Source organism: Protomyctophum bolini (assembly GCF_963924005.1).
Source record: "Protomyctophum bolini genome assembly, chromosome: 12".
Classification (NCBI taxonomy): domain Eukaryota; kingdom Metazoa; phylum Chordata; class Actinopteri; order Myctophiformes; family Myctophidae; genus Protomyctophum; species Protomyctophum bolini.
In genome coordinates, this window is record NC_137873.1 from 28,150,013 (window position 1) to 28,294,191 (window position 144,179).

Genomic DNA, 144,179 nt, shown 5'->3' on the forward strand with positions numbered 1-144,179 from the left:
AACCCCACAAGTATAATGTACAAGAATAATCACATTGAATTTTCACCCCAAAGAAAAAGGATATTGTTTGGAATAAAAGTGGCGAATGGACAGACATACAGTACCACTACTGACCAACCCCTAGTGGAGCTAAAATAAATAAATAAAAGTGTCATACCTATTTGTTTTAACCTCTGGGTGCTGTAGATAAGAGCTGTGCTTCATGTATCACAGCCTTGTAACATTACTAAGGAGCATGCTGAAAGTCCTTTCATCTCTTTACAACAGTAGAGGTTAAAGAGTTTCCTATGCTGGCAGTGGCAGTTTCATTCCAATCCAACACTACCTCAAGGTCCTATAGTTAAAATGTTTTATTCTTATCCAAGTGGATCACATTTGGATTTTAGTTATTTATTGATATAGTGTTTGCTGAGATAATTCTATGATCACAGGTTTAATATCAAAGTGATTACGATGCTGTTTTTAGTTTTTTGATTACCCAAATTCAAAATCTGATCCATTCGAATAGGGATTAAAAGTTTGAGTCATTGTTTGTCTCTTCCGGAATTATAATTTGGCAATGCTGAAATTTAAGAACAATATCAGCATTTCTTATGTTTTGGCCACAGAGAAAACAATAGAAAAAAAGAAAAAAAAAAAGATTCACAAACGTCTGTGCATGGATGTGTATGATTTCTTTATTTTTGTATATATGCTTGATATTCAGGATAGAATTGCATTCATGTGGCAGGCTGTCCGTAATCGCCATATTTCAATGTTCCTATCCTGGCTATAGTACATAATATGGGATAATCTGACATGTATTATGCCAAATTCCTACTGTGTGAGCCAAGCTATGTGGCCCATGCTTTATACAGTGGTTCCAGCTATAGTATACTGTACTATAGATGCCATTGGTGGTTTTGATCACATAGTATTAGGCTTAGGTTATCAGTGGGTCCATGTGTGTTACCCCATTTATTTGGTTGTGAATGAGCTGAATAGCTATCATCAGGATAAATTGTACAATTAGATTGGGAAAATGATTTAAAAAAAAAACCAGTAATCCCTAGTCATAATGTATTAAAACCGAGTGGATGTTGCAGTGGATTATTTTTATGCATTATGGAAACATCGAACAACCACTGGCATGAACGCACAGACCACAATGTAAAATCCCAATATTTGTTAAACACTTTAAATTGTACCTTTGAAGTGTGATTGCACTCACACTGGTAATCCTGCCAAATGGTACTTTGACTGCATTTCTCACTAAACCAGCTTTCTGCTGAACATTTCCGCGAGTTAATTAATCTTAATTATTTCATTAGAATGTCTTTTATGGGATATCAAAGGGCATAATTTAAAAAGCAAGTGCTCCTGTACACTGTTATCATAATTATTGTACAGTACATAAAGCGCTGGTAACTTTTTCTTTGTGTGCATTCTTAATAGTCACTATTCAGTTGTATGTGGAGCATGCTGTACACGTCCACTACTCCCACCCAAACCCCCCCCCCCCCCCATACAATCACTTATTTCTCTCTCAACACACACACACACACACACACACACACACACACACACACACACACACACACACACACACACACACACACACACACACACACACAGAGAGAGAGAACACACCATGTGTTCCAGGGATTAGGTGCATCTCCAAAGGGGTACACCATGCCATCTGTGCATAGAGGTTAATCAGAGAATGTACACATCACAGTCACACACACATACACACACACACACACACACACATGCACACGCACATTATGCACACGCACGGGCGCACGCTCATGAATACTTTATTGCATTGCTCAGTCCACCAGAATCACTTAAAAGCAGACCGTGCTAAAAGGGACAAAGTTGATGCACAGACAGACGAAACAAAGCAGACAACACTGTGGCTATGATAGCGTGGTAGACAATGACCAGTGGATGCTGTGCGTGAGAGCTGGCAGCTCTGCTCTCGGGATGGCTTTACACGTGGTCAGTCGCTCGCACACACGCACACGCATTCACGCATGCGCGTATACATACACGCATATAGACCAGCAGGATACACCAGCAGGGCCCCTATGGCTTAAGTGTGCTCACTGCCCTTTTAATTCATTTGTGCTGATGGACAAGATAGTCGTTTCACTAATGCCTTGGAGATAGGCACGGGGAAAACAATAATGCCTTAGTCAGCGAGGACAGAGTGAACAAATGATGGAAATGGTTTGCCTGCTGTACAGTACATGAACAATCACATTGGATTGTGTGGTTGAATCAGTTTAGGATTTGTTTGTCCTGGCAGATTGTTTATGCTGCAAGGATATGAGCATTATTATTACTGATGCAGTGTGTGCCTCTGTGTTTGTTTGTTTGTTTTTGTGTGTGCTTGCAGGTGTGTATGTAGTGGTTGCAGTACAGAGTACACTGTGCTGGTTCTGTCTTAATGTGTCAGTCTCGCGCTCTCACTGTTTTGTTTTCTGTTACTCCCTCTGTACTCTGTTTAAATCCAAGCTTGCTTGGTACAAAAAAGCAGTTGCTATATTTTGTCTCTCTGAAAGTCATATAACTCAGTCTGGATTCACATTGAGAAACTTTTCAAACTATAATACAGCACATTTCTCCCATTGCAGATTGCCCTACATGGCAACAGGGATTGTATTTCTGCTGTCAATCTGTGCTGACACTGACAAAATGTCATAGTTAACAGGGCATAGGCAGTAGGTGATCGCATAGGGTGCCAAGATGTTGAGGGGGGGCACCATCCAAGCAAGGCCTTTTGGGGTATATGCAGTATTTTTGATAGACCACACAACCCCGGGCCTACAGTAGATACTGTAGGTATACCATTTAGATTTGCACCTGACTTGTAAATCTTGTGTGTGCAGGATAACAGAAATAGTTACAGAAGTTTTGCATGAATCAAGCAATTAGTATCAACTAGTCAGGCTGCTCAGTTTCATTGCAGAGTGAGACCTACATACATCTGTATTTCCAGGTGCACTAATGAAATATCTGGGACAGCCAACCCAGGGACCCTGCTGGGGAAGGGTGTCAAGGAGAAGACCCTGCATGCTTCAACTGCATCACTGCCCGCCGCAGGTGACTTTAGTCACTTTCACATTCTATTTAAAAAAAAACAACGCATATACCCTACAGGTTGAGAATCACTGCTTTAGAACAATATCAACAATATATTTTTGGCGGTTGGTGCAGAGATGCACACACCATCCCTGCCAATGTCACAATGTGCTTCTTTTTCTTTATTTATTTTATATCTTTTTTATATATATATTTTTTTATAGAGGGACAGACAGTCAGGAGAGAGATGGTGTAGTGACATGCAGTAGGGGTGGGATCTGGAGTCGAGCCCGTGGCACACTGCCAGACTCAGACTACCGGCGAAGGTGCCTGGACCGCTGAGCCACGGCCCAGGCCCACAATCTGTTTCTTACCAGGTACTTTGGCTTAATGCCAAAGCAAAAGAAAAAGGCAAGTGGCAACACTATAGTTACTATTCAGTGGCTAAGCAGTAAGCAGCATTACACAGCCATAGGTAGGTTGCCAGGTATTCGGTGGATAAGCGGCATTACACTGCCTGGCTTAGTCATGGTAATTAAATTGCAGGTGGAAAGTTTGGATGAAACTGTGGAAGCCAGCAGACATCTGTCTCTCACTTACTGTCATCTCATATGCCAAAAAAGGAAATGATGAGTCCATCTGCTAACTTCTTCACGTCTTACTTCTACACTGAAGCAAAGGGGTGTGTGTGTGTGTGTGTGTGTGTGTGTGAGAGAGCACTGTAAAAACTGGTTGATTGTTTCACTTTCCCAGATAAATTAGCACATGTACTGTGTACCGCTATATTATCACAAAAACTTGTAAATGGCGGCATCCAGTTGTGAGATCATGCCATATGCACAAACAAAAGCGATAAACAGAGAATCAGACACACAGAAACAGTCAGAAATACAGGAGAGAGATTGCAGTTTGAGTCAGAAAATGCAGTAGGCCGCTATCAAAAATGCAAGAGCTGACATTTTTTTGGGACGGACCCAGATTTAAAACACAAATGTAGCCTCTGCCATCATCTGTCAAAGCTATTCAGCCATGGGATGGAATGGAATATTGTCAATTGACTGCATGGGCTGCATTTGATTTGCCTCAAAGCATGTTTGTACGCACGCACGCAAGCACGCACGCACGCACACGCGAGCGCACACACACACACACACACACACACACACACACACATGGTCATTTACAGAATTATGTATCAGCTGTCACCACTTGAGCAAACGCATTTTGCACTTGCAGAATATATCCCTCTATGCAGTCGTGCACAGACATGTGTGGGTGCACCCCCCTCCCCCAACACACAAACACATACAAAGTACATGCAGCACAACTTGTTGTCAGCTTGTAAGCCATGCAGTGAATGCCTTAGATGGAAACTATAATGATGTTTTTGTGGCATAGACCCCTGCAGATAGAGGCAAAACAAGGTCTGTCTTCTTAGCAACAGCAGGGGGTAAGGCTGACTAATCCTGCATATAGTGTGTGTGTGTGTGTGTGTGTGTGTGTGTGTGTGTGTGTGTGTGTGTGTGTGTGTGTGTGTGTGTGTGTGTGTGTGTGTGTGTGTGTGTGTGTGTGTGTGTGTGTGTGTGTGTGTGTGTGTGTGTGTGTGTGTGTGTGTGCGCGCCAGCGCACTGTGAGACGCCAGTGGACACCAGTGTTGTTGGTTCTGTAACATCTCCATACCCTTTTTAACTACGGGTTCAATTACGCAGTATAGTAGGTGTAGATTTAGGACGCATTTTTGCAATTCTGTGGGCGACTTAATTCCCTGCGGTGCGTCTGCCGTCGGTCGGAGCAGCGGTGGGCGGACCTCCAGGCCCATGATGGGAGCGGCTATGGAGGGTGCTTTCTCACCAGGCGGCGACCGTGTACCCGGCGACCTCCCTGGGGTGCTGTATCCGTCCACTGTCAGAGCAGAGGTGGGTGGACTTCCAGGCCCGTGGGAGTGGCTGCGGAGGGCGCTTTGTCACCACTCACCGGGCGGTGGTGCGAGACTGCATGGGAACTTTGCTTCCCAGACATGCTCGCGAGGCAAAAGGAGCGGTGAAGTGTTGCACTGTCCCTGTTGTGCTGTCTCGGCCTCCGTATACGGCGGAGACGCTGCTGAATGACGTTCTTTTTTTTTAGACAGTAGGCAGTAGGAAATGGGGAGAGAGATGGGGGGGGGGGGGGGGGGTGAGGACAAGGCCGTCGGGATTGAGAGTCGAACTCGCGGCACACTGCCAGACTGGATTACCAGACAAGGTGTCTGGACCACTGAGCCATGGCCCAGGAGCTGAATGACATTCTTGTTGTATTGTGAAGACGTGTGTGTGTGTGTGTGCCTGTGGGGCGGTGTTATTCCTGAGATAATCACACCACAGGACAGATCAGTGCCACATTTCTTAATGCTGCCATATAGTAGGCTTAACCTTGTCCACAATATGTTTCATTTCTCTTTAAAGGAACCACAACATGCATTTTAAAACAGTTTTTAATATTTAATATCAGCAGGAAAACGATATGCACATCCCAGTTTCAGAATACGGTGCTGGACCCAAATAATTACTGAATGAAGAAAAAAGTGGAATGTCCGCAAACGTTTCGCCCCTCCAGGCGTTCTCAAGTCGAGCCTAAATCACCCCCTTTGATATAACCCGTCCATGTCATTTCTGTCTGGCTTCTAAAGCCCAGCTACTACCCTCCCACATCTTTGACTCATTACAATTAAATATTAAATTGTAATATTATGATGAAAGTCAATGTCGCTCGGATGGGGCTGAAATGCTTGACTCATACATACTGTACTCATAGATATGCCATACTGTAGAAGACTGACATCACAAGCTGGACATGTTACCATGTGCATCCCAAGGTCCTCATCATGAAATCCATACATATAGGTGTGTCTCTTTGCAGCTATATGCAGTACAGTATACATACTGTGCAAGCATGTGTCCATACATACATAGACTTTACCCTTTGTGTTTTGTGTGTGCGTGCGCATGCGTGTGTGTGTGTATGTATACTCATACTGTAGTGTGAACTTGTCTCATTTGCAGGTTGCTTTGCACATACACGCAAGTGTGATAGTCTACTCTGAGAGAGACAAAGAGCCCTATAGAGGAAAACCTCATGGGAGATGTAGTCAGACACCCATCTGAACCACAATTCTGTGGAGTACGCAAACAGCAAACAGCCCTGCAGCACTGCAAGCACTACCACACACCCCTGGTACTCTGTCAACATCTCAGCCTTGCATGTACGAGAGAGAGAGAGAGAGAGAGAGAGGGGCGTGCGTGCGTGCGGGTGTGCGTGCGTGCAAAAAAGGGAGAAGCATTGCAAACAGGGAAGAGAGAATAGGAGACTAGGGGGTGAAGGAGAGAGGGAGAAACGGTATACTATATCATTAGTATACCAGAGGAACTTAACATAGAGACAGAGAGGAGGGGGGCTCAGAGGTATACCAGAGGAACGTAACATAGAGACAGAGAGGAGGGGGGCTCAGAGGTATACTATATCATTAGTATACCAGAGGAACGTAACATAGAGACAGAGAGGAGGGGGGCTCAGAGGTATACTATATCATTAGTATACCAGAGGAACGTAACATAGAGACAGAGAGGAGGGGGGCTCAGAGGTATACTATATCATTAGTATACCAGAGGAACGTAACATAGAGACAGAGAGGAGGGGGGCTCAGAGGTATACTATATCATTAGTATACCAGAGGAACGTAACATAGAGACAGAGAGGAGGGGGGCTCAGAGGTATACTATATCATTAGTATACCAGAGGAATGTAACATAGAGACAGAGAGGAGGGGGGCTCAGAGGTATACTATATCATTAGTATACCAGAGGAACGTAACATAGAGACAGAGAGGAGGGGGGCTCAGAGGTATACTATATCATTAGTATACCAGAGGAACGTAACATAGAGACAGAGAGGAGGGGGGCTCAGAGGTATACTATATCATTAGTATACCAGAGGAACGTAACATAGAGACAGAGAGGAGGGGGGGGGGGGGGGGGGGGGGCTCAGAGGGGAAGAATAGGAGAGCAAGAAAGCAAGAGAGTCAGAGGAGACAACAATTTAGACACAAAGGCTGAAGGAGGAGTAATAGATGGAGATGGAGACCCTGGCCTTGCATGGCCAATGACAAGAAGAAAGGAGAGGGAAGGAGGGGGGAAACAAAATGTTGGAGTGCATCAGAGATTGTGACGGTGAGGTTCAGAAAGGAACAGAAAGAGAGGTCTGGGGGTTAGGAAGGTGATCAGACACGAGGCAGGGAGAGTATTCACTTTCCCTGCCTCATGTCTGACAGGAAGAAAGGAGGCCGGGACAAGGTGAGATGAGATAATAGAAAAAAGTGGAGAGAGAGAGAGAGAGAGAGAGAGAGGGGGGGGGGCGTCATAGCAGAGTAGGGTAGGGTAGAAGCTAGTTAAGTGACTGAGTGTGTGCGTGTGTGCGAGAGAGAGGGGGGGGGGGGGTCATAGCAGAGTAGGGTAGAAGCTAGTTAAAGTGACTGTGCGTGTGAGAGAGAGAGAGAGAGAGAGAGAGAGAGAGAATTGGCTGAAAGAAGGAGGGTCTTAGCCAGAAAAGGGGATTGAGAGAACTGAGAGGATAGGCAGATCACGGAGCAAGAGGGAGGAGAGAGAAAGACAGTGTTTGTGTGTGTGTGTGTGTGTGTGTGAGCAAAGAGCCATAAGCCCTTCACTGTTCACTTGCAGGGAGAGGAAGAGAGACAGAGAACGCTCAAACCTTTGGACTACTTTAATCCATTCTGACCGTCAGCAACACAGAAGGCGAGGGAGAGACAGAAAAGAGAGATTTGTTACAGGTATGTGATTTTATGTGCTTGTCTGTTCAGTTAAGTACTATCACTGGTTATGTTCTTTGATTTGGAAAAGGTTAACACAAGCATCATACTGGCTGTGACTCTACGCACAGCACTCAGTGTTAGGTGTAGTCTTGTGATCGTGTCAGCTACATGTGTTTCATACTAGGGCTGTGTTGGCTCACATCTTTTAGTTTAAAAATACTTTTTTATACTTTGTTGTATGAAGTTTTGTGCTGCTGCGAAAATAGCATATCTATAAGCTCACAAGATCTTGTTGTGGTCTATTTTCGCAATTTGTTTCCTTTTTTTTCTTTCTGTTTTGGGGGGTGGGGGATTTTCATCTATAATGGTCAAAATAGGGATACCAGGTTGAAAGTAGTATAAAGTCAATGAACAAGAAAGACTTGGAGAGAGAGAGAGAGAGAGAGAGAGAGAGAGAGAGAGAAGCAGGCTCTATAACTTCAGCAGTTACAATCAGGTTGTGCAGAGCATTTGAATCTTGATCAGTTGTTCAGTTATTTGGTTATTTATGAAGATATGGACTTATGTTTGAAGGTCCATCATCTTTGACTTTGTGCGAGTAATAGTATGGTTAGTGCCAGGGTGCTGTGGCTTCCCATCACTTGTGCTCATGTAGTCTACATTCTCTTGTACTTTCTGCATGCCAATGCCAGGGTTTTCAGCCAGATGGTCAAGACCCAATGTACAGTATGAAGCAGCAATATTACTTACACTTATTTGTGTAATTTGAGCGACCACATCAAACACAAGGTGGATGCTGGCAAATACTGCGGCATGGTCATGCTGGACCTCCAAAAGGCTTTTGACACTGTGAACCACTCCATACTAGTGGTTACCAAGCTAAAAGCAATGGGTTTTGATAGCACATCAGTGAGCTGGATGAAATCCTGCCTGGAGGAAAGAGAACAGATGGTGAAGGTGAACGGAACACTGTCTCCCCCCTGCCCATTTTGACAGGCTGGAATGGCTTAGGGTTGATGACAGAGTACAGCATCTTGCAATGGGTCTGATCCACAAGATTTGCCACTCCACCAAGATACCCATGTACCTGTCTAATTACTTCCTTAATGTCAACGAAGTCCACACCCACAACACCAGAGGGAGTTCAACAAACCATGCATGTGCAACCCAGATTCGGCACAAACAAGGGACTAAATTAATTTCTACCAAAATGTGGAACGCCTTACAAACAAGACATGCAAATCCCTTGACTCCATTCAAAACCTCTCAAAGGGCACCTACGGACGGCTGCAATTCGAAACTGGCCCCTGTAAATTCTGAATCCGCCACCCACCAGTTTTTTCCCTCACTGTATATATTCTTTTCCCTCTTATCTTATCTTTACCTCCTCTATGATGATTTCCTGCTTTTTGGCTATATAGAAGAAGTGTATAGAGCGTAGCAGTCCCGCCCCCTTTCATGACGACGCCAGGCCCAGGAAATTAATTCGAATGCATTTTTCCCATAGACATTTCAAAAAGTATTTATTTAAAGCGTCATATGAAGCCAACTCGAGTCGTGACAAATAATGACAACATCAAACAAATAATTACAAAGAAGAAAAACAACCAAAAAAGCATTTTTTTCTACTTTCTAATTCTTTGTTTGGCCCAAAACATTGTGTTTATTGTCATGATTTGTCACGACAAGAGTTGGCTTTGTCCGCGGTGTAAACGTCTTTAAATAAATGCTTTCTGAAAAGTCTATGAGGAAAATGAACAGGGATTTATTTTCCGGGTCTCTCGAGGGGGCATCAAGGCCATATAACCTTTACCAAAAAAAGAACAGCTCTTGTCTTGTTAATACTTTTCATTTGTTAAATATATAAATCCCACTGACAGACTGGCAGATACGACCTTTCAACATGTCACACAGTGACACGTAACATTGTAGGTCAGCTCCATGCATGGCACCGTATAACAAAATAGCATACACATTGATGTCATTATAATTCTTCTGCCTGGTACTGTATATCTGACCAATGTACAGTACTACTGTTTGCTAGACATACTGTAAGTTTCAGCATAAAGCTCTTTCAAACTCAATATAGTCAGATTAATACCAGGAAGATGCCCTGAGGGCGAGAAGCGACTGAGGTCACATGCACGCATCCACCTGGGTGACGGCAGACTGCTGGGGGAGCGCTGGCGCTTTGGAGTCAGATCAACATATGGAATTAATTCTGTACTGGCCATATATGGAGTATGTGTCTTGAGTGTACAGGGTTTGATGAAGTCAGATCGACATAAGGAATGCCAGAATAGGTCAGCTCCATATATGGAGATCTAAGGGTGTCCGTGGGGGCAGTGTCTTGAGGGTACAGGGTTTGATGAGGCCCCAGGTAGCCTTACGTTTCGGGCCTGTTGAGCCAGTACAAGCTTAGATCAAAAGTAAACTATATCGTTCAAATGTTTAATTTGGGTTCATGGAAATAAAGTATTATTATAGAATTACAGAATATTATTATAGTCTATCCTGAACATTACACAATATTACTGTCCATACTGTATCTGTAGGAGGGAAATGTGCATGGTCTGCCAAGATGTTCAATGAACTTCTCAGTTCACTACCTCGAGAGCACTCTGAGATTGAATCCAACAAGACTAAGGGGCCATGTGCATCAAGACATTTGTTTTAACTTTTTTGGAAACACCAGCAGTGCAATGAGGCGCTGAGCTTCTATTTTGAGATCACGAGTGGCACTTTTTTTTGTATGTTATTTAGCACACCCAATATATAGTAGTAACAGAATCCAGATCTCAGAAAAATCTCTTATCAATTATTGGGGTTTCAACCATAATACTGATATATCTAATATTTGAGTCAGTGCAAACAGACGGGGCGCGCCCAACTTGTTTGCACAGCTTTTTGAAAACCTTATACACATAGGCCTACCTACTGTAACACCACGCCAAAATTCTAAAACTTTCCAACTCATTAGTTTCGACACCAGCTACAAGTAGTTTTTATCACACATAATTTGGAAAATTTGTGCTAAAAAATAAAATAATATTTTAAATTCTTATTAGAGGCAGAAATGGGGATGATGTGATGGGTGTATGTTTACTGAAGAATTTACACATTCATTTTGTAAATAACAAAAGCTTTATTGTAAGAGAAAAGAAAACCTTTAAAACAAAACAAGTCGCCTAGGGTTGACATTTTAACCTGGGGGTGTGCCAAATGCTTACCCAAATGCATTTGCAGTTAAACCATATATTCTTAGTTGACCAATGTTTCTGTACTTCTGTTTGTTGTGGTGTTGTTTGTTTCTCTCCGCCCAGTACTAAAGTGTGTTGGCCTCTGTCAATAGCCAATCTACAATGCACTGTATTACAGTACGTTGAGAGCTTGTGCAGTGGCTGTTTTTGCTAAATGTTCAGCCAAACTGCCTATTTTGAAACAACATTTTGGTCTAAGGGCCGTGCTTGAGGAATTGGCTATTGAGTCAACAAAAGCTGTGCGTATCACTATCGTGAAGGTGAACAGCAAATTCCATTACAACTCCCCTAACCTCTCTGGGATCTCGCTATCTCTCTGACTGAGGCTATTTAGCATTAAAGGACGACTTCATCCATTTTCAACCTACAGTATGTTCATGATAAAATGGTACCATTTTACTAGTCTGTGTCTCAGAGGAGGACTGTGTACATTTCAGAAACCCGACAGATTTAGTTTTTTTTTAACAGAACAATGGCTTCCATTATCGCATGCTAACTTTCCAGGAATAGAAAGCCTGACGTTTCTATTAACCTCGGATTCCCCATCGATGATGTCTCTGGTATAGACGGGTTTATGAAGTGTCCACAGCCTTCCTATGATACACAGAGTGAGTGGAGAAAAGAATTACCATATTATAATGACTTTTCTTGTTACCACCGTGCTCTGACTTCTCTGGTCTATCCATTTAGATCAATATCATTCATAAAGGTCACACGCTATGTGGCAAGAGTGAGTTTTTTCTCTTTTATTGCATCTTTACATCAGGTCAATATATAGAGACAAACGTTCCCATAGTATAATGAGCATTAGTGAGGACCAACTATATGAAGATGGGTTGAAACTGGGTGAAGTCGTCCTTTAATCATACCAACACAAACAAGATTAAAAAAATGGCTTTCATCCACAATGAATTATGTAGTATAGTATAGTTCTCAAATTAGGGTCCAGGGACCCATTAAATAGATGCTTACAGGTCTGTAAAATTATTATTATTAGTATTAGTATTATTAGTATTAATATTACCCTTATTATTATTATTATTATTATTATTCATTTATAAAAAAATATTCCATGATTTTGTAACCCATTTTTCCTTTCACACGGTGCCAATGCCTAAACTGTAATCCTGGGCGCGCCTCTTCTCTGCCAATCTGGGGAGAGCAGTGAACTGAGGGACAGAGGGAGTTATCCTGGTGGACGTATAGCATGTGGAAGGAACACGTTATTCCAAACAGTTCCTTTCCACTCCATCAGGCAGATGGAGTGGAATGGGTTCCCAGAGGGAGGCAGTATAGAGACCAGGATTACTGAATTTTTTTTAGGGTAATAGGGTACCTACCCTAGGCCTAGGGACACGGGGAAAACATGCAAACTCCACACAGAAAGGCCATTTCGCCAACCCCACCTAGGGTATGGGCACTGATAACGTGAATCAAACCCGGGACCTTCTAGCTGTGAGGTCTGTAACTCTGAGAGCATAGAAATGAACCCTTATGTGGTTCCATTTATATACTCTCAGAGTTATGGCTGTCATTGAAATTAAAAGGTTTGAGAATCACTGCTATAGCCGAAAGGGGGGAAAAAAAGCTGTTTTGATCATTCAGGACCACGGACAGTGATAGTCAGCCAAATTTTTCCGTGATTGCCAAGACATTTCTTGAAATTAGGTCAATTTAAAAAAAACTGAAATGTACACTCATCTTCTCAAACTTCAAACATCCATGTCAAAACCAAACTCTCCACTCTAAATCACGTTACACAATTTATCTAAATCAAACCTTGCCTTCAGAACTTTCACCCACTGTTTTACAACTGTAAACTTGTGATGCAAATTGCAATATATTTTTTTCTCACTTAAACAGTAAACAAACCAATATACAGAATACTTATATAGGCTTACAGGGTATCTGCATATTTCGACAGTGACACAATTCAAGTAATTTTAAGACATTTGTAATGCCAAATTGTCAAATATTACGTAAGAAGAAAGATGCAAATATTTTGATAGCTTGTAGATCTGCTATTTTCACAAAATACATTTTTGGAACCGAGTCAAACTGAATGCAATGCCCTCAATTCCTAGTGCTAGTCAGGGTGGGGTGGGGGGGGGGGGTCCCAATTTGAACTATTATTTTGGGGGGTTGCGGCCTAAAGAGAACCCTTGGTTTCGAGTAGACGTCTAATACTAAGGTCTTGGATTATCTGTGATCCTGTAGTTCAATGAGGTACTGGCCGCACCACACTACCTTTATTGATATGTATATTACCTTGCTTATTGTATGTTGCTATGGATGAGAACGTCTGCTAAATGCCTAAATTGTAATAGCTTTCCAAAGCTTGATGTGGTTAAGTGATTCAGACTTAAATGGCTTTTTGAACACAATCTATTTGCATTTTATAATTACTTGGAGAATAAACAAAGAGAACATGATGTATTATAAATATAATATGTGATATATTTAGTTTGGGTTTACAAATTATTATTGCAATAATTTCTACCTTGTGTAAATTGTACTGCATAGCCATAGATCATGCAGCTTTCAATTACCGAGTGAGTGTAACTCTGTAAAATTAGATGTTTTGGGGTCTTAATACCATAAGGGATGGGTCTTAACCCATTAAAACATTGTTTTTGGGGTCTTAATACCATAAGGGATGGGTCTTAACCCATTAAAACCCAGAAAGAATTTGTGTCATTTTACTGTTACTGTTTAGGATTCAGATTCAAACGTAGCAAAAACATCGATTCACACCGTGTTTCGAGCTGTTCCTACTTTTAATGCTTTCATGTGACGCTGTGGTATGATCAATTCATTTACAAAAAAAAAACAGTTGGTAAATGTAATGCTTGTGAAAGTCCTTGTGAAATCCATGACCCTACACAGGAACAGGGTTGAACTGAGTTGTGGTTCAACAATAGAAACGAGGAAATGTTTGAGTTTGAGAGAAAACCCTCTCACACTTTGCACTTGATCTTTCATTCCGGTGGGATTTGTTCACCACCATTGCCTCTGTACTCGCCTGGCTGTCCTTGGGCTGTCTATTCCACATTCCTGGCAGAGAGTGTCCACTTCTTCTCAAATTGTACTCACGTTTGTCACTTAAAAGTATCAATACTGTGACAGACATACCAGCTCACCATTGTGAGCTTGTACATTGGCTATATTTAGATCGGCCAAAATGCACAGGGCTTAAGTGGTTAATGTATGTTTTGTAATAATAAACTTCCTGGCAGGGAGTGTCCACTTCTTCTCAAAATCAACGCTGCATTAGAGCCTCCTTTATAAATATAATACACAGTGAGGAAAGGCTCACCCAGAGGCTCTCAAAGGGCCTCAAAGGGCTCACTTGGCTGATGGCTGATGATACAGCCATGTACACCCAGAGGCTCTGAAAGTGCTCAAAGGGCCTCAATGACACTTCAGTGTTGTTTTAGTTTTAGTGTGTCTACAAAACATGGTGCAGGGCACAGCCTGTACACTTTATCCAAACTGTCAGCACATTAATTCAGCTCCATCCTGTTCTTCTTTGATGTGTTCAAAAACAAATTCATCCATTTTTAAAATGATTAATCTGCGCCTTTTTCATTACATCGCTGTCAGCGAGTTCAAGTCATTGTGCAGAGCAGTGCCACACAATGTGTTGGAAGATAACCAGGAGCCTATATAACCCTCTGTTGTTTTATAATGTATTGGGTAGGGTTTTTCACCCCTCCATGCACCCCGAACCCAGAGACCCAGACACCCAGGAGCACAGCCCAGAAATTCCCCTAATCTCCATGCCTTTGTTGTCTTCACCTCCTCCAAAACATGATCTTCCTCTCCCTGAGCTCCCCTGCTGCTTGAATTGTGTATGCACTCACTGGTGTACACAAGTTCCGACATACTATTGGTCCGACTGTCATTAGAACGACAACCTACCTCAAACCCTAACCTAACCATAACCGCAGGGAGCAGCGCATGTCCGACCGCATGTCCGACCGTTGTTTCCGCATGTCGGACCTTTGGTGTGTCGGATCTCCGTGTGCATCCCACATTATAAGCACTCACTGGTGGATTTAGTTAGGCTCTGCATGTTGGCGCTGTGCACGTCATTCCCTGCAGACTTGGGAAATGTTTGAAAAGTAATGCTGCACTGCCTCCAAATGTGTTCCGTATTTGCATTTGTCACAGGTGTATGACGTATACTGTACCTTCCTATTACAGTACATGTTGTTATTTCTTAATGAAAGAAGCACCAAGGGACACACTGTGGTGCGATGGAGGTACCTCCTGGACCTACTGGCAGCGTGCACACATTTGGTGCTGCCATCAGCATCACCAAATGTGTGACTGACTGACGGACGGACGGAACTGAGCAATCAGATCTGTTAAACTCAAATCAATTAAAGTGTTGAATTTGATCATTAAATAGGAACTGAGCAACCAGGAGCAGTAGAGCCCTCTGGTTTGAAATACAGTCCTCACTGGACTTATTATGGAGAACAGAAGCTGAGCAGAATGAGTACTAATTAAATTATCAATCAATCAATCAATTATCTGGCTCAATAACATTTATTTGGGGTACAATTGCAGAGCCAAAGTGGGCAAGTAAAAATCCCATTACTGCAATGAGAGACAGTCAGACAGACACAACATGCACAGACATTAATGTAAGTGTAACAGTCATAGTGTAATGTAACCCCTTCGTGAGGACAACGTAAATAGAAGGTGACATGACAAGGCGAAGCATGGATTCTGTGTGAAGATTCCTGAGTCAAATACATATGCACAATTGCACATGCATAAGCATGCTTGTGTACAGTGTATGTACTGTATGTGCCACCTAATCACAATTATTTGAGATGAGTCCATTGATTTCGATGATGGAAATGGATTATTGTTTCTGCAGTGCACGACCTGTATGGTTTTCCGAGAGGTGTCCCCCTGCAGCATGCTAATGTCTCTGTGCATAAATCTGTGCATAAATGTTTTCTTCTCTCTCTCTCGAGTTGTGTGATACCCTGTGATTGGTGGAACTACCCGTTTTCTTTTCTTAGTTTTTATGTGATCCTTGTAGCATTTACGCTTCCACTACCCCTAACTTATACAGTACTACTGTACATGCCCAATCTGGGAACCCATTCTGTAAAAATACCCCCTTTATTTTTTGCCTCTGGGCAGCGCCTCCTTTTTGGTAGAAACATGAACTTGGTTTGGCTCCTCCCCTTTCTTAGTCCACTTCTACCCAGGTGGTCCTGTGTTTATTCCTACTAACAACAACAATATATTTATGGCAGTGGTGCTGAGAAACAAAACAAAAATCCATAACCCTAATAATGCTCCCTAAAAAGTGAAGACCACCAAATTATAAATAAACTATGAACCTGTTTGTTGACAATCTGTGCAGCCTGGCAGTTAACATTGAGTGGGCCGCTTGGCCTATTGTGTGTGTATTTAGGACCTCTGTTTTGTGGATAAAGGCAATCATGCTATTCAGGCTATTTCCAGACATCAAAGCGTACATTGTCTGATGATTATTTACTGAGAGTTGTACTGTACATGCTTTCCGTGCTTGGACTATTTTGGTGTCTTCTATTCTGGTGTTTTGCTGCCTTCGCACATTAATTTTCAATGGAAGCCAGCGAAGTGAAGATACAAACTGATGTTCGACACCTGTAGCTGTTGATGCTCGATTCAAAGCTAGGAAATAAAGTTGAGCAGGCTTCAATTTCACACCAGCTGTAATGTGCACATTTTCACTCTTAATTCTCTCTCAAAAAACGTCTACTTGTAACTGTAACTGTTACGCAAAAAGTGTCTTCACTCACATTGCATGATTTCCTTACACTCCTCACAAGGGAAGAAGTAGAGACACACATAAACATGTCCCACACAAACACGCATATACGTCCACACTCGCATACACAGCACATTGTGGAGCCTTCACTCAGCTTTGCTTTATGCTGATCAGATACTTTCACTGTAGTTCACATCTACAGTGCTGTGAAGAGAATCCCAAAGGAAGGCTCATTTTCAACACATCTGTCCGACTTGTATTTATTTTAGGAAAGAGAGAGGTAATTGCGACTGATTACTATGAAAGCCTTTCAGTCCGTCCATCGTTTCTGTCCGTCACGCGACCATATACGGCCGTCAGTCCCTCCCGTCTCGTGACACGTCATGCCACCATATATGGCCGTCAGTCCGTCCCACCTTGTGACACGCTCCATATAAAGAAAATACTTAAAGGACCACTTTTCAACCTATCTTCGTATAATAGTTCCTCAATAATACAGTAATCATGATAAAATTCCACAATATTTTTCTACTCTGTGTCTCTAGGACGGCTGTGGGCAGTTCAGAAACCTGTCCACCAGTGTCGTCATCAATGGGGAATCCAAGCTAATAGAAACTTCTAACTTCTATGAAAAAGTGGTCCTTTAATGTATGCTCCGTCGTTTGAGTACAATCTGGTCACCCACCGAATATATGAGATGTACAGTACAAGTATAAATCGGGCTTACATGCAAGTTCTGCATCTATACGTGTATACACAAGTTGATACACGACATGCAGCTGTGGTACTTCGTCATGTGCATGTGACGTGGTGGCAGTGGTTGCCAGTGATTCAACAACATGTCATCTTTCAAAAGTGCTGACATACACATAATGTTTTGTGCAATTGCCAACACTAAAGGCGTTGATGTGCAGTACATGCACGATGTGCAGTACATACACAAACACATGCGCAAGACGGCATTCACAATTAAAGCCTCAGAGTTCATTTAGTGTACTAATGGAACCAAATGGACCGTTATGGGTCAATTTGTTTCCATTTGGACAATTTCAGAGTTAGATTAACACTCAGAACAGAAATTTGGCAGACACAAACATTTTAAGCTGTTTTTGAGCACATGCATACGATAAGTACATCTCTCTCTCTCTCTCTCTCTCTCTCTCTCTCTCTCTCTCCCTCCTGCAATGAATCTACATTTGCTGGTGAATTGCGGGTGTTATCGGGAAGGGAGTGGAGGTTGATAGATGGAAATGAATGTGCGTAATACATTTCGGTGGCGGTACTAGGGGAGCGCCGCGGCTCCAGCCCCATGCAGCTCCAACTGGGGCGGGCGGCTTGCCTTGTTCCACCTCACTGGAAGATTGATGACTTCGGGGTTCTCAGGGATTTGCACCTGCTTCTACGAGCCGTCTTCTTCTGGCTTTCCTCTTTGTGTCATAGGCTGACTCTCTCTCTCTCTCCCCCTCCCTCCCTCCTTCCCCATCTTCAGTAGCCCCACCATATCACTCCTTCTCATTTTTTTCCCATATGATTTTTGATCTCCGCTTTTCTCTATCTACTTCTCTCTGACCGGTCTCTGTTTCCCTACATTCAACTTTATCTCTCTCTCTCTCTGATTCTTCCCACTCACTCTTTATCTCCGCTTTTCTCTCACTTGTTCTGTTGCAGTGCTTACCTTACCTTTCTCCCCCATTCATCACTTTGCGGCGCACTCTTAACGTTTTCTCCATCACATTCTGTTTGCTAAGTCAAAGTCTGATTTATGCCAGTTCCTGTCTCTCTCCATCTCACTTGTCTCTCTCTGTGTACCTATCTTGTGTGCTCTCTCTCTCCTCTCTCCTCTCTTCTCTCTCTCTCTCTCTCTCTCTCTCGCTCTCTCTCTCTCTCTCTCTCTCTCTCTCTCTCTCTCTCTCTCTCTCTCTATCTCACTCAACTGTTGCTGGTATTCTGTCTGTCTGTCTGCTCTCAATGCATCTTTCTCTGTCAACCTCTGTTTCCTCCCACTCCCTCTCTCCTGCCATACGCATCCTCCCCTCGTGCTTGAGTGCATATCAATATTCAGTGTGTGTTCGTATGTATGTACATTGGCATGCCTGCGCGTAGGACACTGCGTCAAGGCCAGGGTGGAGACAAACTTGTTGATGTATGGCTATATATGCAACCTGGCTATTTTCATAAATAGACATATTACTTTTACAACTTTACTGAAAACGTTCGTACGATTGAGTTGACAGCTGTGGTTTTGATGGGGGGCTGATAATAGGACAATTTACTACCCATTGTGGCAAGTTGTGCAACTTTGTGTGTCAATCATGGTCTGCTTATTAAGATTAAAGAATGTTGTTAATTATTCACAGATGGTGATTTTCTATACAATGTGGTGACAAAATGGGTAAGATGACGCTGCTGCGCCACAGCTGAGCAACATTATCATGTTAGCGTCATCATCATTGGTGATGTGCTGCTCTTCAAGATATGATATAATCAACTTCAAGATATATTGCAAATCATAAGTCAAAGTGGGGTCCAGGGACCCTCTGGGTTCCTTCAGGGCGTTCCAAATGGACTGTTACATACGTAATAAAGTTACGGGGGTCTTTAAAATAAAAAAGTTGACCATTGCGGAAATTGCGGTTGACTTTACTTAGTTTTTAGTTTTTTTGTATTTGCTTTCCAACATTGCACTGGTGAGGTGAAGGGATATTAGTGAAGTGAGCCGAACCATGGACAGAATCTAATTATGCCATGGGAGACTGTGTGACAGCAGAATGCAATATGCCCAAAACAAACAGGGTGTTCACTCTAAAAACTGTCAGTTGTAAGGAAGAGTGTCTGGATTCATTTATTTATTTATCTATCTTCGTGCCTGTCACTGGATAACCAGTTTGTGGGTCTGCGCATCACGCCTAAATGTGCATCCGCATGCACGTACGAGATACACACATTTGTCTGGCTACAAATGGATAAGACACACACACGCGCAAACACACACACACACACACACACACACACACACACACACACACACACAGAAATAACTTCTCAGCATGTGTTTTGTTTTAACCAAATGATAGATTATGCAGAAAACTTCTTCCCTACGCACGCATGAACACTGGACTTTCGAGACTTTGTGTTCCTGCATAGAGGCTCAGTCATTATTTTCTCACGTTATTTTCTCGGGTAGCATTTATACGCCGTTGGCCTCTTGATCAGTTGAGTCCAAGTGCAATTCAACTTAATTAAATGTGCATTGGTTCAACTACAGTATAAAAGCATAGAGCATTTTCTTTTTGCTGTGAAGAACAAAAGCAGGCACTTCATTATTCCAAGATCTTCTGTGGTCTTTATAAGTGAAAACCACTGAAGTTTGACCGGAAAATGCCTGACATCTATAATGAAACAATAAATAAACAGGCCCACTTAAGCAGCCTAAGAACTCACACACCGTTACGAAAATTATATGAAGCTCAAAACTAATATATATACTTGATGCTTTGTTTATACAGGTTGACGCCTTTATTCACAGTGAAGAAATCCACCTCGTTCCGAAAGAATAAATAAGTCTATTTATTGCAGTGACTCATGACACTAATAGGCTAACAGTTCAAAAATACATGTTTTCATGGGCTTATCAATAGCATGGGGACAGAGTGGCATTCCCACGCACCGCCATTCCGACTACGTCGCTTCTGCTTGCGGTTAGGGTTGGGGTTAGGGACGGGGATAGTATTGTGGCGCAACCAATAGCATGAATCACATGTGGATCTAAACAAACCGCACCAGGACCCTGGGCGCGTTCCTGGGGGTCTGGATGTTCCGGGGACCCCCACGCCGTACCTCTGTCATTTCTCGTTTCGGACACCCTGGCCGCATTCCTGGGGGTCTAGTTCCGGGGACCCCCACACGAAGTTGCACCACTCAGTTCACCCGGGTGTTTATTCTTTTTTTGCTGGGGGTTTGGAAATGTGTTGAGAGAGTATCGTCGGTGCATTATCCCACTGCTCATGAGTGACTCCGTGGTTCCACTCCCATGGCGATGTGATAATATGGCTATGTAGAAAACGTGTTGTGACACTGTCCTGGGGACAGAGCGTTTCTGTCCTCTCTGTAGAATGTCACTTACTGTTAGCTCAGCCACAGATACACAATGATCCACTAAGAGGCTGTAATTGCACCTCTGAAGATATTACAGTGAGTGCCTCCACAGAGAGTGTGTGTGTGTGTGTGTGTGTGTGTGTGTGTGTGTGTGTGTGTGTGAGAAAGTGTACAAATTAAGCACATTAGTTCATGCAGGACACAGGGGTACATGATACGCCTCCAGCTAATCAGCTGTCATACCGATTGTTGGTGTTTCTAATCAGCCACACTTTTCTAGGCAGCAATCGCAGTTCATAACCACAACAAGGCGGTCCATTTAAATTATGGCCGCTTATTATAGATCTAGTTGGTTATGGTTCCATTGCTGCCACACATTACTACTGCTGTACTGCTGCTGCTGGCATCAATGTGCCTCCACCACCCCAGACTCCACCTTCTAATTAGTTGGGAGTTTAAAAGTTAAAAGTTCATTCAATGTTAGCATGGCTCTGAAGTTAAACGGAAATTCAATGTTTTGCATTATATGGCTCATGTTAAACTGTCTTGCTGTGGGTGTCTTGTACCCATGGGCAGCCAGTTTCTTCATTGCATTCCCTGATTTAGCTTAGCATGCTGCTTGCTTAAAGGAGAATGCCATACTAGAACTAGAAGGCTTTCTTACCTTTAGTTGTAGTTGTAGTTGTTACGTCCCCACCAAAGAGGTTATTTTGTGCAAAAGCGCATTATTGGCTATTTCCCCTACCATAAGCCCTCAATGAATTGCATTGAATTGAATGGGGCTTTGGGGTGTTGTGCTAATTCTCTTATTTCAATCACTCAAAAATCATTTTTTTTATATCCTCTCTTCATAATGTAAATAGTATCCCAAGTGGCTTATGGTAGGGGAAATAGCCAATAATGCAATTTTGCACAAAATAACACCTGGACCTCTTTGGTGGGGACGTAACAACTACATGGAATTCTCCTTTAACCTTAGAACACACCGGCAATTCTATTTTTGTAATTTTCATAATGTTGCTGATGTCTGAGGTGGGTGGGTCTTTCACTATACCTTCCTGATGCGCAGTAACATCATAGAAGGTAGCTTTTTTCCCCCACATATCAGTTTTGGTGAATTTCTGTGAATTTCTGTCAAATATACCCAGTTTCAGTGATGGTTTGACAAAAGTTACAAGATACATTATTTAATGATGTATTTAATGTGTATAGGGATGGGTGATACACAGGGATGGTACAGTAATATTGTATTCAAGCATTCCAGTGATTATGTAACAACACAATATTGTGATGCAAGTATGAGCAACTTGCATCAGTGGCTACACATCATGCTATAATTTGATCATTAGTTGCCAGGCAGCCAATTGATTTCGCTATGGATCTAGACTAGACTTTTTCCAGCAACTCTTGTCCCTGCATCTCGTTTACTGTAGTTACTTAATCAACTAACAAGATAAAGTACTTCCAAGTAATGGAAAAGTAGTAATTAAAAAACAAAAGGGAAAGAAAAGACTGGGTAAAGAAGGAACTGAAAGGGAGGGTGGGACCTTTAGTTTGACTGCATCAAACAGTGTATTTGGGGGATCTATGCCTCCTGGCATAGATGTGCTCCACTGAGCTCTGACACCTTTATCGTTGTTGTGTCGTGGTGGCACAGAATGGTCCAGCCATCTACATTAGTGGTTCTCAACAAAGTGTTTAATTGCATGGTGCCATTTTGTATCTTTGGGAATCTACACACGCGCTACGTAAAGCGTCCATTCGGTTCCCTCGGTTTGATTGGCTTTGGAGCGGAGGGAGATGCAGCTCCCATAAAAGGCGACGAGGCAGTTGGTCAGGACGCCCTCGGTGGTGCTGTTGTATAAACGTCCTGACGATGCATTGCAGGGGCTCAGGCTGAATGGATTCAACCCAGTGAGGCGGTGCAGGCATGGCTGTGCATGTTTTGCCCTACAGCAGGGGTGGGCAACTTTGACCATGGAGAGGGCCACTATACAAACTATACAGTAGTTCCACACTCACTCCAGAGGGCCACATTGCATATACTGTCATAGCCTAATAGCAACATAGCCGATCTACAAGCTTTGCATGCAGTGATTCTATCAGATCAGCTATTTTTGCTGTATTTGAATTGAAATCCCGAATAATTTTTAGCTTTTTTTTTATTGGTATCCTGAAAAGTATCATTTGTATTTATTTATTTATTTAATTTATTAATTTAATTTACCCATGGATTAATGTGCTGCAGTCGCCACCACTAGATTTCAGTCATTTGGACTCTGCAGGCCAACGAGTACACTGATCACATGACCCCAACAATCAATTCACTTCAACACAGAAGATTTATTTTTCTTATTTCCACACAACAATGATATAGTATGTTGAAAATGGGTGGTATTCCCCTGCAATGGGTTAAAGATTTAGATAGTTATAGATAGTTTATATTGCGGCCATCCCTATAGTATGGCTTTATGATGTATATAGTATGCCTTATATACATGTAGTTTGTATACTGTGTGTAACCCTGAATATTACAAATACACTTTTGTGGGCTGAAGCAGGGTTTGGTTTGGTGGCTGGGGTGTGGGGTTTAGTTGGGTATGGAGATGAGAGGGGATGAGCAATGAGAGAGAGACATGGGTCAGGGCTTGGCATCAGGCAGATCCCATACAATCATTCATCACTCACAGTCATGTGGGACATTCAATGTAAAACACACACTGTACAGGGTACTGGTTTCATGCTGGGATAGTGATACCCAAGCTTTGTTTTTACTGTGTGAAACTGTGAAGACAGAAACCTGTATATGAAAAATGAAAGTCTGCTAAAGGTGAATAGACCTTTTACGCTATTAACCAGGAAAGTCTGTGCCATTTTAGATTTTTGCCTTGGCTATGAAGAACATCTGCTATAGAGCACCAAAGTATGACGTCAAGTCAGACTTTGGCAGGCTGGAATGGCTTAACCCATTCTGGGCGGGAACCCCTATTGGTATCTTACCCCCTCAGGCCGGGCACCCATATTTGGGTTCTGTACAGTATGTACAGTATTCAAAAATGTAAATTTTTTGATGCTGCTATATAAATATTTGAAGTTTTTCAGAAACCTTAGGTCAGGATTTAGAGGCGTTTTTAGAATCGGCCTTTGACGACAGAGTACAGCATCTTGCAATGGGTTTGGTCCACAAGATTCACTACACCAAGATACCCATGTACCTGTCTACATACTTCCTTAATGTCAACAAAGTTCACACCCACAACACCAGAGGGAGTGCAACCCAGATTCAGCACAAACAAGGGACTAAACTAATTTTGCTACTATGCCACCAAAATGTGGAACGACCTACCAACAGCCAATGAGACATGCGAATCCCTTGACTCCTTCAAAACCACTCTCAAAGGGCACCTACGGACGGCTGAAATTCAAAACTGGCCCCCGTAAAAATCTGAATCCACCCCACCCCCTTTCCCCATATGCTTCTTTTTTATTTTTAACTCCTTTTTTTAAATATAGAAGTGTATATTTGTACGTCTCTAAATGTTCTGATGAATTGAAAAAGGTGGACCGTATTGTAATGCTTTATCTGTGTGTCGTCCACAGTAACAGTCTTTGTATTGAATTGTGCTTCCATGTGAAATGTACCCATTCTGCAAAAATAAATACTTCAATCAATCAATCAATATTTCTCCTGCTAGGCTAGAGAATAGAGAGTAAATTACATTTGATGGCCCTATTTTCGCCGGTGCCTTACTCCTCATCCCTAAACTTCTTGCCTTCAATGAATATCACTGAAAACAAATTGATCAGGGGGGAATTAAACAACTTCAGTGCACTGTGCCATGTGTAGGCACAATGCAAGGAATAAATGCATTCGCCATGTATCCGAAGGAAGTCTGATCCAAACACTTTTAGATTTCTCCAGTTTAATCCTGAGTTTAAGTTTTGTTGTGTTCAAGATCTGATTTTAGGCATGTTTAAGCCTCCAGGAAAATCCGTGTTGAGGTTCTTAATCCACTGTTTTTCATTAAAACGTCTTTGTCCTACTGTCCAGTTGGGATTGTCCAGCGCATTTTAGAGCTTCAATGCTGTGAGCCATGAAATGTTGCACAAATCTTGTGGTTGTCTTTTTGGCATTGTTAATATTGTATCTGTGTTGTCCCAGCCTAGTACCTATTGTTTTACCCGTTTCTCCGACATATTGTAAACCACATTTTTAAATGCAGTTGCTGGTTCTGGCTGTTATTTGTTGTTTAATCTCTAAAACGCGTTTTGTGGTTATATTTTTTACTAATTGTTTGGGTTTGAAGTATTCTGGTCCCTGGCGTGCTGGTGTGTTGATTTCTTTTAGCTTGCTGTGTACTACTGTAGATAATCTTTAAAGTTTTTACTTTTTCTGTAGGCCGATATAATTTTATAATCTTTTAGAAGATCATCCGTTCGGTTCTCAACAAACATTAACATTTAGTAAATGTACTTGTCCTTTATCTTTAGTTTGTTATACACAACATTCTTTCCACAGTTATGTACTTTGTACTATTCTCTTTTTTTATATCCTTTTTATTATTTCAGTTCAGGGTCATGCACCTCTGTTGGAACACTCCATCATCGCAGTTCCTGTTTACACTGCACATGTGCAAACCTCCTGCAGGAGCCCTGGCCACACCTCCGTGCTCTATCCTCTTTATTTGTCCTAGATGACAACCGCAGGAACCATATGCAGAGGAAGGCAGGAAGAGCATGCAGTCTAGTGAGCTTAAGTAGCCCACCCAATTGGTCAGCAGATTTCCCATCAGCGAATGACGTGTGGGACTTGCACACACTTACACCCCACATAGTAATGCAGCATGTTAACCCCTTGAGTATAGTATGCACCTTTGAGCACGGCATGAACCCCCTCGAGTGTATCTGACTGAACTAACTCTGCAGGCTACACATCATTTCAACAAGGGACTTCAGGTATTCACAGTAGGAGGCTTCAGTTGATTATCATTATACACTCTCCCCATTAAAGTGACATGCATCAACCGACACCACGTATTGGATGATATTGCATAGTCAAGCGATGGTTTCAGATGATCATTAGGACAAAATGTTCCCAGCACCTTCATGCAGAAACCAATAATATATATAATATTATGATATATGAGATTCACTAATGCTCTATCTAAAATGCATGTGGAGCCAGAGCCTCTGGTGGCTAGCGATATGGATTTTTACGACGTGAAGCTAAGCTCCGGTGGACTCTGGTTCAATTTAACTGGCTTATGGTTGGAGCGTGTGTGTGTGTGTGTGTGTGTGTGTGTGTGTGTGTGTGTGTGTGTGCGCCGTGCCATGCGCACCGTGCGCGCGTGTGGGTGGCCAGGTTAACCACCTGTTCGGAAATCTTAAAACAAGTGGATTCCTCTAGCTACTGAGGCCCAATCCTACAGTATGCAGCTATTTAGAGGTAACCCCCCCCCCCCCCCCCCCCAGGGGGTCTGTCGGTAAACACCCTCTCTCACACAATAGCTCTTCTGATGCCCGTCTGCTCTGCGCTCCCCCCTGGCTTCCACGTTTGGCTCCATGGGTGACAGGACTATCGGTGCTGCTGGTCCTCTAAATGGAATGTTCTCCCTGAGGGTCTCAACCAGTCTACGTGTTGTTTCTCTTTTTTGAAAGGCGCTAACCGCTCCAACCTTTTGTCAGTGAGTGGTGGAAAAAGTACTTGCACTTTATTATTTTTTGCCGGGGAATTATTCTGAATAAAGGCTCTAGAGTGCCAAGCAGATGAGGCAGATTACTCTGAAAAGCCACGCTTTCCATTTCCCCCCCCCCCGGGGTGAAATGTTCCATTTCTATCTTGTGCCAATAAGTCTCATCTCTCTTTAGAAGAGTTAATATTCCAAACGAGGTGCATGATGTAGTTAAAAATGAGGACAGAACATGGCCGTTCTGATCAGAACCACGGACAGTGCCGTAGATTCAGAGTAAATAATGAAGGTTGTTGGGCCGTAAACCAAGTAAAGCTATATGAAATGGAGGTAAAGTCACCAACGTCATTTTCGCTATCACGCAATTCCAGAGGGCAGATTCGTCGCACCATGGGAGCCAAACTGCACCCGGAAGTTCGGCAGAATGCACTGGAGTCAATGAGAGCTCAGTGACCAGCTCATGAACATGAGCTACACAAACAATATTTCTGAATGACTGAGATATTTTGTAAAGTAATCGCTTCTGGCAAATAACAGAAGACATATAACACATTATTGTCTGCTGTGTTGCTTTTCGATGTGTACACTGTGTAATTTTATAGAGGTATCTAAAGAGCAAAAAGTATGTTTCTGAACGTGCCAAGTGTCACGAGACTGACCACCGTTTCCTGTCTGGCAGCCAAATCTCGTGATACCCCCGGAACAGAAACGATACCTGCTGCTGTTTAAATCTTCAAATAAAATGATGCACTGTGCACTCTGTGCACTCATAATTCATAAATAATGTTATGTTATGAGCTGGTCCAGCTGGCTCCATTTACTGCTTTGTATTCATGTAACTTCCGGTGCGAGATTTGGCTCCCATGAAAGTGTCATGGCGCAGCACAGTCACATTACCATGTCACTTCTTTCTCTAATCTTCCTTCCTAACAGCCCCTGTCAAAAAATGCGATCGCGCTTTATATCATTTAAAAGGACCTAAAGACGTATCAACTGTCCACACATCCTTGACCTCTTATACGGGTGTAATTATGAAGACGTGTGGCCACATCCTGGCCACAAAAATAGCCGATTTGCTCGTCTACAGATATGACTTGAATTCTCCATTCACTGTCAGTGGGAATTTAATCTTTGTGTAGGACAAAGATATACACTATAGCTGAATATAGGAGGGGTTGGCGCCCTTCAAAAAATACTTGAGTAAAAGTACAAAAGTATTGGTACCAAAATGTACTCATTGTGCAGAATGTTCCGTTTCACACGTTCAAGATTTATACAAAAATCTTTTGAAAATAGACGATCTGCCAGCTCACAATGTGATGCATTGTGACTTTAGTGTGTGTAATAATAATCCAAATCTACAAAGTAACTAGTAACTACATTTTCATATAGACACTGGGTCTATATGGATTATTATTCAATCAATCAATCTTTATTTCAGACCCAGGGAGATCCATATATTCCCACCCCCATCATGTGGTGTGTGTTTGTGTCATCATGATAAAAGGCACCGCTCACTTCACACAAGTGTGATTTCTCTCATCACAAATGAAAACACACTAAGCTTTTCGTTGAGATTCTTACCCACGTAAGCCCTTCACTTGGTCACTGAAAATAGCGGATCTGCAAGCTTGATAGAGCTTGTAGATCTGCTATTTTCCGCAGAAGTGCAATACAGATTATGTGGTTTAAGTGGCTAATGTGTAATTTATTTATTAATTAATTTTTTTCACTGTTTTGTTTATTCAAGATTCAGGGTATACAGTAAATCAAAGGACAGTATGTGACACACCCATATGAAACATATAAAAGATAACAAAATGTTGTGAGTCCATACACAAAGTATTGTGGTAGCATAAAATAAAAATAAGAAAATAAAATAAAAAGTTCCATAGTACTAACATGGAATTAATTTATTAATATTTAAGTTCTATTTTGTACTGTATTGAATGGCTTCTACTGTAACTTTGTAAAGTGTCCTCGGGAGTTACGGGTCCTTTTTGGTCCATTTTTACTCTCTCAGAGTTCTTTTACTATTTTATTGTGTGAGGAGGATGCATTATATATATGCCTCATTTACTGATGAGTTTTATTTGTTGGCAGTTGCTGCATATACTGTAGTACAGTCTGTGCACTTACAAGTGAAAATTCACTTGTAAACCAGTACATTAATGTGTTGAGAAAGCTGATCTGGTTATTTACTCAAATAGGATTTGGGATCTTGAAATTTGATGCAACAGCGATAACAGCGACAACAACCACTCATTCTGAAGTGCACCTCTCCACTTAAAATTTCATTGAAATATTGCAATGCTCCACGACATTTCAGGTTATACGGTTGGCTGGGCTAAAGGCTCCCTGGAGAACTTACAAACACTTGCACGCACACATGCTCGCACACATGCTCGCACACACACACACACACACACACACACACACACACGTGTATGCACGCTGATGGCACTCCTGGGAGCCAATTTGTTCATCTCTCCTCTTGCGGTGCGGTGATCCATGACAGTCCGGGTGTAGGATAGTGCAAGGGTTCGGTACACGTGAAGGTCTTTTATCAGCTATACTGGGATAGGACATTTTGAGCCGCTATGGGATAAAATAGCATTATTTCCTCATGGCTGTGTACGATGATGAAACTGATTTCTTTACTTATGCTTGACTTGGCTTCATTCATACGCAGCAGAAGGGATGGAGAAATCATTTATTTGTTCCATGATACATGTTCCAAATATATTCAAGTGTTTCTCAAGCCTTTTGCCAGCTAGAGTTTGGTGGATAGTGTATAATCGATGACTGCGGTGCTTGTGGGGAGTCGTTTTTGAAGTGTTTCCTGGCCCACAGGTCCTTATTCATGTGAAGACCCCGCAAGAACCAGCCCATGACCCACTTAGAGCAGTGAGATTCACAAGTAAACCTTAGGTGGGAGATTTCTTTGACCGTTCATAGAGGTGATATGTCTCTGGAGCAGGCTTTGCTCCTATTCTGACTTAGGTGGGAGATTTCTTTGACCGTTCATAGAGGTGATATGGCTCTGGAGCAGGCTTTGCTCCTAGTTTGACTGACAACAAAAGTGCAGACTTATGCATATGCACACATTGAGTTTTTGTCCATGTTACACTACAAACTAACATTGAGCATAGTGTACACAACATACAAAACATTAGGAGCATCTTACTCAGTTGCACCTGAGCGTTCAGCTCAGGTGCAGGTTAAGTTACTATGAAAACTTAAAACTCCCCTTCATCAAAATTAAAATGCATTAACTTGAAATCAAAAAGGGAGCATGTACAATAGATTTCACCTGTCTTTTTTGGAAATTGAATATTTATGTATACTCACAAGAGTAGATAGAAATAATGTTAATTCCACAGGCTGTAAGTTGTTAATAATGCCTTGCTATCTGTTGCTTAATACGTACACTTTGTGTTCCTTCAGGTGGGAAAGCTGAGGCGAGACGAAGACGGAAGAGGGCAATCCTGGGTCTCCAAGGACGTTCCCGTTTCCAAATGTTCACTGGGTTTTCCCCTCATCTAGAGACCCAAACTGTATGCACAACCCAACCCCCTGGATGTAAACCTCACTCACTGGACTAAACCATCACTCACTGGATTCAAGCTAACTTCACCTATTGTCCAAATATCCCGCTTGTGACATAGCCTTCTCAGCTTCCTATGTACGGTACTAACTCTGTTACGCGCTACAATGCTTACCAATAACTTAAAAGTATACGTGTCTAAGCATCTAACGGAACCATACTAGAACCAGATCACTTGCCCCGATGCTTTCCTGCAGACCGGGTTCCTGCTTTCAACACATGTCAGTTGTCTACCTGGAATTAGAATAGGTTTGTCAACCTGTTCCTGCCAACAGCTGCTGCCACTGCCACTGACGCACCCCGATGATCACGCAGGAATCTCTCTTGCTTTTGCTGGCAGCCTCGTGTTTCCTGCTGGACTACAGTTCCCAGAACTCCCTGCGGCTCCCACATAGGATGAGCAGGAGGACCTATGAAAATGACAAGGGCAGAACTAAGGGGAGAGAGCCATCACTCAGAGATGGGATGAGAAATAGGAGCGTGGCACTAGGAGACGTGACCTTGGCTCACGGTAGGGTCGGAGCGAAGGGCGTGACGTGGCAGGTGGAGAGGTCAGCGCCAAGGAGCAGGACGAGGCCAAGGAGGCACGGGGGGCGATGGCACGGGGGGCGATGGCGCGCTCAGCGGGTCAAGAGAGGATGGGTGTGGAACCAATTCTTCGTCCTGGAAGAGTACATGGGATCTGAGCCACAGTACGTCGGAAAGGTGAGACTATCTCGTTGTTTTACACTCCTCTTTAGCAGCAGCTGGGGTAATGTCTGCACCCGTTTGATCTGCCATTGTTTCTGTACTGTAAGGTTCTGCTGTAATACAGTACATACATACACTGCTTATTACTTGCACACAAATAAATACATAGTCATTTGACATCAATTATAATCAAAGTAGTATATGCACTATACTTTTACAAAGCCAAGGTGTGTCAACTGTCAGTACTTTTGTCAATTGTGGTCAATTTCTCATACAGTAGGTAGTACATGAAGACATTATTTACAAACTAAAATTAAATCCATAAAGGTTAAGCTATTAAAAAAGGACATATCAAAACAAAGTACATTTCCTATGCCTGGAAAGGATATAGGTACAGTACTGTAGCCTCCCGGGGGAGCTACTGTATGTATCTTGTTCCACTGTTTTATCATTGTATTATGACCCAATCCTGTCTCTTTTGATCGAGAGAAGGATCTTAGTCTCATGTTATTGATGTAGAACGGGTGCATGGTTGAAAAGGGCTCCATTTAGTCCACTCTTCACAGTATACAATAGAAAGGGCTGGACCCGGAATGGCCAATGCAAGGCAGTGGAAGGCCAATTTCAAGGGCTTAATGGGCCATCAGGCTCTCTTTACAGTATATGACATGTGCTCATCTTTCAAACCGTGATAGATTACATTAGGCCAAGCTGGGAGGAGGACTGTAGCTTGGAGCTTTTTTTTTTGGTGTCAGTGAGTAATTGATCCATGGCACCTTTTTATCTACACAGTGTTATTTAAATCAGAGAGAGAGAGAGAGAGAGAGAGAGAGAGAGAGAGTCTCTGCACTCTGTATCTCTATCTCGCTCAAGTCTTGCTCAGTAGCTTGTACTGTACCTCTGGTTAACCTCTCTTTGTCAAGGGTTAGAGTTGAAACTGGGGAGGAGTTCTGAAGCCCTCCTCATTTCTTTGTTGTCTCACACTCCTCTCTGAAGGCCTCGCCTCCGGGATCGATAGGAGCGCGACTCAGTAATTGAAAACAACATCCAAGGGCATAAAGGACTGGCGTTTTCTGTGTGTGGAGAAAGTACACATCAGAGCAACGGGGGTGACTACTCAACACTCGCCGTGAGCAGAAAATAGAATTTTTCAAAATGGCTTCATGATTGTCCCGGACAGCTTTGAGGGTGCCGAGTAGTGAGGCATTCCAATAACCTCTAAAGTGAAACTGTTATTTGCCCTGGAGGAAGAGCAGAAGAGGACAATATCATTGTCACGGGGAGCTGGTGCACAGAGGTTATGATTGGCCGGTGAGACTGGGAGCCAACATGGTGTAGTGTCTCACAGTGGGGGATGCCTCCGTGATTCAAAGTGCTGCAATGTCACACCGCCGTACCCAGCTGCACCTGATGACACTGACCTGTTATGCTCCATCATTGCACAGTAGCCGCTTAGATAATGCTCACATATAATATAAAATCACCTTATTGCTTTAACACTTTTGAGGGGCACTAGCTCCTCCTATGCCCAGCTTACGGGGTTTGTGTGAACACAGACATTGCCTTGTGATTGGCTGATCACCCCATAGCGATGATTTGATTAGCTGAGCAAAGTACATATTGAAGATAAAAGTGAGGGCAGAAAAGTGATTGGCCGGAATGACATTTGTGATGATTTGATTGGTTGAGCACGGAAACTTTGTCCCCTCACGTCTCAATATCTTTACAATGAAAGGAGAAATTAGGTCAAATGTACGTCCGCCAAATATGACGTAAATTTGTGGCAACACAAACATTAAATGCCATGAAGGGAAAATGTACGTCATTATGTAGACGAGCAAATCGGCTAACCAATCACATGCTGTACATTCAGCTGTTCATGAGATGATGTATAATGATAAGAGCGCCCCTCACTTCACACGGTGTCTCTCTCTATGTCTCCAGTCATCTCGGTTCTCCTTATATCTGGCCAGCTCATTTGTGCTTTCTGCACCAGCATCTTTCTTTAGTATGTCCACATAGGTACAGTAGGTGTGGGACGTCCTCTCGATCGATGCCCGTGTTCTAATTTGTACTTTTGAATACTTAGGTAGAGTATATGCTGTTAGAAATACCTAGCAGTTAAAGATTTAACTGAGCAACTTTCACTTTCACTTGAGTAATATTTGACCAGGTTACTTTGGCTCAATTAAGTACTGAGTACTTTATCCATTATTGTGTGTCCACTACTCTAAACTCTAAAGTACCATAGGCATATTTTACCGTAGCTCCATCAGCAGCATTCTGTTCAGGCACTGTGCTGATATTTCTTGGCTTTGACTGTGCAATTTCCGCAGCACCTCCTAATTATCCATTTTTAATACAGAAGGGAGGGCAGGGAAAGCATTTTGTCCCGGTCCAAATTGCATTCCATTCATTAGTTTGTGAGGGAAACCCGTATACAATCTCATATACAGCAGCAGATGGAGCGAGACCTGAGGATTGTAAATAGCAGTCATTACGCATGGGTCATTAGAAAAAGACTTTTCATACCAGAGCTTCATCTACAGTACCTAATACTGCTATCACCAATTCAGCTCCTCTGTATGTTGTTCAGAAAAGATAGAGAAGTGATGTCAATTTCTTATTCAACTTGGCATTGTTGTACATTAATCAGTGCACAATATGATGACAGTTAAATTCAGTCTTGTTATGGTGCCAAATCACGATACTTTAGCAGAGACCGGACGCTTCACCTCTGAGTAAACTTTGAGTAAAGTTTGGTGACGCTGGCATGGAAAATCAGTTGTTCTCACACTTTCAAGATTTTTCTAAAATGTTCAAAAATAGCAGATGTACAAGTTTGCATTGTGACACGCTGTGACCTTACATGCTTGAATAGCCAATTCCAAAATCTAAAATGACACAGATGCAGATAATATGCTGGAAAAATCTTTGTGCATGCAGAGCTGAAGTTTTGGCTGTAGCAAACATTTTTTAAATGGTTTATTAGAGACTGATAGTGTTCCATATCTCACTGTGCTCCTCAGTTTTGTCTGTCATGATAGACTTCTTTTTTTGTGTCTATTTTTCATCAAACCGGCTGTAGCTTGAATGGACCAGCCCAAAGCCACGTCCAAATTGCATTCCAAAAAGTATTAAGAGGCGCTTTTCTGAAAGCCGGTGCTTGCCAGCTGGGATGTGTGGATGGACTAAACGTTATAGATTTACTTGCCAGCAGGACATTGAAGGATTCAGGTCCACCAAACCTGCTGCCGAGGCAGAAAAGCATTTTTTTTACTTCAGGGGTGGGCTTCAAACCTCCTTTGGACAGAAAGAGTCAGGCGAAAAAGTTAATGCATGAAAGAGAAAAGAGACAGTGTGAACCGTTAAGCCTTGTCAGTTGGTGTTAACTGTGGTTTATGCAGATGTCTGCCTATTATTATTAAAATTCAGTTTACAGATTTGTGGAAGTGGTATTGTTTAGGCATCTGGGTGTTATCAGGTAAAGGACAGTGAAATGGTTAAGATTGGACAGAGAGCTCTTTATTTGAGTAATGTAGAGATGCAGATGCAATTGTTTCTATGGAAATGATCAATGTCCTTGTGGTTGTTCCCTTTTAATTTCGGCCAATGATTTGGTCTGTCAACACCAGCTGTATCGGTTCCGCTGCTGTGTGTCAAACTTACAGACCAATACTTTGCACTGCCGATAAACATGAATCCTTACTGCCCTCAAACTAGAGCCCAGAGTGCAGAAAATGGCTATACTGTAGAAGTCCTACACTGTTTTAAACATTTCATTGTTTTGGTGCCTCCCTTCTTCAAATTGCTGCCCATCTAACCTGCCAAATTGTGTGAGCCATAAGGTTGCCCTAGTGGCATATTAGGCCTTCCTTCTGCAAATAATGTTGCCCTATAGTGGTAATGATTTAGCTCACAATCTTGCTTGTCATCCCCTATAACACGTCTTTCCTGGAGTCTCTCTCCCATTATTCTTTGTCTCTCACTCTCTATCACTGCTCTATCACGCAGGCTATTATTGTGATGCATAGCAAGAAAGGGCCTAATTATTGTTCATGACTGTGGACCTTGCTATTCTGTCCTGTTATCATGATCTCATTTCACACATGGGAAATGATGCGTAGACTGCGAGATAGTTCAGGCAGCTACACTCGAGAGGTGAGATAGGGTGAGAAGTTCAGTCACACGAACTTTCTTCGCCTGGAAAAGAGCCAGCTTAGGTGGTTCGGGCATCTGGTGGTTAGGATGCCTCTCGGGCGTCTCCCTGGGGAGATCCTTGAGGAACGTCCCACTGGGAGGAGACCCCGGGGCAGACCAAGGCTCAGTTGGAGGAAACGCATCGACTCACTGGCCTTGGAACGTCTTGGGATCCCCCAGGAGGAAGTCACTAATGTTGCTCTGGAGAGGGACGTCTGGAACACTCTGGTGGAGCTGTTGCCCCAGCGACCCCAGTACCACCAGTAGGCTCTGCTTTCCCTAATCTGGGTTCTGTTCTCCCCTGGGGGGGTTTGTTATAGAAATAGCTCCCCGTTCTTAAGTGTTTGTCTGCTAATGTGCTGAGCACTGTAATGTACACTGTACCTGTCAGTGGGGAGTGTTGGGTGATGAGTGAAATAAATATCAACATCCTAATACATCCTAATACTGGGTGGTCAAATCGTGACAGGCAATTCCTGCTGTCAAAATATGACCCCCCAGTCAAAAAACACTTTGTTTGAAATAGACACTCATGCTTTCCAAGGTGTGATTTGGGGTCCTAAGGATGAATACAAAATGTATATCAACATCGTAAAACCAAAATGTTGAATTGTGGGTTTGAGCTCACATGATGTAAATCAACAGGGCATCAACAGGGCATCCAGCCTCTATATAGCAGAGGCTGAATGCCAAGATCAAATATAATATTCACACTTTTATAAATAAAATGTTCTTATTTAAGCTATTATTGGTCTCAATCTATTTAGTTATCTGCCTGAACTGGGAGTTTTTATTTTATTTTTTTACTTCCAGTAGCTCTACCTTGTTGAGAAAAAGAAAGAGAGATGTGTAAATGGAACAGCAAGGACACCTGAGCGCCACCTGGGAGCGGAATGCCACCCAAGCTCTTTGCCCTCCTTGGTGCCCTGTGTGGCATATGAGGGCAGACCAGGTGGCCAGGAGTCAACAAGGCCCCTTGATTAAACACTTAACCCAGATTAAGCTAATTCAAAAAATGATAAAAACGTATGTTGCTACAGTATATCGTTGGTGCTCAAACCTTTTTGTATTTTCTTCCAGGGACCCACAGAAGCAAAGATTTAAGTTAAAAATGTTTGCTTTAAAAAATGTCACGGTTAAAAAATGTAATGAAATGCAGCTCTACAAGATCTATGAGCTTGTATCTGTTATTTTTGAATAGTCAAAAAGTATATGCTTTTATAGATGCTTTCTCGGTTGTAATGGGTTAAATACTTACAGTAAACCCTACACTGCGCAAAAGCATGGAATACAGATGTGTATATTACAGGAAACTCCCGGTAAACTTTCCAACAAACTCCGGTAAACTCCCGAATTGTACCATCACACCTGTATATTACCGTATATTAACTGTACTGTATATGCCCGCTAAACTTGAGGTTTATGGGCAAAATACAGTGCCCATAATTGACCGTCAACTCCTCTTTTCACGCAGTGCTATATACTATACTATACTAATACTCACTCAGTTGACCAGAGTCCCTCAAGTCTCTATAGTAAGCACCTTTCTTTTTGTCTACCAGACTACACTAAATATCTCCAGCAAAATTAGCAGATAAGTGCACAACGTGTTGTGACACGGAATATTGTGAGTTTGTAGATCTGTGGCAAATGTGCGCCCAGCCCAGGATAGAAACATTTTGTTTATTCTGAGGTAAGGCCAACGGGTCAAAATTTAAATAAAATAAATCACTGCTGCATATTATGGAGGCAGAGTGTGCGACTTCTTTTTCTTTATTTTAAGTTTGTTCCCGCAGGTCAGAACTTCACTGAACCGTTGAAGTGCGACCGTTCCTAATATAATAACTCAGGTTGAATGACACCAATATACGGGCGTCTTTCAGGCTAGACCGCCTATGTTTAAAGTTACCTTTGAACAGCCAGTGCACCGATAGCTGAGTTGCGTGTCATGAAAATCCACTTTAAAACGGTGTAATCTCTTGTAGCCTGAGCAGCGCACGGCTACTTCTGCACACCGGCGCGACAGACCTTTTGCGATGACAGTCATTAAAACTCGTCTCATATCCCATTCTGTCCGGTGGATTGCCTGTATGATTTAAAACTGATTAAAAAAACGTGGATTAAACAATGAAAACATAACTCAGGCAACTCGTAGGGAAAGTGTTCTACAATTAATTAACTCGGGCAACTCGTGAATAGAAGTCAAAGTGTTAATGTACTTCTGTGGTAGACTACTTTAGCAGACAGTTATGCAGTACATCAACGGTGGGAGTGTGAGACAGAGTGTCAGACAAGTATAACACCCACAACAACAGCCTTCTTTTATGAATACAAAAGTAGACAATGTTTTGATTTAATGTACCTGTTGTTGGACATAAAACTTGCTGGATCTTTCTTTTTGTCAATGTTTCTGCAGCATTGTCATTTTAAGAGGCGGCTGTCCTCCAGAAAAGTACCACATATTAAGAGCAGCAAGCTGCAGCGTCATGTCAAGTACCTCTGTGTGTGATTGGTAGCCTACACAGCAGAAATAAACTATGTTATATTAAAATGCAAAAGCTATTGTTTTATACACCTTTTGCGCCGAAGTTGTCTCTTTGGAAGCATATCAGTTAGTTATTAGTCCAACTTGTATTATAGAAAAAAACGACCTACAAGCCCACAATGTGTCGAGATGCACTGCATTGGGGGTTTGTATTCGGGTATGTAAGAATGGGGCTCCAGTGAAAAAAAAGGTTAGGAACCACCACTATGTTAGATCAATAGGAATTTTTAAATAAATAAACAACACATGGCTTGTGTGACATAATTCATGGCTTGGCAAGATTAAAATAACGCTGCACTGAACAACGTGCTTTGACTTCAGGAAGCCTTCGTGAGGGTGGCAAATAATTGCTTTACATTTAATTTGAAAAATGTAAGCATTTGCAGCAACATGCGTGACCTCTGTTGGACAATGCTGACACGCCATTTTTATTTGATTAATCACTCACTTCACTTTTTCCCAAGGTCACTAGGAAACCATAATGTTCCCAAACACCAGTATGGCAGAGTCTTCTGGTTCTGTTTTGAATAGCCTATAGATTCTTATACAGTATGCCTCAACCATACAGATGCATTGAATAGCCTATAGATTCTTATACAGTATGCCTCAACCATACAGATGGATTGGATAGCCTAGTATAGATTCTTATACAGTATGCCTCAACCATACAGATGGATTGAATAGCCTATAGATTCTTATACAGTATGCCTCAACCATACAGATGGATTGGATAGCCTAGTATAGATTCTTATACAGTATGCCTCAACCATACAGATGGATTGGATAGCCTATAGATTCTTATACAGTATGCCTCAACCATACAGATGGTTCTGGATTGAATAGCCTATAGATTCTTATACAGTATGCCTCAACCATACAGATGGTTCTGGATTGAATAGCCTATAGATTCTTATACAGTATGCCTCAACCATACAGATGCTGGCTGGGCTGAATCCCATGTTGTTGTGGATAATGTCTGTACGGCTACCCTACCCAAATCATGTAGGGTTTGGTAGGTATACTTTGACATTTTCATGTGGAAAACATGTACAGTATGTTCAAAAGGGTTACATTTCAGGAAATATTTTTTAAATGCAGACAGATGCCCTATTGTGTCCCTATTTTGGGCATTTCATATAGGCGTAGATTGATTTTCAGAAATATGTAGATATACAAACGTCACCAGTCACCACTATGCAATGCGTTGTGTTGTGTGCTTGTAGGTTGACCTTTTTATACTTTTGTGTGACACTGTCATACACTACAACAAAGTGTAAAATAAGGCATTCATGCATTCATAAAATAAATACATAAAAGATCAAAAGATGGCTTCTGGTAATATTCTGTATATACAGAGAGAGAGAGAGAGAGAGAGAGAGAGAGAGAGAGAGAGAGAGAGAGAGAGAGAGAGAGAGAGAGAGAGAGAGAGAGAGAGAGAGAGAGAGAGAGAGAGAGAGAGAGAGAGAGAGAGAGAGAGAGAGAGAGAGAGAGAGAGAGAGAGAGAGAGAGAGAGAGAGAGAGAGAGAGAAAGAGAAAAAAACTTGTGTAATGTTACTAAAGCTAGGTTAAGACAACATCTTAACCTATTTGCATTCCATCTCTGATATGCAGCTTGGCAGTGCAAAACGTCATTGAAGATGGTCGTGTGTTGAATAAAATATCAAAATTCAAAACCTTGAAAGCTATTCTTCCATCTCATGCACACCTGTAAGAGAATCTTTTCTTTACATTGAAGAGGACAGATGCACTCTACCATGACAGTACACACACACACACACACACACACACACACACACACACACACACACACACACACACACACACACACAGAGAGAGAGAGAGGCAGTATGCTGAGAATATATACAGTATTACTCGGTAGAGGATGGCACCAGCATTTCTCTTTTATATAGCTGGTCATCTGACTGCTTGTATAATTCATGAGCAGAATTCCATCTATCCTGAGTGTATGTACGCACTAGGGTCTGGCCATGTAACATCATGAATGCAAGATCACATCCCTACAATCAATCTACCTCTCTCTCAATCAGAGTTTTTTCTCTCTGGAATTTTTACTCGCCTATCTAAGGCAAGGGGGTGTTTGTTTCCTTTGTTTAATGAGGGCCTGTAACGCCCTTGAGAGAGACTGAGACTGTAACAGTGAAGGACTTTGAGGCTTTGTGGGCAGCGGTGGCATGAAGCCTAGTTCAAACCAACGCCTTATGACATGATGAAACCACTTTCAAGGATTGCAGAGAACATTTGCAGCGGTCTGAGTCACATACCGTTGGCTGCTTGAGTCACAGGAGATTCAACTTGTTGCATCACAAGCAACAAGTTGCAATGCATTTCTGATGACACAAACATATTGCTCACATTGTAATGCTCTCTATCTCTCTTTTCTCTCTCTCATACACACGCATAAATGTGCATAAAAAAACACCCTCACACTGCTCACATTGTGCGTATTATGTTCAAGAATACACATACAGTATGTAATTTCAGGCCTGACGTCGAAATAAAAAATAAAGTATTCTAAATCATTCTAAATCACAATTTTCTGAAAGATTTGAGGCACATTTTAACGATTTTTCAAAAATAGCAGACCTACAAGTTCATAGCGCGCCACTTGGTGGCGCGCTATGAGCTTGTAGATCTGCTATTTTTCAATAGCTAAATAACATAATGTATGTAACCACCAAAAGGGGTTCCCGCCCAAAATGGGTTAAAGCTGGGGTGCCATGGTTTTTGTACTGTTTGTGTTGTGTCTATGGAGTTTACATTCCTCCCCCTGGTGTGGTTATAATATGTTTGTGTTGTGCATGTGTCTATGGAGTTTACATTCCTCCCCCTGGTGTGGTTATAATATGTTTCTGTTGTGCATGTGTCTATGGAGTTTACATTCCTCCCCCTGGTGTGGTTATAATATGATTGTGTTGTGCATGTGTCTATGGAGTTTACATTCCTCCCCCTGGTGTGGTTATAATATGTTTCTGTTGTGCATGTGTCTATGGAGTTTACATTCCTCCCCCTGGTGTGGTTATAATATGATTGTGTTGTGCATGTGTCTATGGAGTTTACATTCCTCCCCCTGGTGTGGTTATAATATGTTTCTGTTGTGCATGTGTCTATGGTGTTTACATTCCTCCCCCTGGTGTGGTTATAATATGTTTGTGTTGTGCATGTGTCTATGGAGTTTACATTCCTCCCCCTGGTGTGGTTATAATATGATTGTGTTGTGCATGTGTCTATGGAGTTTACATTCCTCCCCCTGGTGTGGTTATAATATGTTTCTGTTGTGCATGTGTCTATGGAGTTTACATTCCTCCCCCTGGTGTGGTTATAATATGATTGTGTTGTGCATGTGTCTATGGAGTTTACATTCCTCCCCCTGGTGTGGTTATAATATGTTTCTGTTGTGCATGTGTCTATGGTGTTTACATTCCTCCCCCTGGTGTGGTTATAATATGTTTGTGTTGTGCATGTGTCTATGGAGTTTACATTCCTCCCCCTGGTGTGGTTATAATATGTTTGTGTTGTGCATGTGTCTATGGAGTTTACATTCCTCCCCCTGGTGTGGTTATAATATGTTTCTGTTGTGCATGTGTCTATGGAGTTTACATTCCTCCCCCTGGTGTGGTTATAATATGCAAATATGTCTTCCCTATATGTATTTTTTGGTTTCTCCCTGAAAGCTGAAAGCTTTTGAGTCTTATCACGTTTTAGGTGTGAAAAAATCATGGCACCCTCTCTCAATTATACAAAAGAAAGGTTGTGGCCCTTCCTCTTCCTTCCTCTCCACTTCCTCTCTCTGTCTTGGAAAATATACACACAAATGATGAACCTGTGGCAGTATGCCTGAAGCAATTATGCACAGATACTCTTTGCACCTTAATCTCATATACAGTACAACATGCTGATATTGTTTTTGCACCTTCAATGTCTCATACCATACAGGTAGACAAAACAGGAAAGGGCGCACACCAGTGTTTGATGAGGTGCTGGCCTAAGGCAGTAAACCAGTATAAATAAGAAAAAGGCAGCACACTCGTAGCCACGATGCTTTATATGTATTGACAAGAATCCAACGTTTCGACCTATAGGGGGTCCTCTTCAGGGAATGAACAGTACATCATACTGTACATGCTGCTATGTTCATGTGAACCTCATGCACTACATACTGTATACTGGATGGATATGCTATACAGTATGTGCATAATATACGTAAATATATTTAGCTTGATTTGTTTGAAACAACAGAGGTGCACCGTCTAAACCAGTCTTGTGGAGCGCTGCAAAGTCCGCTTCAGCCGACTTAGTGCCGAGTTATGTCCTGATAGGGAGAGAATTGTATGTACAGTACTCAATATGTCCCCCCAGTCAACATGTGCCGTCGTGGGTACCCCCTTCCAGTCCAACGTTTAACGTTTGGTCAAATCTGTCCCATAAGAAGTCACCCGTTTTCCGTCTTGGAAGTGAGAATGCGTTGTAAATAAAGGCTAGAGGAATGCACTCGTGGCGAAAAGGTTCCTGGTTCGATCCCTCAGAGCAGCAGGAACAATCTGGGTGAGAAAGAGATTAATTAATGAAAATCAACCAATATCAACCAGTAGATTACTTATAAAGACGATGCAATTGAGGGATGCGATTAGGAAACTCGGAGACGTGGTCGCATTGTCCGACTTTTGCTAACTCTAACCCAAACCTCAGTCTCAACCGTCCACGTAAGCCCCCTCATATCAGTCTTAACTGGCCACGTACCGTAAGTCTGTTTCACCATGTTTTCGGCGACAGTAATTTTACTTCCATGTTTCCTAATCACAGCCAGTACTGTAGGTGCCAGTAGAGCCTACAGGCTCCATTGCATCTTCTTGATAAGTAATCTACTGGTTGATATTGGTTGATAACATAAAAAAATAAATAATAATAATCAGTAATTCTCCTCTCCTGAAAAGTTATTCTTGCCGCCATGACTGTCTCTGTATCAAAGAGAGTCACATTTACCCTATACAGTCGAAATTTAACATTCAGTAAGGCAACAATCTCCAGACTCCAAAGTCAAATCTAGCACAATAAATATCTCACATCTCTTACTGACAGCATCACATTCACAGCCATCATTTATTTCAATTCCGCTGAAAAATGAGCCTGACGTTTCTGGCCTTTGGAGGACTCAGCAAAGTATAAAGAGGAATTATGCGTTTTCAAAACTTTTTGATTTATGTCCATTGTTCACAGTTACACTCTCGTCGCTGTTTGGTTCACATTTTCTGGGCTTTGCATTGTGTATTTCTTTATGATAGTTGAACTCTCTCTTGACATTTTTTAATGTTGAAATGATGGACGACACAACATTTTGTGGGTTTTCACTGCAACAACTGCACTGAGTCAGAAGCATTACAGTTGCATACAGTAAGAAACTGTAATGTGAAAGGTAGTTAAAATCATTATAGTAATAATAAGTACTAAAGGTGCTATCGATAAATGTCCAACGAGTACTTCTGTGGGTGTCACAGTTCATCATATGCCAGTTTCTCACTGCAATAATAGATGATGTACAAGCACAATGTGCCTCATCGCGTATGCATATCAGGGTTATGACTATATGAGTTTGACAGCTGAATATCAAAAGGACGCCAAGGTACTTACAATTGCAGGCAAAAGATCATTCGTTATTTTGAAACGAGTGGGCAGTCGACTCCACACCCCTTGGGATTCTTTTCTTTAGTGAGACAGATGGAAAGCAAAGTGCAGCAGGACACACAGGGTATATGAAAAAGAAAGCAGGCCATGGGCAGATTTCCGCCTAGCTAAGCAGCAGAGTTCTGGAGGTGAGCGCCTTAACCTCCATGGCATCAGTGGGCATAAAACACACATTAATCAGTTCTATAACAAACTACTCATTGCCACCCACACAGATTAAATAGTGCAGGTTATATGCATCACTGCCAAAAAAACAAAACAAAAAAACAAACAATCGATGTTCCCTAACCGTGATTTACATGTTACCTTGCTGGGAACTGCTGAAGTCAGGAGGTGCTGTACCACCATGGGGCAGACAGCTCAGACTGTTATTTTAAGAAGTGTATTAATATCACAATGCACTAAAGGACATGAAAAAGAGGCGTGCAGCTGTTTTAGCTGCCCCAGCTGGACCATAGAGCAGGTTATGCAGCTTAGTCCAGGAAGGAAGGAAGACATATTCATGTCTATTATATTATTAATTTATTAGGCAGTCTCCCCCCCCCCCCCTGTTTTATCTTTTCTTTTTATGTAGATATATTATAGATTAGAACGTTATGCATTGTGAATGAGCCACATGTTAATTAAAACCACACGGATGGAAAATTATCACCACATAGCTCACCATTCGACATCTAGTCATTAGTACAAATGATTTTGCATAAGTTATTGGTTCTTGACATGGGGTCTAGGGACCCCCAGGGGTCCTTGAGGGGGTTCCAGGAGGTCTCCACTTAAATTATTGTCACTTAGAAACCAAATGGACGCCTACAGGTCCATTTGATTCTATTTGCATACAATATTGTGGGCTTGCTGCAACCCACAAAACTAATTTTGCTGGGTAAACGCTGGAATCCCCTTAAGGGCCCTTGGGGGTCCCTGGACCCTCTTTGAGAACCACAGATCTGAAGTAAGTAAGTAAGTAAGTACACTTTATCTATATAGCATTTTACATTTACACTAAACTTTACATACAGAGAATAAAAACACAAGGCAGGCCTATTAAAGCAGAAAAAGCCTATATAATTGATTTCAAACAGGACAGAAAATAACACAAACATGGAAATAAAGGCATGTAACATCTGCAAATGCTTGTTCATAGTAGTGTTTTATGGTTGTTAAAAATCACACATGTGTAGTGAGGGGTGCAGCGAGGGCAGTATTTATATCAGCCAGATGACGTCTTTCGTTGTCATTAACTGCCCTAATCAAACAGTCCATAGACCTGGCTGACAAATAATTACATTTTAACTACCCTGAACAAACATTAAAGTTCATAGACCTGGCTGACAAATAATTACATTTTAACTACCCTAAACAAACATTAAAGTTCATAGACCTGGCTGGCGGCCAGTTATTTTAACTAGGCATTCGTTGTCATTAACTGCCCTAATCAAACAGTCCATAGACCTGGCTGGCAAATAATGACATTATAACTACCCTGAACAAACATTAAAAGTCCATAGACTTGGCTGCCAATGACTTGACCTCAGTTCAGAAAGCCATGCATTGGAGCTGCTATAGCGCCACTCAAACATGACCACAGAGGCTACAGCTCTCAAGACCTGTGGAGTGTGGAAGAGCATTCCAAAGTGTGAGACCTTCAACCTGAAACATTAAACTGCACTTTCCGTACTTTCCACTTTCCGTAGTACTTTCCCTAGCCTCGACCTCCTACAGGCATATGCAAAGGCTCAACTTATGTAACTTAGACAGCATTTTATGTAGCCTGGTTCTATCGGCGCGCCAGGCGAGGCGCCAGTGCGCGTCGGACGCCGCCGATGTGCGATAGGTTCATTGAAAATAATGGAGGCGGCTGTTTTGACGCGCGGCGGTCGCAGACGGTGTGTGATGGGCTTTAGATGGTAGTTTATGTAGACATATAGCATTTTATGTAAACATAGCACTACTATATAGTGCTCTGTTTACATAAAATGCTATACATATAATATGCATAGCATTTCATGTAAACAATAGTATATATTATATACTATATAGTATATAGTATATTATGCATAGTTTCATTTCATAGATCCACTGTTACGTTCTTAGCTTACGTATGATTCATGATAACTACTTTGCATGTATATTATGTATTGCCATGCTTTTTGTTCTCACTTAATGTAAATCGCTCTGGATTAAGAGTCTGCTAAATGCCTAAATCTGTAAATTGTAAATTGAGAGGCTGAAAGCAGACCTTTTGGGCCCTCCCTGCAGGCATATAACGTGGGACCTGGTTTTAGTTAGGTATTCTGGGGGACAAAAAGAAAATCAACCAGGTGCTCGATGGAGATGCAAAAATTATAATAATGTAAAGTAGGGCTGGTGCTTCAAGGATCAGTGGGACTGGAATACGAAAGAAAAGGCTGCCATCCGAGCCCTCAAAAGGTTCAAAGTATTGGCTCCACCAGACGAAGGCATGCGGAGAGTATGTATTGCACTCCGCGTGGAGGGCGGGCGAGTGCATTTTCCGGCAGCGGCAGTCTCATGGTGGTGCGCTATTAACATGCCAATTGATGTTTTCACCTATACCTGCACCGATCTGTGGACAGCTTTGTATGCGACTATATATGCACACTCCCTAGAGCGTGAAAAAACCTTTGTCCTGCATTTTCCACATCTGCCTGTTATAGCTGTGTCCCGAGGGGCACTTTTTCTAGTTCATTTTGAATTAGCTTGAGACAGGGGGTGCATACTTAGTTTAGACTAGTCATTGGTTAGACATGGGTTAAGGTTAGGTTTAGGTGTGCTGCCCCGTGGGAGGTTAGGTTTAGGGTGAGGGTTTGAGATAGGTTGTAGTTGTAGGATTAATGACTGGTCTAACCAACCTGAGACAGTCCATGGTAGTTTTATTGAGGCAGGTGAATAGTGAATAGTCCAAGCTTGAGAAGTGCACCTGCGCAAATTAAGGTTGCCATGCTTGCCTGTGTTGATTAGACCATACCTATGCTCAGCCTATGCTTTTAGGAATCTACTTACCAGTGACGAAGGGTTTGTGTCGCAAGAGTGATAGAAGCACATAGAGGTCGGGAGCTTCAATGCGTCGGACAGTATGAGGCAACATCAGCGCATGCACACTGGAGAAAAACCTTTCCACTGTAAACAATGTGGCAAAAGTTTCCGTCAATTACATAACCTGAAGTCACACCAGCGTATCCACACTGGAGAAAGGCCGTACCACTGTAATCAATGTGACAAGAGTTTCAATCAGGTGGGTAATCTGAAGAAACACCAGCGTATCCACACTGGAAAAAGACCATACCACTGCAAGAGCTGTGGTATGTGTGACAAGAGCTTCAGTGTGACTGGTAATCTGAAGAAACACCAGCGTGTCCACACCAGAGTGTCTTATGAGTTTCAATGAGTTGGATAATATAACTACAAATGCATTTTAAAACAATTGTTAATATTTAATGTCCTATTTTTATGTCCCTCAAAAGTATTTCTAATGGTTTGAGCCTAAATCACCACTCTGATACAACCATTTCATGTCATTTCTGCTTGGCTTCTAAAGCAGTTGTATAGCTGCAGGACCACAATGTCCTGACATGGTGGGGGCTCTGTGTATGTATGTATGTATTGTATATGTATGTATTTTCTCCACCACACCCTCATCCCAGCTACTCCCCTCCCACATCTTTGACTCATTATAATAAAAAAATCACACCCGTGTGAAGTGAGGGGCGCTCTTGTCATCGTACATCATCTCATACTGGCCAATCAGTAGAGCTTTGATATCTTCTGGCCAAGCCCTTAAGCGCCCTTATTGGCCAAGCACTCCCACCATGATTGGTTAGCCGATTTGCTCGTCTACATATGACGTAAATTTTCCCTTCAATGTCAATGGCGTTTAATGTTTTGATGTCAATGGCAAATATTAAGATGTGTGGGGACAAGATTTAGCAGACATTTGACCTGAATTCCCCTTTCATTGTCAATGGCAAATATTGAGACGTGTGAGGACAAAAGCTATAGGCTTTAGGAGGGGACAGCGCCCCTCAATAATAAGGCCCACCCCTTTCACAATCTCCAAAGACTAATTTGGAACTAAAGAGGGGGAGGGATTATACAAAGTAGGAAGATACCGATGACATCACAAGTAGCACCAAATCAGTTTGTGCCTGTGAGACCACTGTGCATAAAGATCCAAATATGATGAGAAAGCCTGATTGTTAAAAATTGGTATTTGTGGGGATAGAAGACACGTAAGAGGGGGGGGGGGTCGAGACTGAGTCTAGACTGAGACCGCCGGGAGGCGAGACTGCGAAACCAGATTGTTGTTTTTTTTTCACATGGGTAGAACCTAAAAAACAATCTTGATCTGAAACACTGTATTGTGCAATTATATTGTACTGGCTTTGGATAAGCTCATAAAGGTATACTACAGGCTGGCCAGTGCTATATTATGCCTGGCCTACTACAGTTCTCTATTCAAAAAGCATGTTATATCCAAAACTTCACCACAAGAGCAGGCAGGCACGTCAGATGCGCTCCAGGCATTATTTCGTGCTAACAAGACAGCTGTCTATAAGCCTAGACCCTCCAGAAAAACACGGGCAAAAAACCTTGATTTTGCGGGCAAGAATCCTTGATTATTCAATGTAATATGCACAAGTTCTATGTGAATTTATGTGGTGAAATTGCAGGACTTTTGATTAACCGGACTAGCCTGCTTGTCTTCCCTGGATGTGTTTGTGACCATGAGCTGATCTGATCTCTCTACAGAGTTTTATTGGAGAGTTTCCTTCTTTTTTTGTTTCCTTTGTTTCCTTTGTCTTGAGTTATTATCAGTTTGACCCAGCAGTTTTGGAGATATGGCTTATAGAGTAATGTCTTGCAGAAAGCAGCGAGTTGAGAAAACAGGCTTGAAAGGTTCACTTCTGTGGACTCTAACATTACACCTAGCTACATGTTTAAGCATTTACATGTCGATTTCTGCTCTTGACACTTATTTCAGACATGCTCTAGTATGTCTGCCTGTGCTATTAACTCATTTTGGCTTAAAACAAAAAGAAAAGTTTTTCTACTTTGGTGAAAAGCTGGAGTTTGCGCGATTGCAGGCTCTCAGTCATATCAGGTCACATCTGTACATTGTAAAACAATTTACAGCGTACATTGGAGTCCCAGAAATACAAATCGTATCAAATGGCGGTCCATGGTTTAATATCAAACTGGAGGTCCATTTAATTAAAACGGTTGAATACCACTGGTTCAAAATAACCCCCCAAAAAAATCAAAATTGTCAGTTTGGCTGCAGCCATCAATGCATCACCCTAAATACTGCTGTGAACTGGTGTTTGACTCCCAGCCTGTTGAGCACGCATGCTGCTTGCGTGTGGCCTTTCAGAGGGGAAGATATATCACCTGGTTGTCCCCTTTACACATGTCTCCTTGACCTTTTGAATGGTGCATCAATCCGTCTTGGACAAGACATGACTTTTATGTGAAAGGACCACTCCAGAGTATAATGTGTGGCCATTGGCATTCATCATGAGCGCGGCGGCACACGCAGCTCTGATTGTGTGAAAATAAGCACTAAGATGGGCAACCCGTGTGGGCTCCGGCACTTAAATACCAACATCTATCACATGTGTCACGAGGAATAGCCATTCCGAAGCGCATTACGCAAGATTTCCATTTAAAAAATGTCAACATTGGTATTCAGCATACGGCAAGGTGCCCTGATAAGCTATCCTTTCACTGTTTAATACACCAGGCACATTGGATTCAAGAAACAAAAGCAGGCCCTTTCAGACAGGATGCATCCATCAAAACAACAGGCCACAGACACTTACCTTTAATTTATCTGTGATCATTTTGCAGAAGAGGGAGATGACTTTATTTCAGCACAAAGAGCCAATTAACCGGAACATCATATTAATTTCCCTAGTCATTACATACACAACCCACTTAATGAATGCTGTACATTCATGCTACATCCGAGTGTCCTACTGTACAAAATGGTCGTTTCTTTGAGCAATGAAATTGCGATGTCGTAAACAGCGGTTTCCGCACATTCATTATGAGCATAATATTATTAATATCATTCACAGAAAAATCTTCCCTTGTCTTTGCTGTTGTATGTCTTTGTGGCAGTTGTGTTGTGACAAAACCTCAAAGTATTTCCATATGGGAACGATTTTTTTCTTATCCCTTGATTCCAATTTGGCAGATTGTTTTGACATGTGAAAAGGCACAGAAATGAACTGTGAGCCTCTTTATCCTGCTCCATTCCTCCACTGCTTGTCATTTGGGCAATTCCCTGGGAACTCTGGAAGTCTTTAGGTGCGAGGTTTGCAACCCCTATTACTTTGTCCCTCTCTCCCTTGCCTCCTTCCCATCTTCATCATCTTCTCCCTCTGTTTCTTCTGTTTGTTTCCCTCCTTGATCATTTCATCATTGATTGCTTCTTTCTTCCGCACTCATGTACTCTCTACTTTCTTTTGCTGCTCAATGGCTCTTTCCTCCTCCCACTCTGTCCTTTGTTCCCTCCCTTTCTTTCTTTTTCTCCCTTTCTCTATGTTGTTGACTGTTAAACAGCCAGTCGGCCATCAACCTTATTGTGTGTGACGAACCGTAAGCTTTGTACTCAACCTCTGGCTACGCGTGCTAAATGTACCGAGTACGAGCTGTTCCCAATGTCATACATGCGTTTAATTATAAATAAATCACAGCCAAGCTATGAGCTAATGTTAGAATACTTCCCTGCATATATAACACTATAGCTAGAGAGGAATCATGCTTTTGGTGAAATAGCGCCTGTATCTTTTTTGAGATGTCACATGAAAACCACAATTTTATTTTTGTGTAGCAGGTCAGGCGTCTTATTTACAGGTAGTACTGAACTGTAGGTAGTCTTGTTGGTTTAAAGTCAGGTAGGCTACATCTAGGAGCATCTCTATTTTGGGAGAGCGGTGAGTGGGGCATGACAACAGATTTTTAGTATTTTCCGTAGTATTTTCAGGGAGAATAGAGGGCCGAAGTCTGACATCACTGCCGCAAGAGGGCGCTATCCCTCTTTGGACACAGTATTATCCTTCCACCCTAATTGAAAAGGGGTGCAAAGGAGTAAGCTCTTTTATCCGTTCCTCTTCTTCTACTAAACGACACAAATCGCTCCATGCACAAATACTAATGCATGTCATAGGAAACAACACACACTACTGTACATTGCATGCTTACTTACTTTACTTACGCCTATAGCCCAACTTTGGGCATAGGCCACGAACAAGAGCTCTCCAGACATCACGGTCCTGGGCCATCTTCTCCAGCTGTCCCCATGTGTGGCCAGATCTCTTCACATCTGCATCCAGATCACGGCGCCAGGTGTTTCGTGGTCTGCCTCTCTTCCTTTTCCCTTGTGGGTTCCAGAACAGGGCATATCGTGTGATGCTAGAGGCAGGCTTGCGAAGAGTGTGGCCGATCCATCGCCATCGCCTTTGGATGATTTCCTCCTCCACCGGGTGTTGATTTGTTCGCTGCCACAGTTCCCGGTTACTGATTTTATTTGGCCAGCGTATTCGGAGGATTCTTCTGAGGCAGGTGTTTATGAATGTCTGGATTCTTTTCATGGTGTTTGAAGTTGTTCTCCAGGTTTCTGCTCCGTACATCAGGACCGGCTTCACCATGGAATTAAAAATCCTGATTTTTGTGTTTGTGGGAAGATCTGAGGCTCCCCAGACATTCTTCAGCTGATGAAAAGCTGCTCTTGCCTTGCCAATCCTGACTTTTACATCGGCATCTGTTCCGCCCTGTTTGTCGACAACACTGCCTAGATAGGTGAAGCTCTCCACCTCCTCTAGTGCTTCACCTTCTAGTATGATAGGGGTAACTGGGGTGACACTGTCTGTATTTATTTTGAGGACCTTGCTCTTTCCTCTGTGGATGGTGAGGCCAAGGCGTGTTGAGTTTGATGATACTATGTTGGTTTTCTCTTGCATTTGGTGGTGAGTGTGGGAAAGAAGGGCCAGGTCGTCAGCAAAATCGATGTCGTCTAACTGTGTCCAAGGTGTCCACTGGATGCCATTTCTTTTCTGCGTTGTGGATGTCTTCATGACCCAGTCAATGGCCAGCAGGAACAGAAAAGGTGACAGTAAACAGCCTTGCCTCACTCCTGTCCTCACTTGGAAGGCATGGGTGAGTTGCTGCCCGTGTACCACCCTGCAGGTCAGCCCTTCGTAGGAGTTCCTGATAATGTTGGTGATCTTATCCGGTACCCCATAATGTCTCAGCAGTTTCCAGATGGTCTGTCTATCCACACTGTCGAACGCCTTCTCGTAATCAATAAAATTAACATAGAGAGGTGAGTTCCACTCCAAAGATTGTTCCAGAATGATCCGCAACGTTGCAATCTGGTCCGTGCAGGATCTATTCTTACGGAAACCAGCTTGATGGTCACGGAGGTGTGGATCTACAGCCTCTTTCATCCTGTTTAGAAGCACTCTGTTGAAGGTCTTCCCTGGTATAGACAGCAGTGTTATTCCCCTGTAGTTGGAACAGTTAGCTAGATCGCCTTTTTTCGGGAGCTTGATGAGGTAGCCCTCCTTCCACTCTGCTGGTACTTCTTCCTTTTCCCAAATGTCCCGAAATAGAGGGTAGAGCATTTCGACGCTGGTCTCAACATCAGCTTTCAGTGCTTCTGCTGGAATGTTGTCTGGCCCTGCAGCCTTCCCATTCCGCAGTTGTTTTATGGCCTTGTGGATCTCTTCCTTGGAAGGGACATCACAGGCAATCGGCAGGTCACTTTCCGCTGGCTGTATATCCACTGGATTAAGTGGAGCTGGTCTGTTCAACAGCTCCTCGAAATGTTCCGCCCATCTACGTTTCTGCCCTTCTGCATCAGGAATTTTATTTCCTTCCTTGTCCTTCACTGGCCTCTCAGGTTTGCTGAACTTTCCTGAAAGCTTCTTAATGGTGTCGTACAGAGTCTTCATGTTGCCATGTTGTGCCGCCTCCTCTGCCTCTGCTGCCAGTGACTCTATATAGCCCTTCTTATCTGCTCTTATGCTTCTCCTAACTGACCTATTTGCTTCAGAGTACTCTTCTTGGGCTTTAGCTTTCCCAGCCCGTGTGCGACTGCTGTTTTTAGCTGCCTTCTTCCTTTTCCTCTCCTCTATCCTTTCCAAGGTCTCTGCTGTCATTGCATGCTTACAACTTGCATATTTACCATATGGTTGCATTTGTATGTTATTGTGCAACATTTTGCTGCGATGCAAATGACATCACATTTTCCACATTCACTGACCCCTCCCTTTTTCACTGCACACATACACACACACACACACACACACACACACACACACACACACCTGGACAAATTTAAAGAAAACAAGTGGCGCTACAGTGAGACCGGCCGAAAGCCAGTCGAGTTGTAGTTTTTGTATTGAAATTCCCATAGATCATTGAAGGTGTGGAGTGAAATAATTAGGAGATATAAGCTGAAGGACAAAACTGGAATTCTCAAATGGTTTGCATATGATCCAGACTTCAGACCTAGTACACATGACATGAGGTTTAGAGGTTGGATTGGGAATGGCCTCTCTGCGTACTGTACTCTTTTAAAACAGGGTAATGTGATGAGCTTCCAGGACCTGAAAGACGAATTTAATTTGCAGAATTGGGACCTTTTTAGGTACCTACAAATCAGAGACTTTATAAATAGACAACTATTAAGAAGAGAAGATACAACAGGAGTAGAGATCATTAAGATTTTCCAAAATGCATATGCGGACTCTACTTATCAAAAGATATTTTCAAATTTATATGAAGTTCTGCAAAATATGAAAGGAGATAATACTCTGAATATTAAAGCAAGATGGGAAACGGAGGGCAACCTTACTATATCAACAGAAGAATGGGAAAGAATATGTGAACATCAGTGGAAAATGAGTAGTTCCCCCACATGGAGAGAATTCAGCTGGAAAAATGTGAGTCGTGTCTTTTGCACTCCAGCTCAGAAAAGACATTACACGCATCAGTCAGACTGTTGGAGACTCTGTGGGGAAACATTGGCGAATCATTTTCATGTATTCTGGAGTTGCCCTTCTGTGGTTCCATTTTGGAGAAGTGTCCACAGTGTCCTGGAAGCAGTCTTTGGTGTTGACATTCCTTTTGATTTTAAAACCATGTATCTTGCAGATCTGGGAGGACTTCACTTTGCAAAGCAGGATCAGTATCTAATGAGGGTATTGCTGGTGGCATCCAAAAAAGCCTTAACAAAAAAGTGCCTTACAAATGTTATACCAACTATAAATGAATGGATTGATTTAATCTATGGTATATTTATAATGGAAAGAATTACATTCAGCTTTAGAGGCCAGGTTGAAGTCTTCACGGATAACTGGTTTAGATGGATTGCTCATATATCGACAATGAGACCTGATTTTGTTTAAATTATTTTGTTTAACCTGTAGAAGCAGATACTCCTGTTTGAGGTATTTTTGATCATCATTAGAGAAGAGAGACAGTTTTTTCCCCCTTGTGTGTATTGTATGTATATTGTCTTGTTTTGTATTGTCAAATGTCAGTCGTTTCGTTTTCATGTTTGTCTGATTAAAATTAAATAAAAAGTAAATTGAAAAAAAAAAAAAAATCCCATAGAGGAATTCATCCAAACAAAGATGTTATCAAATGTAACTCGATATCATAAACGACACAGAGTCGCATACAAAATCTCCAGGTGGTATGACACAATCTAAGGTGACATTCACACCAGAAAGCTTTGCTGCGATTAAAACGAATCCGGCTGCGCATTTTCAGAAATCAGTGTGCTCAGCGCTGTGCCTCCATGCCCAAAAGAACAGTGTGTGGCTGCATGCGTATAATGAGAGAGAGAGAGGGGGGGGGTCCAGTCCCAGACGGCACGACACATTATGAGTATAATTTTATCACCATAGATTTCACTGTGTAGGCTAGTTTATTAATGGAACACATTGATAAAGGTCCCCCCTGCTGCGTTTCCAATTGCTGCGGATGACAATGTGAAGGCAAACCGCAGCAAATTAAGCTGCAAGAATCCCAACTTCTCCGCCCATTCGCATCGAGTCTACCAAAGTATTAGGTGGGAATGTGACCTAAGGATTCCAATAGAACATTACACTGTGACCCAGGCGTAGTGGGAGTGACGTCAGGACTTCAGTACTCGTGCAGAGTACCCATGGCACAGTTGCAAAATAGGTATATGTTGGATATAATTTGTCAGTGGGTGTGTTGCAGCATGTAAAAATTCAATAATGACCAATACAATTATCGCTTTTTGCGCTGTAGCGCACAGTGCGCTGTGCTCTGCCCAATGGTGTTCTGTTAAGTGATTGAAGTAAAGCCTTGGAAACATAATTTATCCCATGAGCAAACTGACTGATTGATCGTTGTGTGGGTGGTGCGGAGTTGTTAAAGTCTACAGCAGCTGAAACGGACCGCCAATTATCTTGGGAGGAATTCACAACATTAAATTACACCATGCATGTGAAGTAGCCATGTTCTATGTATTTTATTTTTACAATTTTAACTTATTATTATTATTATTATTATTATTATTATTATTATTATTATTAATTTATTTTTCTCTACATTTTATAGTTGGGGTATTTGACATTTGTTGGCATATTTGACATTTGTAGTAACTCATTATAAACTAATGCATTCTGCATTAGATCATACTTATGACAAACTCAATATATTGTTTTGACTTCCCTTATGTTTGGCCTTATCGGTGCATTAAGACACAGACCATGGAATCGATATCTGACGACAATAATGTATAATTATGTATTTTTTCTGACTGATAGTAGCCAGACCCATTGATTTTCTCTAATTGAGGGAACGTGCTGTGTTGTCCCTCTTTCAGCTCCACACAGACAGGGACCATGGAGAAAGTGAAGTCAAGTACACGCTGTCGGGGGAGGGAGCAGGCTCCATCTTCACTATTGACCAGATCACTGGGGACATACACGCTCTGGTTGGACTTGACAGGTGAGCACTCTCAAGCACTCTCAAGCACTCTCAAGCACACTCAAGGGTAACCAGAAGGTTCGCCCCAAAACACACTGCCCATGTTCTTTGCGGACCGCTCATTCGCAGTGGTTCTTGTGTTCTTGTATTTGTTTTACTGAGTTAAGATTAGGCAATAAGTTAGGATTAAGCATAGTTTTACTGAGGTTAAGATTAGGAAATAGGTTAGGATTAAGCATAGTTTTACTGAGGTTAAGATTAGGAATGGGGTTAGGTTTTGGCATAGTTTTACTGAGGTTACGTTTAGGAATAAGGTTAGCACCCTCAGGTGCTTGAGATAGATATAATATAGAAATACTCTGTTACAAGTAAAAGTTCTGTATTCACATTTTACTTGAGTAAAATTACAAAAGTATTGGCATCAAATTGTACTTCTGTACATCTGTACAGTACACTACAGATTCAAGTACACAGTTGTTCTTTACTTAGTTAACTTACGCAACACGCAGATTAATTTCTACTACTACTTTTTACTAGTAGGATTTATCAGAGGAAATTATGTAAAAAAAACAAAAGAAAACAAGTTTTTTACTAATTGTATGCACACACGCACACACGTACACACACACACACACACACTCCTCTCTCTCTCTCTGTCGCTCTAATTAATTTATCTCATGTTGCGCAGCTGCGCCTAGATTCTCCCGGCGGATCCTGCCGGGAGCTGCCTATGCCATAGAAAGCATAGGTGGACCCCAGGCTACTGACATAGAAACATAGCTTTCTCAGGTCAAAATGGGTTAAGGCCAATATCGGCCGATACCGATGTGTTTGCCGATTAATCTCCCATCACTATTATGCATACTATATTATGTTATGATCACACAGACTGATTATTATAGTACTAAGCTTATGATGCCACTTGGCTCCAATATACGGTATTGTCAAAGCATTGTCTCAAAGATGCATTCCAACTTCTAACCATTCTGATGCTTCCCCTACCGCTCGGCTGTGCTTTCATCGATGGCTTTATTGATCCCCAACTGCTGTGACCAGGGAGCTAGTTAGCAGTATTTCCTATTTCCTCCCTCTATACTGCATTTGACTTTGAAGAAAACGGTTAAGTCAATGCACATGCACACGCACTGCAAACCGCTGCGTAAAACCTGTAATGCCCATGAGGTTGTTCCAGAATAGCTACTGGTATTCTAGTGATGCCTGCAGCACTCGTCTGCATGTATTATCTATTGCATTGTCACCGTGCCCATAATCACAGCAAAGAAAGCCCTCCCGGGTATTACTGCTGTCACAAAATGCACTTCAATTACACTTCAACCAGATGCAGCCGGAAATATTCAGTGCAGAGTGCGGTGTGCTTTGACAGGTTTCTGTCTTATGATATCTTATGTAGGTGTTTAACTTGGAAGAAACAAAGCAAACACTATCAGGGATATGACAAAATAGAGACATGTCTGGCATTGATAAATAAGACATACCGTGGCTGGGTAAAGAAGATATGTGGCTATCTTGAAAAGTGAATTATACTGAAATAATAATCAGTCCAATGGCCATATGGTATCTGTGTGATTAACAATGCTATTCACATTCGCCTGAATAGACCAACTTCATTTGATGGGAAAGTTAGTTTTCAGTTTGAAAGAGGTGGTATAAAGTATAAACCCTTGATTGTCTGTTTAACTTTCTTTACTAGTGTGCCCTCGCCACAATATTATTCGGTTTGTATGGGTTAACTCTCCCTTTTCTCTCTCTCTCTCTCCACCTTTTTTCTGAGACTATGCTGGCTTGTGCTGCCAGCTTTCAGACGTAAAGCTACATTATGTACCTCATCCTAAATGCAGTTTTATGTACAGTACAATAATTGTCTTACTTTCTCTCGCGAAGGACTCGAAGCAGTACAGCTAGTGCGAGGGAGTGAAAACTTGACACATTTAAAATTGCAACCTTTGAATGACTGCTTGGGGATGCAAACATTATTACAAGGAATCAAAAAATCTGATTTAGCAGATTATAAATTAATTTAAATGACAGAAATCTGTTCATACATGCATGATTGGAGTTAGGAGAATCGTGCACTGAACTTATTGCAATGTATTAGGCTATAACATTGTAACTTTATGTTCGTCTTAGTGATGGTAACATACTTTTCGATGAGTTGCGCCTGATTTATTATGTCCCTTTTCCCCGTGCCTTTTCCTACTTGTGCACAACCCCAAATCATTGTCATCACATGCCCTAGATAGAGAGAAACATAGAGAGAGAGTGCATGTGTATGAGAGACTGATAGAAGGACATAGAGCACAATATACAACTGGTTTGTATGACTACTCTTTTATGGCTCAAGGTAGAAATGTAAAATTGCATACAGTACCGCTGCCAGCTATACGCACAGTATGCGTAGGGCAACACGCCGAGGGGGGCAACAAAGTGCACCAAGCCGATCCTCATAATAACCAGTAAGACGCCCTGCACGCATCTGCCTGGGTGACGGTAGACGGCACACTGCTTGGCGAGCGCTGGCACATTGGCATGGGGGGTCAGATCAACATATGGAATGAATTCTGCACTGGCCATATATGGAGCGTGTCTTGAGGGTTTGATGAGGTCAGATCATATGATGGCATGGCGTGTCACGAGGCGTGACGTCACGAGGCGTGACCATATATGTGATGTCACAAGGCGTGACCATATATGGAGGTGTGATGTCACGAGGCGTGGCGTCACAAGGCGTGACCATATATGTAGGTGTGACGTCACGAGGCGTGACCATACTGTATATGGAGGCGTGACTAACACACAGAGATGCAGGTTTTCGGTCACAATACTTTCCTCCGTCCTCGAGCTGAAGCACTGAAGCAGCAGTGAGTTTAAGTGTTATTTAGCACCCTCATTAGGACAAATCTAAGTTATCAAACAGTAGACGAGCTGCAGGAGGAAACGTGACGCCCGTCGGGGGAGGGGGGTTGGGGGGCTGCACAAACATATCATGTGTAGGGCAAAGAAATAGTCAGCTAGCAACCGTGACTGCATACTTCGCTATTATTATTAGGCCATGCCTCCCGGTGGAGATTTGCTACTGTGCTACTGAGCTCACCTTCCTCGTTATTATAATGATTGGGGCCCTTTCCCAAACGGGGCCATCCCCACTAGCTCTTTACAGAAAAGTGTCACTCCAGATTAAGTCACACTCACAGCTCCGGAGGGCACTCCTTGTTATGAAGAGGGAATAAATAAATGAATACATGTGTAAACGTAGAATGGCCCTTGGCACTCTCTCCACACTGGCTGGAACAAACAGATCGTCACCATAGCTTACCCACCTGGCTTGCCAGGCTGCTGTGTCATGCCCCGCCTAGGCGTTTCAGTGTTTACAAGAGACACTTCATACACAAGCGCTTCCGAAAGCATCTCCATTTTCTGTGCATTACATTCACCCATTCACATACACATTCATACACCGATGGCAGAGGAAAGGAAACCATGCAAGGCACCAACCTGCTCATCGGGAGCAATTAGGGGTTCAGTGTCTTGCTCAAGGACACTTCGACACGAACACATGATGTGTTTTTCATTAAGTGCATTCCTACAGTGTCAGTACAAGTCAATGGAACTCGAAATAAGTTCACCACACATTCCATGATTTTATGAAAAGCCATCGGGGAGCTTCAACTCATGGATTAGTAATCCATAAGTAGTGAATTGTAAATCATACACTACACCTGCAAAGAGCCACCAGGACCTTTCAGTATGGCAGCTGACCCACTTTTTATTTTATCTGTACTGTTATTAAAGCTCAAAACACACCAAAGGGTCGTGTTGGGAAAAAACGTTTTTTTAAGGTAAACCACACCAATGCAACTCATTGTTGCATTGGTGTCTACCTTAATGGAAGACCAAAATAAGATTGACACTATGCACATTTGCGTTTGCAAATTAGAATTTGATCAAATAACAGAGGTTATACATGCACAAGTGTGTGTTAATCCAGGAGGGGGATTTCACTCTAGTGAACGGTAGTAATGTAATGCTAATATAAAAAATGCTATATAAAAATAAAACACTTGTGGTGGAATGTTCTGTGATTAGTGGATAACATTTTATATTTACCATTGCAAGCCTGCTAATCCCTCCAATCACATACAGGCACAATGCTATAGTTCCACGCAGGCTATATAAGCAGACTGACATTTACACATACACGCTCAACGTCACTCGCTGCTACAACAAATGACAGCTCGTCAGTGATTAGACTCTCTCTACCTCCCCGGCATCCTTCTCCTTCTGTTTTCACTATCATGTCATTCAATGCAGATTCATATGCAATTTAATGTTCTGCGAATCTTCAGGTTCTGCCCTATGAGGCGTTCATTGTTCGTATGTTATTATGTCCATGTAATAGCTGTGTATATTTAGCCTCTGCTTCGGGGGGGTTGTGATGGGGTTTGTGATCTCAGTGTCCCTGTCGCAGATTGCTCTGGCGTCATATCTATCCGCTTTATCATGTGCATTTTGCTGTGTTTGAGTTATTCTGTTGTAGATTTACCATTGTCTTGCTGCAGGATACTTGACATACATTTATATTATGGAATGTTTTGTTCTGTCATTGATTGATGCAAGTTGCAGGCCCTGCATTCCATGCAGCCTTCTGCACTTCTCCACCTCATAATCACAATATCCCAGGACACAATATCCCATTTCAGTTGTTGCATGTATTTAAGCTGAAAGTACCTTACGTTTTCAGAAAAACATACAAGCTCTAGTTCCAAAACAAGTGATAGCCTTTTTCTCTGACCGGAGGGTTACATTGTACTGCAAGTCCTTTCATATGACGTGGAAAAAACAAAATGTTCAGTGGCCATCTAGTTGCTGCATTCACTCACATTTACAGTATAATGCTATACTCGATCATAATGATTTTTGCCACCCCTACAGCATGCTCTGTATTTTGTCATCCTCCATTGCATGCTTACAGTATCTTAGAAAAATAAAGGGAAGCTCCTCACACTCAGATCTGCGCACAATCAATGTATTTATTTAGCAAGCTTTCGGTCTACTGACCTTCCTCAGGCATAATCAAAAAGTGACATAGGACAGAATATATGGTCATCGCTTGATTGGATGATTGATCACACCTACAGTATGTCAAAACATTTCAATTTGAATGATAACTCATGGGAGTTGTAGTTCTGAGTGAACTACAAGGCACCCAAAGACACAAAGTGTCCATTTAGACAAGAGAAAAAAGAGAAAAACATCACGAGGAAACATCATAAAGCAAAGAGCAAAAAGTAATCTTTTGGTATCTGTTTATAGAACAACACTCATATCAAAATCTTCATTGAGACCTAAGGGTTGTAAACTTTCCAAAGTGTGGATCCAATAGAGCTCTCTCGGCATAACCTTCTGTCGACATCACCCCCTCTCTGAAGAGTAATCTGCTCTATTCCCTGGAACCTAAGGGAGGAGATAGGATGAGAGTGATTATTAAAGTGACAGGCTTTTCATCTTTTCTTCTGATTGAACTTTTATGTTCACTGATCCTTTGTTTTAGGGGACGGATAGTTTTACCACTATAGATTTTATCACATGGACATTTTAACAAATATATAACATTTTTTGTGTTACATGTGATGACACCCTTTACTGGAAAGGCTTTACCTGTTCTGGGATGTCTAAAGACATTGGTTTTCAAAGTGTTGTTACACTGGGCACAGTTGCCACAGGGATAATTGCATGGTTTAAGGGGGGCCAGGAGAGTCTGTTTTGGTTGCGGAAATATGTTGGCTCTAACCAATTTGTCCCGTATATTTGGTGTAGGTGGATCCTTAAAATGTTGTGTGAGAGCTGGATCTGATGTCAAAATATGCCAATATTTCATGACTGTGCTCTTAATCATGTAGGCCTGGGGAGTGTAGGTAGTGATACCGGAAACTGAATATTGTTTTTCCTTTTTTACACTTTTTGTGTTGGGTCGGGTCTTTCTTCTGTCCACGCCTCGTCTTCCTCTTCCTCTTGTTCTGCCTCTGCCTCTCCCTCGCTGGTCGTTTTTTGGCTGTTGTCTCACCACCGGATGCTGGTTGCCCCAGCAGTATCTCAAATGTCTGCAGAACACCAACAACTGTTGTGGAAGATGCCTTCCATAATAGCGAATTATTGTTTTAGTTTTAGTTTTATTTATTCACACAATAAAAACAGTACAAAATGTAACATCAATAAAATAAACTCATGAAGGGCTTATACATGGCTCTCACCTAAGATAATAAACAAATAGTAAGTTAGACAAAGTAATCAAACATATTATATATGCGTGAATGATCATATTTACATGGTTGCCTTATCTGTTGCACACTCAAAATACTGCACGTAAAAATAATAATGCAGCCTGTACAGTGGCTGCAAAAATCCAATGTTGATTTGAGAATGATAGCCTTGATTATGTATTTTAAGAATTCTTCTAATAGTCAGTCATCCCTTCCTCCCTTTGTAGCCATTGAGCTAAATTAACAAGCCACCATGTGTTCTGCTCTGTCCTTGGATTAGTGACTCCTGCCCATTCACTCAGGCATTTTTGCTCATGTGCTGAAACACGCACGCAGTGCACGCACACACACGCACGCACGCACGCACACACACACACACACACACACACACACACACACACACACACACACACACACACACACACACTCATTTTTACCTGTGTCTGTATTTCATGGCTATACTGTAGTACTGCTATGACACCTGAAATCCCCTCTTGATCAATAAAGGTCCATCTATTTGATTTATTTTCTCTGATAGACCTTTATGGTGAGATTAGTATAAAGTTTGATTGATGCTATAGGCCAAGGTGTACAATAAAATATTAGGACCCACAGTAGGCTATTCTCCAAGCAGCCATTGGTACTTGAGCAAAGCAAGGAATAAACCTTAGTTTACCGTAACCCTGATCCGTCGGTGCCCAGTGATATTCTCAGCTTTGGCGTATGAGAGAGAGAGAGAGAGAGAGAGCGAGAGAGAGAGAGAGAGAGAGAGAGCATTTCAGAACAAGAAGAAAGTGATGACTTGAGACTTTTCAAAACATTCTGCCACCTTTGAAGTTCCTACGAGGGATTCACTGAAGCCTAATTATTGTGTTATTTTGATCACTCAAAGTGGACTTCAGGTGCCAAGATCCACAACCTCAGGATACATCAAGTTTAGAACCTCCACCCCAATCAACCCCGCGGTGCCAGATCCCCCCAGCACAGGACAACCACAAAACACACAAATTGCTTTCCCCAGCACAGGACAGCCACAAAACAAATACGTGGATTGGAAAAAAACTCTTCCCAAATCACAGAGTTCAACACATCAAGTACCAGGACACCAAACGTGCCATGGGGCTACTCACTGAAGATGAACTGGGGTTCCCCGGCCACATAATAATTCACACAGGCACACACACAGTCTGAAACCACACAGAAGAGAACACAAACTGGTCCAGTCTATCAAAGAAGTGATTGAACAAGCCAGCTCGACTTTTCCCAACTCAAAAGTAGTCATATCTGCACTGCTACCCAGAGGGGATATCAAAGATGATGACATCAACACCATCAATGCACAGATCTCCAGATTCTGTGACACGAAGCTCAAAGTCTACTTGCAGCCTGTGGGACAAAGTACACATCTGCAAAGCAGCGATCCCAACCTTTGCAAAGAGCCTGAAAGACACCGCATTCGACCGCACACTGCCCATGTCCTACAGAAGCAACAGGGCGATGAAAAACTCACCTATAAACTACTCTACACCCAGAAGACACCAAGCAGCACCCAGAGGACACCACTCTACAACCAGCACCCCGCCTGCATTCAGAGGACACCACTCTACAACCAGCACCCCGCCTGCATTCAGAGGACACCACTCTACAACCAGCACCCCGCCTGCATTCAGAGGACACCACTCTACAACCAGCACCCTGCCTACAGCCAAGGCCCCCCCTGCCCCACCCGGAGGTCACGCCAGCCCACCACAGGCAGGCCCTCCCCCCCCTCACGCCCACCACAAACTACACATACCCACCACCATCCACGCACATGCAAGCACCACCAACCACACCCCTATACACTTATGCCCAAGCTCTGAAAACAACCACTCCCAGCCCCTCACACCCTATGAGCATGCATAATGAGTTCATCATCATGCTCAGTGAGCTTTGCACCAACTGGTTGCAGTCCAAAACTACTGGAATAAAATTCCAAAATGGATTGCAAACCTTATAGACTCAGTGAACACAGTCTTACGATTGAGAAATTCCGCCATAGAGAGAGTTTCACTGAAGCCTAATAATTATTGTTATTCTGAGCTGAAGTGTAGCTTTATTCACAAAACTTGACACGTCCATTTTTCAGAGTTGTTTTTGTAACCCTGGGTAACCTCCTATCCATGTCAGTAATTTCATCCAAAGCAATCTCCAAATTCCATCCATTCTGATGAGTCTCGCCGGGGGTCGGAGAGCTGTGCTTTTATTGATGGCCTTTTATTGATTACCAACTCTTGTGACCAGGGAGCTAGATAGCAGTTGTTTCCCTTTTCCTCCTGCATTTTACTCCTATACTGAATGGATTAGACTTTGGGGAACACGGTTAAGTCGATGCACATGCGCTGGGAAAGTGGTAATATCCCCAAGTTTGATCCTCAGTATACTGTAGCTAGTGGTATATTTCTGCTCTGTTCACTGAGCTCATTGGCACCTAACTGCACCCCCCCCCCCCTTTTTTTCCCCCTTTCTCTTAGTTTTAACCTTTTTAATCCTAATAAGTTAGTTTTTATTCTATTTGTCCTGTAAAGCGACTTTGAGTACATAGGACCGTGCTCACATAAATATGCTTGCGTTGTCGCACTGCGACTGCTCAGCGCAAAAACGTCTCATTGGAAATTAACTACTGTATGCTATAGGCGCGTTAAATCGCTTCACGTTTGAAAGGCCCTTTAGTGTGTTGGTCTTTTTCAAAAATGAATTAATGTATGATTCTCTTTGCAGGGAGGTAAAATCGTACTACACGCTGAGGGCCCAGGCCGTCGACCTCGGCACCGGTCAACCTCTGGAGCCGGAGTCCGAGTTCGTCATCAAGGTGCAGGACATCAATGACAATGAGCCACGGTTCCAAGATGGCCCCTACACCGCCAGCGTCCCTGAGATGTCCCCTGCAGGTGAGAGAGAGGGAAGCAGTTCAAATATGATTATTTTATTTTTATTTTATTTATTATGACATTTCCCTGAAGGATAGTCCCTTTTCAAGGGAGTTGAAACACATGTACAGACAAGTACAGTACAGTACAGTACAGTACACAACAACAATAAGGACATACACAAAGGCTCTTCCCCTGTCTCAACCCACCACAAACCCACTACATCAGATTACTTGTAACCTTGGAAGTTAAGTGATATACTATATACCATTGCAAGTAAGATATACAAAATACCAAAACAAAAAATCCCGAAAATGGACAATCAATGAAAATAAACAAGTAAATGGTGCATTTACCATTTACGATTTACAAGTATGCCAGAAAAATTAGGAAATATAATCAGAAACAAGAACAGCTTTTGGGGGGGGTCACAGCCTGAACGTGTGTGTATGTATGTATGTACGTATACGTACGTACATACGCACGTCTGTAATCAACGTAACTCGGGTATACTATGACATACTAGGTTCCCAACTTGCATTGTTCCCATGTAGGCCGGTGGCACAGGTCTAGTGGTCAAGATGACAGAAGTCTTATTCAAAGTCATCTTTGGATTTATCCCCTTCTCTCTCTCCCCCTTCTCTCTCTCTCTCTCTCTCTCTCTCTCTCTGTCATATGTGTATTTTTTTCCGACTTGTAACCATGTAAAATGTTATCATTTTGTGGTTCTTATGAGAGAGAGAGAGAGAGAGAGAGAGAGAGAGAGAGCTGTTTCACTGGACATTATTATTCTCAGATTCAAGCTTTTGTCTCACAGAAATCAGATGTGCCCTTTTCTGGCATCGGATTCGTAATGTCAGCTTTTGAGTGCACCTGTAGCCCACTGTGTGCATAACGCATTGACATACGAATGGACGGCATGAACGCACACACGCATGTACGCACGTATGAACACACACACACACACACACACACACACACACACACACACACACACACACACACACACACACACACACACACACACACACACACACACACACACACACACAGTAAATGTATCACAGAGCTAGACCTATAGCTGCCCATCTGTCAAGTAAATACCATTACTGAGAGGTAATTTAACAGTGGAAGTCTTACAGTAAAACCTTAAGCTGTTAATGCTTCAGCTGAAGCCTGCAGTACTCAGAGGGGTCAACATGTTGAACCTAGCATGTGTGCTACGGCAAAATACATCAACACATACATTATCCATTTAATGGAAAGTTTGGAGCACTATTACATAACTACTTTTTCTTATTTTAGTGCAGTATTATTGAGACTTTGCGTTTAGCTTTTCCCCCTTTCTTTCTTCTTTTTTTTTTAAACACATGCCATATGTTTGTTTATTGACAAGTCAATATCCCCAAACACATTACAGCCTGTCACAAAGCTAGAAATGATAGAGCCAAGAAACTAATCTGTAATTTCATTTTGGAGACACTCTCAGCGTGGATAAGCTCACTGACTGACTCACCCCTCCAGGGAACTGTTTACTTTTCTTTTCTTTTTTTCAGTATAACGAAAATAGTAAAGCCTAGTTCACACCGAAGAGATTTGTATAGATCTGTAATTATCGGAGTGCTACAGTACATCGTCGTACGACGCATGGGAGTGTGAAATCACAGCAGTATAATAGAAAATGTAACCAGAATAATCTAACTCTCCAATGATTTATAAAGATAATTGTAAATAGGGAGTTAACCAGTCAATTAAACATGATGACCTTGAGTCTGGACTTGCTTGATTCTTATTATCTAAGTATTAAGGGCCTTTGTCCACAGAAAGCATTAAATGTGGAGGATCACTTTGGATCTCATGTCGCCAACGTCACCTGCATTTAGGAGTGTCAAAAATAAATTGAATTAGAATCGCGATTACCGTTATGAACGATTAAAAATGTATTCATCATTTTCCAAAAATCGTTTGTGCTATGTGCTATAGTTCCAACACTTCCGCATTCCATTGTTAAAATGGGAGTCAACGCTAGTGTCGCCACTCTCATACTATTCCACTCGGGCTCGGTGGTGCTACAGTTGTTTTAACTGTTTTTATAGGACCATCAAAAGTCCCAACATGTGCCACTGCCTTATTATCAAACATTTCTTATCAAAGAAATGTTGAATTGTTTGTATTTATTGTAAAACAAATAGGGCTTTGCAGCATGTCCAATCAAGTTTAAGTGCATATTGTTTTTGACAGGGACATATGTGACACAAGTGACTGCAACAGATGCAGATGACCCCACCTATGGCAACAGTGCGCGCATCGTCTACAGTATTCTTCACGGGCAGCCCTACTTCTCTGTTGACTCCAAGACAGGTGAGACAAGGCCTGTAGATCATTTGTGGTTATACTTTGTGTTTATACTTTGTTGTGCCGCTCGCCAAAAATATCTGTTCTACGAGCTCACAGTCACAACAGCTTTACTTTCGGCTAACTATTCGGCCATTTCAAAATGCCAGCGTTTGGTGTATTGCGTGAGGAGACAGCTCAATCACTATGTATTTCAAAAGTGTAGACATTTTTCAGTTCCTCCCAGGTAGCATTTGAAAGGCCAATTTCAAGAAGCAATCCAACACTTATATTAATGTGAGCCTGTAGGTTCTTGAATCTCAGTCTCTATGCTAAGTGTACCTGTCCTGAAGCACTGCAAACAGCCATGCAACTCATTAAACTCATCTAAATGTCATCATTGGCCATGGCAGGCACTTTACAGCATGTACTCAAATTGTGAACCCTTCACACCATGACAGCTGAATACACGCAATGTTATCCATGCCAAATGCTTCCAGCTCAAGTGTTGGGGGACTACAGTATGTTGACTAAAGACTGACTCTGCCAGAAGAGTGAGTTAGGCTGATTTCTTCTCCTTTGTAACACTCATTTGAATCAATTTATTTCACTGTCTGGTAAGGATTGGGCTTGTCTGGCCCAATGAAAACAATCATTATTTTGCAGACTTGTAGCCCACCCATCTCTCTTTCATGTCATGATAAAAAAAGAACTCGATCATATGGAAATGATTTGCAGTTAAATTTAGGCCTAGTCCAAGTCTAAATCACTCAGAAATCATTAACACCATAGCAAAGGAGTTGGCGTAATGCCGCTATTGATTAGTAATAAACAACGGTTGCGTCCTCCTTTTTTCACTTTGAAATGTTTTTAGTGTCTGCTCGTGATATATATCGCCAAGATAAGGCGTAGACTTTAGCACCCACATCTTTTCAGGCGATACAAATTCACATCAACATGTCTAGAGTGACAACCTAGAGAGAAGACAGATGCCAGAGCCATGAAATCTTCTACGTAATTACTTCCTTTCTCAAATCCGACGTAGGAAAGAAGAATGAAAAACTAATGCCACCTCAGAGTAATGATTTAATTACTGACACGTATTTGGATTTGACCCTTGTTGATTTGAGAGTTGTTTGTTTGCTCATGATATTTATCTCGGCTAGGCCTACGACAAGCAATAATTATGGTGTGGACTCGCTATATTAACACTGGGATAGCATTTATATAATACATAAAGTCATGGGTCCATTCTCACACTGAGTTCAATTGACAGAGGATATTACTTTGCTCTACTGCCAATGGCTGCTAGTTTTAGAGGGGGCTCATTTTCCAAATTGCTTAGTTGTCTTTGAAAATGTGGTGTCCTCATTTCTAGTTCTTTATGTTCCCTCTCTCGCACTTACACGCAGGCACGCACGCACACAGGCAGGCAGGCACGCACGCGCACAGTTGCACAGGCACACACACAAACAAAAGCAGGCACTGAGGGGCACAATTGAAGACAGACCACGAGAGGGAGAGAGCATAAACTAAAGATGCTGGAGTGGCTTTAGCTACCAGCAGTACTTCAGTTCATCCTCTCTAGGCCCACTGTCCGGTTCACTTGTGATGTTTGTTAGTCTGAGCACGTCTCTTAGAAACTACACCATCGTCGTTATGGTTATCATCATCAAGTCGGTACAAAATAGTTAGAACTGTTAGTCACTGAATTATCTGCACAGTAGAAGTTAAAAAACAACAAAGTCAACACAATCCACCAGTACTTATTGCTTCCCCTCTCCTGGTGGCTATATTTACATCACTCAAAAGGCTATATGCACACACAATAACTCTTCCTACTTCTGGATCCCTTCCCTCCTTCCTTGTCGACAAAATCAACTGTAGATTTAGTCAACTAAAATCGTGTGATATTTAGTTGACTAAAGCCAGACTAAAACTTTTGAGATGACTAAAATGTGACTAAAACTAAATGGAATTTTATCTAAAAGACTACGACTAAAACTGGAAATTTGCTGTCAAAATCAATACTTTTTTAAAGGTTTTCCTTTGTTAATATCCAGCCAAATAAAAGCTCTAATGTTCTGGCCTAATGAATTCTATGCTCTAAAAGCAGGGTTGACCCAACCCTGGTGAGAGTGTATGAGTCCTGGCCATTCTGGTATACACCAGGGTTGACCCAACCCTGGTGAGAGTGTATGAGTCCTGGCCATTCTGGTATACACCAGACACCATTTGGCTTTTATTCACGTTTTTGAATTTATATCAAAAATGGTTTTGAGTATTTATATTTTGTGTGATGTCTGAAGGCAATGTTTGGTTTTAGATATAAGATTACATGGTTTAGAGGGGGAAGTTTGGTTTAGTCATGGATGTTTATTATTTGAAGTTCATGACGATGAGTGTACATTTAAGTTTGAGTTTGAGTTTTTATTTTCCGAGAATGTATTGGCAATCAAGAAGAACCAATGGGACTGACTGTCACTGTCCATGGTCCTGAATTATTACCTGCTTTTCCACCCCCTTTCGGCTATAGCATTCTCAAACATAATTTCAAAGACTCTCACTTAACTGTGAGGGTGTACAAATTGAACCATGCGTGTACACTCTCAGAATTACAAATGGAGACATTTCGAGATAACTGATGTTGAGAGAATGTAATTGACTGTTAGATTGTACATACTATATTGATTAAGGTAACTCCCTGTTGAAGGTCAATGTTGATAGATTGCATATCCATTTATTTCATTGTTGATATAGATCATGCATATATGCACCTAGTTGATAGACATATTGTATATTTTTCATTATTCACTACTAGTGACTATAGATGCTTACCGATAGATTATTATATTCTTTAAAATATTTGACTTAACATAATATGTATTCATGGACTGTTCAGATATCCAGTGCAGATCTAAGGCCAGGGGCTCAGTGCATGATTTTGTTTTAGCTTTATTTGTATTAGTTGTATTATCTTGGTTTGACTCTCACCTCATGCGTTTCATTCTCACTGCTGTGGCTGCTGTGACACCTGAATTTCCCACTGGGGATCAATACAGGTTTATCTTATTGCTCTCTTCCAACCTCTAATCCCCCCCACCCCTCTCTTTATCCATCCGCCTCTGACTCTCCTTCTCTTTCAACTTCTCTCTTTTGCTCTCTTTATTTATCTGGGATTTTCTCTCTCTTTCAACCTCTTTTTCCTATACACTATCTGCCTCATTCAGCATGTCTTTCTCTCTCTCTCTACCTCCTGCTTTCTTTCTCTCTCCTTCCCTCGTAGGAACTTCAAAGGTGACAGAATGTTTTGAAAAGTCTCAAGTCATCAGTTTCAAGTCATCACGTCTTTCTTCTTGTTCTGAAATGCTCTGCCCTCCCCTCTTGTCTGTATTGGTCTCTCTCTCTCTCTCTCTCTCTCTCTCTCTCTCTCTCTCTCTCTCTCTCTCTCTCTCTCTCTCTCTCTCTCTCTCTCTCTCTCCTGCATTTGCACCTAAATGAATAATCTTTCTTCTCTTTTGGTGGTATTTTGTCCTATTTATAATAACTTTCTTCTGCCGCCCTTATCCGCATCACATTTCCTTTCCCCTTTCTCCCCTTCCTTCCCTCTATATTGTCTCCCTCCCTTCCTGCCACCACCCTCACCCTCTCCTCCTCCTCGTCGTCTCCTCTCCACATGCACCTTCTCTGTACCTCCTCTCCACATGCACCTTCCCCCTCCTCCTCTGCACCTCCTCTCCACATGCACCTCCTCTCTCCTCCTCTGCACCTCCTCTCCACATGCACCTCCTCTCTCCTCCTCTGCACCTCCTCTCCACATGCACCTCCTCTCTCCTCCTCTGCACCTCCTCCTCTCCACTTGCACCTCCTCTCTCCTCCTCTGCACCTCCTCCTCTCCACATGCACCTCCTCTCTCCTCCTCTGTACCTCCTCCTCTCCACATGCACCTCCTCTCTCCTCCTCTGCACCTCCTCCTCTCCACATGCACCTCCTCTCTCCTCCTCTGCACCTCCTCCTCTCCACATGCACCTCCTCTCTCCTCCTCTGCACCTCCTCCTCTCCACATGCACCTCCTCTCTCCTCCTCTGCACCTCCTCCTCTCCACATGCACCTCCTCTCTCCTCCTCTGCACCTCCTCCTCTCCACATGCACCTCCTCTCTCCTCCTCTGCACCTCCTCCTCTCCACATGCACCTCCTCTCTCCTCCTCTGTACCTCCTCCTCTCCACATGCACCTTCTCTCTCCTCCTCTGCACCTCCTCCTCTCCACATGCACCTCCTCTCTCCTCCTCTGCACCTCCTCCTCTCCACATGCACCTCCTCTCTCCTCCTCTGTACCTCCTCCTCTCCACATGCACCTTCTCTCTCCTCCTCTGCACCTCCTCCTCTCCACATGCACCTCCTCTCTCCTCCTCTGCACCTCCTCTCCACCAGGTGTGATCCGCACAGCGCTGCCCAACATGGACCGTGAGGTGAGGGAAGTGTACCAGGTGCTGCTGCAGGCCAAAGACATGGGGGGTCAGCTGGGCGGGCTGGCGGGGACCACCACCATCAACATCACCCTGAGTGACGTTAACGACAACCCTCCACGCTTCGCCAAAAGTGGGTCGGCCGCAGTGCCCTTCATTTTTAAGTTTCTTTGATAAGGATAATATGGATGAAATTGGTGGGGTGGATGACATTTTTGTCTATATTGAAGGGGGGTGAAACCCCCCAGGCTGATTTTGTAGTTAGTTTTCCAGTTGAGCAGCAGGCTGCATAAAACTGACCTTGTACAGTAGTACACCTTGATGTAGCACCACAACAGCTGCATCTACTGTAATACAATTAATAATCTCTGTATTTGCATTTCACTGCAAGGGAATTTCAATATGACCAATGTTGTTTTTTGAGGCAGAAATATAGAATAATACTGTCACGCCTAATAAGTAACAAATTGTTCGTCGTTCTTTCTTTCTTTCTTTCTTTCTTTCTCTTTATTATGTATGCTCTCTATCTTAACCATTCTACAAGTTGTGAGCTTATAGATCTGCTATTTTTGGCATCCACATTCCTGGGGGAACATTAACCAAAAAGAACAGATCTATAAGCTCACAACTAGTAGAACTTATTACTTGTAGATTGGCTATTATTGGGTGTAGATGAAAAGAAATAGGTCCAAATTCAGAACCATCTCAAGACCACTTTACTAAGTCTATAGAGGGTTTTTAATTTTTTTTACTCCTGTGACATTTTGCACAAACATTCCTAGTAGGACAAAGAAAGGCTGATTCATGTGTTGCCCTATACCTCTTGAACTGTAGGTCGAACAGTCCAAAAAATCTGTACCCAATTATCTCTGAAGTCATGTTGATTTAATCAAACATTTAGGGGCGATGCCCAAATTTGAATTGCATGTTGAAGGGCCACTATAGTATAGAGCACACCTCACCACTTGAACCTTTGCCATAGGGGCCATCACAAATGCGAACAATTGCACTGTATGTCAGCACACAGCTGCACCCTACAGACGGCTGCAGCCACCCATGACTGTCTAGCTGGGTATAGGCAACCTGGCCTGGTGGGGATTTCTGCTCCCAAGGAGCACAGTTTTCTAGTTTATCCTCCTTTTTATGACTTGAAAGATGTATTCAACTGCCTTCTGCCCCTCTCTCTCTCTCTCTCTCTCTCTCTCTCTCTCTCTCTCTATTTCAGGTATTTTTCACCTGCGGGTTCCAGAAACGGCGTTGGTGGGTTCTGCAGTCGGCCGCATACGAGCCCACGATCTGGATGCGGGGATGAACGCAGAGGTGGAATATTCTATCGTTCCGGGAGACGAGGGGAACATGTTTGACGTGACCTCCAACGGCCATAGCCAGGAGGGTGTCATCGTCTTGAAAAAGGTACTGTGCGTTGCAAAATTGACACACAGTACTGTATGTGCCGTACATGGAGATCCTTGGCCTGTTGGGTTGTCATAATGTATTTAGTTAGTGTAGTCGCACATGCAATAATATCCCTTCTTCTTGCTAGTTGACAGTATAGGGACAGCATCGTCCAATCCATCAAATATTCGCTCCACCCCCAAACTATTTTCATTGGTTGACATCTGCTTGCTGCCTTGCACCTGTTCCTTGAATACAGCTATTTTGATTGTCAGAAGTATTATGAAGAAATGTGGAACGTCCACATATCAAAGTAGTGGACGGACAACACAGTAGCTTGCTGCGCCATCTTTGCTCCTGACTTATGGTACTTAACTTCATATTTCTAGCATGTATTTCAGGATTGTTCAAACCGCCATCAAACGGTATAATGGGACCCTTAATATTCATAGCCTATTTGTGTATTTCAATATAGTTCAAACTGGCCGTCATCAAAGTGAGTGAGACCCTCCAAGTTACTTCATATTTATATTTCAGGGTGGTTCAAACAGTCAAACAGTATAGTGAAACTTTAAAAAAGAGTTACCCGGTCACTTTAAAAAAGACTACCCAGATAAAAGTACTGCAGCACTCATAAGGTCTGGACATTTATTTCATTACAGCGGTGACCCATTAAAACAACGAAAACGTCTGTGTCATTTTATTTTTGTTCAAATATCTGGAGCTTACTTGAAAACGTAATTTAGAAGAATCTGCCTCAGGTGCTCCAGTACCTTATTTGTGTATGAATTACTCAAGTAACTATATTTTCATATTTTTTTGTTGTGCACCGGAGCACTTGGACTTCCCTTAGTGAGTGAAAGCGGTTGCTTTTACTGAAGCAAGGGATCTCACATTTAAAGGGGTGCCTGTTTTTGCGTGTCTGTGCATGCATGCGTATGGAGGAGATATCTGAAGGAGACCATTGTGGACGCGTCACATTGTAGCTTCAAATAGCGTATACATCTGTTTCCTGTCCTCTCTCATTAGTTATTTATTAGTTAATTTAATTAACTATTGATTCAGGCTGCGTCACGATGCTATGGCCAACATTACATGTGAGGAGAACAGATTCTTTGCCAGTCTGCATTGAGCTTTGGTTCTTTAGTATTGACTTCCTTTGTGTTTGGTTTGATATCTCTCCTGCCATGGGCACTCCTCACTAGGCTATCAGTAATGCATTTAACATATTGTTGCTGGCGGGCAGAAAGTAGTACAAATTGCAGATCTAGCTCACAACACGTCGCTTTGAGACACGTTGTGAGCTTATACAGTAGATCGCCTACTTTTGCTATTTAAAAAATAGATGTATACAGTATGTATGTGAAAATGGTTAGTTAAGCCAATAGAGTTTGTGACAAAAGTTTTGGACATAATGTTTCCAGCCAAACGGCGACTATATAAAAAGACTGCTTCACGGCCAAACGTGGCTGTGACGCCAGGTTTGCCTTCACAGCCAGTTGAGAGTTTGACAAGAGCGGGTGGTATAATGCAACACCGTTTCGATATGCAGTATGTTCAATACAAAGTTAGTCCCTCCGTGCTTTGTTGTTGACACCTTTGAAACGTGCTGCAGATCATGCAGAATTTAGAATTGGTTCTAATTTGGCAACAGCTGGAGATGTCTCCACTGTATGAGTACACAAGACTAAAAGTATTAGTTTTTGTTTTTCCAACAGTGTAGCAGTAATAATATAAGAGCAACAAGTTGAGTAATAAGTGGCTGATTGAACCGAGGCATTGTTGCACATTGGTCAGATCCAGCCTCTGGAGTATAGTCGCCTACTCTTCATTCGTCGATTATGTCCACACCCTAGCCATGATTGGCTGTGCTTCTAATCTATAAAGCCTTGACCGTGTGGGGACTATAGCAGTCAAAACAACAGAGACTCAATCCCTCATGTCCTCCTGCCTGTGTAAAACAACAGAGACTCAATCCCTCATGTCCTCCTGCCTGTGTAAAACAACAGAGACTCAATCCCTCATGTCCTCCTGCCTGTGTAAAACAACAGAGACTCAATCCCTCATGTCCTCCAGCCTGTGTAAAACAACAGAGACTCAATCCCTCATGTCCTCCAGTCCGTGTAAAACAACAGAGACTCAATCCCTCATGTCCTCCAGCCTGTGGAACCTTTTGTTTGCTTAGTTCTTTAGTTTGGCTTTTGATCAACCTTGAGTATTCCAATTCTGCTTACTTTTTTACTTTGTTCATATTTATGGTGTGTTTGATCCTTAATTTAGTATGATATTCCAATACCTTAATTGTTCTTTCTTTACCTACTTAAAGTTGTATTCATTCATTCATTGATTCCACTTAAGTATTCACCATGTAGGGTGTTCGGTATCAAGTTGTTTGTTTATATTTGTTATCTTTGTTTATTCCTGTGTTTAATTAGTTTAGGTAAGGTTAGTAGCATTTTTGTTTCAAAGTTAGCAAATGGATCATTTAAGACAACAGCAGTAGAAGGTGAAGAAAGGTCCTACAGGTCAGTAGAAGGTGAAGAAAGGTCCTACAGAAAGGTCCCTTAGACGTAAAAGAGGTGTCGAGACATCTGACCATGAAAGCCCATTTGGTTGAGCAGCTTACACTCTATAAAGTTACTATTTTTAGAGAGAACCGCAATCTTACTAGTACTAGTTTTACAGTGTGTGTGTGTGTGTGTGTGTGTGGGTGTGTAATGGTCTGCAGTTTTCCATGTAAATTGTTTGTTTATTGCGCGTCCGTCTTCATTTATTTATTTATTTATTTATGGTCTGTGCAACGCCATATTCGAACTATAGAAAACTAATATACTAAAAAGGATAAAGATGAAGGGAAGCAGCCTTTGTACTCTACAATAATGTTTCACGTTTGTTGAGATCTGCTAAATATGCCATATTCCAACTATACCAATTATAGAAAACTAATATTATACTAAAGATGAAGGGAAGAGGCCTTTTTTTTGCTTTCCTATGGATATGTATGGATACTGATCATACTGTTGACTTTATATTGTTTTTCATGTGAATAAACAAGGTGAATAAGCCAGCAGTCAATCACAACTTCAGCAGCAAAGCAGCAACACACACGCTACGGCTACACACATTACATAAACACACATGCACACACAGCACGTAAACGTAAGGATAAAATCATATCATGACATGAGCACACTTTTCGTTCTGTGACAACAACAAAACAACAAAAAAACATGCACACACAGGACGTCAACAATCATATGACATGAGCATACTTTTCGTTCTGTGACAACAAAACGAAAAAAAAAGTGTACAGTTATTATTATTATTATTATTATTGTTATTATTACGCTCCTCTCGGCGACGGCTATGGCTAGGCTACTCTGACCTACTGACAGCAGCGCAGCATACCTAGCCAATAAGAGGGTTCCTTGAAAGGGGTGCAATGGTGCATTTATAAAGCGCCTTTATCCAAGGCGCTTTACAGAGATTGTGCATTACATTCACCCATTCACACACACATTCATACACCGATGGCAGCGGAAACCATGCAAGGCACCAACTAGCACATCGGGAACAATTAGGGGTTCAGTGTCTTGCTCAAGGACACTTCGACAGTAACTCTGGGGGAGCCCAGGTTCGAACTGGCAACCTTACGGTTACCATCCAGGCACTCTACCCCTGAGCCACCGGGGCCAATCAGCGTGTTTCTTTTGGCGGCCAATCAGAGGCAGGCGGGCCAGGCGGGGCGTGTCTCTGCCTATGCTCGGACACAAACGGAATATACGCGTGAGACTAGCCTACATCTTAACCGATGTAAACGGAGATCAGATTTAACGTCCCATAGCTGGTGGTGATGGAGGCGTTCAACCGAATCAATGTTAAACGCTGCCGTGGATCTCAACCATTATATTCACGGAGTACTGTATACGTTGGGGTCCGTCCTAGAAAATAACGTCCCCTAGCGGCGGGGTACATATATATATATATATATATATATATATATATATATATATATATATATATATATATATATATATATATACGAACATGACAGAAACACAATTAATAGAAGGTGTTTTAGGAGTGCTACAGTTAAGTATGTGCGATTGTGTACTCTATGTGTGCCTGTGGGTGTGCATGTGAGCGTGCATGCACGTGTGTGTATAGGCTAATAGGCTAGTTGTAGGCAGACGTGTATCCAGGCCTGTTGTGTCACTCATTCATAACCTGATTCCCTGGTGGGGGATTTGCTTTTCACGCTGACGGCTCACGGCACGTCGTTGAACAGCTTGACTGCCTGGGGGAGTAGCTGCTGCTTAACCTACTGCACCTTATAGTCTTGTGGTGACATCTGGGACAGTCTGTGGTTGAAGCCACCATGTATGGAGGAAAGCTCAGATCGTCTGATGTGCTGGGCTATCCTTCTGTAGTTCTGATGTGCTGGGCTATCCTTCTGTAGTTCTGATGTGCTGGGCTATCCTTCTGTAGTTGTTTGCGTTTGAGAGCAGTGTAGTACATACAAATGGACATAAACCCTTGTCATGTAAGCACAGGTCATCTGGTGGTGCCAGATGCCATACAAACAAATTGTATGATGAGAACTGTTCTTAGAGCTGCTTCAGCTTGGAATATGCTCCCACATAAATGTTAGACACACCAGAAGTAGACTTACTTAAAAATAACTGAATGAATTGTATACTGTATTTTATTGGCAATTGTTTTAACTTATTGTTTTAGTTATATATAGCACAATTTCAACTATAATTGTCTGTTTATATTGTATTCATTTTGTGTGGACTCCAGGAAGACTAACAACCTCTTTGTGGAAGTTATTGGGGATCCTAACAGAGATGAAAGAATACAAGGCACGTACAGACGGTGGGTCCCATGACGAACCTCTTCAGTCACCTGAGGTGAAAGAGGTGTTGCTGTGCCTTCCGACATCGTCTCTGCTCTGCTCTTTCTGGCATCCTGTAGTCCACAAACACCTCCTTGGTCTTGTTGATGTTGAGAGACAGGTTGTTGTCCTGACTCATTGTGTCAGGTTAGGTTGTTTATGTCACACCTGGAGACTGTCTCATCGTCGTATGTATAACAAAAATCACACCCGTGTGAACTGAGTGGTGCAACTCCCCTACCCCCCCCCCCCCCCCCCTCTCTCTCTCTCTCTCTCTCATTAGCAGGCAACAGTGCAGCACTAATACTATCTCTCTCTCTCTCTCTGGCACAACAGCGCCCCTACTGGTACCCTATAGTCATATACTGGTGCTCATGGCCACATAGGCGCATAGGCGGACACGGACATTGCTGTTCCTTGGAGTGGTTGCACCACTCAAAAAATGCATCCTTCCTGAATGGCTCGGATCAATCCACTATTTACAGAATAATTGATACAATCCAACGGCCGCCATATGTTGAATGGCCAACATGCTGTAATCGCAGCAATTTCTTTAATACATTTACAATAATAATAATTCAGTAAGACAACTCACAAATAGATTTAACCAATGTTTATTATAGAATGAGAATACAAGTATGCATGTGATATTTGACTTGGCGTTCGGCTCTGCTGCATTTTCTCCCTGCTCTGCGCGATTAAACACCATCATAATTGAGTATAGTATGTGCCTTTGAGCACGGCATGAACCCCCTCGAGTATGTCTGACTGAACTAACTCTGCAGGCTACGTATCATTAATAATAATAATTGAGTACCATATACTGCCTTATATAATCTAATCTCCACGAAATGAATACTGAATTCAAGCTGAATGTCTAATCTATAACTTGACATGTTGCCAACAGACATCCATCTTTCTGTCTAAAAGAAACGTAGCCTAAAAAGTTTTCTGGCAGGAACGTATAGCTGCTTTGTCCACTGATAACAAGAAGAGAGATAGCATTGACAGCCTCCGTGAACCTCGCATATCACGTGCGTGCGTGCGTGCGTGTGCGTGCGCTGCATGAAAGATGAGGTGATATATTGCAACAGACTAAGCCTTTTACAGCATTTACGTTTCTGGAGCCCTCTCCCTACTAACTCGCTCTCTATTCTCAGAAGTGCCGTTGTCCGAGATCTACTCCCGTTAAAAGCTTTGGAACGAGCCAGGAGTGGGTCTCTCTGTGTAAATGGACACCAGGGAGGAGGTGTGAGGTTGTTTGCCGTTTGGAATTTAGGAAGAAGTGAAACATGACCTCCTTTTCTTTTCTTTTCAAAAATGTCTCAACCCTGAATCCCTCCTCCTGGTCTTTCCACTTCTTTCTATTTCCATCTCCCTGCCCCCCCCCCCCCCCCCCCTCCTCTCTCTCTCTCTCTCTCTCCACCCCCTCAACCATTAAATAGCACAGATCTTCCATCAGCAAGGTGTAATATAGTGTAAAGTATAGAGCACCTGGGATTCCTGCCAAACAGCTGACAAAGCAAAAGGATTGTGTGTGTGTGTGTGTGGACGTTGTGGATGTTGTGCATGCATGCACGCGTGTGTGAGTAAGACAGGTTGTGGCTTCATGTGTGCAACCATGTGTGCGAGTGTTTGTGTGTGTACAAATGTGCATGTCAGTTTATAGTGTGCATTCATGCATGTGAATGTGTACAGCACACACTGTGTGTGTGTGTGTGTGTGTGTGTGTGTGTGTGTGTGTGTGTGTGTGTGTGTGTGTGTGTGTGTGTGTGTGTGTGTGTGTGTGTGTGTGCGCGCGCGGCTGCGCGAACAAACAGGTGTGTAGTCATTTTGAGAATCATCTCCTCAAATTGGTGCCAGAGGTTCAATCGCAAGGAGTGGTGGATGATTGGTCTCACTTACCGCTGCAGTGTGTGTGTGCGTGCGTGTTGATTGGGATCACTTACTGCTTGGCACATCTGCCGGCGGAGCGGCGCATTACCGTCCCCATCACACAGGGCAGCAGGGCAGATGCACCGTTATTGATTACACCTCACGAGCAGAGCGTTTGCTACGCCAAATGTACTGTACCTCGCACAGTAAAGTCCTCAGTGTGGCCTACTCTCTGAGTTATCAAATGTACCTCACACAGTAAAGTCCTCAGTGTGGCCTACTCTCTGAGTTACCAAATGTACCTCACACAGTAAAGTCCTCAGTGTGCCCTACTCTCTGAGTTACCAAATGTACCTCACACAGTAAAGTCCTCAGTGTGGCCTACTCTCTGAGTTATCAAATGTACCTGGCACAGTAAAGTCCTCAGTGTGGCCTACTCTCTGAGTTATCAAATGTACCTCACACAGTAAAGTCCTCAGTGTAGCCTACTCTCTGAGTTACCAAATGTACCTGGCACAGTAAAGTCCTCAGTGTAGCCTACTCTCTGAGTTACCAAATGTACCTGGCACAGTAAAGTCCTCAGTGTGGCCTACTCTCTGAGTTACCAAATGTACCTCACACAGTAAAGTCCTCAGTGTGGCCTACTCTCTGAGTTATCAAATGTACCTGGCACAGTAAAGTCCTCAGTGTAGCCTACTCTCTGAGTTATCAAATGTACCTCACACAGTAAAGTCCTCAGTGTAGCCTACTCTCTGAGTTACCAAATGTGCCTGGCACAGTAAAGTCCTCAGTGTAGCCTACTCTCTGAGTTACCAAATGTACCTGGCACAGTAAAGTCCTCAGTGTAGCCTACTCTGAGTTACCAAATGTACCTCACACAGTAAAGTCCTCAGTGTAGCCTACTCTCTGAGTTATCAAATGTACCTGGCACAGTAAAGTCCTCAGTGTGGCCTACTCTCTGAGTTATCAAATGTACTTGGCACAGTAAAGTCCTCAGTGTGGCCTACTCTCTGAGTTACCAAATGTACCTCACACAGTAAAGTCCTCAGTGTAGCCTACTCTCTGAGTTATCAAATGTACCTGGCACAGTAAAGTCCTCAGTGTGGCCTACTCTCTGAGTTATCAAATGTACTTGGCACAGTAAAGTCCTCAGTGTGGCCTACTCTCTGAGTTACCAAATGTACCTGGCACAGTAAAGTCCTCAGTGTGGCCTACTCTCTGAGTTACCAAATGTACCTGGCACAGTAAAGTCCTCAGTGTGGCCTACTCTCTGAGTTATCAAATGGATACATGAACCACACCGAAGATTTAACTGGCTAGTCTCCAATTAATGTATTTTTTTCTCTTTTCTTTTCTCTTTTTCCCCTACTTTCTTTTTTCTTTTCTTTAAATTTGAATATAAACACCTTCATTAGATTGATTGATTTTGTCGGTGTTAATGTAAACGCCCATCCATCATTGCACGCCAAACTCATTAATGACTCACCGTTTGATATTGCTGTTATTGCACTGCTTTGGATCAAATCTTCTCTAGGGGAACACTGTCCCGGACACCATATGGCGTGGCTGCTGTATCAATACAAACAATATCAAATGCGTGCCGCAGTGCTGACAAAACCTACGCCAATTTCCTTGAGCAGTCACTGGTCACGGTAAGTGCGTGTGCTGTGTTATGAAATGTAAATCCATAACAGTTGAGCTCGTCAAAAGTGTGACAGGCCGTCTCAACATTTTGAATGAGCAATGGGTCGAAATAATGAGCTGCAGGCCAGGGACTCACCGCCTCATAGTACTGTAAAGTATACTTCTGATCCAGTTTTGATATGGAGCTCGATTTACGTTTACAAATCTATTGTGATTTTGTCTTCAACTTGATATCAAGGCTGTTACTCACAGGCTTTAACAACCAAAAAGAAAAACAAACAAAACAGATATGGTCACTATTTTTCTCCCCACATTACTGTGTAACAGAATGATCTAATACAGGTCCTAAAGGATTGCTTTTCATAAAATGCATGAACCGCTAAAGTAAATTTCTCTAGTGCAACACAATTTGACAGTTCTTTGTACCATTGCTTGATGCCTGGTTTGTCTGGGTTTTTTCCAAAAGAGTGCAATTGTATGTTTAGCCTGGCTGGAGAAGAGAGAAATAAATCTCTCTTTTCTTTTTACTGTTAACTTTGAGTTATTAGGAAATGTACCCAAGATACACAGTTGTGGACAAATAGGAATGTCCTCTGAGATTATCTGGCATAATTTATCAAACTACTTTCCAAAACTTCATGATCTCTGGGCATTTCCATGAACAGTGAAATAATGTACCTATCTCCACGTTGCACTTTACACACCTGTACACTAGACCTGTTCGTGCCCATCGTCCACCGGTCTACTTGAGAACGATGCAACTTGGGAACCTAATAATACCCGTTGTCAACCCATTTTAACTATCTGTCTGTGTCCCTTTTGTGCCCATACTGTATATGGAGATCTCTGTATCTGTCTGTCTGCCTGTGCCTGAAGAGTGCAAACTGACTGTGAAAAGTTTACTGGTTAAGGAATCAATTTGCAGGTGTGGGGTTGCCATGGCAATCAATTGGCTGAGGCAGAGGCTGGGAATTGCACATGTGAGGGGCTTAGGCTAATTAGGCCCACTGGCAGAGCCTGAGCAGAGCCTTTTGGTTCTGGAGAACCGTGGGTCCGACCGACTCGATACCGGGCACTGCACTCCCTGCGGCGGTGTGAAACGCGTGTGTCGAATTTGAAGTAGGTGGGGCAAACGGTTCTCGAGTTACGACGTGCATTACAACCGTACACGCACGCACGCATGCAGACACACAGAGACGTGGCGCATTTATAGTAGGATATTAGGATCAAAATGATTAAGTAGAGAAGGAGTAATATACGTTCGCATCAGCCATTTGTATCACTTGTATCTGTTATTGATTGTCTGCGTTTGGGCTTTGTAGCAAGCCCTCTCCCAATGTTCAACACTTATTTCTACATTTAGATTGTTACACCAGGCCAATTTGTATTTGTGCATACAGTATAGTTTCCATCATGTTATTTTTCCAAGAAAAGAAAGAAAGGGAAGAAGAGAGAGGGAAGGGTGGGGGACTTGATCAAGGCAGGAAAGACAAAAGTTGAGTGCTTTTAACACAAAAGTACAAGTGAAGGGTTTCAGATATTTAGCACAATCGTAGGTTCTCTCTTAGCTTATTTACAGACGGCACAGCCGTAGTCTCTTAACTTATTTACAATACAAGTAAGGGATACTGTAGGTACACTGTTTTACAGGTTCTGGCTGTTTCGATATTTCGTATATTTATGGTCACAGAGGAAACCCCCGGTCTATGTGTCAAAATGTTCCTGAGCAATTCACCCCAAACGCTCTATGCTCACTTATATTATTCATACTTGTGTTACTTTACTGGCCGAACCGGCTATTCATTTCAATAGAAGTTTCTCAGTGGCGTTTTGAAGCACCCGGAAAAACCCTCTACTTCCGCATTTGACAAACAAGCGCTCAATGTTAAACCCCAGCTGCATGAGTGCTTCAACATTGGAGAGCCTCCCTGGGGGCTTGCACACGTGTCACGTGATCTGCGGTAGCCAATCAGAGGGAGGCGCGATGCTAGGAGGTTATTTTGCCGAAAATGTAGTATCTTGTATGTATCTTCAAGTAAATGAAGATAGCCTAGTGCATGCAAGCACATGTGTGGTGCTTGTAAGCAACATACATTGAGGCCAGAGCACAGGGTAATGTTGCGCGAGGGACATGGAGGCGCGCCGAGCGGCGGTGCGTTTGGAGATGGATCCATAAGCGAGCAGCAGTCTTGCGCAGTGCTACCGAAGAGGGGTATGACAGACAGCCACACAGACAGACAGACATCTCTACGGCATGAGGCCGGGGGGAGGACCGGCATGTGCCGGGGGATTATGTCACTCCACTGCCACTCCATCTGCTGGCCGCTGCTTCACGCAGCAACCGCCGGTAGACTGCCGGTAATAGCCGTGGCGCTGACGGGGGAAGGGGCGGCAGATGGTTCCCCTTCCATGACTTTTCCTAAATATTCGATTCAAATCATCTCTGAAACACTTTCTAAATATGATTTTAGGCATACTTATACCATCTCTGTCTATTAGTTTTGGGTCATAATGACCCCTGCCACCCCCCCATGGGAGTGGACTTCACACCTCCAGACAGCCAATTGTTCAAATTAAAAGACAATGGCTCTACCCCGCCGGCGGGGAGCGTCTGGGGACAGTAGCCAATAACATCACAGGAAAGAAATTGACCTGAATTCAGCTTCTGCTGTAGGTGGCCTTACTTAACACTCGATTCTGCATGACTGCGAGTGTTAATGGACTGAAATAACCTAACTAACTAGCTAGCTAACTAACGAACTGTTGACAGACAATTCCAGGCCTCATTAAAGAAATTAACAGATAATAGTTTATTTTCAGACACAAACTCTTCGCATCAGCACTTTCTCCTGCAAGATCTTTTTTCCTTCATTATCATAAGGTTGAACACAGACAAAGGACATGGGAAATGTAGGACATACATAAGTGAAAAATAGCCTGCACTATATTATTCATAGCACACTAGCACTGTAGAAAGAGAAATGCTTTGGCCAGTGACAAATCACTAAAGATGCTTACAGAGCAGGGAACCGAGGCCTCTCCAATGTGTACTGGAATTCCTGACACTTATAATTTATCGATGGAAAGCATGAGCGGATGAAATTTATCCAGCTATTTTTCATATATATAGAAATTACATGTATGCGCACCTTGAAAAATTACTCTGGGATCAAGCCGTGGATGAAAGGCTCGAGGTTTCTCTCATCCGTAATCCCACATCAAAATAGTTCCTTTTAAAGGCGTAATAAGCATGCACGCTTTTCTCTCCTCTCTATTTCAACATAAAGGAGATCTTCTCTTCTTCCCGACTCTCTCCCCCCTTTTCACCTGTGACAGTGTACCCATTAAATAGGCTTAAGGGAAGAATGCTATTCATATAATCCATCTTTTATTTTATCCCTGGCTAGCAAAAACTGAATTTCTGTTTCCCCTTTAAATCATACTGTGTTAAATGCATTTTATTTAGTCATTTTTGGGACACCATTGTTATTATAGCATTTGTCTATACAGAATTACTGCTCAAAATGTGCGTTCCATGCGGGCGTCCGTCGCGTTTACTCCAGATCTTAGCTCGACGGATGACCGTAAATTCCTGCAATGCAGAACACATTATCCGGGCCCTCAGCCACATGGATGTACATTCCCATGAATCTACAGGGAGACAGCCTTCATATAGTTTGTCTCATTATACACTAAGTGGAAGATGGGGTACAGTATAAGTGCATGCAGAATACTTAAAAAAAAAAAATACTCTTATTTGCTACACCACTGCATGTGCAGTATATTCCTCGAAATAACACTGCAACGTGTTGTAGTTTTCTCTTCAAATGAAAAGACAAATAGAACCACACCATTCTAAATACACTGGGAACCGACTGGCCTCCTGCCCCACAGTCTATCAACCTTCATTATATCCAGGTCTGTGGAAAAAAACACTTTTCCTTTGAATCCTCCTTCAGCCTTCCTGAGGGACAACGATTCTGAGATAAGTCTGAGATATCCACTAATGTACTTCTTCTGTTCTGTACTCTGTTTGCCATATATTACAGTAGCTCAAAGGCAACCCAAAAAAGATTAGTCTTGAAAGATTAGCTCAAAAGTGGTTGAGAATTCAAACAAGACAAAATTAATACATTGTGTGATACAGATATATCAAGATATTAAAGGTCGGGGGAAGGGCAGAACAACAAAGCAACCGCTTACAATTTATGTTCAATGGAGGACATGAAACGACATGAAACTGACACCTGACACTGCATGAAGAGCAACAAAGCTACAACATAGTTTAACTCACTTTTTTCCAGTGCTCCAATGATGCTGTGAAGCATCAATCAATTATTTGTTTTTGCTATCAGTGTAGCTGGCCACGATTGTAGCTTTTGTGAACGCAAATCAGTGCAAAGTGCAACTCAGGTGTTATTTCAAAAAACACAGTTGTCATTTTCACAACCAAGTGCTCCCATTGTATTAATACCAAATGTACTTGTCTCATCTGTGTGACCAGCCCTGGTCTAGCTGGTCTAGGGCGGCAGCTTAAATAACAATGTGACGGTGCAACTAATCTTAAAGGGAATGGGAGACTACATTTATGTTATATTATACCCAAAACACATCCAATGACCCTCATTCAGGGTGCCATTAACTTACATCTCCTTTGCGCTATGCGCCTTGCTCCCCATGTTTAACGCTGTATAATTCACTAAATTGGAGCTGAACACACTCAACAAATTTGCACCCTGTGCCATGTAGATTGTCTATGGCCCTTAGAATTCTAAACCCTCAAGAAAGTTAGGTTGTATTGCTTTTTTTCTTTCAACTACTGTACTCCTCTCTAAGAGCACCTAAGGTATTGGTATTCCTCAAGCACTCCAGTTTCCCTTTTGTCTTCATAGTCTGTCTCACTCACTGGCTGCATTTGTTCTTTGTGTCATCTGGTAACCCCCTCTCTCAGCACTGTTTAAATTACTTTCATAGTTAGTTACTTTATTGACACAAATGTATAAAACATTGGGTCCATTCATCGCACCATGCCATGGTGTGAGCAGTCAATTTAAATCCCTCTTCCTCTTTTTCTGTCAAACACCAATTGCCTCCTTTCACCTCTCTGTATTTTAAACACATCTCTGTCCGCAACTGACCTTAGCACGAAGTCTGGCTGTTGGTTCAAAGAATTCTCAATATGATCCACGGAGAGACTTCAGTCCCATCTCTCTTTTGCATCTCTTTCAACACTCCACACGTCCCAGACTCTTCTCCCTTCTGGCTCCAGTCCACACGTCCCATACTCTTCTCCCTTCTGGCTCCAGTCCACACGTCCTAGACTCTTCTCCCTTCTGGCTCCAGTCCACACGTCCCAGACTCTTCTCCCTTCTGGCTCCAGTCCACACGTCCCAGCCTCTTCTCCCTTCTGGCTCCAGTCCACACGTCTCAGACTCTTCTCCCTTCTGGCTCCAGTCCACACGTCCCAGACTCTTGATTCTTCTCCCTTCTGGCTCCAAAACCATGGAATGAACTAGGGAATGAACTTTCCATTGCAATCAGAACGGCATAATCATCCAAATCTTCCGCCGTAGTCTGAAAACAGACCTCTTCAGACTCCATCTTAGCCCGTAGCACTTGCTGTAGCACTTGCACTAGCCTCAACAACCTTACAGGCATATGCAAAGGGTAAACTTATGTAATTTAGATAGATTATTGTAGACATGACATAGCACTCTATAGTATGCTTCCCAGGTACAGAGCACGTCATTTCCCGCCCTGGAAATGGCTTCGGGACCCGTCGTCCCGGAGGTTGGTCTGCAATACCATCAGCTTGTTGATCAATCTCTCACACACACGCACGCACGCACACACACACACACACACACACACACACACACACACACACACACACACACCCGCAGCACAATTGCGCAAATTAACCTCAGCTGCGTGGAGCTCAACTGATTTCATTCCACAGTGGCGAGGTGCACAAAATGATGCCTTTCATCATAACATTTAAATATTAAAACTGCGGAAGTAAACACACATGTTTGGCTCTGCATTAGCTATCCAACTTCATTTAACTTTGCATTTGTTCAATATGTTGTGTGGGAAGGTTTTTGAAACATGGGGTTTCATCATGGATCATGTGCGCTGCCGCTGCGGCTGCTGCGGCCTCGTTATTACTACGTAATTAATGTTCACTGCATTAACATCAAGTTCCATAATATGTTGCCTACCGTGTCCACGTAATGTTACAGTACCTGGCTACAGGCTTATTTGGTTACAAACATGTTTAGTTGTAGCCTATACTCATTGTTTGTGTAACCGACCCGACACACGTTACGCATTGAAACAAGCCATGGGTTTGAGAGTCTGATTGTAAACCGTAAACTTACAGTATTAGATATTTAATAGCCTATTTAAAGTTGTCATTAAAGTTGTCACGACGATAGAGCTGAAGCTCTGTTTTGGAACAGAGCTTGAATGAACCTGATGAATGAACCTGAACCGAACGGAGACACTACTGGGATATAACTCTGTTGGTGTTAAAACTAAATGGAGATATACTTAATCAGACTCCTGCCCTGGAAATATAATGGAACCATGAGAAGGTTGGAACTTTGTTCAGCCAACGTGAGGAGTACATTGTGCCTTTCCTCCTGAAACTGGCTGTGCATGGTGACTGTGAACAGCCGGGAATGTCGATGCAGTGCGCAATTGTCTTTGATTAAGATAAACGCAAAGAGCGGCGGAGCCTAAATCAATTTATTGTATGTAGCTATATAAATTCATTTTAGGGGGCACTTATTTTATTTTCTTCAGCGGGAATTCCCGGGAAAAGGTTGGCAAATTCCCGGGATTTAAAATGAGCCAAATTCGGGAAAATATTAAACCCTACTCTATAGTTGTATGCTCATACTGTAGCTTCACTGTACAGATATTCTACTGTTAGACAGATGTTAGGTTCTTACCTTGCTTATGATTCTTGATGACTATTTCTATGTATTTGATGTATTGCCATGTGTTGTTCTTGCTTACTATAAGTAATTAAGAGCATCTGCTAAATGCCTACATTGTAAATTGTAAGCACCTTAGATTCTGAGTTACCATGATATGGAGACAGAGACAATATGCATGCACTGGAAGTTATACAAAGTGTGAGATATGAAAAAAAACATACTCATGTTGTGTGTGTTTAAAATTAGACTACATTCTTCATCCTTTCTTTCATCTCCAGACTGACTGCTGTGCTCACTGATGGTAATGAACTAATGACCTCCTGCGTTGCAAGAGGATTTATTCCCTGTAATGGGTTCAGGGGAATGAGCAGGCCACAATGAGATTATAGTCGAGTGATCTGTCAATCTGTACAGTTCACCACATTCTGTCTGCCTGGGGCATTAAATGCCACAAAACATTAACTAGATCAGTGGGCCCCCAAATATTTGGCACAACAATAATAAAAAAATAATAATAAACATGCTCTGAAAATGCATGCGGCCCACCCATCTGACCACATAATACTGCAGCCAATGGCTTTCAATATTTTCAAGTGCATGGGACCTGGTCCAGAAAAGGTTGAGAACCACTGAAATAGATTATGCCAGGTCCGTCCAATCCATACAGTACGTTCCGCTGCATGGAATTTAATAGAACAATAACACTTGGTTTAGGGTTGAAATGAAACAGTCTGACCATGTGAAACAACAGGCGTGCTTTCAGGGTTGTGAATCATTACAAATCGTATTTCCTGAGCCTACATCATAACATGTTGTTACTGCCAGCTGCTTCTTCGCTGCTAGTGACGTACTGTAATAATATATTTTTTTTCTTTGGCCTCAGATGGACCAAAGTCCTGATGTCGTTCCCACTACCGAGTGGTAGAGATGTCAGGACTTTGGCGTTACTTTTTGTATTGGAATTCTCATTAGCAAATCAAATCTTAGATAGCGTCTTAAGAACTGTGTACCAAAAATAAACAAACCACCGTGGAGTGTTATGTGACTGTGTCATAAAATATTCAATGTTAGTTTAACACTCTTTTGGGTAAGATATTCAGTGTTAGTTTAACACTCTTCTGGGTAAATTAACACAAATCATCAATCATCAAAAATATCCTGTGTAGTTTAGTCTGCATGTTTGTCTTGGATATGTGACAGTGTTGTCTGCACCAGGCTGTGCCAAAACTGTTTTCTTGCGTTAACCTCCCAGGCTCCCACTTGAGTGCTTCTTACTTTTGTTTTCACTTCAGCCTCGCGCGGAGCTTCTCAACCTATTCTCAGCTTATTTTGTTCTAACCTATCCTTAATTGGAGAAAGACGCATACAAAATAGTTCATAGTTTGTCGTTTCACTGTGGTTGTAGAAACACAGACTGCCCCCGGCTCTTCCACACACATATTGGACTCCTCCAGTTTCTGAAAAAATGGTATTGATTAAGACTTTAGCAATGGTGCTATGAATAGAGATGTAAGCTAAAGTATATCAATAAGCCTACATGACAAGAGACTGTGCTGTGCTAAACATACTGTAGCGAATGGGAAGGAAATAACTGGAACCTAATTAATGGGGACTTGTCTGAAAGAGAGAAGTCTATAATTACAGTAAATACAGTATGCATGCTGTTTATCCATATTGCTTATTTATGCATTAATCTATTTATGTATGTACTGCACGCACGCACGCACACACACATAATATTATTTCCTTTTCTTCTCTTTTCTGTACATCTGTTAGCATAACATACTGTAATTAATTAATCTATCATTTTACACTCTGGTGACAGCCAACAAATATGGTGCATAGATAACAGAATCATCTACAATACCATAAAACCATAAAAAGCAAAAAAAAAATGTAGGAAATGCCATCATAGGCTCATTAACAAGAGGCACAAACAATATACACTACAAACCAACCTGTATGAAACCACATGAAAAGATCAAATGAAACATATTTGTAAAAACACCAAGAAAAGGAAATCACATTATATTGTTTTGAGCAAGTACTGTAAATAAGAATACAAACACAGAGACAATTACTGACACATTTCCTCACAGCTAGCTAAACTATCCAGAGGAGTGCCCGCCCTAGAAGCAAGTTCCACATTTTTAAACGATGGCCAAGTTGATGCATTTTTAGCTTGTAAACCTGCTATTCTAGAACAGTTCTGAATACACTGTCAACTATAATGACATGCCCAAAATAGGGATGACATGGTGAAAGTAGTTAATCACACTATAGGATAATTTGAGCTAATCTTAGAAAATAATCAAGTGAGGTGCCAGAGAAGGGTGTCGTGACAGGAATAGGGATGTCACCGTTTCAAACATGACAGTCACAGACATGCTCACTGCTCCACAGTGTCAAGTCACACTCAAACAGTGCACAGTGCACACTGAAACACATTCATGCGTGTATAACCTGCATATTAGAATATGTGCTTGCGTGCGTGCATGCGTGCACACGCGTGTGTGTGTGTGTGTGTGTGTGTGTGTGTGTGTGTGTGTGTGTGTGTGTCCATATCATTGGGAGACACACATACACACACACACACACACACACACACACACACACAATGTGCACGCACGCACACACACACACGCACACTTTTAAATCATGCATGCACAGATGACAGTCATCTGCCTTTCATTATGAACATACTTGCAGTTGATTGCCATCAGGGATGAGGAGACACTATAGGGCACCAAGCTCTATGGATCTGACAGTTGAACAAGGTTTCAAGGAATATGTGTAATGAGGTAGTGCAGGTGTAGTTTGGTTATATAGTATTCGGTTGTGCGTGCGTGCGTGCGTTTTGGTGCGACTTAGCACAGGATCTTAATTGACCTCAAAACTTGTGTGGCCTGCAGTCATTTTACACCAGGGATGCTTCCTCTCGGAACCCCACTGCTCATCTGTATTCATTGTGTCCACGGCTCCATTAGGGATGTGTGTGTGTGCATGCATGTGAGAGGCTTGTCTCCTTTCAACTTTCAAAGCGCCTCCAACATTAATTCCTGCAACAAGATGAGCCTGCATGCAGGCCGTCAGACGTGGCTCTCCAAATTGTTGACAAAATCTCCCCAAAATTCTGTTCTGTCCAGCCTGGAAGTATCCCCGTTCAAGTACAGTAATGGTACAGTGCAGCACTGCAGCAGTCACTCTCGACGATGGGAATAATGAATAGGCTTCCGCTGCAAAAGAGACAAAGTGTTGAGCTTGATGTATGAATGTGTCTTGGTGCAGTTGGCGGCTACATTAGCATATCAAAGTGCCTGTCTTGTTCATCTACTACTGTATCTGCTGTGCATACCCAATTAGGTAGGCCTAGAGTAGACACCAGTCAAGAATAGGAGCCAACCCTCTAAGCTGAAACGCATTACTATGCTGTGCCTCATCAATGATCACATACTGTATTCCGTTCTTTGAAGTTGGGTATTCCTTAGATTTTACATTAGAATATTCTATCTACTCTATAAATGGTAAATGGTGCATTTTTTATATAGCGCCTTTATCCAAGGCGATTTACATAGATTGTGCATTACATTCACCGGTTTCACCCATTCATACACAGATGGCAGCGGAAACCATGCAAGGCACCAACCAGCACGTCAGGAGCAATCAGGGGTCCAGTGTCTTGCTCAAGGACACTTTGACACTAACGCTGGGGGAGCCCGGGATCGAACTGGGAACCTTGCGGTTGCCATCCAGCCACTCTACCCCTGAGCCACTACCGTCCCCTCTCTCTCCATTCTATCTTTCTATTCTGTCTGTATGTCTGTCTCCTATCTTATCTAGTCTGTCTGTGTCTGCCTGTATCTGTCTGTCTGTCTAGGCATTGGACTATGAGAGCAAGAAGACCTACACCTTCAAGGTGGATGCATCCAATGCTCATCTGGACCCCCGCTTTCTCCACCTGGGCCCCTTCAAGGACACGGCCACGGTCAAGGTCAACGTGCTGGATGTGGACGAGCCCCCGGTCTTCACCAAAAGCTCCTACACCGTGGACGTGTACGAGGACACCCCGCCAGGGACCATCGTAGGTTCTGTCACCGCGCAGGACCTGGACCTAAGCAGCAGTGCCGTCAGGTAAAAGCTTGTACTATCATGTGAGTCTATTTATAGAACCCCACCTCCATGACTCAAACCATTATATAGACAGTGTTGGAAAAGTTACTCAAAAACGGTAATATTACTATATTAGTAGTTACTAGTTTCTTTTAAAAAAAAGTATTATTATTATTACTTCACATTTTACTCCCTGCCAACAGTAACTAGTTACTTATTTTCTTTACTTTGTTCCTCGCCCCCAGTAATTGCATTTAAAGTCTCAAGTGCGCATCACTTCGTATGTGCTCTAGAGTCTAGATCCAGACGGATCAGCAGCCTGCAGAGAAACTCCATCCCGACCCAGTCTACCATTTTAAACAACAAAATAATAATATATTAGTAATATTATTACTCAAAATGTAAAGTAACTATTAGTCATAGCCTATTCATTTTCTATGAAATCGTGCATTTCCCATCAGTCAGTCAGTTGGTTGGTCATCAATATTGGGCAACAACTCTACATCTGACCTCAAACCCTTAGATCTCCATATATGGAGCTGACCTGTTCTGACATTCCATATGTTGATTATTCCCCATCCGTCCTTACGCTTCGATGTCTCCCTTTTGACTAATACCTGACCATTCAAACTCTAGACGGGCCCGCCCCAAAGTTATTAGTGCAGCCCCACCCAACAGTCGGGGAAACTAGAATTCTCAACAAGAACGAAAATTAAGGACCAGCCGTAAATTGGCCCTCATCAAACCCTGTACACTGCCCCTGCTGCCACCCTTAGATATCCATATATGGAGCTGACCTGTTCTGCCATTCCATATGTTGATCTGATCTCATCAAACCCTGTAGACTCAAGACACGCTCCTTATATGGCCAGACCTCATCAAACCCTGTACACTCAAGACATGCACCATATAGACACCGCCAGTACAGAATTCATTCCATGTTGATCTGACCCCCCATGCCAAAGCGCCAGTGCTCGCCCAGCAGACTATAGCCCTCAGGGCGTCTTACTGGTAATATTACTTTAAGTAATACGTTATTTTAGTTACTTTCCAACAGAGAACCCCACCTCTCTTACTCATACCATCTAAACTCCATCCATGGTCTGACGTCATTTATACATCCTTCCTGGTTTGTGTTTTTCCCCCATTCTGAATTCCCATAGACTTTTCCTACATTGTGCGTCAAATAAGAACGTATGTGTTCCAAAAATAAACAATGAAGGAAGGAGTCACGCTGTTATAATTATATAGAAGGCTACACCAGTGTCAGCATGTGAGGCTGAAAAGGTTCTACTAATGGATGGCACCTACAGTACTACAGTATGTCCATCATAAAGGGACATGGTGCGAATGAAACGTGTTTGTGGCTTCATGTAACAGTGTCTGTTATCAAAGATTATGAAAGAACTGCTGAATATTTTATCTATACTTTCTACTATCTACTACTTTTATCTGTACATGTGCAGACTACAGTTCAGGACATCCGTTGTATATATATAAACAAGAGAAAACATGCTTTTTTGTGCTTAATATTTGATGTGCAGCTCCAGATGGCTGCGTCGGTAAACTGCCATGATTTAAAAGCCCTTGCTGTGCCCCCTTTGATTTCACCGTTCAATATTTAACCTACAGTAGGAAACGCTTTTATCCCTTTTGTTTGTGCACTAGTGGAAATTAACCAGTTTCATTCACTGGAGATAGAGAACTCAAGTCATTTTGAGTAATATTCTATTTTAAGTTCACTTCACAAGTTAACTTCTTACCATTTTTATTTCATGTCCTATTTTACTGAGTAGTTTAAAAGCAAAGACAAAAATTATCATAGCAAATAGATTAGCATAATAGTTCACTGGACATGAGCCATAAAGAAGTTGGGCCTGTTTCAGATGATTTTTTAAATAATTTTAGGAGCTTCAACTGTGGTACCGTCGGCTGAAAAAGATCACTGGATTCAGAGCATGATGTTTTAACCCATTAAAACCAGGAAAGCATGGGTGTTATTTTAGCTACCGTATAGTAACTAGTTTTTCAGAAAACTGTTAGAACCGTGGTTCTCAAAAAGGGCATGTCACATTTTTGAAGAATCTTTTCTTTGAAGAGATGATGAAAAGGTTTGAGAACTATACGGATTCAGAAGGCATTTGTAGAATCAGAGACCAAGCGGGAAGCATGCACATCTCAAAAAATATTTTACAGGTGCTGAACAAAAATACATACAATGAAGAAGGAATGCAGTTTGCACATTGGTTTGTAGCTCCCAGAAGCACTTTATTTAGGTTACAATGTTTCGACCGCGGGCCGTGCGGGTCTTCGTCAGGCATAATTTGTACTAGTATAATAATATACATGCAAACATTGTTGACTAGTTTTGTGTCACGCAGGTACTCGCTGGAATGGAGCAGAGAGTCTGACAGCTGTTTTGACGTTGACACAGTCGAGGGAACCCTCTCCACTAATGAGTATCTGGACAGAGAAGCAGTCGCTCAGCACAATGTAACTGTTGTGGCAACCAAAGTTAGTAAGTATTCATCCACATTATGTCACATTCCAAAATGGACAGATACTAATGAGGGATGCAAAATGTCTGTGTCAAATGTAACAGACAGTGCCATCATTTTAGTCCAACGTTAGAATCAGTCCACCCGTATGTAGTGATGGAAGGAGTGATAAACTATCATTAGAGACAATACCACGAAATTCTCAGTTACCAGTAAAAGTCCAGTATATTCAGCATTTACTTGAGAAGTATTCTGTTAGCTGATCTACAAACTCACATGTTGTGAGTCTGTAGATCAGCTATTTTCAAATATTGAAAGTAAATATAAGGCTGAAGTGGTTAATGTACTGTATGTATAACCTAAAGTTAGGTAAGTACCTAAAGTTTTCAAATAATTGTAGTAGAGTAAAAGTACAGTATTTTGATGTAGATGTACGTAGGTACGTTGAAAATTGTACATTTTCCAGTAAGGAAAAAATACCTAAAATAATTACAGTATACAGTACAGCACAGTATATTATTTGAGTAAATTGACTTAGTTACATTTCCACGACTACCCTTATGCAACTGTACATTGAAGTTGAAGAGGTTCATTGAATGTGCAAGAGAGCGGTGTTCATTAGTCTCATGGCTTGGGGGTACAAACTGTTGGAAAGATACTAACGAGGGATGCAAAATTTTAGCGTTGGACATACTGTACTTCGTTTCAGTTCAACGTTAGAATCAGTCCACCCTTATTATCCATTAGTCTCATGGCTTGGTGCCACAAACTGAAGAGCATGCTTTTGACCGGAAGGTTGCAAGCAGGACAAATTTGGGTGAGGCAGTGAATGAATACTGAATAGTGCCATTGAGCAAGGAGCTTAACGTCTATTATGTTACAGTGGCACTGCTCAGTGCAGGAAAGAAAAGGTCAACGACGTCTGTTCAGGGATGTCATCAATGTGTCCGCACACGGACAAACAGACTTGTCCATGTCCGTGGCAAAAATGTAAAACATGTAAACATTGGTGCCAGTATTTTTCAGAATAGGTAGAACACTGATTTGACACTGTTTCCCAAATTCACATTGACACCTGCCAAACAGGTATTCAAACCAGGTACCAAACCGTGATGGATAGAGAACATGCCTATGATTGGGTGTTTTGTAGATATTATAATAACTAGAGCGGTGCCCGTTGGGCACTGGCCTATACTTGGAACGATCTCCCTGAGTATTAATATAATAAAAGTACAAACCACTCTCCCTATAGCCTGTTTTCTTCACATTTTCTCTACTGGACAAGTATACATTAGTATTTATGGAATATTATTGACTACTCATTGTATGTCTGTGGCAAATCTTGGACATAATTCAGAAGCAAGATGCATGTTAATGGTATAGGGGCATTTACAAGCATTCATGTCATGCATGTTTTATCGCAGGCAGGCAGGCAGGCAGGCAGGCAGGCAGGCAGGCAGACAGACAGACAGACAGACAGACAGACAGACAGACAGACAGACAGACAGACAGACAGACAGACAGACAGACAGACAGCACAAGCCGCTGAAGCCCTTGATGACCCCTGCATCTGTTTGTGAAGCTTGATTTATACTGTAAGTAGTGTGCAATAAAAACAGCCAATCTACATTCTCACAACGTGCAGCGTGTTGTGAGCTTGTACAGTGGCTATTTTTACCCTGGCTTTGCCAGACCGATGACGTAGATTCACTAACGCTTCCTCCCCGGTATCAGTCTGGACTTCGTCCTATAGGCAGCTTGAAAAGTGGGCGTAAGTACAGTAGTTGCCTTGACAGACTAGCCAATCAGTGTAACAAAAAGCTGATGACATCACAGTGCTAGCGCTAGTACTAGTGTTTGAAAGATACCACGCCAAAAAACAACAAGGTCTGTTTGTCGGAAACAACAAGGTCTATTTGTTGGAGCAAACCTGTGTGCGGACTCTCCTCTCTTCACTGTTTGTCGGATATGTCTGAAACAACTGCAGCTGTTCTTATCGTTTCTGTGGAAACTTTTAAACTTGTTGCGTCGAGGGCAGCCATTGTTGTTTTGAAAGTGCTGCAGCATGTATGTTACGTCACCATATACACATGGACCAATGGCTGCCAAAGCCAGGCTAGGCTATTTTCGATATAACAGTATCACTATTTAAGTATCAGTCAGGCTTCATCTGGTGGTGTTGGGTCAAGTGCTGCCGTAATACTTGACTGACAGCAATGGAGCAGACCATACTTATAGTAGTTTGCAAACGTCCTTTGTGGATCGGATTGTGGCTCTTGTATTTGCATCAAGTGCACGCAAGGTGTGGCTATGGTAAAAAGTAATTTTGAGCATGTAGGCAACATTGTTTCAAAACATGCCAACATAAAAAGCTAATAGCAGATCTTCAAGCTCACATTGCGTACAGATGCAACATGTTGTGAGCTTGTAGATTGGCTATATACCCTATAGCTAAGCCTTTTATATGTTGTATGACATCACTCTCAATAAAAGACTATCTAGAAGACAACACAATAACACATTGGAAAAGACCAACACAATAACACATTGGAAAAGGCAATCTACCAATTGCTTGAAAACTACAGGTAGAAGCCTAATAGAGCTCCTGTTGTCATTTTGTTAGCATATAGCTCCATCTAGTGGAATGAACAGATTATGACTTCTGTAGTATCCTTTAATGAAGTGAGAATTTAAGGACTTTTAAGACCTTATTCATTGAAAGAAAGAAAGAAAAAAAGAGAGAGACCATTACTGCATCAAAAGTAATCAAGAAACTAAACTATAAAAATGGGTCAAACATTGGCCAAATTGTCAAATTACAAGAAAGAAGCAAATGTTGTGAAAATATCAGATCTACAGTATACTCTAATAGCAGATCTACAGTATGCTCTAATAGCAGATCTATGAGTTGTGAGCTTGTAGATCTGCTATTTTCAGAATATTTATTTGTGGAACCGAGTCACACTAAATTGAATGCCTGGGGGTCATAGCCTGAAAAGCTTGAGAGCCACTGCTCTACACTGTAGACTGTCTACAGTCTACACAGCACAATGTGGCGTAATTTACAGGTGCTGTGGTTCTGATCCTAATAATCATGCTCCCTCTAAATATCTTGTGTAGAAAATGTGTATTCTTTCAAGTGGGACAGCATATACGGGTGGTCAAAGGAAAGTCTAGTGTGTACCATTACTTGTTGACTTTGTTTAATGCTTATGATAATACAGCCCACAAGCACTGTGTATGTAGGTGAATGTGTAATTGTGTTGTGAGCTTAGATTAGCTACTTGTGGTGTGAGACACGACGTGTAGCGAAAATTGTCGTGCACTCAGTTCAAAGGAACTTTATTGGCATGAGAAAACAGCAAGTGTGGCACAGACAATGAGTTGTCCGTCTAAAATGGAGACGGATACGTACGTGATAAAAAAACCAAACAAAGTATTATACTGTTCATTCATATCTTATTTGTCAAGTAGGGGCCCCTCTCTCGCTCTCTCTTTCACTTTCTCTCTCTACTTCAGAACCACGGCCAGCTCTCTCTGTCTCTCTCTCTCTCTCTCTCTCTCTCCTTTGTCATCTATTTCAGAACCAAGGACAGTTATCTCTGTAATTCAGGACCAGTGACAGCTCCCTCACACTCTCTCCCCTTTCCCTCTTCTTCAGCACTATGGACAGCTCCCCCTCTTCTTTAGCGCAATGATTCTCAAACTTGGACCATCAAATTTATATATAATTATTTGGCCATGGACCTCCATCTAAAAATATGTTTAGGCAGAGACCATATATAATATTTAAGTTCTGTCGCAATAGCTGATGTATACCATTAACTCTTTTAGCTGGGGACCCCCTGGAACCCCCTCCTCTGCACATCCCTGGTAGTCGACATTTCTGGACTGTTCATGTCTCGACTAATCAGGGCATTATTAACTGCTAAAGATGTGTCAATGTAATTTTCTGAGTGTGATGTTACTGTATGATAATGTGGAACTTTTGCAGGCAACCCTCTGCTATCCAGCACAGTGGCTGTGACAGTCAATGTGTTGGATGTCAACGAGTTCCCCCCCGAGCTGGCCGTCCCTTTTGACATCATTGTCTGTGAGAATGCCAAAGTAGGACAGGTAAAGATCACTTCTCTGTCTGGCCGTCTGTCTCCGTCACTATCTGTGTCCCACTCTCCACCTGCATCTGTCTGTAATGTTGGTCTTTATGTTTCTAGTCTCTGTCTGTCTGTCTGTCTGTCTGTCTGTCTGTCTGTCTGTGATAAAACATACATGACTTGAATGCTTAACATGCATCTTGCTTCTGAATTATGTCCAGATATTATTTAGATGTTTTGCATTTAAACTTGACATTCATTACATATCGTTACCATAGGCGGTGGGTGATCTACGGCCAGTGCCAACAGAATGCACGCAACCTTTGCATTTATATTATTTTAAATCAAATCAAGCACTGACAGCAATGCAATTCTTAATTTGCTGTCCATTACACTGTTTTACTACATAAATACAGTGTAAAACCACCAAAGATTTCATATTCAGTGCAGAGACAACTGCATTTTAGCATTACAATTCACCCAGGACTACATGCTATGTTAATGCCAAAAAGTGAAGGCGAACTGCACCCAAAATATGCTGAAGATAGTTCACCCAAAACACATTTGGAGGGTGTCGGCATTTTTGGCCACAATAACAACAAGGTCATAAGAAATTATTAATAAGGTTCAGTGCAATCCCCTATCCACATAAATGAACAATTTCCGGCAGGTAATAATCTTATCTAACTTGATAATACCAGCCATGACACAATCAGGAGAGGAGATGCCACATGTGAATGCATTCTGCCGATCTATTGCGGTACAATCTAGATATGAGACATGTTAGCGTCTGTCTACATTTGACATTCATATCAATGACATTCACATGACGCTTGCATAACATTTTTATGTTGTTATTTGGGCGCATTCTCCACCGTGGTGGGTGAGTTCTTTCTCCCTGTGCCCGCCACATGCAGTCTCCACATAATTTATTATTCATTCATTAGCACCACGTTGGTGTTTCTGCATTAAAGGCCTTCTTCATTGTTTATATTTAAATGTGCGTGACATTGGTGAGACTGAGATTTAAGACATACACATTCTAGAACTGAGAGGGCTTTAGGGGGCAGTATTTACAACAGACCCAAGTTGCGCTGTTGGTGTGTTCGGGGCAGTTCCACCACTGCCCCGAATGGGGATGGTGGGTCGTGGGTTCAAGTGGTTAACCGACAATTCCTCCGGTTTGGTCAAGGTGATCCAGACAGTGAGTGCTGTGGACAGAGATGTGCCTCCCGCTGACCAGCGCTTCTTCTTCAAGTCTCCAAAGGAGCTCCGTAACCGCAACTTCACCATACGAGACTTTGGAAGTAAGTTGAACAAACAACGACATCAAGGATCATTGCGGGGAAAAGAGGGCAGAGAATGAGACCAGAAGAGATAGGGAAGATAAGGGAGAGATGGGATGGGAGAAAAAGCTGAAGGAAAAAGAGTAAAGAATAAAGTAAGGGAAGAGATATGAGATTTTTTTTGAAGCTGAAGTGGTCTCTGATGATAATACATAAATACAAATAATATAATAAAGACTGATATACAGGTATAAGCACAGTAGCACACTGTACTGTATGTCAATCTGTGTATCTATAAAGCTGTCTAACAATGTGTTTGTTTGTAATCCCTTCCTTTCCCTCATTTCAGGGTTAGTTAATCTTTATATTCAGTTCATATTAACATTCACTCAGCAAGCCTAATATAATTAATCAATTCTATCTAAAAGAAAGAAGGAAAACAATTACAAGACAAACACACTAGTGATAAATCTAATTGGTAGACACTAAATATTATCAACAAATTATGTCAAGCCACATTTTACATTACAGTACTTCTAAAAGGAGGAATCCCTGTGGAGCTTGAAAATGTGAGATGGAAAGGAGACAGAGAAGCATCAAAATATGCAACACAATATCCTGATGAAGAGCGATCACACAGTTTTCATTTACGCTTGGTATTTAAAATTGTCTGCACTAGAATTTTATCACATTTTTGCATACAAAACAGGCACGTAGATATTAGTAGGAGTGCTGGAGTGTTTGTTTTAGCCTTTGTTTTAGTCCAAGGACAAATTTGGCGGGCCCTGGGTGGGCAACCTGGCCTGGCGAAGACCTATACGCTCAGAGGATCACACTTTTCTAGTTTATGTTCTTCAAAGGGTGGGCTATCATTCATTCATAGCATCATGCTAGCTATAGTTTTTAAGAATTTTTTTAGTAATGGGGTACAGTACTTGGATTCAGTAATCAAGGAAAGGCGGTATTGAAGCCAATCAAGTTTGATAGAACCACCGCTCTAGCTGATCCAGTCACAATGACAACGCATACCCTAGGAGTGAACTGTGATACTTGTCTATGTGTATCTTCCTTGACACACAGTGCAATACAACAGCAAGCAAACTGTATTTACTGGGCAGCGGTGTGCACTGACCTGCAACACTAAAGGCTGTAAACTGGGGGCAGGATTAATGTAAAGGTGAGCATGACACACAAGCCTCCTAGTGCTGCAGTGCCTTGTGCAACCCCTTGACTGTTTGATGCACTTTTTACTTTGCTCCGCTGCATCCGTCTGTATGAGCTATCCATAAAAACATGGATTCATATCTTTTATCAGACGGGGAACATAAAACGTGTGTGTTGACATACGCTTGTGTGTGCCTGTGTAGAAGATATCGATACAGCTGACTCAGCTGGTACTCATTTCTAGGTCTTTAAGGTGGTTGCACACTGGACGCGTTTTTCTGAAAACCGACGGAAAAACGCTGCTAAAAATAGGAAAAACGCAACAGTGTGCACTGCAGGGACCTTTACTGTGAGTTCTCCTCCTTGCTGGAGTAGCAAGGTAACCTTTTTTCCAACGTTGATAATGACAGTGCCAACACAAGGTTTTTATTTAAAGAGTGTACTGCCCCACATTACATACAATTGTATTATTGCAAAGTGGCCATGTTCTAAGCAGGATAATGCATTTTTCCATAATAAGCAATAGTAAACTGTTCTCAATTACTGATGTGTCGCACATCAAACTGCCTCAGAACTCGGTTACATATTCGTTGTTTTGATGTAGTTCATGGGTCGACTGTGCAGTGTGTTTTCCTGTCCTACCGGCCACAATAGCTCTGCACATACATGCTTGCTGCGAATGTATACATTACCGACAGACATTCTTTATAACTGCAACTTAAAAGGCCAAATATTCTCAACCAGACATCTCATTGTGATGCAACATTTTGAAGGACAGCAGACAGACCATTGTGGGCAGTTTTGCAATGCAGTTTTATACCATAGAGTACATCACATTTCAGTCCACAGTGTCAGCCATGTCAACTTTCTGACTCATACCCTGAACGAAGGCTTTTGCGATGCTTCACGTGGGTAGAAACCCGCTTTTGATATTCCTACAATACAATAACTTTCTTGCACGAACAGTGCCTTGGATTCTATCTCCATTTTCCGATTTTCTCGCCGTTTCTGTCCCCGCTGTCGGTTCCTGTGCCTGCTGAAGGCAATTTCTCCCATCTTCTGTTTGAAGGTTGTCTGGATGTAATCTCCACTAACAAAGACAACGTTGACATTTTCTGTTGCAGCCCTGAGTTCTCACCCTCTAACAAGCCTGGCTTGTTGTATTGCTGTTTAGTACCTACACCTTCAGGTTCAGGACTGATAGGGTAGGACAGAGATGGCCCTGCAGCCACCAAGAACTGAGGCGTGCGCACGTGTGTGTGTGTGTGTGTGTGTGTGTGTGTGTGTGTGTGTGTGTGTGTGTGTGTGTGTGTGTGTGTGTGTGTGCGTGTGCGTGTGCGTGTGCGTGTGCGTGTGCGTGTGCGTGTGCGTGTGCGTGTGCGTGTGCGTGTGCGTGTGCGCGTGCGTGCGTGCGTGCGTGCGTGCGTGCGTGCGTGCGTGCGTACTCAACCCTGTCAGGCTATGTATCTGTGTGGCTGTCTGACTAGTCTCTCAAGCCTGACAACTCATCCACCGTCTTCGAATGCTAAAGAGACTCTGTAATTCCACCTCATAAAAGTTCTGCACCGGAGGCTCAGCTGTCACCTGTTCCTTCACAAAAATATATTTAAAAATATCTCTATAAATATATTTCTGAACTTCCACTCCTGCTAAGCAACAAGCTAGAAAAGTCTCGGATAATTTGATTTTACAGTAGGACTTTTACGAAACTGCAAAGGAAGTGGGGAAGGGGAGGCGTGGCTTTCAGCACTTCTGATTGTTACAGCCATTCTTACATTCTGTACTTTATGGGAAGAACATTGTTCTTTCCATAAAGTTCTGCAATGCATTTTCATACAAAACATCAGAAGAAATATTAACTATATCATTAATATCAGTTAGCTTATGGCTAATTTGTCAAAAAAGGAAAAAGAAAGAAAAGAAAAGAAAAGCTATGGTGCCACCTTTGTAGTTGAAAACTGATTGAGATGATGTAAATATGTTGTAATGCATGTACTGGATGTCACTATAGTCACATCGAATCACAACACAAGGCCGTGACATTTCATATTTGATAACTAGCCTAACTCAATATCTGACATAAATGCAATTTGGTGGTCAAAGGTCAAGGAGGTAAATTATTAATCAACACTGTTACATCACTTTGGACAGACTTTGCATTTGGACGCTTGTCTCAAGCCTAACATACATAATGCAAAACACCAGATGGACAATTCTGTAGACATGTTCTGGATTCCTTGTTGTACTTTGCTGACGCCACACGTTGCTGCATTCAAGGGAGTATATCACCATATTTTTGGCTACAGTACATGCACTCACGCTGTTCCGTGCGGTATTCTTCTATAGATAACACGGCGGGCATCGTGACTCGGCGGCTGGGCTTCCAGCGGCGGCTGCAGGACGTCTACACCCTGGTGGTGGTGGTGGAGGACAGCGGCTACCCGGCCCAGAGCAGCACCGGGACCCTGACCATCCGGGTGTGTGCCTGCCAGGCCGACGGCTCCCTGCTGTCCTGTTCGGCGGAGGCCATCTTCCTGCCCGTGGGGCTCAGCACCGGCGCTGTGATGGCCATACTGCTCTGTGTGCTCATTCTAATGGGTGAGGATGTGTTACTGTGTGCTGCAGAACGGTCCTGGCTCCCTGCAGGGGCTGTGAGAGATCTCTGTCCAAGCCTCAGGGTCATGTAGAGACTGAGGCGCAATTGTGGGAGATTACAAGTGTGGTTTCACCGACAATTTCAAGATTTGAGTCTATAGATAGATAGATTTCTTTATTTTTGTGTCATGCACCAAAGGCGCCCAGCCCACATGGACTTACAGGACACACCACATCATTGCCTCAATATTGCATTGTGTACAATAAACAGATCTGTTTTGTTGACATTCCCCCCTTTTTTTTTTTTTACACAAACAAAACATTCTGCCTTATTTCCCACGCCCTGCATAAAAAGTCTGCCAAAGCAAAAACACCTTTCCCAAAACAAAATTCCAGTTTTTCATAGTCCTCCAACCAGAAAAGGTCAGCCCAGATGGTTGTCATTTTACAAAATAATACATGTCTTAATTCTTCATATAATGGGCAGTAAAACAAAAAATTAATTTAATTTTCAATTTATTTTAAATCACACACTAGACAGACTCTGTCCTCCTCAGGAGTACCAATGAATCTACCTGTTTCTAAAGCTAATGGTAAGGTCCCAGAATGCAGCTGTGCACAAAAAGATCTCTGACTTTTGGATATATTTTGTGTAACATAAGGATCAGGGCCATAATTATTTTTAATAAGACGATATGTTCTTAGTTTTGGTTTGTACCATAATTCAACGGCCCAACTCTCCTTATACCCAAGGAACATACAGTTCTGTATTTCATGAATATTACAGCGTAGTCTATTTAAATAAATAAATGATGAATTATTCTTAAAGAATAAAGACTTTACTTCATTTAGGGCAACCACACTAAATATTATAAAGTATTTCTTTTTCTTTTCTTTATTTTTTGACCAACTGACCAATCCAGTACTGTATATGACCTACATGAAACTGTCTTTCACCCACTTCTGCAACTGTCCTTTAGCTTTTCTTTTTTCTTTTTTTTACATATTGTAGCCCAATTTATAATCTGATGTAACACTAGAGGGTGCTAATGACCTACGGTACATTCTACCTTCTAATTATTCTGGGCAGGAATCGCTGTGCAATCAGAGAAACCGAGGTTGAGACTCCACCTCACCGCCATGACTAGGCCAATTCTTTACATATTCATCATGATTTCCTCCCCATCTTTCATAGTTTCATACCCTAGCACTTCATTTATTTTTCTGTTCGTGTTGCATAACAATCTCTAGGAGGTAGCCTGTCTGCAATCAAATTAAAAGGTGTGTGTGTGTGTGTGTGTGTGTGTGTGTGTGTGGGGGGGGGGGGGGGGGGGGGGGGGTATGCACGCACGTGTCTGTAAATCTGTCTCATGAAAGAGATGAAGCAGTTCTGAAGGCAATGTCCTGCCCTCAACACTGAATCATTACAAAAGAGTCAACATGTATTATGTCCTGACTCCTAATGTGAGTGCACATACGTGCAAAGCATGCCCTATTTCTGTGTGTGTGTGCGTGTGTGAGTGCGTGTGTGTGCGTGAGAGACAGATAGCATGTCAGAGGATAATCAGAGTCTCCCCAAGGCTCTCGCTCCTTTATCAGAGTCTTCTCTTCTGAATGGAAAAAAGAGAGAATATGACTGAAAGGGGATGACCACATAAAAGGCATGAGTGGAGGATGGGCTAATGGCCTCCCTCTCTCTTCTCTTCCTCCTCTCTCTCTCCAAGAGACAAAGAGGTTTCGAGAAACACATACTCCATGGTTGCAATGTAGCACTTTCAACGGCACTGAATCAATGTGCTGGTTCTGTCTTTGTTGTTACAACTCTCTCTCTCTCTCTCTCTCTCTCTCTCTCTCTCTATCTCTCTCTCTGCATTATTCTGTGATGTGTGGAAGACAAACATTCCATCATTACTACTGCCTGAAGTGCACCGGCCATGCAAGTCGGGAACGTTGTAAATCGGGAACGATGCAAGTTGGGATTGGGAATGCACGGCCCACCTGGTTATACAATAACCGTTGTCCGAGTAGCCTACTCACTGTACGCATTGTTATAGTGCCCAGTGCGGTACCCGGGGGCACAGGCCTACTCGGGAACAATGCAGGTTGCATTGCACATGTAATAATAGTTGTACTAGTACTTTGTTGTTTGACGTGTAGCCAGGGTACCAGTTTTACCTGTTCTCAGAATTCCCAGTGTGGGTCGGGTTGTCCAATCAGGGAAGCCGATGCCTGTACCACCCCGAACACACAGAGATTCGGTGCAGATCCGCGGACAGATACAGATGTTTGTGGTCTTTCGGTTCCTACCATAGGTAGGTAGGTAGGCAGATAGATAGATAGATAGATAGATAGATAGATAGATAATATTTAGATGTACATAGCCTACTTTACATAATACATAATTATGGCTGGCATCTCCCTTAGGGATATGCTGAGGAGCTCAGTCATCCGTGACAAACACGGAGTAGAGCAGCTGGCTCCTTTGCATATAAAGGAGTGGGTTGAGGACGGTGGTATAAGGCAGGGATCCCAGGTGGGAAGAGGCTATGGTTCAAACCAAGGACCAGGGGGAATTATATCTCCCTGCTGCTGGCCTGGGGAAACCCTCGGGATACCCCAGTTGGAGCTCGCTGATGCAAGGAAATGGAAGATGTTTTGCTATAACTGTTGCTTCCATGACCTGAGTTTTCCGACGGACAGACAGACTAACTTACGGATGGATAGACGGACAGACAGACAAACGGTAAACAACAAGCTGTACAAAGCCAGCTTGCCCGGCACTGCCAGACTGCCAGTGTTATTGCACTGACAACCAACCAACCATTTATCTAGCCGACTCTGCACTATGACCTTGTTTGAGTTTCTAGAGCTCATAACCCCCCCAGGGTACATTGTTTGTTTGTTCTTACTCTCTACAATGATCTGCCTTGTAGATCATTGTACAAGACTGAGAGATTGTTTTTCTAATGGAGCATGTTTGTGTGCATGCATGTTTGTGTGCATGCATGTTTGTGTGCATGCATGTTAGTGTCACAGTGTGCGACTGAACATGTGTGCCTTTTTATTGAGAGCAGTCCTCCTCCATTGGGTATGCATTCTGTAGTATTATCAAGATGGGATTTTTTCCTGACTGACAGATGCCATTTTCTCACAGCCTTGTAAAATGTCAGAAATACGCGCCTGTTGATTGTGTAACATTTTCATCTCCTCCTGCATAGATGCACTTTACGATCCTTTTTAGTTTTACTGTAAAGATTTACCCAAAAGGCTCCATTTGTACACTGTGCGAGTTAAATCAACACTGAGGACTTTACAGTGTATGCACCCTTAGCTGGTCACAGTGTTTATCACTGCTCACTCAGTCACCTTAAATCACTGGTTCCCAAACACTGGGTCGGGATCTTTTGTTTTTAATTATTAGCATTTAAAAACATAAAAAAAAAACCCATCCATGAATTAAAAAATGAATTCAATATTTTTTTCATGGGCCCTCATCAAACCCTGTACACTCAAGAGAATACAAAACAGAAAAGGTGCAAAACTATGGCACTCCATCTTTAGAAATACTGTTATTTTCAATGACATCTTTCCTCACCCTGCGGGGGTTTCTAAGGTGACAGGCTCTGTCACCAGGACACCTGTCTGTCACACATACTGTACCTCATAGTTGAGACATCTTGTTTGATGGTATCCGTTATACACCTTTTTTATACACACCTTTTCTGTCCATTGTGTCACTCTCCGTGTCACTGTGTGCCAAATCTTCTCCATTATTCTAGCCATCTTGAATTAGGAGTGCTTTATATCCGCTCTAGCGACAAAACAAAAACAAAACCGAAACTCACACAGTACTATAAAATAGTCTGAAGTCAGCATGTTTAAAAGTTGTGAAACTTATCCATTATGTGTTTGTGAGCAGAAATGGCTGCTCTGTGCAATTCATGTGACACTAACAGAAGGCTCTAAACCAGGTTCATTATGTGCCAACTAATCAATTGCCTTTCCATTGAGGCCTCAGACATGAACAGACACAAACACAAGATTAAAACATTTCTTCATTTATTTAGCATTTGGAGGGAACCTACATGTAAAGTGTCTTGAGACAACTTGTTGTGATTTTACACTTTAATACAATTTAACTGAATTTAATCTCTCTGGAAATATATATTTAAAAATATATATTTTATTATTTTTTCCTCTCTACCCATTTCAGATGTATAACATCATACTGGAATAATGAATGGTTACATGCAGTTCTTAATGTTGTGTAATGAATTATATTGCAACAATATCCGTGCACTGACAATTAAGCTGCCAATATTTAATCATGCATTATGGATGGATGAATGGATGCCGGATGAAGGTCTATAGACTCTGTGAACCAAACATTGTGAATATAATATATTGGGAGCATATTTATCAATGTGCTGATATTGATCCTTTTTACGGTTACTTCTTCATACTGAACGTGAACACAGTTATGTTGGAAGTACACTTGTGTAATTAATAGATTGCCTCATTGTTCTTTTCCAGTGATGGCTGCATTGTACATGGGCCAGAGGCGGCACAAAGAGAGAGAGACCCTCATGACTTCGAAGGAAGACATTCGAGACAACGTCATTCACTACGACGACGAGGGCGGCGGCGAGCAGGACACGCACGCCTTCGACATGGGCACGCTGCGCAACACTCAGACACAGAAGGCCAGCACGCACATGGCCAACGGCGGCGCCGTAAAGGAGAAAAACGGCTATGGCAGCGGGGTCCTCTTACACCTCAGCGGTCGCCGCGATGAAATCAGGTCGCCTGACATCCACCGCGAGACAGCCGTCGCCACCAGTACCACCACCACCACCACCGTCACCACCACGTCCACCTTGGACATTGGGGTTCAGGCCGCTACCGTTGGCGGTGTGAGTCAAAGCGATGCAGACGTCATCAGGGAGTTCATCCAACAGCGGCTGGAGGAGAGCCAGTTGGGCTACGCCGCCCCGCCGTACGATTCACTGGCCACATACGCGTACGAGGGCGAGGGGTCTGTGGCTGAGTCACTCAGCTCCATAGAGGAGTCGTGGGCACTGGGCAGCTCCGACGATTTCAGTTACCTTGGTGACTGGGGACCTCCATTCAAAACTCTAGCGAGCATCCTTGACAGACAACCTCCCACTCAGACAGAGGCAGAGGAGAGCTGAGGGGGTGTTACCTGAGAGACAGTGTGCGTGCGAATACACAGATACTGTACGTGTGCGCATGTGTGTCAAAAATGGACAGTTGAGTGACACTTGTTTAGATGACTTTGGTGCCCTCTATTTGCAGCATCAGACGACGATGTTGAATGAAGGATTCCTCCAGAGTGGTTTGAAAGATGATTGTCAGAATCGATTGACAGGAATGCTACTGTATGCCAGAGTGTGGAAAGTTGATCCTTTCTAGATGTTTGTGGACATTTCTTTTTTTTTTTTTTTTACAGTCAACAGGTTTGGCAGGAACTATTGGCTAGACAAAAGCCCTTCGACTAAGAGCTCCCTATACTGTAGGTATATCAGCCATTCAGCCATTGTTGTGGTCTGACTAGAAAAGAAGAGTCTAGCAACTGTACTTAATGAAAGGTAAACCTGATAGCTCCTCAAAGTGCCTGAGGTACTATATGTTTACATGTATTTTCATTCACATTATTTGAATAAAGTTGTGTTTAATTGCGGTTTTGACTTCAGTCAGCCAATCCTTGAGTCTCAGTAAAGATGCATTCACTAAGCATCCGCCTATAAGAACTGATTCGGATTTCACAGCGGCTCAGTGCGCGATAAAGAAATTAAGTCAATTGATTTGATTAATCAATTAATCAAATAACTGATAAATGAAGCTGTTTGGCATAGCAACGGATTTGTGTGCTGAACTTTTTGACATTTGTGGTGCTCACCTTCGGGAATTATTTGTTTTACACCTCATTCACTTGACAGCAGCTGTGAATGTCAAGTCATTTCTTAAATGTCATCCACCATCTCCCATTGTAATGAGGTTTTGTGCAGCAAAACAGTGATGAAGACTTTGCAAACCTCTTTTCATTATCTGCATGCTCCCAATGATTCCAGGAAACTCCACACAATTTTCTGCTACACAATACTTAGGTGATGGTGTCATTTGGATTGTTGAAAGGGAAATGAAAAGCCATATTGAATGGGATCTGAGTACCAAAAGGTTTTATAAACTTTGAAGGAGGAATTGAATCCATTAATGCCATGAATGGTTTAGTAGTAGTGATCCATGCACCGTTTTAGAACCATTCAAATGATTGATTGATTGATTGATTGCACATTTTATTAACAGTTTGCAGAATGGGTACAGTTCAAGGAAAGTTCAGGTCAATACAAAAACTGCTAATACTTGTTTACATAAGGGTTTTCCATTCTCAATTCATCAGAACATTTAAAGACATACAAATATACACTTCTATGCAATAAATCATATACAGTTAGAAAAAAGGGAAAACATGTACTGTACAAACAGTACAGAAATATAGGGGGGGACTTTTACTTTGTCACTTTTACATGTTATGTTACGCCTGGACACAATTGGTCACTGTATGCATGTGTTTGCGTTAAATGTTGAACCATCAAATTAGTCATGAAGGTCGAGAAAGCGTCCTCTTAAGTGATACTTTTCGGCAGACCCTGGAGCCGGCTTAGAAATCAATGTATCCCATGTCTGTGTTCTGCTTATCCTAAGTGTCTCCACCAGGCCGAAGGCATGGGGAGAGAGTTTGTCTGTTACCAGCTAATCTCTGGCACCGTTAACCTGGTCAATGCCAAATTTTGCACGCACACTACCTGGATGCCAACGATAAACCTCTGCCCCTAATTTTCCAGAACGGCCTGTTATAGTGCCACCAGGGGGCCGACTTTTGAAAAACACATTTTTTGCTGTTACTCCTCCAGATTCTGTCCAAAAATCCCGCAAATCGTTACACAGTATCTCTGTCACAAGGGCAATGGCAGGCGTCACCACATTTGGAGCGATGCCTTATCGCTCCTAAATCGCTCCTAAATCTGAATGAAGTTATCTTTAATTACATTATTATAAGTAATACTATTAGAGTTGTACTATTACTCGAACGAAAATAAAAGCTTGGGGGGGGGGGGGGGGGGGGGAGATGCAATGCAAATGAAAGACATATACTGTGTATCCCTATTCCCTGACATAATTTTATAGCTAAACGGACAGAATTCTATTTTATTTGAATGATGAAACCCAGCTGCCATTAATAGTTGGAAATGGAAATGGAAATTGCGGAAATTGTAATTGTGGAAATTGCGGAAATGGTGGAAATGGAAATTGCGGAAATGCGGAAATGGAAATTGCGGAAATTGCGGAAATGGTAATTGCGGAAATTGCGGAAATGGAAATTGCGGAAATGGAAATTGAGGAAATTGCGGAAATGGAAATTGCGGAAATTGCTCTTCACTTATAGCTATCTATTTTCAGGTAGATTGTTTTATTTTACTCAGTCAGCCATATCACTACTCATTTTTTTTCATGAAAAAGGTCATAGCTGGGTAATCTATTTTCAGGCAAATTGTGTTTATTGTATTTTATTTTACTCAGCCATAACAATTTATTTTCTGTTAACCAACTTGCTGGCTGGCAGGCAGGCAGACAGCTACTCATAGACAGGCAGACAGACAGCTACTCATGGAGAATTGGACAGGCAGGCAGTCAGACAGCTACTCATAGACAGGCAGACAGACAGCTACTCATGGAGAATTGGACAGGCAGGCAGACAGCTACTCATGGACAATTGGACAGGCAGGAAGGCAGACAGCTACTCATAGACAGACAGACAGCTACTCATGGACAATTGGACAGGCAGGAAGGCAGACAGCTACTCATAGACAGACAGACAGCTACTCATAGACAATTGGGCAGGCAGGCAGACAGCTACTCATATAGACAGACAGCTACTCATGGACAATTGGACAGGCAGGAAGGCAGACAGCTACTCATAGACAGGCAGACAGACAGCTACTCATGGACAATTAGGCAGGCAGGCAGACAGCTACTCATAGACAGGCAGACAGACAGCTACTCATGGACAATTAGGCAGGCAGGCAGACAGCTACTCAGACAGGCAGACAGACAGCTACTCATGGACAAATGGACAGGCAGGCAGGCAGACAGACAGCTACTCATAGACAGGCAGGCAGACAGCTTGCACATTGTACTTTGATACATTTTGCGAAAATAAAGCAATTGAAAGAGAGAAGTTATCAAGTATCATTAATGTCGTCATTTTATCTACTGGCCCCTTGCCATTTTTTGTAATGTGGCCCACAGGTAAATCTATTTGAGTATCCCTGACCTACAGGGGGAATATGGGCCTTTAATATCATGATGACATACGGTACCACAACCAAATATTTCCAGGTTGATAATGCCGACACCCGACATTCAATGTATTAGTTTGTTATAATTATCCACACGTTGATTAATAGACATATACACTCTAAAAACAAATGGTGCACCATTATGTTTAAAAGGTATAGCACTACAACTGTCCCAAAGAAGCAAGGCTCTGAGCCGTGTGGGCATAGGCTGAAGAAAGTCTTGGTTATGGAGGATTGGTAGAGAACAGGAGGATGGATGCATGGTATAACAACCTGATTTATACTTAGTTGCACACCGATCTGCAGGCTTGTGTTGTGAGCAGCGTGCAACACTGGCACCTACAGTAACTAAGTATAAATCAGGCTTTGGACTTGTATGATGCATGACTGCCTCTGTGCTGGGCAATGGACATACACTACACTGCCAGTACAACAGATATAATCATAAACTGCTAGAGAGCAGAAGACAAATCGCACTTTGCTTTTCAACGGCTTACATAACCTGGGTCATGGGAAGCACAAGCGTAAGTCGTAGCATGATAAGATCCATGTTCAGCCCTTGGCATTCAGGATGTACAAGACCTGGCTCATGACACCTGTCAGTTATGCTTGATTTGACCATGGAACACTCAGATGTTCTGACAAGAGGAGGAGCTGACAAGAATATTGTAATTTCTAGAGGTGTGCCGTTTCCTTCAAACATTTAGGATGTAATTATACAACTGTAAGATATCATGAGGCCTACACTTTCACGAACTCTGGATCTATCCAATACTTGAAATTGCATTCTTCAGATAATGAAAAGTGAAAAGTAAATAGATTCCCTCCGGGGCATTGGACATTACTCTAAAAAGACACACGCTGAGGGAATAAAAACAATTACAACAGTTGGGAGACCATTTTGTTGGTCTCTAGGAAATTGCGAAATCAATATCTGTCTATGTGCATCGAATCCATCTTTCCCCTCTCCGTTCAGTGTGATGGAAAATAGATTTTCTTGATTGCCACGAAGTAACAGATAGCCTCAGACAGCAGCGATGACCTTCACTTCATCAACCCCCGACTCTTGCCTGTGACAAAGCATAACAGTGCGGCTTGGCAGAAACACGTGCCGCCACAGCAACACCTGCATGGCCAATAGACTCGCGAGCTTGACTCAATTCAGAAGCCAAATTGGAACTGCAGTGTAATCATTCAAATCAGAATAGCAGAGCACTGAGCAGATTGATGTACGTAACGTGAAATGCTTTTGAAGTTTGAATTGAAAATGGAAAATGTATTTCCAAGCATGCTAAATTGAGAGCGAAGCAATAATAACTGAGAGGCTCAGCTGCCTTTTGTTTTTCTGGGGCTACTGCAGATCACTGTGCTGTGCAGTGTCAGTGTGCTACGTGTGACCAATACAAACTGTCTGGGACATTGCTTTTAAATAGCAATGTCTTAGATATACCCTAGTTTCATGCACAGGCCTGTGTCAACTACACTGAGGCCTTGTCCAGAGTGGCAGCCCAAATCTGATTTCCTATCCAGATTGGGAGTCAGACTCAGAGCTCACAGCCTCGTGGATGCCCGGGAGGCTTCACGGGGCAGCAGTAGACAGCGAATGGACAGCAGAGGCAGCAGCAGCAGAGCAGCACAGCGAGCAGCAAGGAGGAGAAGCGAGGAATTATCAGCTAGGCAAGGAAGTTTATATAGCCCGGCCTGATCAGGCGAATAGTGCATGTGACTCGTGGGACGCTGCCTTGAGTTGTCTGCCTGAACTAGCTCTGCAGGCTTCACATTATTCTAGCAGTGACATCCATGATTCAAGCTGCTTAACCCTAGAACATATTTTTTGTTACACCATCACTATTTTTACCCAATATAAAATATAAAAAATATATATTATATTTCTCATCAAAATATATTGCAGTACAGTCAGCAATACATGGCAACTTGAGGTACTCTTCTTTAATATTTCTTCATGACTTTTCACACACAAAAAAATATTTCATGGGGGGGCCCTATCATGGGGTGGCAAAATCGGTGAAAAACGTGCATATTCACGTGCACTTCTCCTTTGGTCCACCCATTCCTAAGACATGTGCCACGAAAAAAATTGAAAAGTCCATTGTGGGTGTATTGGATTTTTCTCTATCACACTATCACTAAACACGGGAAAAAACAGGGATGTAGGTACCTAACAAAGCTACCTCCTGCTTTGTACCGACATTAGACAAAATATAACCTTTGCTAGTTTTGTATTTTGAAAACCTTTGTCTAGATGATATTTCAACATAACTCTTCCCTCATATCAGTGGTTTGTCACAGTTCAATTACTTCAACCGTTGATTGAAACACGCACGCACGCACGCACGCACACACACACACACACGCACACACGCACGCACGCACGCACGCACGCACGCACGCACACACACACACACACACACACACACACACACACACACACACACACACACACACACACACACACACACACACACACACACACACACACACACACACAATATGAATACCTTTTTATTCACTTATTAACAACCATCATCATAAACATATGATCATGTCATACTAATCCATCCTATCCTATTAATTTTCTGTTTATTCCACATCATCATTATCATCATCACAGTCAACCAGTTTGACAACTAATTAATTATATCCGCCGCCTCCTCTTTATTATTAGAGCAAATTGTAACATTTATTTATTATAAGCATGCATTTGTCATCAGTTGTTATGTATTTTTGTATGTCTGCCTGTACTTCCAGACAGTGGTGCACGGGAAGTAGGCTGGACTCCACTTCACCTCTTTTGGTGCAGCAGCAGATACACAGATCATTGTCATCACACAATTGCTACATCAATTCAGACAAATGATTCCACAGGGCTGTATAATTCCTCTGATACCTCTACGTTCCCAGGGATTTGAAGGACTCTCCATTTTCTTTGACAAGAGAGCGCTGGGTTTTCATTTCAACCATTTGCATCAGGGGGGTGGGCATATTTCTAGTGGGATATGTTCCATTTCTCTGCTACTGTATCTTCCACTGGCCCACAATGAATGTTATCAAGGATTTCTCCTGTCTATTATTACTTAACAGCATTTTCCCCTGCACAACATTGAGTCCTGAGGCAATGTTCCTGAGTACTATACTTGCTGAACCATAACTGCATTTATCAGTATTCTTGATTGATTGTTTTTCTGTACACATCAAATACTACATCTGTCCACATACCGTTTACTCCTTCATGTTCACTCCTATATTCAGCACAGAACCAATCTATCAAAAAAAAGTCTTTCCCCTGACCTTTCGGTTTCCGAACGAGACTCATTCCATCAAAGATAGGTTCAAAGTATTCAATATCTTCATAGCTGCTGATTTAGCTCATTCTTAACAGTTTGTTATCTGCATGGAACCATATGGATTTGAGTGTCCAAGCCAATGGACCAAATGGAGTTGTCTGGCCTAGTAGCCAGGAAAAATGGAGAGACTGAAAGAAGGGCTAGTTGCACTGGAAAGTGTATTTGGATGGCTGGTGCAAGGAGAAGTCACCACGCTAAATATCATAACTGAAGTTGTGGACAATGACAATCGCATATCCACGGCTTCCCAAGCCGTACATGCCTATTCCCACTAGGCTGAGGAAGAAATGCCTCTTGACAGTTTTCAAATCAGCCTCACGGTGGCGCTTCAACAAGCCAAGTTGCGTCTCTCTCACACACACACACACACACACACCACACACCCAAACAAACATGTTTAAATTACTCCTAAACATTTTGCCAAACATCACACACTCTCCTGGTGGAGACCTGTGCCCAGAAGAGAGAGAGAGAGCGAGAGATCAATCGACTTCGGTCCGACGGGCGGGGCCGCTATATCCTTACCTTCAGCGTCCATGACATAAGAATGTCTGACTTGCTATTTAGGATTTTAGTACGTGTTTTGGCCCACCGTCACCGTCATGCGACGAAGAAGTGCATGTGAATTTGCCTTGGCATAGAGCATATCTTTGACAGACGAGACGTAGGCCTACGCGGGTTTTCGGTTCTTAAATGCAAGGGGGGAAATATGGTAATAATAAGGAAGAAATATAGCCTAGCCTATAGGCGAAGTGAATTTTATTAAAAATATAATTTTTCATTTCAACATTTTCTTGAAAAACGAAAGGGATGGAGTTTCTTGGCAGGCGGCTATACCGTCGAGTTTCATAATTGCATAGGCTATATAAATTATGAGTTATTATGAATTAAGCATATTTGGGTCTCAAAACGTCATGACTCAAGAAACAGCTGATGACGTATTGGCCAAAACAGGAAGAAGACGACAAAGGTAAGCAACTTTAACTTTTCAATGCTGTTTTTGCTTAGGCTAGCTATAGTTTTATGGTTGGAACTTGGAATAATTAATACCTTTTTACAAAGCAGCAACTACTTACATAAAATAACAAGGCGAACAGGTGTTATACCAAAGTTACAATTAATACTATATAACAGCAGCACGCATCGGACGGACGCATCGGTTTTAACATGAATGAAACTCAACTCAATCATGAATCATTATCATTAACACACGACACACCTGACACATATTTGCACTAGTTCAGTGGTTCATACTACAAATGGAACCATGTAAGGGTCCAAATTTGGTTCCATTTGTAGTCCCTGAGTGGGGTCATACCTATATTCCCTCAGCCCTATGTTCCCTCAGAAGGAGCATTGGTCCGAGGTGCGCTGGGGGTCGGGAGAGGGTGGGTGGTTAGGTTTAGGTGTCTGCCCCGGGGGAGGTTAGGGTGAGGGTGAGGGTTTGATGGAAACATAGGTAGCCTACGGTCCCCTCTGAGTTACAGACTGTATAGGTTCCATTCGGAACCCTCTGTCTGGAACACTACTGAGCGTCCTTGGAGTCGGACCCCACTTTGTTTGCCTGCCTGAGGTCTGTTTAAGTGCATATTAGTAGTCTATGCTTGCTGTGGGCTGCCTGACAGTGCTACAATGGATTGTGTGTTTGTTTTGACACACGCTGGCCTGGCTGTGCCTTTTGGTTATGGTGCATTGGGGCCAGTGCAGAGCCGTCGAGTTCTGATGATCCTCATGGGGGCTACCGAAAGCTGATGTGATTTTATTGTGAAGGGAAAAGTTTCTGAACTCAGCCTGCATATTTCCATTTGTTGAAAATAGCTGATCTACAAGCTCACAACTTGAGGTGGACGCGACGCATTGTGAGCTTTTAAATCTGCTATTTTCAGCATGCAACACGTCATACGACAAAGAATATACCAGGTTTCACGTGGGAGATGTATATTGTTGGCAGAGGCGATCATGTATGTAGCCTGGCCCTGCACACAGCGCTACTCGACGCAAAATAACAAGCTATTGGAAGCTATTTTTCGGTGGCACTCTACGGTAGCCTATGTTGAATCAAACAACAAGTTTACATCAGTGTTTGGGTTCTGTGTCTGCTGTCTGTCTACGTGGATTCAGTGCGAGAAAGCCGAGCATCATCATCCAGTTGTAAAATGCGTGCTGAGTGCACTGCGCGTCTGATTGTTGCTGAAATCTTAGGGTTTTTTCCCGGAGTTGATCAGTGAGCGAGCCGCTAGCGCGTTGTATGTGACTCGTGTGTGCAGACAGACAGGCCTGCACTCAGGCAGAGAGAGAGAGGCGAGACTTGGCGGAATGAGCCAGAAGAAAGTCATATTATCGCACTAACGGTTACATATGCAATAGGATCGATTATCTGTCTAAGGGGGGGGGGGGGGGTTGAGGAATGCACAACGGACAGACAGCGGTTGGCTTGGTTCTCATCCTATCCTTGTTCATATACTGTAGGTCGACATCATGCTATAACTTCAAGTTGTGACAATAATATAGCAGCAGCAGCAGCCTACTATTCTATGCCAGTCAACTGTCTTACATTTCAGAAACATATATTATATACGTTACTAATAAAATAATAACAAAGCGCCTGTTTCACCTGACATATATGACTATGTCATAATTTCTTGTTGGTTAATGGTTGTGGTGCTTCAGCTCAGCAGATTCTTTGGAATGATTGTGGTGCTAGGCTATAGCGCTCTTTATTTACTATGTTTTATTTTGAGTTAGTGTTTGTAAACAATTGTAAGTATTGCCTATGTTAAATGTTTGTCTGTGTCGGACCCCAGGAAGACTAGCTTTTGTCAAGGCAAAAGCTAATGGGGATCCTTATAAACAATAAACCTCAGTATTATTGGTTATTTCGGATGGTTTATAACCTATTTTCCCAAATAACCAGCGGTTCTTTGGGATGGTTGCGGTGCTATTGCAGTGTCAGTGACGTGGTTCCCAAACTTTTTAGGTCGGAACCCAAAGAGAGATTAGAGTTTTTCAAGGCAACCCAAACTTGTAAAAATAGTAGATCTACAGTACAAGTGCACAACATGTCGCTTGTACAGTAGAACGCCTATTTTCACTTTTTTGTGGAATTTCTTAGATTTGTTTTTTTTATTTAAAAAAAGCACACTCATGTGCTCTTATCATCATCATACATCACATTATGTGCTCAGCCAATCAAATATTTTCCGTGGTACAAAGTAAACATAGGAGGGGCTAGTGCCCCTCAAAAAGATACTATGAAATACTATGTATATTTTTTAAATGTAGGAAAAAGGAAAGGAAATGGTACGTATTTTAGCTCGAGTCATGACCCATAAAAGTTGGTCTGTGACCTACAAATGGGTCCCGACCATAGGTCCCGACCCACTGTTTGGGAAACAGTGCTATATAGAGCGTCGCAGACCTGTCCCCTTTCATGCCGACGACAGGCCCGGAAAATAATTTCCCATGCGTTTTCCCATAGACGTTTCAAACAGTGCTATATAGAGCGTCGCAGACCTGTCCCCTTTCATGCCGACGACAGGCCCGGAAAATAATTTCCCATGCGTTTTCCCATAGACGTTTCAAAGTATTTATTTAAAGATCTGTAAGCCTCGGACAAAGCCAACTGGGATTGTGACAAATCATGACAACAAACACAATTTTTTGGGCCGAAAAAAGAATTAGAAAGAAAAAAAGGCAGGGTTTTTTGTTGCTTTTTGAGGGAGAAAAATGCATGGGAAATTATTTTCTAGGCCTGTCATGAAAGGGGGCAGGACTGAGACAGACGGTTCTTTGGGATGGTTGAGGTGCTATAAGCACCTTAAAGTATTTTTAAATAGTTTTTCTAGTTTTTTGGGGGGCCAATACTCACTGCACTGTTGACCTTGGGAGGGTTTAGAAAACCATGCATTGGAATCAAGCTCAAATCTCTTGATTGTATTTATTCTCTCCCATTTAATGTAATTGATTAATTGCCAGGTTAGTCCTGACATCTTTCCCGGGCCTACGCCGTTTTAAATCTTTGTAAGCCCATATCCAATAGCCAATATGACAGTAGCTCTGTACTGACACATGGGTTATAGAATCATTTACTGCCCTCCTAAGGTGACAAGGTGAAGGGTAGATTCTTTCTATTTGTGTGTAGTATTGTTTGTGTCAATGCATTGTATTGATTTACAATGTATTTCAAAACGGGCTTATAGTTGTAAAAAAGAGAGAAAAAAAAATCACTACAATTTAGTTAGACCTTGAAAACATAATATGGAAATATTACATGTCAGATCATTAGAGAAGGCTATGGACCAGAGCTAGTTATCATTGCCATTTATCAATGTTGTACAGTTAGTCTATGCAAGACTGGCCAGACAAATATCATTGTGTATAGTTATAATAGTGGTGCTCTTTGAACCGCAGGTGACTCTGGACAGACAACCAGAGGCACCTTACTCTTTGTCACAGACGCGTAACTAGATGCCAGTGGGCCCCGACGCAGGCTGATCAGCAAGTATAGTTATAAAAAAGCCGCAGCCGCGTTGTCTGCGTCACGGTAGTTACGCCGCTGCTTTGTCATCATTGTATATGCTCTTATTTTGGTGAGCCATCTCACCTTTTTTTGTAATCTTTTTTTCTAGATTATTTTGGGGGGTAAGGGGCAATACCCACTGCGCTGTTGGCCTTAGGATGGTTTAGAAAACCATGGGAATCTCCTAATCGCATTTATTTTATTTATTTTCTCCAAAATGTAATTCATGCTATTTTAAACATTTAAGATTATGATTTACTGCCCTCCCCTCAGACGCAGCACAAGGTGGAGGGTAGATTCTTTCTGGATGTTGTAGTCAGACAGGGTGCGGCCATCTTCCAGTTGCTTGCCAGCAAAGATCAGTCTCTGCTGATCAGGGGGAATACCTTCCTTGTCCTGGATTTTGGCCTTGACATTCTCAATGTTATCACTTGGTTCAACCTCCAGGGTGATGGTTTTGCCGGTCAGAGTCTTGACAAAGATCTGCATTCCTCCCCTAAGACGCAGTACAAGGTGGAGGGTGGACTCCTTCTGGATGTTGTAGTCAGACAGGGTGCGTCCATCTTCCAGCTGCTTGCCAGCAAAGATCAGTCTCTGCTGATCAGGGGGAATGCCTTCCTTGTCCTGGATTTTGGCCTTGACATTCTCAATGTTGTCACTCGGCTCAACTTCCAGGGTGATGGTTTTGCCGGTCAGAGTCTTGACAAAGATCTGCATTCCACCCCTCAGACGCAGTACAAGGTGGAGGGTGGACTCCTTCTGGATGTTGTAGTCAGACAGGGTGCGTCCATCTTCCAGCTGCTTGCCAGCAAAGATCAGTCTCTGCTGATCAGGGGGAATGCCTTCCTTGTCCTGGATTTTGGCCTTGACATTCTCAATGTTGTCACTCGGCTCAACTTCCAGGGTGATGGTCTTGCCAGTCAGGGTCTTCACAAAAATCTGCATGTTTGTACAATTTGAGTCGTGAGTCTGCTAATTATGCAATACTATCAATCTTACTGATATGATTCTCTTAGGATGCTCTAAACGATCTCAAACAGCACTTTACAAACTGGTGAGATTAACTGTCATCTCTCTCTTTTATGTTGAAGGAGATGTCACAGTTCCGACGTCAGTTCTGACCTCATAATGTGAATGTCTCCAAAATTAGAAATGTTTAATGTGTACTTATTGCAGTGCTGTTATCAGAGTACTTGGAGCCCACACTGTATGACATCAGTCTACAGCCCTACGATGTCAGTACTGTGGCATCATGCATCTCCATATTATTTGGGCAAATACAAATTATTGTATTGCCCCCGCTGCCACCCTTCCACCCTCTATATATGGAGTTGAGCTCTTCTGACATTCCATATGTTGATCTGACCTCATCAAACCCTGTACACTCAGACACGCTCCATACTGTACAGTATATGGCCAGTACAGAATTCATTCCATATGTTGATCTGACCCCCCATTCCAAAGCGCTGGCACTCGCCCAGCAGTCCACACACACACACACACACACACGCGCACACACACACACACACACACACACACACACACACACACACACACACACACACACACACACACACACACACACACACACACACACACACACACACACACACACACACACACACACACACACACACACACACACACACACACGGACGGAGTGCATAACATACTTGCTGCAATGCCGCCATGACTGTCTCTGTATCAAAAAGAGTCACATTTTATGAACTGAGCTATTTAGTTTTTCCACAAAAAATCGGCAGACATGAGAGAGAGCCTCTGAAAATATGGTAATATTGAGGGGTCCCTTTGATCAGGTGTAGCCCCAGGGCCCCTTTATTTTTAATCCAGCCCCGATCAGAGCATCTTTTTTTCTGGCAAAGCAGAGCACTTTTAAAAGTTATTAACTTTTTGAGAAAACACTATATTTTTGCCGGGGAATTTGTGCCAAGAAGAGTGCCAAGCAGATGGGCAGATTTTACTCTGAAAAGCCCTGCCTTCCATTTCCCCCCAAAACTGGGAGGTATAATGTTCCATTAGTACCTCGTGCTAATACATCTAATCTTTCTTTAGTTTAGAAGCGTTAATATTCCAAACAAGATGCGTGCTGAAGTCAGAAATAGGACAGAACATCAGCATTCTGATCAAAACCATGGAGAGTGCCGTATATTTAGAGAGAACAGCAAGTTTTGTCTGCCAGTAAACAAGGAAGTGAACCGCTGCATGCGCAATTGAACACATGAAGTGGGTTAATATGGATGGGCAATTGGGCATACACCACATTTGTTTTACATTGTCAATGACCATTGCCAAGTTGCCAATAGTGTGTTCAGATGTGGTGTAACCTTTATTTAATTAGTTTGTTTGTGCCTAATTACTGCTGATTAGGAGTGCTATCTTGAAGTGAAAATGGACTACTACATTATTAACATGTTCTTCAATTAATGGGGGGCATGCCAGCCGCTCTCCAGACCTGCCCATGCCTGTCATGTCTTAATCCCCACTTTCAATTGAGCTCCAAACTCACGATGCTTTGATGGCAAGAACTAAGTATCCATTGTGAGCTTAGATCTGCTATAGTTTCAGTGCACGACACCGGTGCACAACTCAGTATATAAATCATGCTTTAGTCAGACTCACATGTCTTAGGCAGCCAGGAGGTCCCTGCCTGGGCATAGGGTACTTAAAACGTCTGAAAGAAATTATCTTCATTTGACAGACTTAGCTTTGAACTAAGAGGAAGCTTTCCCCCTACACAATTCAGCAAACAATCAATGTCGCATGTATACTGTGTGTGTGTGTGTGTGTGTGTGTGTGTGTAAGCAACACATTCTCCCTCCCCGGTCGTGCTAGTGACAATTTAGGGCAAAAGCACCTGCACTGTCGCTTCTCGATGTTCCCTGTAGCACTCCCAAATTGTAATAGGTTGCATGCGGTATAAAATAAGCTAGGCAGTAGGCACGGTGTCAGAAGCAGATTTGAGCCCTGTGTGGCACCACCCAGTGTAGCGTTAGTCAAGTGAGTGCCTGTGCCGAGCGGTGCGACGCATTAACACTTCAACAGCGCAATTTGGGTTGCATACCAATGGGCTTGAAATTGTAAACTTGTCAACATGCAATGTGACACGAGAGACCCGTTTTGTCAACATCTGTTGCAGGGGAGTCCTGTTGCATTAAATGGGTGCCGCATCGTCAGATTTGGACCAACTCATCACCCATTTGACACTGTGTGCGTGTGTGTGTGTGTGTATGTGGTAGAAACCTTTTAATATTTCTACAATAAAACGACTTTCTTGCAAGAAGAGTGCCTTGGATTCTATCTCCATTTTCCGATTTTCTCGCCGTTTCTGTCCCCGCTGTCGGTTCCTGTGCCTGCTGAAGGCAATTTCTCCCATCTTCTGTTTGAAGGTTGTCTGGATGTAATTTCCACTAACAAAGACAACGTTGACATTTTCTGTTGCAGCCCTGAGTTCTCACCCTCTAACAAGCCTGGCTTGTTGTATTGCTGTATACAGTGTATAGTACCTACACCTTCAGGTTCAGGACTAATAGGGTAGGACATAGATGGCCCTGCAGCCACCAAGAACTGAGGCGTGTGTGTGTGTGTGCATGCGTGCGTGCGTCCGTGCGTGCGTGCGAGAGAAGAGGCAGGTAATGTAATGGCAGCCTAGGACATGTACATAGGTTGGTTGTAAGAGGCTTCCAACAACTCGCGATGCCAAAAAAAGCAGCTAAACGGCTTGCAAAAATTCAGTGCAATCTCTTCTACTATCGGTAGCCGCCAAATATGGCGAAGATGTTGTTACTTGTACCCCTGAAGGGTATGTGGTTATTTTACCGGGATTTGCTGATTGCATTCTGTACAGCACCTTGTAAATATTTGTGTCCTTGTATTATATCTCTTATGTGGACATAAATAAATGATTAAAGTGTGTGTGTGTGTGTGTGTGTGTGTGTGTGTGTGTGTGTGTGTGTGTGTGTGTGTGTGTGTGTGTGTGTGTGTGTGTGTGTGTGTGTGTGTGTGTGTGTGTGTGTGTGTGTGTGTGTGTGTGTGTGTGTGTGTGACTGTGTGGAGCAGGTAACGTAGTGTATCCATGCGTCTACTTGTGCACACTGTGGCATCCATGACTGCACTGCCTGCACTACTATACCCGGATACCGTGGAATCCCTGTAATCCCTGTGTTGCCAAATGTCTAATTGGGCCAATGTAATCCAATCAGCACTGACAGTAAATGCACCGGCCCAGATTGGTGAGGCCTCAGCAGGGAGCTGCAGGTATCGATTGTCTGGTTAAATCAACTGCCCTCGTTTTCTCGGCCTCTCCCATTGATTACACAGAAGTAGATAGGACAAGAGCACAGCAGAGGACAAATGAGCCAGGCTAGATTGTGTGTCTGTGTGTTATCAGGCGTTGGCGGTGGTGGTCGGAGGTGGGTCGGGTATAGGAATGAAGATGGAGGAGTGAAGCTCAGGTATGGGAGAGAGGAAGATGGAGCTGAAAATGAGGGAAGGAGAAGAGAAACGGAGGGCAGTAAGCAGGCTACATGGAATGACCCTCAGCCCCCATTTCTCCTTTGTCATATTGTTTGTTTTTAGTGAGTTTAGTTTGGAAGTATTTTACCCGCAGGTGTTTGTGTACATGTCTGTGCCTGTGTTTAAATGAGGACAAGTCTCATCCCCAGGTCTCCTGGGTGACACTCCAGGGTGAGTGAAAGCCATCACTGTCTGGCGTCACTGTAGTTTCTATAGACCCAGGTCCCAGCATTTTTCTTACTCTCTTTTCTCACAGTTCTAGCTCACTGTGGACTTCTAACTGTCTTTTTCTTCCACTGCCATCACAGTCTCAGCATCTCTCCTTTTTTCTTTCTTTTTCTTATTTCTCAATTCATCTTCATTTTTCTATCTTTTCTCATTCTTCTTTTCTGAATCCACTCCAGCAGCTCACACCCTCTACCTTGAGATCCACGGTTTGCCTCCTCAGTTTGAGAATGGCAAGACCTGAAAGCCTAAAGGACTGCTGTCATCCCCATTTCACAATAATAACAAGCAGGTATAACACTTAAAAGAAAAACACACTCGGATTTAATTTCCCGGTTAGGCAGAGGTAGATTAAAAAGAAATATGTTGTTTTGCAGTGGCTGTCTTTAAAGAGGAGAACTGCTTTTGGTGTGTATGACTGACAATTCCCAGCAGAAGGGAAATGGAATGCTTGTTAGAAGCAGGAGGTTGACTAATAAGGGATTTCGGCTGATGAACAATAGATGAATGACGTATGTAGGACACACACGATACACCCTGAAGGGGAAGCAGAAAAGGGGATGAGGAGAGAGGAGGAAAGAAAAGACGAATGAGTGAAGAAATCTGTTTTTTCCCCTATTTAATTTCAGAATGGAAAGGATTTTTTGAAATTCAAAATACCCAATCCGGGCTTCAGTAATTGAGCTTCGTTCTTCTGTCGGTTTTTCAGCTTAGGCACATTACAAAATATAAATTGGTACCCGCTTGCTTGTTTGCGGATATCATGTTTTAATCATATATGCTTAGCTGTTTTCAAATTGGAAAATTATACCTTCCATGCTGTCAGAGGGAAAGGAACATAATACCGATTTATGATAATTTAATAGATATTTTTTTTTAAAGATTTGTATTGGTTTATTTATTACTGATGTGATGGGTCAGTATATACGAGACAGCAATCGCCACTAACAAGGAGCACAATTATGGTCTTAACTGACTGAAACACCAGGCAACCCAATAATTGAATTTCTAATCTTCTACCTATTGTAGCACTGCTGTCAGTCGTAGGATTTGCATGTCCAACAAAGTGAGCCTTTCAGAGCTGATTTGCGTAGTCACATGTGCAGCCTGATGAATCTTGCCTACGGTTCCACTTCACTGTGCAAAGTGTGCATGTGGAATCATGAAGCCTATTCAACGCATACAATATGCATGATATCTGTACCATGAACTAGACTAGATTTCATGAAAAACTTCTGAAATAAATATTTTCACGAATTTTAAAAAATAGCAGACCTACAAGCTCGTTGTAGATAGGGATGGACATATAGGGACATTGCTGTTCCTTGGAGTGGTTGCACTACTCAAAAAGCCTGCCCTACTTATATTAACAGAATATGCATGTATACTGTTTACAAGCAGTTTCTACAGACAATGCTGAATGGTTAATATGAATTGATACGTTGTATTGTCAATCTGCTTGTGTACAATCTGAATGAAAGAGATGATGACGCATGCTCGCATTATGACAGCAATTGCACCGTTTTTATGCAAGAGGTGACCTTAACTGTGGATTCCAGTACAACCAATGGAGCAAGTTTGTGCTTCCAATTCAACAAATAACATTTGTAAATAATATATTACACATGGAGATTGAACCTTTTTAGACACCGAGAGTTTCAACACATTCATTCCTTAAGAGGCAGTGAATAATAAATATTGAACCAGATGTATTGAGATTTAAAGAGACATAAGTATAGATATGCAGGGCCAACATACATTGAGGACTTTAAAGTGGGAGGCAACTCCGCCCTCACATATAGTATAATGAGGATTTTTATACTGAAGCGCAAGCTTACTGACAGCATGCAGCTGTACATCAAAAGAATGTCAATCCAGTGAAGTGAAGAGAAAACAAATCTAACGTTGGCGACTCTCTTTTTACTTTGGTAAAACACCCTTTTAAGTAGCATTATTGTGTGTGTGTGTGTGTGTGTGTGTGTGTGTGTGTGTGTGTGTGTGTGCATATGTACGTGGGCGCGGGTGTGCATGCATGCGTGCCAGAAAATGGCCGTAACTTTTATCATCTTGGCTCTTGCAACTGCTGCTATTCTGTGTAGAGTTACAAATGATTTGTTGTGCATACAAAGGCTATGGACGCCAGGCAGTGGCCATCACAATAGTAAATTCTTATGGCCTCCACTGTAGCATACTCTTCCATAGAAAATAATTCAAATATGAATTAATTCAAATAAGTCCTGGATTGTTTAAGGACCAACATATGCAGTATTCCATTTAAAAGGGACAGAAATGTGAAAAGAAACATCACACTCGTGTGTGAGGGACACCTGGTAATCTTTGCTTAAAGTGCTCTCTAAACATAGACTTGGCTGCCATGGTAAATGGTATCCAAGGCGCTTTACAGAGATTGTGCATTACATTCACCCATTCACACACACATTCACACACCGATACTGGAGGAAACCATGCAAGGCACAAACCTGCACATCCGGAGCAATTAGGTGTTCAGTGTCTTGCTCAAGTACACTTCGACTGTTCGACACTAACTCTGGAGGAGCTCAGGTTCGAACTGGGAACCGTCAACCGTGCGGTTCCCATCCGATCACTCTACCACTGAGCCACTGCCGCCCCAAAACGTCATTTGACGTCATTCAGAAAGCCAGAGGTTGGAGTAGCTAGCGCTCCTCAAAAAAGAAAGTAAAGTAGTGGCTGTTAGCAGAGTCAGCAGATGGCTGGCCCATTCGCACTTGTCTCTCATCATTTATGTAAGATTGCACTGCGAGGCAGTTTTCCTGTATTTATGTTGAGGTTAGTTCCATCTGTGTTGAATGAAAATAACCTGTCTTTTAACAAGTCTCTCTCATCTACCTTCTTGCCCCAGATGAAAAGACAAAGACACACATTAAATAGTAATAATGCTATACCTGATTCATCTCTAGGGCCCAAACCGGTTTATACTGTTACATAATTTTTTACCACTTGTTGCATAATAATAGTTTAATTAAGCAATATTACACGAGAGGGTGTGGGTTAACGTGATTATTGCCACGACAGTGATGCAGTCAGGAATGAGACGAAGTCGAGTTCCGCAAGCATCACTGAAGTGGCAATAATCACGAGAAAGCCATTTCACTTGGAAACCGTGACCCAGGAAGTGAATTATCACTATGTAATGGGTGCCGCAAATGTTATTTAATTCACCCAAAACAATCAAGCTTGTTTTTAGCCAAAAAGAAGAATCCGAGATATTATGCCAGTGGAATTTTCATATTCATTTACGTTTTCTTTTCTTTTTCTTTTTATCGCACCGCGATGCGATGCGAGCGAGTACAGAACACAGTTGTGAACCGTAATCAATTGATATTAAAAAGGTCATCAGGGAGTTTGGACCGGGAGGTGTGAAAAGTCGATGTCGGCACAGAGTACGTTAAAATGCCCCAAAATACAGCAACAGTTTAAAATCATCTGTTGTCTAAAGTATATCCTTTCTATGAAGAGCGAATAGTCAATCAAATAGAATATGGTTCACAAACCTATTTAGGCCACGCAACCCCTTCCTGACGGGTTGATATCTCAAGAAGGCAGATTTTCGATTTGCATTAAATTCTCTTGCCAAAGGATAAGGCGACGGGCGTACACAGTGTGTGTTCAAGTGAATTGTGGATGGGACAAAAACATTTTTTGACTGCCTGACAACCCAATTTGTTCTTTCAACAAAGAGGTCTTCAGCATTACACCAACCAAGTGTGAAGTCATTCCGATGAACTGTTCTCGAGAATAAGCGAAGGGCATACATACAGTACAGCAACAAAAAAGGACATCAGAGCAAGGCTAGGGAAGGCTAAGTGTTTTTGCAAGGCTCTATCCTATCTGAAAGTCAAAGCAGTACAGCAGTGCAGGGCTCGAACTTTGCGACCGTTTTGGTCACAAATGTGCCTGAATTTTAATCTGTGCGACCTAAAAATATAATTGGGAGCACCAGTACCACTGCAGGTTTGCTGTGGTGTGACCAAAACAGTCTATTGTAGCAAAACAGGCGCTCACTGACATCCAACTGCACTCCCCTCTCTGAGCTGCACCAGCTCTTGATGCTAATCTAACAGCATGTGTTTTAATTAACTACTCATTGACACAACGGTAACTCACAATTGTGTGTCAGAAAGTAAATTATTTCAAGCGTTCAGAAACGATCCAAGTGTTGTGTCAGCTACAGAGAGAAACCTAGCATACCATCGTGCATTGATAGGCAGACACTCGAATCACGCCGCGGAGGGACGATTTGCCAGAGTTTATCCAGAGTCACCCAAGCAGACGAGGCGGCCCAAGAGGGGAGGGGGGGCAGGGGGGGCACTCCACAAGGGATTTGGATCTGCTAAATGCACACGTGTCCCCGAAGGTTAGCACACGTTTGCATGCATGAGCTCTAGAATTACCACAGTTATCCAAGCAACTGAGGAGCGATCAAAGGAACCATTAACTGATTTAATGAGCCTTTCTCAGTTTCACTGTAGTACAAGCTGTTTGTACTTAAACATGCATGGCTTAATCACTGAGACAAGTATGCTACTGGCAGGAACAAGCAGGTAGGCCTCCTGTGGGGAGCCGAGGCTCCCGGGGTGCAAACCTGCCTAGTGGTGCGCCCACTATAGTCATCACAAAATTGCTTTAATAGGTGAAATTAGACTGATATTCTCTCAGCTGTATATAGGAACCAACCCGGTGGGGTTGATTATAATTATACCTGTACATTTTTCCACATCCGAAAACAAACGTATATATAATGGAATCACTGTAGAAAGTTTTATTCTATTCAGTCATACAATACACAATACCGAGCTTATCTGGCCCGCACTACAGTTCTGCGGCACCCTTCCAACTGAAACACACCTACTGTAGTGTGTGTGTGTGTGTGTGTGTGTGTGTGTTGTCTCTGGATGCAGCTCTCCCACTCTGACAGCTGTGGCAGCCCGTGGAGGTTTGCAGTGCTCTTCTCTCATACACACCACAGGGTGCTGTACATAATTCACTGACCGCCTGATAAGTCATTCTGCTCACCAACATTCCCACAGCACTACCGCTGTGCTGTGTATATTGTGTGCAAAAAAAATCCCTTATGTGCAGTTTTTAAAATACAGAAGCAAGCTTAAGCATAGCAATTTGACAGATAGTTAGTGAGCAGTCTAAATGTAAACACTGCTGCAATGGACATTGCTGTGAGTAGCAGGGAAGTAGACATCGTCCAGCCCTCTCTGCAGTGCATAGATTGTGTTTTGTACCAGTTGGGTAAACCCTATGGGACTCCAGTGTGCTGCATGGTGTCCGGATTAAGTGGATAGCTAACTTCAGTTGACTCAAAAACACTGACCTCATCTTTTCCCCCTGTTTTTAAGATGATAATGCAACGACTGCATGCCTGCCTGACCTGAATATGCCTATTCTTGCCCCTGGCTGCGCTGTGGTTTAAAAAAAAAAAATAGGAGTGAAATAAACAACAACCTCATAGCTAAAGGAGTGGAAAGCACTTAATGTAAAAATAGTTGTGCGAGCTCGCCTATCAGTCCACTACTCTGTATTAGCATTTTGTGTTGCTTCTATTGGGTCAGAAAGCAGCTGCCTCGGGGGGCACGCTGGCAAAAGTCAATCAAGTAATCGGAGCTGTTGTAGAACATCCACAGTTAATCTCCTTCCTCTCTGAATATGTATTCCCATCCATGTCTATCTATACACGGTGTTCATTTAACTCTCAGGGTGTACACTGTACAGTGTACAGTATGTTGCAGAGCAGCCTCTCACAGACAGATTTTCAGTTGTTCAACAGTACACAATACACATTCATATTGAAATGTGTGCAGAACGCATGTTCTGTGTTCTGTCTGTGTTTGATGTTTGATGTTTCATCTACACGGGTGTGATTTTTTTATTTCAGGAAACGCTAAATTGAAAAATAAGATCAAGTACTACTACTAGACCATGGCACATAATATTGAGTTAATTAGCTAGTTTATTAGCCTCTGCGTTGAGATTGAGACTAGACAAGTCAACTAGAACATTCAAAAGGGTTTAAAAACTACCGTGGTTTCATCAGGACAGGCCATCCAAGCATAGCTGACCTGTCAGCCAAGTAATGAGTTAAATTACTAGTAATATAGTTTCTTGTTCATGAGCAGATACCTGGCCATGGGGCAAGCAGCATTATAAACTACAGTAGTAAAAACGTTTTCACATTAGTTGTCTGCTCGCCTATATCTATCTATCTTTCTAACGATCTATATCCATAGATTTATTATTTGCACATACATCTGTCTATCTGTCTGTGTTTGTTTGCTCTTCATTTTCAATTCAAGACATTCATTGTAGACACATTTCTTTTGAAAGTATCTGATCAAATATCAGAAAGTTTTGGCAGTAGAAAGGGGCACGGTTGATCTCTAGCCCATTAAGAAGTAACTAAGGGTGACTGGTACGATCACACAGCAGATGCACAGTTTTAATATACAACTTAATTTAATAAAAATGAAATTGAACTGACCATGGCTGGGTGATATGCATATATACTGTACGGGTGCATTCATTTTATGGCACACATTGGTTAATTTTGGATGTCTCCAGCTGGCTGTGTGGAGAGAAAACCACAGAGGCTCAGTCATATTTAAACAGGCCGTTCCACATTCATGCATACACTCACTGCAGGGCTGTGGGTTGTGGGGCTTTTATCTTCTGTGCTGAGCTGGTGGTGAGAGCTCACCTAGAAGACACTTCTCCATCCCTTTTATCTGATTTCCGTCTCAGCATACAGATCATATCTCGCTAGATATGCTACTCTGCCTTAATCTATTTTGGCCTGACCTCGAAATTAAAAAAAAAAATCTTCTAAATCCTTCAGTTTTCTGAAATAAATATTTTCACGATTTTTCAAAAATAGCAGACCTATAAGCTCGTAGCGCGCCACTCGGTGGCGCGCTATGAGCTTGTAGATCTGCTATTTTTCAATAGCTAAATTATAACATAATGTTTAAAACACCAAAAGGGGTTCCCACCCAAAATGGGTTAATAATATATAATTTCATACAACGTAGAATATTATGAAGAAGTCCTCTCATGCAGCAAGTGCCACTTATATTTTGTATTATGCGTACCACATGCTTGAGCATATTATGAGAGGGGTATTTTGTTGCAGTTGACAGCTGGTGTTCAAGCCAAGGCACAAGCTGGTTGATTGTAAATACGCAAATGTAAAATCATGGGAATTGCACTTAACTAACACAGCAGACAACAATCTTAGCAGGTGAGCTATTTATGTGAGAAGACACGCCAGAATAAAGCGTAATTGTCATCAATTGTCATGTCGGTAAGATTCACCTGCAGTGACATTTTCTTTGAAGGGTAATGAATTCTACTGGACATTAATGAGCACCATTCATCATCTGTCTTCGATCTCCAATCCACTAGGCCTACTGAAGGGAGTAACTCCAGTAGAATCACAATTGTACTTCTGTCTAGTCTACTCAATATAAAACTGATGTCTCAATGTGCACCAAAAGTACAATGTCATCAACTGGAAACGTTTAAGTTCCTCCTTTGACAGTGAATGTGAGTTTCACTTTTAGGAAAGTATTTTCAGCTTTACTGTGATGTTATTTTAAAGGACTATAGTTACATTTGTTTTGTCTACAATTAGGGTCTGTCTGGTAGGTATTGTATTATTGGGTTAACACCAGTGTGGTTAAGATTTCCCCCCCGCTACCAGCGTTATACCACTGCTACCAGCATATTTTCATAAGAACGAAAATACATTGCATGGATGCACCTGGGACGTATCCTCAATAATGTATCCCAAGGTCATTGGGGTTTCGGGTCTCGCGAACATCATACCCCTCACTCAGGTGACCCAGCCGGGGTGATGACGTCCCGACTTACGTCCCAGTAGCTACCCTCGATCAGACCCACTAGGGAAAGACCAGGGCCACACAATCTTGGCATGTGGAGGGACTAGGCTCTGTGGGTTGACTCGTGTCCGGGCCCCTCCTACGTCTCACCAGGTGCAGCCAGGACCTGTGCGTTGCACCAGACTCCCAGCAGGATTCATGAGCCGCAATGGTTGTGCAGGCTCCCCCTGGGCAACGGTGGTACTGCAGGCTTCGCTTGCGGCTCGAATGGCCCTCCTATAGGCCTCACCGAAGATTTTTTGGGTTTCCTCCTCACGGAGAACGCAGGCTGGGGTGCCAACCCATACTGCTCCCAGGGTGCCGTCTACATTCCGGCTGTCACCTGTCTCTCCGGTGGTCACCAGACTATACCTGGTTTGGCTGGTTGTCACATAGTCTCATATTCCTATGAGTCACTATAAATAGAATAACTTGAAAATACATCGCATGGATGCACCTGGGACGTATCCTCAGTGATGTATCATTAATATCCTAAATAAGTTGTAAATCCTATTTCCTTGTCATCATAAATGTACTGTACTATTACTACTATCCCTGTTATGGATGGGACATAATGGGTGAAAATTTACAAATATTCAGTGAAGATTGCTGATCTTAGTACAAGCTCACAACAACAGGAAAAAGATGAAGAAGCATTTATGCGCGCGCACGCACACATGCACGCACTGTTCATTTGTGTCTCCGCCTCTGCCTTTGGCTTATGATCTGGCCTTGGGAGCACTAGTGGCATTTATTTCCTTTTTTTTCTTTTTACTTTCCCTGTGTCTCTACTCTCTAGAGTATCCAAGGCAATTACTGTGACAGTCTGCTCAGCAAAAACTTGGAACGGCACAGCTATGGTAGGCTCTTTACAGAAAGAGCCATGTTTAGAAATATCTTGCCATTTCAGCAGCTGCAAGAAAAATGGTGGTTGTCGCGGACATACATTAGCGGCAGAGGGAGGCTGGTAAACGGTGCTTTTTCAGAGCCATGTTTGCAATCGATCTCATCAAAATGATGGGAAACAGTGTTCAGGGCTCCTCATTGATTATCTAACGCATGTTTGACGCAGTGTTTGCAAACCTCAGTGAGACACTGTAGACTGTATAACCCTGTACACTGGGTACTGTAGACCATATAACCCTGTACGCTGGGTGGATTATACAGACCTCAGTGAGACACTGTAGACCATATAACCCTGTACGCTGGGTGGATTATACAGACCTCAGTGAGACACTGTAGACCGTATAACCCTGTACACTGGGTACTGTACGCTGGGTGGATTATACAGACACTGTAGACCGTATAACCCTGTACACTGGGTACTGTACGCTGGGTGGATTATACAGACACTGTAGACCGTATAACCCTGTACGCTTGGTGGATTATACAGACACTGTAGACCGTATAACCCTGTACGCTGGGTACTGTAGACCATATAACCCTGTACGCTGGGTGGATTATACAGACACTGTAGACCGTATAACCCTGTACGCTGGGTGGATTATACAGACCTCAGTGAGACACTGTAGACCATATAACCCTGTACGCTGGGTGGATTATACAGACCTCAGTGAGACACTGTGTAGACCGTATAACCCTGTACACTGGGTACTGTACGCTGGGTGGATTATACAGACACTGTAGACCGTATAACCCTGTACGCTGGGTGGATTATACAGACACTGTAGACCATAATTTTATAACCCTGTACGCTGGGTGGATTATACAGACTTGTGCTTGGTCATATTATAACGCATGGGAAAACGGTACACAATGGGCTAGCCCAACCCAGTGAGTCTCAAGCCTTTTCATTTCAAGTACCCCCGTCCCCCAGTCTCATACGCTGTACAATGTGTAGTGTGTATGTGTACATCACATCAAAGCCCATTTGCACCTTTTTAAATCTCTGCGACCCCAATCTACTCTGTCCTTGGTGTACAAATGGAACACATACTGTAAGGGTCCATGATCCCCAGATACGTGGTTGAGTACCAGCATAACCCACTGGCTTAGTCCCATTGTGTGGGCAATGTTTGTGCAAGTCTATTGTATATAGCCATGTGTCCTGACCTGGATATCTGCATGGATGCATTTGTACAGTATATGTGTACTGTGTCTGCACATGTTTGCTTGTATAAGCCTGTACACTACCGTGTGCGACTGTGCGTGCGCGTGCGTGCACACGTCCTTGCTTGTGTTGGAAAGAGATACCTTCGTCTGCTCGTGTGTTTGTGTGTAAGTGCTCGTGTGTAAGACACAGGGGTGTTCCTAGAATAGTTAACAAGGCTAGCCGTCACAGAGCAGTGGCTTTGCTCTACTCACACTGTACTAGAAAACGACTCGCTGCAACGATTGAAATGGCAGCGCTTGAGAACGTTTAATAAACGTATGATTTAACATAGCTGCAGTTTGACTTAAATGTGTGGAAGTATATGAATCAGTTTACACTGAATGGGAATTGATTAAATGTTATTGATACGAATGCCATTATCAATTCTGGTTATCGCTCTGATTACTTATAGATTTCCATGTCGATTCCTGATCAATATTAGACCAGTACACAGGCCATCAACAGCAAATATATAAATGTTATATTGTGATATGGCAATATATGCAATACATCATCGCAGATATCGTGTATCGTGATAGGGTTATCGAGAGCCAGATTAGATATGGTCACAGTATCATATCGTGAGTTATCGTCCAACCCCTAAGTAAAATCTTAACACTTCTGTAGCCAGCTATTAATTAATTAATTATTGTAGCCATTGCCGTGCCTTCCATTCTGAACGGATTTGCTTGAGGTGAAAATTAGTTATAGTTATAGGATATATAGCATATAAATCATGCTGATATAATAAAAAATGATCTTTAGAAAAATAGACATAATATACAGTATACATTTGAATAAGCTTCGAACCAAATGTAAAACTGACACATAAATATCAACAGTTCTCCTGTGGACAAAATGAGCACATCTGCTTTCTCTGGGAGACGCCTACTGTAGATCTCTCTGGGCTAATGGTGTCATCAACCGTGGAGAATACCCTCTCTGATGTGATGCGGGATGCCTGCACAGTGCACGGATCACGTGCACAGTGCACGGATCACGCTGCACACACAAATAGGTTTGGGCAAAATGTGACAACCGGAGCACATTGCTCCTGTCTTCTCTGCCACCACCAGAGAACAGGGTCAGCTGATACAGGCCAACCCCATAGAGATATGGAATTCTTGCTCAACTCTTTCACGGTCAGGCCATGGCAAGACCAGTCACAATTATTTAGGAAAAGTTCAATTATTTTGCATCATCGTTATTATGTTTTGCACACAGAAAATACATTTTTAAACATTTTCAAAAGTCTACAGTAGCCTATATATATAGGCTTCGTGTCAGGGACTAATGACCCTGTCAGGGTTTATCCCCCAATAATGACTGGCTGGGCGCTCTGGTGATGTAGTGGTAAAATCCCTGTCGACGCAGGTTGTGGGTTCGACTCCACCGTGGTGCACCCGGCTTTGTCGGGCGTCTAGCCGTCTACAATATGCAAACACATTTGGTCCCCGTTCTGGCGAGGGAAGCTGGGCGCGGAGGGTGATATTGGTCTGTTGCACATACTGCTACGCAGCTACGGGCTGGGGTGGCACCTGTCAGCAGGGAGTGTTGGGCGGGGGGGGGGGGTAGGACGATGGCCCTTGTATGCTCCTGGTGGTGGGGGCACACAATACATTACTTTGTTGTGACTGTTGTGTTGCCACTGCTGTTGTAGCCATCCGTAGTCGGGTCGCGGGGGGGCAACAGCTCCACCAGAGAGGGTGATCCCGAGACATTCCATGGCCAGTGAGTCGATGTGTTTCCTCCAACTGAAACTCCTTCACCTGGGGTGAACACCTCATTCCCTACCCGGAGTGCACAATCCACCGGTTTCCTGCTGAGAACCATGGCCTCAGATTTGGAGACGCTGAACCTCATCTCAGCCGCCGTACGCACGGCTGTGAACCGGTCCAGTGAGTGCTGCAGGTCTGAAACAACTAAATAAGTCATAAAATAATTGGCTACTCTAAAAGTTTTAAATAATTACAATAATAAAAAAATATATAATGATTGGCTGACTGCATATTTTTCAGCCCTGGTGCAGAGGAGAAGGCAGTTTGTTTACAGCCGTTTGCTTGTTATTTCAAGCCAAAAACAGTCTAGAATATATTTACGATACCTACCGAATATATTTAGGAGTAGAGTACAGTTTTACCTATACAGACATTTATTTCCATAGAGCCAGCATGCTCTATATGCATGCTGTAGCATTGCCACAAGAGTGAAATAATGTAAATCCTTGCAAGGTAAGCCCCCAGTGCATTTTTTGTACTTTATGAAGCTTTAACTTTTACGAGACAATAATACTGGTCAGACATGGTATCCTCAGTGTATGGAGGAATATGTTACTTTTCCATTTTCTTTTGCCATCTTATGTACTTGCATGCATGCATGTGGTTGATTGCTATTCTTATTGAGGACTCCTCGTTCAAGGGGGGAAAAAATAGCCTGTGCTGACTGTAATAGTTAGGTAGGTAATAGTTCTGTCTGACATTTAAATGAGTGGAAAATTGCATTTTCTTCCAGAAAGAAAGGTTCCTTTGGCATACAGTATTTGGCATTTTAGATGGCGTATGGCTGGAAATAGAAGGGTGATTAGTGCTGCTTTTAAGGTAAAAAGATTACTTACGGACTGATGAAATAGTCGACAGCCCCTTTGAAGCACTCATTACAGCACATTTACTAGAGTCATATTTCAGTATCATCACTTGAGACACAGAGGGCTATATTTCATTCTGTTTAGCAAAGTGTCAAAATATTGAAATGGTAAATATTATCTTTTGCTATTTTTCAAAAGCAGGTGTTCAGACATACTGTGGTATTGATTGCAGGCCAGCCAGCCAGCCAGCCAGCCAGACAGACAGACACAGCCAGACAGACAGCCAGACAGACAGCAAGACAGACAGACAGGCCAGTCAGACAGGCCAGTCAGACAGGCCAGTCAGGACGGCCAGTCAGACCGACCAAGCAGGCCAGCCAGCCAGACAGTCAGACCGACCAAGCAGGCCAGACAGACAGACCGACCAAGCAGGCCAGCCAGACAGTCAGACAGACAGACAGACCGACCAAGCAGGCCAGCCAGACAGTCAGACAGACAGACAGACCGACCAAGCAGGCCAGACAGACAGACAGACAGACCGACCAAGCAGGCCAGACAGTCAGACAGACCGACCAAGCAGGCCAGCCAGACAGTCAGACAGACCGACAGACCGACCAAGCAGGCCAGCCAGACAGTCAGACAGACCGACCAAGCAGGCCAGACAGACAGTCAGACAGACATACCAAGCAGGCCAGACAGACAGACCAAGCAGGCCAGCCAGACAGTCAGACAGACAGACAGACCAAGCAGGCCAGCCAGACAGTCAGACAGACAGACAGACAGACCAAGCAGGCCAGCCAGACAGTCAGACAGACAGACCAAGCAGGCCAGCCAGACAGTCAGACAGACAGACCAAGCAGGCCAGCCAGACAGTCAAACCAAGCAGGCCAGCCAGACAGTCAGACCAAGCAGGCCAGCCAGACAGTCAGACCAAGCAGGCCAGCCAGACAGTCAGACCAAGCAGGCCAGCCAGACAGTCAGAACAAGCAGGCCAGCCAGACAGTCAGACAAGCAGGCCAGCCAGACAGTCAGACAAGCAGGCCAGCCAGACTGGGAGGTAGACAAACAGATGGAGGCCACTTGATCTCCGAGCCTCAGCCAAGGGGCCGGGGAAGATTGAAGGATGGCACTGACACTACTGTAGGTAACTGAGCATTTCAGGTTCTGGGATGATGTGCAGTTCAGAGTCTGAGGTATCGGATAACTTGTGATCTGGACTGACACACTGGATGCTTGGGCATGTTGACTAGTGATGAGCTACATTTAAAAAGGCTTAGTACAATTATATAAACAAAACTATGAACAAGGAACTTGATTCATCACATTAATTTAATCTGGCGCAGGCAGGTAGGCAGACAGACAGACAAAGTTGGAAACGACTTGGCTATTGGCCACATTGTAAAAAGAGGTTACGCAACCAACAAGACAGTTCAAATAAATGGGTTTAATTGTACTGCCAATTGGAAAGATTATAAAAATGTACAGTATAGGGTTTGTACGGTATTCATCATAAACGCTACCAAGTCCCCAAAGAAACCCTGCCATATCACCAATATGTAATTTCTGCTTTCACCTTGTATGCACTCAAACACCCACCCAAGAGTATTAGTCAAAAATCTCTCTTAACCTTTTTCTCTCCCCTTTATTTTACATTCCCACTCTCTATTTATCAGAGTTCTCCCTGTGTTGACCTTGTCATATTATACTACTAGTTTACAGAGTGCTTGCATGAAGTGCCCATCACTTCCCTCTTCATATTGTTTTGACCACACACGTCACACACACACACACACACACACACACACACACACACACACACACACACACACACACAATCTCTCTCTCTTTCTCTCTCTCTCTCTCTCTCTCTCACACACACACGCACAGTGCGTTTATCTCTCTTTCACATACAAACTCCCTCTGGCATGAAATGTACAAGCATAATGCCACATGAACGTAATGTAATGTAAAGTAATGCAGTGATTCTCAATGTTTTTTATTGCCAAGGATGTGCAATAAACCACGGACCGCCTATTGATAATATGTTTTATCTCTGGGATGGCAGTCTACTCTAGTCTACACTATACAGCCCTCAGTGTTCATATAACGCTGAGAGGCACGTAGGGGTCCATTTGGTTCCAGTTTTCTCTGAGTTACAGACCTGTAAGAGTCCACTTGGTTACTAACTATCAATCCTGGGGCCCCTTTGAAAGCCCCTCAATTGGACACATACACACACACACACACACACACACACACACACACACACACACACACACACACACACACACACACACACACACACACACACACACACACACACATACAGTAGTACAAACAGATCAACTAACCGGTACATCCCCTTCGGCATAGCAGCCGAGAGGAAAGGAGTAAAGGACCAACAAATTACAACTGTACAGTGCATGTAATGTTTGCCTTGCCTTGACAGTGGCTTGGTTGAGGGATCTCTAAAGGCCCAAATTCACTCAGCGGGGGTCACTTGCATTGCGGAACATACGCCACACATGTTCCATTATCATAGAAGTTACCGTAAGGCGACTTGCAGTGTGTTGTGATCTTGTAGATCTGTTATTTTCACAGAATGTTGACCACTATTTTCACCATGTTATGACCCGCCCACCATAGATACTGTAGAGACACTAGGGTTCATATGGTAGGAAAAGGGAGAAGTGTGGTCTGCATTTACAAATTCATATCATAGAGCACATTAAAATGGAAACACATATGTGCCATTCACACTTTTCTGATCTTTTCCTGAAGGTTTTCTGAAAATGCAAAACCTGCAGGTTTTATTCACTGAGTTGCTTTGAGCCTTGAGTTTTTTCTTTTCTTTTCGTAGTACCAAGTATCAACTCGTAGTACCAAGTATCCGTATTGAACTGGAGGTCCTTGAAATGAAAAAGGTTGAGAAACACTGCATGTGCAAACTTGAAATTGAAAGATGAAATAAAAATGTCCAATATCGATGGTAAAGGATCCCTTCATGCTACAACAAACACAATGGGGATAGGAGGGATGTGCAAACTCAGGGAAGAATGCATTTATCTTTAGATTATAGCTACACTGTTTTAAGACAATGTCTTGTTTTCTTAAATTCTTATCACATGCATTGTGAACAATGCATATTTGATTTGGGTTACTTTGTGTTTTCATTGAAAAGATGGCAGGTGTCCCAATTTAACAATAGTCTGTACTCACTCACCCTACTTAGAAAAAGTCTTGTAAGCAGCATTCTGTGGTCTAATTATATTCTGTCCATCCCATGCAGAATTCAGATTAAAATGTCGTTCTATTTTGATCAAACGTGCATCATTTTGTGTCAGGATGGAAATGCCATATCTACTGAAATAAACCCATGGGTTATATTCCTGATCATACATTACAACTCCTTAGTCCTATAAGATATGAATCATAGTGCATTAATCATAGTGCATGCGAGTTCAATCTGTACATGTCTGCAGCACAATTTAGTCACTGACCTCCAAAGCCAGACAGCTGTAGAATAGATCACAAAGAAGATATTAAGGGGGGGTGGGGGTTATGTCACTACACATAACCGTTGTGATAATATTCCAATTTTAGTTTCTCACGTTTGCATTTTTTATTTCCTTTTAAATCGGTAATAAAGTATGCAATACCATGTTTCAATTACATACCCACTTATGCTGATTTGGCTGCAAAGAGTAATTTTTTCTTTCTTGCCCAGTGGTGTCTCTTATATAAAAATAACAGTTTTTCTTTTCTAAGAACAAAGCGTATCGCATTGGTAACTTGATCGTCTATTTATTCATAGTAAATAGGCTTTACGGCTAACAGTCTGTGACCTTCAGACACACAATGTGGACATGTCAAGTCACCAGAATACAGGACAATTTAGGGTAGGAAGTAGTTTTGTTGTCTTTTGTTGTTTTTACCCTTCAAGATTGGAACCCCTTTGGGGTTCTTGTTGCTACAGTATAGCAACATAATTATATCTTTTGTAATTTTTGAATAAATATTTGAAGTTTCTCTGACAAAGGATTTAGAGGACGTTTTTAGAATCAGCCTTATAGTCCTAAAGTTATTTTTACTCCATATCTAAGTCTTTTACCATTAAAACAAAAACTTCTCCAATGCTGTACGTGGTGGCCTGCTGTGACACCAGAAGACAGTGAAGTTGAATGAATAGACAGTAATGGAGCATAGTCACTTTGCTTCAGTCTCTCTTGGGGACGGACAGTGTCCTCGGAGCTTAATTAAGCCGGTTTGCTCTGAGCCCTAATGATGAGCCATCCGACAGAATGTCACCACAACGCCATTGATGAATACGGTCATGTGAAACCCCTCATTACACAGAGAGCACCATAGATGTAGCTGCCGTAGGCTGAAAACCTTGTACTTTTGTAAAATATAAAATATAGTTTTTACTTTTTTAGAAGTCAAGTAAAAAAAAAAATCCTCATGCATTGGTTAGGAGAATAAAAGATGGCTTTTTAAAAGCTTCATTCCATAATATAATTTCCTACAGTATACCCCTGATTCAAACGGGTCCCCCGCACTGACATTTTCAATATTTAACTTTAAATTGGGATGTTGTTTCCATTTGACATTTTACCTCTTCTAAACCAGTACTGGCCCTACCCAACCAGGCAGCAAATGTTGTTAACACAATTAGTTTAATTGTGTTAACATACTGTACTCTATACAGCATGATAAGTGCCTATGAGTCACACAATGAGTGTAGAAGGGACACAGACAGACGGTTACAAAGGGTTCTTTGACAACGGGAAAAATGGATCTTGCATGCATCGTTCCTGAGTTTATGTTAGGCATATATTACAATTGTGTTATAGGGAGGAGGATTTCTCAATTCTCTTGTGTACTGCATTTCTGACATGCTGTATACACTAGTATGTGTTGTTGGATTCGTGCACATGTTTCCTGTCTGAATCTGCTCGTGGTTTGTGTGTTACAGTAGCGTGTTTTTGAAAGGCCATGTTTTGTCAGATTGGGCCATGCATGTTTTCTCAATTTGCGTGTTGTGTCAGTTTGCAGCAGGTGTGGCTCTCTGGGCCGCCGCAGACTTTAGATCCATATAAAGTATTTGAATTAACATCAAAGAAAGACTGATTTCCCAAAAGGCCAAGCTTTGATAGAATTCCCCATGTTGTCTTATCATGATGTCCTTTAAAACCTGACTAGCCATATTATTCTTTCAAATAGCATTTCATTTGATGAATGCATAAGAGATAAGGCTGTAATTCACATAATTAACATAAACTATAAAAGCATGAAACATGATGCCATTTTGCTCCAGTGATATGATCTGCCTTTGACAAAAGAAACCAGAAAATATCCATAAACAGCATTCTAAACATGCTATGTTGGGCAATAACCATGAGGATATTACATTATTTTTTATTTAATTAGCAACAGCAAAGACATTCTGAAGGAAAACTCATCTCATCTCTATTCAGGTGCTTTACATGGAAACCAGGTATGGCATGCAAGAGGATACAGGAGGAGAACATAAATTAAATTGTGTGAAATGAGGAATAAAGCCAAAACTGACCTGGTCTAAGACATTATTATAGTCTCTAGATGTTGAAAAATATGGAAAGGCGCAATTGTGTCTCTAGGTCTTTCATAATTGCGGTGGATTGTCATAATTTCGGATTCATAGGATTGAGCTGCTTGTGAGCATGAGCAAGTTGTACTGTAACATAGGCTACATACAGTATGCCTCACTGGGGTGCATGTGTTTGGTCCGACGTACTAACAGTGCTATACAGTCATGTGTCCGACACCCTACCCAAAACCCAACCCAACCTCACAGTAAGCCACATGTTAGTTTTAACACGCCACGGGTTAGTTTTAGCCGGCCGCGTATGTCGGGAGCCACGGGTGAGTTTTAACCCGGCCACGTGTTAGTTGTAACCCGCCGTGCATGTCGGGAGAGACGGTGTTGTCAGCCTGTCGGACTGTTAGTATTATATATGTCTAAATGTATGCACCCCCCTCATGAGGGGCAGAGTTGTAATCATAGAGTAATAAAAGGATACAGAGTTGCTCAGTGGTGTTTTGAAGCACCTGGAAGACTGCCGGAAGTATAATTATAACTCAATGGCTCGAACGAGTGGAAGTTTAGCCTAGCCTAGCCCCTGACCTCAAATTTGAGGTCTGGGCTTACGCACGTGTCCGTCCACCTCCATGAAAGTGCTGCAATTGCACATTTTGCCAGTAGGTAGTGGCGGCTTTGTTGTAATTTGGCTTGAATGTAGAAAGGTGTGTGTTAATGGTTGTGGTGCTGTCAATTAAACCCGGACAAAAGTCCTTATTATAGGCCCTAGTATTATATGCAATGACATAAAGCAGTCCCTGAGTCCTTCATCAGCACACCTATTCACAAAAGTTTCAAAGAACTTAGGAGTGTTATTTGACCAGAAAATTAATTTCGAGCCACATATTAAAACATGTTTCTTTCAGCTAAGAAAATTAAGTCGCTTTTAACCCCTCGATATCTGGAACAACTTATTCATGCTTTTATTCATAATGAATTATTCACTACCCTTAGTCGCTCCTCAATACACCGCCTACAGTTGGTGCAGAATGCAGCTGC

General features: G+C 42.5%; 2 protein-coding genes across 2 annotated transcripts; one reads left to right on the forward strand and one right to left on the reverse strand.

Moving 5' to 3' along the window:
• Positions 1 to 30,604: 30,604 nt before the first annotated feature.
• On the forward strand, positions 30,605 to 109,499 carry cdh12a (cadherin 12a; the record flags this gene model as incomplete). The annotated part of the gene is made up of 12 exons (XM_080779000.1): positions 30,605 to 31,006; positions 55,321 to 55,445; positions 64,463 to 64,632; positions 66,853 to 66,972; positions 71,379 to 71,546; positions 72,639 to 72,826; positions 92,046 to 92,299; positions 94,660 to 94,796; positions 98,771 to 98,892; positions 100,063 to 100,177; positions 103,667 to 103,918; positions 108,449 to 109,499. 12 exons carry the CDS (start codon positions 30,605 to 30,607, stop codon positions 109,105 to 109,107), a joined length of 2,712 nt encoding a protein of 903 aa, XP_080635126.1. The 3' UTR covers positions 109,108 to 109,499.
• Positions 109,500 to 120,435: 10,936 nt separating this feature from the next.
• On the reverse strand, positions 120,436 to 121,125 carry LOC308326193 (polyubiquitin-B; the record flags this gene model as incomplete). Its single annotated transcript, XM_080779001.1, has 1 exon — positions 120,436 to 121,125. The coding sequence occupies one exon, from the start codon at positions 121,123 to 121,125 to the stop codon at positions 120,436 to 120,438; it is 690 nt and encodes a 229-aa protein (XP_080635127.1).
• Positions 121,126 to 144,179: the final 23,054 nt, after the last annotated feature.